Genomic DNA, 111819 nt, shown 5'->3' with positions numbered 1-111819 from the left:
ATATGATAGATCTATCCAATAATTGGAAGACACCATCAGAAGGCCTAATCTAAGGATAATGGGTGTAGAGGAGCACCTAGAAACAGAAGTTAATGGTCTAGGAAATTTGTTTAACAGGATCCTAGCAGAGAACTTCCCAAACATGCAAAAAGATAAGCTTATTCAAATAGAAGAAGCTTTTAGAACCCAAAATAGACCAGATCAGCATAGGACATCCCACTGTCACATTATAATCCACACAGGATCAACTCAGACCAAGGAAAAGATCCTTAAAGCTGTGAAGGAGAAAAGATTAATCACCTATAAAGGGAAACCAATTAGAATCACCTCAGATTTCTCAGCAGAGACAATCAAAGCAAGAAGAGCCTGGAATGATGTATGCCAAGCCCTAAAAACAACCAACTATCAACCAAGAGTACTGTACCCAGCTAAACTCTACTTCATAACTAAAGGCCAAATAAAAATCTGCCATACCAAAGAAAAATTGAAACAATAAATCTCCACCAAACCAGCCCTACAAAACATTCTTAAAGATGTCCTACACATAGAAAACCAACAAGACCACAACAAAGGCCAAGAAACAACACCCAAACTGAGAATCCAAGAAGCATAGAAGAACCCAGTTTTCACAACCCCCAAGATGGTGGATAACATGGCAGGAACCCCCCAAATACCTCTCAGTCCTATCTCTTAACATTAACGGACTTAACTCTCCAATTAAGCGACATAGACTGCCTAGTTGGATTAAAAAACAAGATCCTTCTATCTGCTGCCTTCAGGAGTCACATCTTGCCCGTAAAAACAAACACATTTGCAATGTTAAAGGCTGGATCAAAATCTACCAAGCAAATGGCCCCCATAAACAGGCGGGAGTTGCAATCCTAATATCATATAAAATAGACTTCAAATTAAAATTTGTGAAAAGAGATAAAGAAGGTCACTACACAATAATTAAGGGATCTCTCTTTCAGGAGGATATTACAGTTCTAAATATCTATTCGCCAAAGAATTTATAGCACCCAAATTTATCCAAGAAACACTACTTTCCCTCAAATCCCATATAAATCCAAAGATAGTAATTGTTGGGGATTTTAACACACCACTCTCCCCACTAGATAGATCAACTCGGCAAAAACTCAACAGAGAAAATGCAGATCTAAACAGCTGCATAGAACAACTAGATTTAATAGACATCAACAGAATATTTCACCCAGCAGCACCAGAATACAGGTTTTTCTCAGCAGCACATGGAACATTTTCTACAATAGACCACATTTTAGGCCACAAAGCAAACTTGTCCAAATTCAGAAACATTGCAGTTATACCTTGCATTCTCTCTGACCACAAGGGAATAAAACTAGAACTCAACACCAAAAGCCACCAAAGAAAGTCCAGTAACACATGGAGGCTGAAAAACACACTGCTGAATCATGAGTGGGTCATGGAAGAGATTAAAAAGGAAATTCAAATGTTCATGCTATTCAACAAAAATGAGCACACAAAATAACAGCTCCTCGGGGACACAGCAAAGGCAGTACTCAGAGGCAAGTTTATAGTTCTGAGCTCCTACATCAACAAATTCGAGAGATCTGAAACCAACAATTTAATGACACATCTAAACCTCCTTGCAAAAGAGCAGCCAGATATACCCCAATAAAGTAGATGGAAAGAAATAATGAAAATTAAATCAGAATTAAATGAATTAGATTCCAAAAAACTATAGAAAGAATCAACAAACTAAAGAGTTGGTTCTTCGAAAAAATTAACAAAATTGACAGACCTTTAGCAAATCTTATCAGAAAAATAAACTCAGAGATGAGAATGGAAACATCACCACGGAAACAACCAAGATTCAGAATATTATAAGGGTATACTTCTCAAAACTTTATGCTAATAAGTTTGAGAACGTGGCAGAAATTGACCTTTTCCTAGCAAATATTGACATGCCAAAACTAAACCAAGATGAGTTAAACCATCTTAACAGGCCCATATCAAGCATTGAAATAGAAACAGCAATAAGAGACCTCCCAGCTAAGAAAAGTCCAGGCCCAGATGGTTTTCAGCAGAATTCTGCAAGGCCTTCAAAGCAGAGCTCACACCAATACTCCTCCAACTCTTGAATGAAATTGAAAGAGAAAGTTCACTACTGAACACTTTCTATGAAGCCATCATAACCCTCATCCCAAAACCAGGCAGGGACTCATCAAAGAAAGAGATGAAACACATTAAATCAGAATTTTAAAATATTATCCAGATTTTTCAAATTATCCATAGTAGAATACTAAAGTGAGCAGAATAAAAGAACTGGAATTTGTGAAAATTCAGGCTCTTCTAAAATCAATTTGATGGATACGGCATATCAATATGGCTGTTAGTCTACTTGCCTGTATGTCATGGGTAAGAAGAAGAAATTACAGAGAACATTGGTTTATTCAGTGGAACAGGACAATAGCAATAAGAAAAATAAAAAATAACAGCCAGACACCCAGGAATGTTTCATCAGTTTTTGCAGCAAGATTTATATACAGAAAACTACCAGTGGGAAACTTTATCAAAATTTATCAAATGGGATCCTCTCTATAACAGATGGGGTTGTTATATACTAAGCAAAATGGAGTAAATTCTCTATTCAGGTTCTAAAATACTGTCCGAAGCTCTTAGTAAGTTGACGATGGCACCTCATACAGGCATACACAGCATTCAAGAAAAAAGTAAATTCCAACGAACGCTCTCATTCCTCTGCCCTCCAATATACTGACATTATCTAGAAAATGACATCTTTCCATGGGCTTAAATTTCTAGCATACCTGGGAAAGATTGATTCAGAAGAAAAACTAAAAGAAGAAATGTTTAATTTTTGTCCAAAATGTAATAAGCCAATGAAAACGTATGGAATATAGAAAGAGCTTGAATTGGAAGTAGATATTTCAGAGTAAGCTATCACCAAAATATCCCATTTATTTTATTTTATTTTATTTATTTATTTATTTTTTTTGGTCCAGTCGTGGGGCCTGAACTCTGGGCCTGGGCGCTGTCCCTCAGCTCTTCAGCTCAAGGCTAGCGCTCTACCACTTGAGCCACAGCGCCACTTCTGGCTTTTTTCTTTTTGCTTAAGTGGTGCTGAGGAATCGAACCCAGGGCCTCAGGCATGCAAGGCAAGCGCTCTACCACTGAGCCAACTTCCCAGCCCCAAAATATCCCATTTATTAATCTCATTCTCTCTGTGTTACTTGCTTAGCCTTACTTACATGATTAGTCTCCTGCAAATTCTCTTGCTCATCTGTGTCCCCAACAATGTACTCTCATGAAACAATCCAACTAGTCCTCTTAGTATTCCAATTCCCTTTTGTAGAATGGTGTCCTGTCCTACAATCAGTAAATTCAATCATCATATCTTCCTCGAGGAGACCCCTGATGACCTTGGCCTAGGCTTCACTTCAAAACTCTTTTCCTACCCTTCTTCAAATTCATTTTGCTCTGTTGTTTTTGATTTTCCTCAAATATGCAATTTTCTACCTCCTTACTTTCACATGTGTTTTTGTATTGCTCACTTCAAAGATCAAGAAGCTATTTACCTCTTAAAATAATATAACTATTGTTGAAAGCTATATATTTTCAATTGAATCTTCATGAATGTTCATTAATTGAATATTGTCTCAAAATAGGTGGTACAAAGTCTGTGTCACCACACTGGTAATCCTTGCACTAGGGATGTTGAAACGGATAGATTCTGAGTCTGAGGCCAGGTTCAGTTGCCTCAATAACACACAAACAAAAACACAACCTATATATATTATGCCACACTGTTCATATGGACTTTTTTGGGGGTCCAGTCATGGGGCCTGAACTCTGGGCCTGGGCGCTGTCCCTCAGCTCTTCAGCTCAAGGCTAGCACTCTACCACTTGAGCCACAGCACCACTTCAGGCTTTTTTCTTTTTGCTTATGTGGTGCTGAGGAATTGAACCAAGGGCCTCATGCATGCAAGGCAAGCTCTCTACCAGTGAACTACCTTCCCAGCCCTTATATGGATTTCACTAGTCCACAGATTGCATACTAATGTAAGAGAGGTGGGATGAACAGAAGATGATGAAAGGGGTACCCAGGGAGACACCATTCATTATCTCTCCTCTACTCATCCAGATAGAAAGCCACAGCCTCAAGGTTCAAGAATGGTCATGCACTTCCTTTGAACATGTCTTAGATGTCTCTGTGACTCCATGGTGATATGGCATCTCTCATTCCATCCAGGAGATTCGGGTCATCTAGTATCATTGTGTTGCTTATATTTATTATGTAAGGTCTGGATGATAATATATTATTAGCAATATACAAAAATTACCATTTTGTACAAAACTTATTTTCAAATAGTGCTTAGATCTTAAAGTAAATTTTGGTAAGCAGAATGAATTGGCTGGCTTTCTTAATCACTCAACTAAAAGAATGACTAGCTGTGATGAATAGAAGGTGAACCCTACTCCAAAGCTATTTATGACCTAATCATAAAATCCATGAATGTGCTTAATTTACACAATAAATGCAGATTGAGTTTATGATGGAATCAAGTTTGCTAATCAGGTGAGCACAATACCAAGGTGTGCCCCATCATGATCCAGCTGTGCACAAGGAATTAGACTGGAAGATGGAGGCGACAGATTCATAGAGAGATTTGTGGCTTTGAAGATAGAGAAAAGTAGTCACAGGAAATGGGTAGCCTTGAAAATGTGAAAGAATCAAGGAAACAAGTTTATCCCTAGGGAATTGCAGTGAGACAGTGTTCTAGTGACATTTTTGTTGTTGTATGAGACAGAAAGACGATGGATAAAGATAGAAAGGAAAAAGTTGAAAAGCAGAAAAAAGGAAAAGATAGGAGGTAATAGAAATAGAAAAGGAAAAAGCTCAGAACATGTCAGCTGTTTATAGTACAAATGTAATTATATTAGGGACAACATAATTAATTTTAAAAACATGCATCAGCAATAAACCTCAATCCTCTTGGCAGTAATCAACACACACACTCAGTTAAGGAAAGCAGAATTCCAGTAGAAATGTGGAATGGACACTTTCTGCTCAAATAGAATTTTTAAGAGTAAAACAATTAAAATAGAACAATTACAATTAATAGTAAGTAAGCAGATATTGTCATATAAATATATATTGTTTAATATTCATATGAGCAACACATTAATTCAAGGATCTAAGAATATAATAATGAAATAATTACTCAAAATTGCAAAAAATCACTTTCGGTTAGGGTTATGATATGCTTGTTGTTTCAGTTTTCCTAGTAAACTTCTATTCATTTATTTATTTATTTATTTATTTTTAAATTCAACAAACATTGGAAATTAAAGCCCATTGTTAGGCTTGCAATTTGGTTTAGACTATGAACAAAGACTTTGGGGAAAAAGCTTTCCCTAAGGTCATTACCAGTTTGCTTGGTTTTCTTTAAGTAGATGTATACGAAAGAGGAAAATGAGCATTTATTGCCAAAGGTACACTGAAATTGTGAATTACAGGAGGATAGACAATACAAAAAAAGTCTGTGTACTAGCTGTCTGTAAGTTGAGCTTACCAGAGATTGTGTGGGGCTAAATTATTCACACATTTCCTCAGGCATCATTCTAACTTCATTTTAGACAGCTGTTCTCACATTATCCAAGGAAGAAGGAAAAATAAATTTCAAGCCCTGGAAAATAATGGTGAGAATGTTTATTTTTCTAAAAGTAATCCTGCATATTTGTGGGAAAGTGAATGCAATGAAGTTGAGAATGTTGTATACTTGTAAAACAATTGCAATGCAATCATTTTCTGAAGACAGGAGAAAATGAGATTATTAAGAAGATAGAATAGCCAAGCTTGGTGGTTCATAGTTTTAATCCTAGGAACTAGGATGGTGGTAGAGTGTTGTACTTGATCAAAAAAGCTCAGAGAAAGTGTCCAGGTTCTTGAGTTAAAGCCCTAGGTTCAGCACAAAAGAAAAAGATAACAAAGTGCATATATACATATATATATATATATATATATATATATATATATATATCTTGAGATAGGGTAGCTTGAAGTTCAAGAAGAAAATGCCAATGTTTTAAAGTACAGCTTTTTATGATCACATGTGAAATGGAGAGAATGTGGAAGAAGAAATCATTGAGACAGGTCTTGATTTAAGGAAATGAATTTTCCTGTAGGTCATTGTGCTTTAGAAAATAATGGAAAAAGTGCCTATTTTGATTAAATGCTTTGTTCTGGAGGAGAATCAAACAAAACCATAATAATTGTTGAATCTGTTATGAATAAACCTTCCTTAAATTAACGGGTTTCTCCAATTGAAATTGCAATTCTCCAACTACTAATTTTTTAATAAGTAAGAAAAAGGATCCTGTGAATGTTAAAATAGAAATATGCATGATTTTAACCCAGCATTACAGATTTTTATTACCATCATAGCCATTATTATTTTCATGGGTTTGTAATACACCAGAAAAAGCAGATGTGTGTGACCTCTCTACCAACTGTTATTTGTAGATTAATAAAAATACAGACCTTTACATCCCTAGATTTTAGATATCTGAGACACATAGTTGCTGCAAATGACTAAACCTGAAAGCTTAAAATCAATGGTTCCTCAAGCGATATGTTTTCAGGAGGGCAATGTACAATAAAACCATTTACAGTCCTAGCTTGTTTTGATGAGGAACTCAAAAAGTCCCTTTAATTATAGCTATTGCACATGAACTTTCCTCTAAAGTATATAGCAATCTAGAGTGTCCTAAATTGCACCAGTGAATACTCAGGCATTTAAATCACACATTTTTATTCATAAAATCTTTTTTGCTGTAATTTAATGGCCATTCTCCTTCCCCTTTTCGGAAATATAATCCAGCCAAATCCTAAGGGCTTCCATGAAACTGGAAACATTAGGATATAGAAAGAAATGTTCACCTTGAAGGGACAAGTCTTTCTGTTTTTGTGTTCCAACAAATGGATCAATGACAAATACCACATCATTGCAATGAACTCTGGGCATCCTACAGTGTGCTAAATTTGAAGATGAAGGAATTATGTGAGACTTCACTCTCCCTTCCTTTCTGTAAAAGAATTTTTAAATCACCTCATATTATATTATATTATGTGTGTCTCTCTCAGGATTTTCCTCAAGTGCATATTTACAGAATAGTCTCCTTTCATGACAGAGGTGATTGCCAAGGAATCAAGGGATAATTCAATCTTCTGTCTTTCACAAAAGAATAAAGGAGTCTCTCTGAAGTTGAATGAGTTATCCAGGTTATAACACCATTATTTCAGAGTTGTATTTGTGTGCTTTAAGTGATATGTCTTCTTTCTTTTTTTCCTTTTTTTTTTTTACTATGTGAACTTAAAATCAGACAAAGAGTCACACATATATTTATATAGGATCTGAATTTGATAAGGACAAGAACCTACCAAACTTTCTAGCTCTTAGCTTTTGGAAGACTCTTTAGCTGTGCTGGTTATCAGCCCTCTTAATATTCAGAAGAGAAAAAGGTGAGAAAACAAATTTTCACTTCTACATCAAAGAAAAAGCAAATGTTTTCGTATATACAAACACCTTCCCCAAAACAGACATTGTTGTTACAAATTTAAGTATGGAGTCCCTTAGAGAAAACACAGAAGAAAGGCTTTAGAGAAACACTGGTGAGAAGAAACTCAGGGGATTTGGTTTATCTCCCTGGGCTTCACCTCCTCATTTCAAGTAAGGAAATGGTCTATAACAGGGATATATGATCATCAAAATAGAAGCATTTTAATTTCCTTGAGCAATTTCTCAACCAAGCCGCAAGGCTCAAGTCTTTTCCATTTTCAACCACCAGAATTACAGGCTTGTTTCAAGTTAGAAATAACTTCTGTCAATCCATTTTCATGTGTCCTTCAGGTCATCTCATTGCCTCCCAGGAACATGACCTCAAGGACTTACTCCATGGAAACAGCAAACAATGTAACAGAATTCATTTTCTGGGGTCTTTCCCAGAACCCGCAGGTTGAAGCAGTTTGTTCCCTGGTGTTTTCCTTTCTCTACACAGTCATTCTTCTGGGAAACTCCCTCATTATGTTGACAGTGTGTCTGGGTCACTTATTTAAGTCACCCATGTATTTCTTCCTCTTTTTCTTGTCTTTTACGGACATTTGTTTTTCATCTGTCACGGCACCCAAAATGATTAATGATCTGTTAGTAAAAACGAAAACTATCTCGTATGGGGGGTGCATGATGCAAGTCTTTGGAGTCCATTTCTTTGGTGGTACTGAGATTTTCATTCTGATTGTCATGGCCTATGATCGGTATGTGGCCATCTGTAAACCTCTACACTATATGACCATTATGGACCGGCAGAAATGCAATAAGATGCTACTGGGCACCTGGGTGGGTGGTTTCTTACACTCCATCATCCAGGTGGCTCTTGTAGTTCAACTCCCCTTTTGTGGTCCCAATGAGATCGATCACTACTTTTGCGATGTCCATCCTGTGCTGAAACTTGCCTGCACAGACACTTATGTAGTTGGTGCTGTAGTGACAGCCAACAGTGGTACCCTTGCGCTGGTCAGTTTCGTCATCTTGCTGATCTCCTACACTGTTATTCTGGTGTCTCTGAGGAGGCAGTCAGCAGAAGGTAGGCGCAAAGCTCTGTCTACCTGTGGCTCCCATATTGCTGTGGTCATCATCTTTTTCGTCCCCTGTATTTTTATGTACATGAGGCCGGACACTACCTTCTCAGAGGACAAGATGTTGGCTCTATTTTACACCATTATCACTCCTATGTTAAATCCTCTGATTTACACTTTGAGAAATGCAGAAGTGAAGAATGCAATGAAGAAACTGTGGAGGAGGAAGGTTTTCTGGGATGCTAATGGTAAATAACTGGGAGTAGTCATTTAAGCTGGATAATGTCAATTAACTTGAATCAATTAACTTCAGTTAACTTCTGTATGGCAAAGACTCACAAGTGCCTCACAGGATTTGTAGCCGAAAAGAAATGAAATAATAAAATAGTCTACATAAAAAATTATGATTACCATTATCTCTATAAAAGAGAAAATGCTGTTATACAGAATCTCAAACATGATGTTTCTGTTCTCCTCAAGTTTGAGTGTTTCATTATTTTTATTCTGAAGGAAAAAGTGTGTATGAAGTATCTAAGGGTGTTTTCAGGGTTTAGAAATGTGGTTGGAATATACTGTGCTCTTCATAGGTCTTGTGCATAAAATATCAGTAAAATAACAAGGATTTGGCAGATGAAAGACCAGTTTTTGTCCTTGGGTTTCTGGAAAAGTTTTTCTACTATCTAACAATTACATGTATATTTTCAAACTTTGGAAAGAGTACATTGATTGACCTCTTTGTTTCTTTTTTATCTGTGTAATATGTAATGATATACTTCTGATTTGGGACAAGTATTTCCTGTGTAAATAATTGTGTTGGTAAAACATTTTTATTTCACCGGGAGCTGCAATTTGTGATTTGCTTTTTTTTTATTGTGAAAATACCATACAGAATGCTTAAAATTACATGGGCAAGATAATGAGTACATTTCTTATCAAGCATTGTTGTTCCCTCCTTTGTTTCCCCTTCCTATCCCTTCCCATTTCCCTGCTCCCCCTTCCCCCTCTCCCTCCTTTTTCCCCCTCTCCCCTAGGCAAAGTTGTAAAGTTCATTTTTTTGACATAATGTCTTGTACATCTCATTGTTGAAATGGGTCCACCTGTATCCTTATTTAAACAATTTGTTTTTTCCCTTCCCTTCCATAAATTATAACAATATCAAATACAATGAAAGCAGGGGCTATACCGTGGGGGAAGGACATACAAAGCAACAAAGAACTCATCTTATAAATTTATTAGAAAGAATTGCATGAAAGAAAAAAACATTTGAATCCTTATCTTGGGGTTCATTTCACCTAACATCAACTTATCTGACCTTTACTGCTTGTCTTGGACATATATTAGTTATTGCAAATAAGGGAAACCATGGTGCCTATGTTTCTTTAGGCCTGGCTTACTTCACTTAATATAATTTTTCCCAGTTTTTCCATTTCCTAACAAATGAGGCAATGTCATTCTTTCTGATGGAGGCATAGAATACCATTGTGTATATATACCACATTTTTTTTTATAGTCAAGTTGTTTCATTTTCTTTAATTCAAGTACAATTTCTTTGCTAATACCTGTACCTGGGATTGTGTTTATGGTTAGAAAATAAGTATAAACATTATTCCTTGAAACAACACTATTGCTCAGAAATAAAATTTGTCAGTCATGCAAACACATAATTAAAAAGAAATAATGAAAAGCCACAGGAAATATGACCAAGAAATTGGAATCCTATATACATTTTATCTTGGAATCAAAAAGTTCATTCTAGCTCTTTTTGGGGTTCTTTTATGATTCCATTTGATTAATTTTTATTGTTATTGTACAGAAGATTTACAGAGGGGATACAGTTACATAAATCAGATAATGGGTGCAAATTTTTTTGAACAATGTCACCTCTTCCTTTGTTCTCTTTGTTTTCCATCCCACTTCTCCCCCAAGTTGTATAATTCATTGTCAACATAGTTTCAAGTGAGTATCACTGCTACATTGGTTTACCCATTGTAGGATATATCTGTGCTTCCGCTTTCGCTCCCGGAAACAAATACATTTATATACAAGACAAGAATTACAGAAAACAAAAACAGCAGCAAAGGAGAAAAAGAAATTATAAAAAAACCCTATTGTTTCTATTTCTTGGAGTTCATCTCAATAAATATCATTTTGTACTTATACTGTCATATGCACATAGCTATTGAGCCTTTGTGATCCTAACCTAAGAATATCCTCCTTTGGTCTGACTGTGTGAATGTGTAGAGTGTTGTACAATTTATCATATCTAAGTGTATTTCTTTGTCTTTTACTATCCAATGTGTTTACTTGGAGATTTATAGGCACATTCTAGTTACAACAAATGAGAGAAACCATGAAACCTATATTTCTTTGAGTCTGGCTTATTTTGCTTAATACATTTTTCAAAGTCTTCATTTCCATATGAATGGTAAAATATTCTTTCTGATGGAAGCGAAAATGTCCAGGATATATATATATATATATATATATATATATATATATGTATATATATGTATATATATACATATATATGTATATATGTACATACATGTATATATGTACATATATATACATATATATACATATATATAATTACTTTGATCCATTCATTCACTGAGGGTCATCTCGGTTGATTTTATACCTTGGCCATAGTAAATAATGCTGCAATAAACATGGTTGCGCTACCCTATTTAGTGCTGCCTGGTATGTGGAAATTTCTATAAATTCCCAGGAGCAGAATTTCTGGGTCATAGGGAAGCTCTGTTTAGTCTTTTGGGGAACCTCCATATTGCTTTCCAGAGTCGTTGAACAATTTTATACTCCTACCAACAGTATAGTGGTGTTCCCTTTTGGCCACATCCCCACCTGAATCTTATATTGATACTTTTCTTCATAATGGCCATTCTATGGTGTGGTGAAATCTCAATGATGTTTTGATTTGCATTTCTTTTATAGCCAGAGATGTTGAACATATGACTATTGGCCATTCTTACTTTTTCTTCTGAGAAGTCTCTAAGGCTTTAGCCCATTTGAGAATTGGATTGCTGTTTCTTTGAGGGTTTATTTTTTGTGGGTTTTATTTACTGAACTCTAAGTATGTTTTAGATATGAAGACTTTGTCTGATGAATAACCAGTAAAAATCATCTCTAAATCTGTGGGCTTTCTATTTATCTTGCTAGCTATCCCTTGTCATACAAAAACTTTTCAGTTTGATGCAACCACATGTATCCAGTCCTACAAAGCCATAGTAACAAGAAACAGCTTGGTACTGCCACAAGATTAGGCCTGAGGAACAATTGAATAGAAGAGCCAGAAATGAACCCATAGACTTATAGTCACCTAATACTTAAAAAGGGAGACAAAAATCATAGGTTCAAAGAAGATCAAACCTCTTTAACAAATGATTCTTGTAGAATTGACTATACAAGTGCAGAAAACTGAAAATAGAACCTTATATATCTCCTTGCACCAGAATCAATTCCAAATGCATCAAAGACTTCAGTGTAAGGCCAGATAGTATAAAAACATTACAGGAAAACGAAACACTAGGGGTCCAAGGCAGCAAACAAGAATTAGGCCAATGTTTGCAAATTTGATAGATGCTTAGAATTACCTTAGAGGTTTTTCTTCCCCCTTCTGATAACAGGACATATTCTAAGAATTAGACAATTATTCCAAGGTTGGTTAACAGGTTCAAGGAATATGTACTTTTTAATAAAGTCTTGTGGTTATTTGCCTATAGTCTGAGAACTTAAATTTGGCAAGCTGATACTAAATCCTTTTCAATGTTATCAATAAAGGGTAGTCTGAGAGTTGGAATCCAAATCCGTATATGTATATATATAAATATATATACACTTATTGCTTCTGAATATACCTTTATCTGTTCAGCTAAAATTAATAAAAATCAGAGAATTTTATAATAAATATTCTTAATTTAATTGTACATAATGCATAATGCTTTGTGCTTTGGACTAAAGATCAGATTCTCAGTTGATAAATATTCATATTATTGGAGGTCTGATGTCATTGGAAAATGAGAAGCAGGCAGACTCAAAATCTCAAGAATTAGTAAATAGAATATATGAAGGAAGATTCAGTTTTCCAACAGTGTGTGTTTACACTTAACAACTGTTCCAAATGTTGCTCTGAATGAATCTTCATGTGAGAGGCTCAGTCTCATGATGGCATTAAGGCAATGAGCAAGTCACTGCTGTGAAAAAAAAGGGACATTTTCGTTATGTGGAAAAACGAACTTTACAATTTTGCTGGGGGGTGGGACAGGAAGGGAGGATACGAAGGGATGGGAAGGGGAAACAAAGCAGGAGGCTACAATGCTAAATAAGAAATGTGCTCATTATCTTACCCATGTAACTGTAACCCCTCTTTACAGTATTTTCACAATAAAAATATATTTTGAAAAGATAAAATAAAAAAATAAAAAAGGACATTTTTATTTCATGGATTATGATTACAATGTGATCTTCCAGGCTGACATCTGTGACATTATACTTTTGAAAAATGTGATATGGTTTAGAAATTTTAGCTGAAAAGTATAGGAATCCTTTTTATTTCCAAGTTGAATAACAATATAGCATGATAATAGTAAAAGACAACAACATGTATTTCTACCTGTACCCAGTGACTATTGATACTACTCTTGCAGTAAAATTTTACTTGCAGTAATATTTATTGCAAACAAATTTATATTCATCACTCAGTTGAGTGTTTACACATCTATTTTTCTGTTCCTCAATATGTCATTCCCTTTCTCATTTCAACGGATATAAGAACCTTAACATTTTCCCCCCACATTGGGGGTTCTAGACTTAACAAGATTTCAGTTATGTGAGTGGGAATGTTTTATTTTTGTCATTGTTCTTATATTTCTACTTCTTGTCTTAACTGGTGAGAAGCTACTCGTATAATCTAATAAGAAAAGAATGAGGAAATGCATCTGAAATAAAATACAATGAAGTGCTAAATGGAAATCTTCTGAGCCTTTACCAAAGTATGGAATTAAGCTCATCCAATTCTAGCCCTCTTCGATGAATTCAAGTTTGTCCAAAGAAATAACTAGTATCAAATAGTTATTATACAAACCATGTGTGTATAGTATGGTTTGGTAACAGCATGAATGGAGCTTTTTGATTTTAGATATGTAGGGTTGATATTCACAAATGAAACTTGAGAGATAAAATTATTACAATTAAACAATTAAATTAATAAAACTACCAAAAATTTCAGGGTAAAATTTGAAAAGCTTCAGGGAATGGACCTTAGGTGAAGCATACAACTTGGGTTACATTGAAATGAACAAAGAGTCAATACATGTGAGGCAGCAAACAACCACCTCAGTGACCACATATAGGGGAAAACTGGCATTAGAAGCCTGGTAGATTTCCTCCACCCTCTGTTATGGATTTGGTAACAGTTGACAAAAGACAAATGTGGCATGGAAGATCTGTCTCATGTTTGAAGAAATGAGACAATTTCTCACCAGAAGGAAGTCTAATTTGGGAATGGAAAATGTATTTGACATACAAGTCAAAGACAGGTTTTTGTCTCCTACAGACTTGTGAGGATGAGGCACCAGGATCATAGGCCCATCTTTGCTACTTCATGGACTGATAGGTAGCCTGGACTACATCAGTGAACCCTGCGTCAGCAACCAAAACCAACCAACCAAAATCAAAACAAAACAAGACTGCATTTAGCATGTACAAATGATATTTGATATAGATATACAATATAAAATGATTGCCGTGACCAGATTAATCAGGACACCCATAATCACATTTAGATAGTACATGTGCATATGTTGTGTGCATGTGTATGTATTTACATGTATAGATACCTAGCGTCTTAATCAGATTCTTTTTATTTCACCTCAGTATGAAGACATGCTTGTTTAGAAAGGAAATATGTGGGAAGCTGAAATAAAATTTCTATGGATCTTTACATACTCCATACATGGTGAACATTAATAATAATATATTATACAACATATATAATCATTTCTCCATGCTTTCCTAATTTCCACACTCTGAACTTACAAACAACATCTGTGGATTCATGAAGACTTCATTGGCAGATAGCTTGACCAGGTTTATTTTTGGATCATAAAGCTTAATAAGGTAAATATCCCTTATTGAATTTAGGATTATACAAAAATTAATGTTCCTTTATCTTTCTTTCATTAAGGTTTGTTCAGTTGATTGAGGCTGAACTTCATTCTATTTCTGGTTGCCCAGGTGTGTTCTACATATTTATTTTCCAAGTGCAGAAAATCGCAGTGCTAATTTACACTACCTTTGAGATCACATTCATGGATGTTCATTTTGCAACAGTACTGATAAAGCTAGGCATTACTACTACTAAGCTACAAAGTACTTTAATTCTGGAGCACCCAGACATGTTTGAGTTTCTTGAGTGCCCATCAATGACAAGGAGTATGCCATGGAGAGGGATGTGAATAAGCAGTTGTCCATTGCTAAGAAATATGTTTAACATAGTGACTCTATGAGATAGTATTCTAACAACTATCTAGATAATAAAGGTAGAAATGTTTTTGTTTGGTTCACTATTACATAAATTATTTGTTTCAACATTCAAAACCATGAAGAATACAAGTAAAGTCCTTTAAGTCAACAGGCAAAAGCAAGTCTTCAACCCTGAAGGGCTGGCAGTCAGTGTTGTGAGCTGCAGCCATGGATGCAATGTTCTTACTGTTTAGACTCTCTTACCAGTGCTGTGGAGAGTCTGTTTTCCTGATTTTTGGATATGTCCTTCCAACGCAGATATACTCAGAAGAAATTCTGAGGACTTATAAGTTCATGCAGTCACTGTGAGAAATGCAGGCACTCTTTGATACCATATACTTAATTGTTCTGAGAAAAATAGCAGTTTTACTACTTTGTCAGGGACAAAGATACACAGTGCTGTGTATATTTCTCAAGAGTCTTGTAGCTTACATTCTTCAAAGTAGAATTACTCTGGAGAAAAATTAACAATGTTACATATTATATATTTAAAAGGTTTCTCAATTTGTTTCAGTTTTTTTGGTACACATTGTATTGTTTATATTCCTTTTGCCATTTAACTAGTATGCTCTCAGAAGATCTACTCATTGTATACTTATGTGTGCAGATATGCTGTGCACACTAAAACCTAACCAGAAGAAATTGTCAAAATGTACAACTATTACATTAACCCAGAACCTTTCTCAATTGAACAGAATCTTAGAATATTTCCCCTTATATTTCTAGAAAAAAAGTCTCAAAGACACATAATGATGGATCCATTTGGGAAGAATTGACCTAAGATTCACATTAAAATGGAACAAATACCAGTATTGAAAGAAATACTGCACAGATAGCATATCATGGAAAATAGCCATGGGTTCTCAGGCAATGCTCATAACTAAATTACAACTTCTAATCCAGATCACCCGTGGCTTAAAAAAATCTTTCCAAATTTAGTTTTGTGAATGCATTAATAGGAGATTTCATTTTAAACATTCATTTCTCTAACTAATACTTGCATGCCCCTAATGCAAAATACAAGCATGGAAAGAGGCGGCACTGTTTATCTGCAATTTGTAGATGTGAGAACTCCAGTAATATATTTGCTTACATAAAAATAAGACTCAAGTTTGAGGCTCATGGTGAAGGCCATATACAACAGAAGGAAAGAGCCTTTGTCCACAGGAGTATCCTTGGAATGCATAATTGGTAACAGAATTATTTAAGTCCAGTGATCAGTAATAGCTCACTGAATATAGGAAAAATATTTGGTTCAAACATTGAAGGAATCATGATTTTCCAGTCATGCATTTCAACAAATTGTGTTTATCCTGCTGATTGAGTCATGTTTTCCTTTATCCTCTAGATGGATTTGTTTTCATCTATTTTTTAACTTGTTTTTGAACCTTATATGAAAAAGGAAAAGTGGTTACAGATCCAAAGCAAAGTTTAGATTCATTTAGAAGGGAATCCACAAGTTACAGTTGAAGGTAGGGGCTGGGACTAACTAAAGGCACCCTTGGTGTATAGGTAAAGAAGTGGAATGTTAAGACTGAGGGGAACATATGGAGGAAAGCTATCACTTTCTTTAAAACTTCCTTTTGTCTTTTTGCTATTCTACATATGGCTAAACTCCCAATCTGAATTCAAGACTGATAGTTCTGTTTTCTGTAAGGAGTTAATATCAGAATGCACTAGCACAGACATGTCCTTTCCCAAATAATCATTCAAACATCATCTACATATTCATTTCATTTGTATATCAAACAGCAATAAACTCAAGGCACAATCTCATGCATTACATATATATGTGTGTGTACTAATTTAACTAAATAGAAAATGTGGCTGTGATGATATGAGAATGAGCAGATTTGAGCAATAGGATAATCATGATAAAGAGTAGTTCCTTATGAAGGATATGCTCTTCACACATTTGTCCACTACCTTCTGCTGACCTCTTCCTCATAGACACCAGAATAACAGTGTAGGAGATCAGCAAGATGACAAAACTCCCCAGACTGATGGTACCACTGTTGCCTGTCACAACACCACTAATGATGTGTGTGTCTGTGCAGGCAAGTTTCAGCACAGGATGGATATCACAAAAGTAGTGATTGATCTCATTGGGTCCACAAAAGGGCAGTTGAACCCCATGTAAACTATATTCTAACTGTTATGAATTGCATAATATAAGGTTTTAATTTCTTGGTTTTAATGGATAGATAATTTTTCTGAACATATCAAGGGTTGTCTAAAGGAATATTGTCATCATTTTAGGCCTTTGGCATCTTTGTTGAAGAGTAGATGGTCTTATGTGAATGGGTTTATTTATGATACCTTCATTTTATTGTTATATGTGTATATTGTGATGAGAGGAGATGTAATGTTTGGTGTAGTATTTTTGTAATACATTTTAAAGACAACGAGTTTCATCCTTGAGCTTGCTTTGTTCTCATTGCTGCAATTTCTCTGCTTTTATTATTTTTCTTTTTGCATTAAAAATCATTAGAAATTTAGTATTGAACTTTTCAGTAGATCGCTTTGAATAGTAGAAAACTTTAACAATATTAATTCTTTTAATTCATATTTTATTTGAATCTTTATTTTCTTCAAGCACTATCTCATGGTTTTGAATATATAATTTCACATTCTAAAGCATTTAGAATTTCAAACAAAGTTTCACACACATATCATGTACATAAAATGTACAAATATCTGTACAGATGTATGAATTATATCCTTAAAAAGCAGAAATAACTTGATTTCTTCCTTTGTCACTGTGATATCTTTTATTTATTGACTGAAGCTCTTTACTTCTGGAGATTTGTAAGATATGTAGGGGGTTATTATAAACTCCTCATTTCACCATATGTAAAAACTCTAAAAAGCGCCTGGTATGGTAGTTCAGGCCTATGATCTTAGCCACTAGGAAGACTTAGATTGGAAGAACCAAATCTTGAGGCCAGTTTGAACAAAATGTCATAATAGTCCATCTCACCAGAAGCAGCTCAGGGTATTATTATGTGTTTATGTTCCAAGATATGGAAGGAAGCAGAAAAGGAAAACTAGGAGAAATTACAGTCTATAAGTTGAACCCAAGGGAGCAGGGAGAAACCTATTTCAAAATCATCAGTGCATATGGGGCTAGAGCTGTGGTTCAGTGTAGATAGAGCATCTGCTAGGAGACAGGAGGTTCTATATACCAATTGCAACACTGACAGAAATAAAAAAAAATATATTCTAGTGGCTATTATATCTATGTGTCTTTGGGAATCTTTATTCTGACTGTCTTAATCTCTTCTGTTGCTTTCTCAGAGAAATCTCAGTCAAACCACAATGAGCACCCTGACCTTCCAGTTAGAAGGGCTACCATCAAAAAGCCAAACAAAAGTAACAGATACTGAAGAGTGTACTACTCCATATTACCTGTCCCATTGGAAACAAACAACTAAATTAAATGTGTGTGGTAATGTAAATGTGAAAGGAGAAATCGATAAAGTGAATGAAATCCCCCACCAAATTTCATAATCAGAATCCTGGCAGCAAAACATTCTCTAAATCACGTAAGAGGGTCTCATGTAAGCTGCTTTGGTCTAGTGGAACCAGTGGAAGTCAGAATTGCACGTAGGGCCTGAAGCAGTGTGTATTAAATAGAAATAAAGGAAATAAAAGGAAAAAGAATTAAGGAAACTATTAGTGTATATATAAGTATGCGTCTCTACTAAATCAGAAAATTATATACATAGTAGAAGGAATTGAAACCCAGTGGATAGTCAGAAATGATGAGGAAAGTGGAATTGAATCACTGTATTTGATTCTGGTGCCCTTTATCTTGTATATACATTTTTTTTTCCAATTTGAAAAGGGGAAGGGAAATAACAAAATGCGGAAATAAAGGTATAGGTAGAACCATTGTAACAATGAGATGTATAAGATACTATATTGAAAACGTAATTTACAACTTTGGGGAGAGGGAGGGAGTAGCTGGGGAGGGGAGGATGGAAGGGATGGTAGGAGAAAAACAAAGGAGGAAGTAACAATGTTCAATAGGAAATGTGGTCATTACCTTACTCATGTTACTTTAAACCCTCTGTGCAGTATTTTTACAATAAAAATATATAAAAACAGAACATAGGATAAATTAAAAAATTCCAAATAAATACATCAACAATGAACACACAGTAACTTCAGAAACACTTACAAATAAATCTAGTTGTACATAGATGACTACCAAAATGAAAATTGCGAAATACTGAAAAAAATGAAGAAATTGTCCTCTTGTATTCAATACTGGGTAGAATTAGCATTATGTAAATGACTGTATTCTCCCAAAGTAAAGCACAGCTTAAATGCAATGTCTTCACAAATTTTGATATTATCTTTCACAAAACATAAAACTCTTAGAATTCACATGAAATCATTCAATACCTTATAGTTACATAAAAACCAAGCAACCCAAGAAATATCTGATGAAATATAAAAATATGTGATGTCAAATTATACTACAGAGATACAGTAACAAAAACAGTGTGGTATTTGCATAAAAAATAGATGTTGAAAATGGATAGAATATATGACCCAGGAATAAATCAATGCATTAACAGACATATCATTCTTGGAAAGATGCTGAAATATAAGATGTCTGTTTCAATTGGTCCCATGGTTTCCCTTATTTGCAATATCTAGTATATGTCTGAGTCAAGCAGAAAAGTTCAGATAATATGAGGTTAGGGTAGTGAACCCTAAGTTATGTATTCAATCATTTTTTCTTTCATGTGATTGTTTTTCATGCATTTATAAGATTATTTCTTTGTTGCTTTGTATTTCCCTCCCCCACAGTATAACCCCTGCTTTCACTGTGTTTGATGTCGGTATAATTTGTGGAGGGGAAGGGGAAAAACAAGTCGTTTAAATATGGATACAGGTGGACCCGTTGCAACAATGAGAAGTACAAGTTGTTATGTTGAAAACGAACATTACAACTTTGGTGGGGGGAGCGGGGCGGATTAGGTGGGGAGCCCTGAAGGGCTGGTGGAGGCTGGGAAGGGATGGGAAGGGGAAACAGGAGGAGGCTACAATGCTTGATAAGAAATGTACTCATTATCTTGCTCATGTAATTGTAACCCCTATGTACAGAATTTTCACAATAAAAAATAAGTAAAAATTCAAAAAATGTATATTGTTGAAATTTTTAAAAAAAGATGTCTATTACAACAAAGTTTACTGGGAAAACTGGATATCTACATGTATATGACTGAAACTAGATCCCTGTGTCTCATCATATACAAAAATCAATCCAAAATGCACAGAGAACTTAATGTAAAATATGAGATTTAGAAACTACTAGAGGGAAAAATAGGAAAACATTTCAAGATAGAATCACTGATTACTTTTTCCCCAATAGAATACCAGTCACACTGAGAGCAAGCTCATGCCTGTAATCCTAGCTACTCAGGAGGCTGAGATCTGAGGATAGCGGTTCAAAGCCAGCCTGGGCAGAAAAGTCCATGAGACACTTATCTCCTATAAACCACTAGAAAACTGGAAGTGGTGCTGTGGCTCAAGCAGTAGAGCCCTCGCTTTGAGCTAAAGAGTACACAGACAGCACCCAGGCCCAGAATTCAAGCCCCATGACCAACCAAAAAAAAAAAAAATGAATGCCGGTCACTTAGGATATAAGAGAAAGAATTAATTAATGGATTACATCAGATTTATAAGATTGTACATATACCACAGAAAAGAAGAAGTCTACAAAATGAAAACAAATATATGCAAACAATTAACCAGAAAGGAGAATATAATCTGGCAAAATTAGTATGAATTCAAAAAAGTAAAAAACAAAAGATATTAATAAATGCAAATAGAAGGTTCTGGAAAAATGGCGGAGGAGAAGCTGGAGCCTAAGCAAGCTATTACATAGAAAGCAGTTATAGAGTTCCAGTGAACAGTCCTAAGCCAGAGAATCACATCAAGTGTGCCATCACAGGACAGAGAGTTAGGCAAGAGAGCGAAAAACCAGGCAAGGGGACAGATCTGAGCTCTTGCCAGCAGCTGCTGCTGGGGTGGCAGCAGAGGTGGCAGCGGCCTTAATGCCATACCTGAAACATAGAGAGTTGGGGGTGAAGGAGCCAGACACGGCGGGCAAGCAGATTCTACTCAACACCAGCAAGAACCAACAAGGAGCAGACATCTTCATCCTGCAGTTCTCAGACCAGAGAAAACCCAGGAACCAAGACTCGAGGTGAGTAGAAGCCTGAAGCCCTCACTCCTTCTCAGGGAGCAGAGGAGGGAAGGCCACCCCTCCCTCCCCCCAGTACCGGAGTTCTCCATCTTGGTGGAGCTGCTAGCTCCAATTCAGGCCTTGGAATAAAAGGAGTCATTTAGCAGATCACAAGAACTTAATGGTGTGATCTGCCAGACTCAGCTCCACCCAGGGAAAAGTCACCCAGTTCGGGCACCAGCCCTAGGAAGTCTTTCTTCACTGGGTAATCAGAGCCAAAGGCTGCCCCTCCCTTTAGCAGACTGGACAATCAATTGAAAATCAGTAAACAGAAACCCTTGTAGTGGCTCTAGGCTGGGCTCTGTGAGCTTCTCACAAACCAGCCCCAAGGAAAAGCTACTGTTTGCTGAAAGGCCTCAACTCTATCCAGAACCTAGCCTCATCACAGCCTCTCCAAACGAGGAAAAAGCCATCTCCCTGTTTTGTGATACTCAAAGCAGACCCCCCCCCCCAATTGAACTAAATAGGGAGGAGGATCACAAAATCCTGGGTAAAGCAGAGCATTTTTCTGCCTGTCCAAACAAACTGACTTAAGAAACCAACCAAGCCACAGGACCACAGGCAGACCAGAGACTCCAACCAGAGGCTGATTACAGACACAAGGGACATACAGGATTATTCCCAAACCTCCCAAAAAATCAGAGAACTTTTTTTCTTCTTCTTCTTTTCTTTATACCTTTTATTAAAATTTTTTTTTCTTTTCTAAAACTTTTTTTAATTTTTAATTTTTACCTTTTTTGAAAAAAGTTGTTTTCTAGCAACTTTTATTTCCCTTTATAATATTTATTTTGGGGATACATGCGTGTGTGCGTTTTTCTTTCTTTTTTCCTTAAATTTTTCTTTTTGTGTTCTGCTTAGCTGGAATAAACTTCTGATCTTTTTTTTCTTTCTTCCTTACCTTCTCAACTTTTCTTCTCGTTTGTTCTTCTTTATGGGAATTAATTGTTGTTCTGCACATCCTCAGATAAACCCGTAGTTGACTGTTAGACCCTATCCCACATTGTGTACACACTCAACCCACAAATTTATTACTCATTCAAAACCTCTGAGACTTAAATTCCTTAATAGCAGTACTACCTCTTTATACCTATATAATATTTTAAGTATTTTTATTTTTAAGTTTTTCACATCTTCTTCATATCCCTCCCTTCTCTCATTATTTTCATGTTCTTTGAATAGTTTGTTGTTGATTCTGCATATTTTAATTTTAATTTTTCTATTTTTTCTGGTCTCTTTGTTTTCCTTTCTCTTTCTTCTTCGTTTTTCTCTCTCTACTTTCATCCTATTCAACCTAATTCCTGCTTTGAGATTAGGACTTAGTTAAGGTAACTCTCCCTGTACCTTCCCACATCACTCTATTCCTATTTTTTACCCAGAACTCTCCCTAAGCCTAATAAGTTCTGGTTTACCAAATTCTTCTTTGCGGTTCATAGCCCATTAATATATAGTTGTTGGATGTTGAATAGAGGTATCTGTTGAACCAGATTGTATCTGCAGACTATTGACTGTGCAAATTCAGACTTTGGTTGATGCTTGCCTTAAGTTAGTGTTCTAGCACAAAACTGGTGTTATTTTCATCCCAAATGGGCAGAGTAAACCGGAAAAACACAAGAAAAATGGCAAGTCGGGGTATCTCCACTCCCACTCATGATAATCAGGGGACAGAACAGATAATGAATAACCCAGAGGAGAGTCCCCAAATAGCGCTACAAACACTACTGGCAAACATGATAAATGAAAAGATTGAAAACATACAAAGAACTCTGTATGAGTGTGATAGGGAGAGAGAGGAGGCAAACAAAAGGTCAATGCAGGAAAAGATTGAAAACCTACAAAGGACTCTGTATGAGCCAGAGAGGGAGAGAGAGGAGGCAATCCAAAAGTTTATACAGGAATATCATGAGCATGAGGAAGCTACTCAAAAACTGATACAGGATTTGCATGAGCAGCTTGAGAATACTCAAAGAGAAAGGCAGGAATGGCGTGAACAGGCTGAGAATACTCAAAGAGAACTACAGGAATGGAATGAACAGGAGGAGGCTAAGCAAAGAGTAATACAGGATTTGAGAGAGCAGGATGAGAATACACAAAGATCACTAAAGGCATTCATGGGATCCATTAACACAAAGAACTGAAGGAAGTTAGGGAGACCACAAAGGGAATGCTGAATGGAACCCAACAGAAGGAATGGGAGTCCTTGGAAACCATAACCAATCAACTAAGTGATTTGAGAATAAACACTGAACACCAAATTAAGGAAGCAAAGAAATTCATACAAGATCTAGCACAAAGCTTCAACAAAGACTTTGAAGCCATCAAAGCTAACCAACTAGAAGGAAAAGAAATAAAAAAAAAAAAGTAGAAAGTCTTGACAGCAGGTTAGACCATGCAGAAGATCGAATCTCAGGGACTGAAGACTGCGTAGATATTATAGAAAAAGAACATACAACCATCCAAGACAAGTCCAAGAAATATGATAGATCTATCCAACACCTGGAAGACACCATCAGAAGGCCTAATCTAAGGATAATGGGTGTAGAGGAGCACCTAGAAACAGAAGTTAATGGTCTAGGAAATTTGTTTAACAGGATCCTAGCAGAGAACTTCCCAAACATGCAAAAAGATAGGCTTATTCAAATACAAGAAGCTTTTAGAACCCAAAATAGACCAGATCAGCATAGGACATCGCACTGTCACATTATAATCCACACAGGATCAACTCAGACCAAGGAAAAGATCCTTAAAGCTGTGAAGGAGAAAAGATTAATCACCTATAAAGGGAAACCAATTAGAATCACCTCAGATTTCTCAGCAGAGACAATCAAAGCAAGAAGAGCCTGGAATGATGTATGCCAAGCCCTAAAAACAACCAACTATCAACCAAGAGTACTGTACCCAGCTAAACTCTACTTCATAACTAAAGGCCAAATAAAAATCTGCCATACCAAAGAAAAATTGAAACAATAAATCTCCACCAAACCAGCCCTACAAAACATTCTTAAAGATGTCCTACACATAGAAAACCAACAAGACCACAACAAAGGCCAAGAAACAACACCCAAACTGAGAATCCAAGAACCATAGGAAGAACCCAGTTTTCACAACCCCCAAGATGGTGGATAACATGGCAGGAACCCCCAAATACCTCTCAGTCCTATTTCTTAACATTAACGGACTTAACTCTCCAAATAAGCGACATAGACTGCCTAGTTGGATTAAAAAACAAGATCCTTCTATCTGCTGCCTTTAGGAGTCACATCTTGCTCGTAAAAACAAACACATTTTCAATGTTAAAGGCTGGATCAAAATCTACCAAGCAAATGGCCCCCATAAACAGGCGGGAGTTGCAATCCTAATATCAGATAAAATAGACTTCAAATTAAAATTCGTGAAGAGAGATAAAGAAGATCACTACATACTAATTAAGGAACCTCTCCTTCAGGAGGATATTACAATTCTAAATATCTATTCGCCAAAGAATGGAGAACCCAAATTTTTCCAAGAAACACTACTTTCCCTCAAATCCCTCATAAATCCAAATATAGTAATTGTTGGGGATTTTAACACACCACTGTCCCCAGTAGATAGATCAACTCGGCAAAAACTCAACAGAGAAAACACAGATCTAAACAGCTGTATAGATCAACTAGATTTAACAGACATCTACAAAATATTTCACCCAGCGGCATCAGAATACCGGTTTTTCTCAGCAGCATATGGAACATTTTCTAAAATAGACCACATTTTAGGCCACAAAGCAAACTTGTCCAAATTCAGAAACATTGCTGTTATACCTTCCATTATTGCTGACCACAAGGGAATAAAATTAGAACTCAACACCAAAAGTCACCAAAGAAAGTCCAGTAAAACTTGGAGGCTGAACAACACACTGCTGAATCACGAGTGGGTCATGGGAGAGATTAGAAAGGAAATTCAAATGTTCATGCTATTCAACAAAAATGAACACACAAATTACCAGCTCCTCTGGGACACAGCAAAGGCAGTACTCAGAGGCAAGTTTATAGTTCTGAGCTCCTACATCAACAAATTGGAGAGATCTGAAACCAAAAACTTAATGACACATCTAAATGTCCTTGAAAAAGAGCAGCAAAATAAACCCCAATCCAGTAGACAGAAAGAAATAATTTAAATTAAATCAGAATTAAATGAATTAGAATCCAAAAAAACTATAGAAAGAATCAACAAAATAGTTGGTTCTTCAAAAAAATTAACAAAATTGACAGACCCTTAGCAAATCTTATCAGAAAAAGAAGAGATCACGCCCAAAATAATAAACTCAGAGATGAGAATGGAAACATGACCACAGAAACAACCAAGATTCAGAACATTATAAGGGAATACTTCTCAAAACTTTATGCTAATAAGTTTGAGAACTTGACAGAAATGGACCTTTTCCTAGCAAATATTGACATGCCAAAACTAAACCAAGATGAGTTAAACCATCTTAACAGGCCCATATCAAGCATTGAAATAGAAACAGCAATAAGAGACCTCCCAGCTAAGAAAAGTCCAGGATCAGATGGTTTTACAGGAGAATTCTACAAGGCCTTTAAAGCAGAGCTCACAACAATACTCCTCCAACACTTGAATGAAATTGAAAGAGAAAGTTCACTACCGAACACATTCTATGAATCCATCATAACCATCATCCCAAAACCAGGCAGGGACTCATCAAAGAAAGAGATAAAACACATTAAATCAGAATTTTAAAAAATTATCCAGATTTTTAAAAAATTATCCATAGTAGAATACTAAAGTGAGCAGAATAAAAGAACTGGAATTTGTGAAAATTCAGGCTCTTCTAAAATCAATTTGATGGATACGGCATATCAATATGGCTGTTATTCTACTTGCATGTATGTCATGGGTAAGAAGAAGAAATTACAGAGAACATTGGTTTATTCAGTGGAACAGGACAATAGCAATAAGAAAAATAAAAAATAACAGCCAGACACCCAGGAATGTTTCATCAGTTTATTGCAGCAAGATTTATATACAGAAAACTACCAGTGGGAAACTTTATCAAAATTTATGCCCAAATGGGATCCTCTCTATAACAGATGGGGTTGTTATATACTAAGCAAAATGGAGTAAATTCTCTATTCAGGTTCTAAAATACTGTCCAAAGCTCTTAGTAAGATAAAGATGGCACCTCATACAGGCATACATAGCATTCAAGAGAAAAGTAAATTCCAACGAACGCTCTCATTCCTCTGCCCTCCAATATACTGACATTATCTAGAAAATGACATCTTTCCATGGGCTTAAATTTCTAGCATACCTGGGAAAGATTGATTCAGAAGAAAAACTAAAAGAAGAAATGTTTAATTTTTGTCCAAAAATGTAATAAGCCAAATGAAAACGTATGGAATATAGGAAGAGCTTGAATTGGAAGTATATATTTCAGAGTAAGCTATCACCAAAATATCCCATTTATTATTCTCATTCTCTCTCTGTTACTTGCTTAGCCTTACTTACATGATTAGCCTCCTGCAAATTCTCTTGTTCACCTGTGTCCCCAACAATGTACTCTCATGAAACAATCCAACTAGTCCTCTTAGTATTTCAATTCCCTTCTGTAGAGTGTTGTCCTGTCTTACAATCAATAAATTCAATCGTCATATCTTCCTCTAAGAGACCCATGATGACCTTGGTCTAGGCTTCACTTCAAAACTCCTTTCTTACCCTTCTTCAAATTCATTTTGCTCTTGGGCTGGGAAGTTGGCTCAGTGGTAGAGCGCCTGCCTTGCATGCATGAGGCCCTGGGTTCGATTCTTCAGCACCACATAAGCAGAAAAGAAAGCCGGAAGTGGTGCTGTGGCTCAAGTGTTAGAGTGCTAGCCTGGAGCTGAAGAGCTGAGGGACAGCACCCAGGCCCATAGGTCAGGCCCCACAACTGGACCAGAAAAAAAATTCATTTTGCTCTGTTGTTCTTGATTTTCCTCAAAAATGCAATTTTCTACCTCCTTACTTTCACTTGTGTTTTTGTATTGCTCATTTCAAAGATCAAGAAGCTATTTACCTCTTGAAATTATAGAACTATTGTAGAAAACTATATATTTTAGATTGAATCTTCATGTATGTTCATTAATTGAAGATCACAAAGATAGGTGGTACAAAGTCTGTGCCACCACACTGGTAATCCTTGCACTAGGGATGTTGAAATAGATGGCTGAGTCTGAGGCCAGGTTCAGTTGCCTCAATAACATACAAACAAAAACACAACCTATATATATTATGACACGATGTTCATATGGATTTTACTAGGCCACAGATTATGTAATAATGTATGAGAGAGGTCGGATGAACAGAAGATGAGGGGAGGGGTGGCCTGGGAGCCACCATTCATTATCTCTCCTCTACTCATCCTGATAGAAAGACACAGCTTTGAGGTTCTAGAATGGTCATGCACTTCCTTTGAACATGTCTTAGATGTCTCTGTGACACTTAGCACTTGCAACTTGCTTGATTCTCTTCTTAATTTTCAAAGATATAGAACCTCTCCCAGGGAAGTCTCTAAACGGCTACGTTAACATGACATACACTTGTAAATCCCTCACAACTAAATCAAGAGACTTTATTTAAAAAAAACCTGAAGCTAAAATAATGTATTTGCTTGGTGTTACACTACAATATAATTAATATGGTTTCAAAAGCAAATGTAGTATGTGGGTAGAAAGACTCAGTGACTAAGAAAGATCACTGCTAGGTGTCTGGGTTATGAGGATATTGTATGACTTGATGGAAGATTTCTAGGGATCACATTCTATAACTCATGACAGTGCATTTATGTGTATGTGGAATGTTTTGCCTATGTGTGATGCTTGACAGTAATTTTATTAATTTACATTGACTCCATGGTGATACGGCATCTCTCATTCCATCCAGGAGATTCTGGCCATCTAGTATAATTGTGTTGCTTATATTTATTATGTAAGGCCTGGATGCTAATATATTATTAACAATATACAAAAATTACCATTGTGTTCAAAACTGATTTTCAAATAGTGCTTAGATCTTAAAGTGAATTTTGGGAAGCAGAATGAATTGGCTGGCTTTCTTAATCACTCAACTAAAAGAATGACTAGCTGTGATAAAAAGACAAAGAACACTTCTCCAAAGCTATTTATGATGTAATCATAAAATCCATGAATGTGTTTAATTTACACAATAAAAACAGATTGAGATTATGATGGAATCAAGTTTGCTAATCAGGTGAGCACAATACCAAGGTGTGTCCCAGCATGATCCAGCTGTGCCCAAGGAATTACACTGGAAGATGGAGGCTACAGATTCATAGAGAGATTTATGGCTTTGAAGATAGAGGAAAATAGCCACAGGAAATGGGCAGCCTTGAAAATGTGAAAGAATCAAGGAAACAAGTTTATCCCTAGGGAACTGCAGTGATGCAGTGTTCTAGTGACATTTTTGGTGTTGTATGAGACAAAAAGACGATGGATAAAGATAGAAAGGAAAAAGTTGAAAAGCAGAAAAAAGGAAAAGAAAGGAGGTAATAGAAATAGAAAAGGGAAAAGCTCAGAACAAGTCAGCTATTTATAGTACAAATATAAGTATATTAGGGACAACATAATTAATTTTAAAAATATGTGTCATCAATAAACCTCACTCCTCTTGGCAGAAATCAACACAAACACTCAGCTAAGGAAGGCAGAATTCCAATAGAAATGTTGAATAGACACTTTCTGCTCAAATAGAATTTTTAAGAGTAAAACAATTAAAATAGAACAATTACAATTAATAGTAAGTAAGCAGATATTGTCCTATAAACATATTATTTAATATGCATATGAGCAACACATTAATTCAAGGATCTAAGAATATAATCATGAAATAATTTCCCCAAATTGCAAAAAATCACTTTAGGTTAGGGTTATGATATGCTTGTTGTTTCAGTTTTCCTAGTAAACTTCTATTTATTTATTTATTTATTTATTTTTAAATTCAACAAACATTGGAAATTAAAGCCCATTGTTAGGCTTGCAATTTGGTTTAGACTTTGAACAAAGACTTTTGGGAAAAAGCTATCCCTAAGGTCATTACCAGTTTGTTTGGTTTTCTTTAAGTAGATGTATACGAAAGAGGAAAATGGGCATTTATTGTCAAAGGTACACTGAAATTGTGAATTACAGGAGGTAAGACAATACACAACAAAGTCTGTGTACTAGCTGTCTGTGAGTTGAGCTTACCAGAGATTGTGTGGGGCTAAATTATTCACACAATTCCTCAGGCATCATTCTAACTTCATTTTAGATAGCTGTTCTCACATTATCCAAAGAAGAAGGAAAAATAAATTTTAAGCCCTGGAAAATAATGGTGAGAATGTTTATTTTTCTAAAAGTAATCCTGCATATTTGTGGGAAAGTGAATGCAATCAAGTTGCCAAATGTTGTATACTTGTAAAACAATTGCAATGCAATCATTTTTTGAAGATAGGAGAAAATGAGATTATTAAGAAGATAGAATAGCCAAGGTTGGTGGTTCATAGTTTTAATCCTAGGAACTATGATGGTGGTAGAGTGTTGTCCTTGGTAAAAAAAGCTCAGAGACAGTGTCCAGGTTCTTGAGTTAAAGCCCTAGGATCAGCACACAAGAAAAAGATAAAAAAGTGCATATATATATATATATATATATATATATATATATATATATATACATATATATGGATCATGAGATAGGGTAGCTTGAAGTTCAAGAAGAAAATTCCAATGTTTTAAAGTACAGCTTTTTATGATCACATGTGAAATGGTGAGAATGTGGAAGAAGAAATCATTGTGACAGGTCTTGATTGAAGGAAATAAATTTTCCTGTAGTTCATTGTGCTTTAGAAAATAATGGAAAAAGTGCCTATTTTGACTAAATGCTTACTTCTGGAGGAGAATCATAAAAATCCATAATAATTGCTGAATCTGTTATGAATAAACCTTCCTTAAATTAAAGGGATTTTCCAATTGAAAATTCAATTCTCCAATTTCCAATTTTTTTAATAAGTAAGAAAAGGATCCTGTGAATGTTAAAATAGAAATATGCATGATTCTAACCAAGAATTACAGATTTTTATTACCATCATAGCCATTATTATTTTCATGGGTTTGTAATACACCAGAAAAAGCAGATGTGTGTGACCTCTCTATCAACTGTTATTTGTAGACTAAATAAAAATATAGACCTTTACTTCCCTAGATTCTAGATATTGAGACACATAGTTGCTGCAAATGACTAAACCTGAAAGCCAAGGTTACAGCTTTAAAAGCAATGGATTGTCAAGCAATATGTTTTCAGGAGGGCAATGTACAATAAACACATTTACATTCATAGCTTGTTTTGATGAGGAACTCGAAAAGTCCCTTTAATTATAGCTATTGCACATGAACTTTCCTCTAAAGTATATAGCAATCTAGAGTGCCCTAAATTTCACCAGTGAACATTCAGGCATTTAAATCACACATTTTTATTCCTAAAATCTTTCTAGCTGTAATTTAATGGCCATTCTCCTGCCCCTTGCCCGAAATATAATCCAGCCAAATCCTAACAGCTTCCATGAAACTGGATGTAGAAAGGATATAGAAAGAAGTGTTCACCTTGAAGGGACGAGTGTTTCTGTTTTTGTGTTCCAACAAATGGATCAATGACAAATACCATTGCAAATAACTCTGGGCATCCTACAGTGTGCTAAATTTGAAGATGAAGTAATTATGTGAGAATTCACTCCCCCTTTCTTTCTGTAAAAGAATTTTTAAATCACCTCATATTATATTATTTGTGCCTCTCTTTCAGGATTTTCCTCTAGTGCATGTTTACAGAATGGTCTCCTTTCATGACAGAGGTGATTGCCAAGGAATCAAGGGATAATTCAAACTTCTGTCTTTCACAAAAGAATAAAGGAGTCTCTCTGAAGTTGAAAGAGTTATCCAGGTTACTACACCATTATTTCAGAGTTGTATTTTATGCTTTATGTGATATAAGTCTTGTTTTTTTTTTCCTTATGTTTTTTAACTATGGGAACTTAAAATCAGACAGAGGGTCACACATTTATTTATATAGGATCTGAATTTGATAAGGACAAGAACCTACCAAACTTTCTAGCTCTTAGCTTTTAGAAGACTCTTTAGCTGTGGTGGATATCAGCCCCAGTAACATTCAGAAGGGAAAAAGGTGAGAATACAAATTTTCACTTCTACACCAAAGAAAAAGCAAATGTTTTCTTTTTAGCTGTATTTTTTTGTCTTTTCTTGGTGCTGGGGATGGAATCCAGGACATTGCTCTTGCTAGGCAAGAGCTTTGCCACTGAGCTACATCTCAGCCCATCAAATGTTTCGTATATACAAACATATTCCCCAACACATTGTTGTTACAAATTTAAGTAGGGAGTCCCTTATACAAAACACAGAGGAAAGGTTTTAGAGAAACACTGGTGAGAAGAACGCAGGGGATTTGGTTTATCTCCCTGGGCTTCACCTCCTCATTTCAAGTAAAGAAATGGTATATAACAGGGATATATGATCATCAAAATAGAAGCATTTTAATTTCCTTGAGCAATTTCTCAACCAAGCCGCAAGGCTCAAGTCTTTTCCATTTTCAACCACCAGAATTACAGGCTTGTTTCAAGTTAGAAATAACTTCTGACAATCCATTTTCATGTGTCCTTCAGGTCATCTCTTTGACTCCCTGTAACATGACCTCATGGACTTACTCCATGGAAACAGCAAACAATGTAACAGAATTCATTTTCTGGGGTCTTTCCCAGAACCCGGAGGTTGAAGCAGTTTGTTTCCTGGTGTTTTCCTTTTTCTACACAGTCATTCTTCTGGGAAACTCCGTCATCATGTTGACAGTGTGTCTGGGTCACTTATTTAAGTCACCCATGTATTTCTTCCTCTTTTTCTTGTCTTTTGTGGACATTTGTTATTCATCTGTCACAGCACCCAAAATGATTAATGATCTGTTAGTAAAAACGAAAACTATCTCGTATGGGGGGTGCATGATGCAAGTCTTTGGAGTCCATTTCTTTGGTTGTACTGAGATTTTCATTCTGACTGTCATGGCCTATGATCGGTATGTGGCTATCTGTAAACCTCTACACTATATGACCATTATGGACCGGCAGAAATGCAATAAGATGCTACTGGGCACCTGGGTGGGTGGTTTCTTACACTCCATCATCCAGGTGGCTCTTGTAGTTCAACTCCCCTTTTGTGGTCCCAATGAGATCGATCACTACTTTTGTGATGTCCATCCTGTGCTGAAACTTGCCTGCACAGACACCTATGTAGTTGGTGCTGTAGTGACAGCCAACAGTGGTACCATTACGCTGGGTAGTTTTGTCATCTTGCTGATCTCCTACACTGTCATTCTGGTGTCTCTGAGGAAGCAGTCAGCAGAAGGTAGGCGCAAAGCTCTCTCTACCTGTGGCTCTCATATTGCTGTGGTCATCATCTTTTTTGGCCCCTGTACTTTTATGTACATGAGGCCGGACACTACCTTCTCAGAGGATAAGATGGTGGCTGTGTTTTACACCATTATCACTCCTGTGTTAAATCCTCTGATTTACACTCTGAGAAATGCAGAAGTGAAGAATGCAATGAAGAAACTGTGGAGGAGGAAGGTTTTCTGGGATGCTAATGGTAAATAACTGGGAGTAGTCATTTAAGCTGGATAATGGTCAATTAACTTGATTCAATTAACTTCAGTTAACTTCTGTATGGCACAGACAGTAACAACTGCCTCCCAGAATTTGTAGCAGAAAAGTAATGAAATGATAAAATAATCTACACAAAAATTATGATTACCATTATCTCTATACTCTTCATTAAGGATTTCTTGTAACCTGTATAAAAGAGAAAATGCTGGTATACAGAATCTCAAACATGATGTTTCTGTTCTCCTCAAATTTGAGTGTTTCATTATTTTTATTCTGAAGAGCTAATTGTGTTATGAAGTATCTAAGTGTGTTTTCAGTGTTTAGAAATGTGGTTGGAATATACTGTGCTCTTCATAGGTATGTTATGTATAGATGAGAACACATGAAACGCAACACATTTGTGATAATGCACTCATATGTATTCCTCAAAATCAAGTTGATGAATGGAATGTTAATAGTGGAATATGATCAGACTTGTGCATAAAATATCAGTAAAATAACAAAGATTTGGCAGGTGAAAGACCAGTTTTCATCCTTGGGCTTCTGGGAAAGGTTTTCTACTATGTAATAATTATATATATATTTTCAAACTATGGAAAGAGTACATTGATTGACCTCTTTGTTTCTTTTTTACATGTGTAATATGCAATGGATATATGTCTGATATTGGACAAGTATTGCCTGTGTAAATAATTCTGTTGGTAAAACATTTTTATTTCACCAGGAGCAACAATCTGTGATTTGCGGTTACAATTACATGGGCAAGAAAATGATTACATTACTTATCAAGCATTGTTGCCTCCTCCTTTGTTTCCCCTTCCTATCCCTTTCCATTTCTCAGTTCCCCCCTTCCCCCTCTCCCTACTTACTCCACCCATCCCTCTCCCAGCACAGTTGTAAACTTCATTTTTTTGACATAGTGTCTTGTACATCTCATTGTTGCAACAGGTCCACCTGTATCTCTGTTTAAACCACTTGTTTTTTCCCTTCCCCTCCATAAATTATACCAACATCAAATACAGTGAAAGAAGGGGTTATACCGTGGGGGAAGGACATACAAAGCAACAAAGAACTCATCTTATAAATTTGTTAGAAACAACTGCATGAAAGAAAAAAACATTTGAATCCTTATCTTGGGGTTCATTTCACCTAACATCAACTTATCTGACCTTTTCTGCTTGTCTCGCACATATATTAGTTAGTACAAATAAGGGAAACCATGGGGCCTATGTTTCTTTGGGCCTGGCTTACTTCACTTAATATAATTTTTCCCAGTTTTTCCATTTTCTAACAAATGGGGCCATGTCATTCTTTCTGATGGAGGCATAGAATTCCATTGGGTATATATACCACATTTTCTTTTATAGTCAAGTTGTTTCATTTTCTTTAATTCAAGTACAATTTCTTTGCTAATACCTGTACCTGGAATTGTGTTTATGGTTAGAAAATAAGTATAAACATTATTCCTTGAAACAACACTATTGTTCAGAAATAAAATTTGTCAGTCATGCTACCACATAATCAAAAGGAAATAATGAAAAGCCACAAGAAATATGAGCAAGAAATTGTCATCCTATTATACATTTTATCTTAGAATCAAAAAGTTCATTCTAGTTCATTTTTGGGTCCTTCTATGATTCCATTTGATTAATTTTTTATTGTTATGGTACAGGTGATTTACAGAGGGGATACAGTTACATAAATCAGATAATGGGTTCACTTTTTTTTGAACAATGTCACCTCTTCCTTTGTTCTCTTTGTTTTTCCCTCCCACTTCTCCCCCAAGTTGTATAATTCATTGTCAACATAGTATCTAGTGAGTATCACTGCTACGTTGGTTTACCCTTTGTAGGATATATCTGTGCTTCTGTTTCGCTCCCGGAAACAAATACATTTATATACAAGACAAGAATTACAGAAAACAAAAACAGCAGCAAAGGAGAAAAAGAAATTTTAAAAAACCCTAATGTTTCTATTTCTTGGAGTTCATCTCAATAAACATCATTTTGTATTTATACTATCATATGCGCATAGCTATTGAGCCTTTGTGATCCTAGCCTAAGAATATCCTCCTTTGGCCTGACTGTGTGAATGTCTAGAGTCTTGTATAATTTATCATATCCAAGTGTATTTCTTTGTCTTTTACTATCCAATGTGTTTACTTGTAGATTTATAGGCACGTTCTAGTTACAACAAATGATAGAAACCATGAAACCTATATTACTTTATGTTTGGTTTTTTTGCTTAATACATTTTTTCCAAGTCTTCTCATTTCCTTATGAATGGTACAATATCATTCTTTCTGATAGAAGCGTAAAAGTCCAGGATATAAATATATAAAATTACTTTGATCCATTCATTCACTGAGGGTCATCTCGGTTGACTCCATACCTTGGCCATAGTAAATAATGCTGCAATAAACATGGTTGTGCTACCGGATTTAGTTCTGCTTGGTATGTGGAAATTTGTGTAAATTCCCAGGAGCAGAATTGCTGGGTCATAGGGAAGCTCCGTTTAGTCTTTTGAGAAACCTCCATATTGCTTTCCAGAGTGGTTGAACAATTTTACACTCCTACCAACAGTATAGTGGTATTCCCTTTTGGCCACATCCCCACCTGAATCTGTCACTGATACTTTTCTTCATAATGGCCATTCTATGGTGGGGTGAAATCTCAATGGTGTTTTGATTTGCATTTCTTTCATGGCCAGATATGTTGAACATATGACTATTGACCATTCTTACTTTTTCTTCTGAGAAGTCTCTAAGGCTTTAGCCCGTTTGTGAATTGGGTTGCTGTTTCTTTGAGGGTTTATTTTTTTGTGGGTTTTATTTACTGAACTGTAAGTATGTTTTAGATGTGAAGCCTTTGTCTGATGAATAACCAGTAAAAATCATCTCTAAATCTGTGGGCTTTCTATTTATCTTGCTAGCTATCCTTTGCCATACAAAAACTTTTCAGTTTGATGCAACCACATATATCCAGTCGTACAAAGCCATAGTAACAAGAAACAGCTTGGTACTGGCACAAGATTAGGCCTGAGGAACAATTGAATAGAAGAGCCAGAAATGAACCCATAGACTTATAGTCACCTAATACTTAAAAAGGGAGACAAAAATCATAGGTTCAAAGAAAATCTAACCTCTTTAACAAATGCTTCTTGTGGAATTGTCTATACAAGTGCAGAAAACTAAAATTAGAACCTTATATATCACCTTGCACCAGAATCAATTCCAAATGCATCAAAGACTTCAGTGTAAGGCCAGATACCATGAAAACATTATAGGAAAAGGAAACACTAGGGGTCCAAGGCAGCAAACAAGAATTAGGCCAATGTTTGCAAATTTGATAGATGCTTAGAATTACCTTAGAGGTTTTTCTTCCCCCTTCTGATAACAGGACATATTCTAAGAATTAGACAATTATTCCAAGGTTGGTTAACAGGTTCAAGGAATCTGTACTTTTTAATAATCACTTGTGGTTATTTGCCTATAGTCTGAGAACTTAAATTTGGCAAGCTGATACTAAATCCTTTTCAATGTTATCAATAAAGGATAGTCTATGAGAGATGGAATCCAAATCTGTATATATGTATATATATATATATATATAAGTGTATATACATTTACTTGCTTCTGAATATATCTTTATCTATTCAGCTAAAATTAATAAAAATCAGAGAATTTTATAATAAATATTCTTAATTTAATTGTACACAATGCCTAATGCTTTGTGCTTTGGACTAAAGATCACATTCTCAGTTGATAAATATTCATATTATTGGAGGTCTGATGTCATTGGGAAATGAGAAGTAGGCAGACTCAAAATCTCAAGAATTAGTAAATAGAATATATGATGGGAGATTCATTTTCCAACAGTGTGTGTTTACACTTAACAACTGTTCCAAATGTTGCTCTGAATGAATCTTCATGTGAGAGGCTCAGTCTCATGATGGCTTTAAGGCAATGAGCAAGTCACTGCTGTCAAAAAAAGGACATTTTCATTATGTCAAAAAACAAACTTTACAATTTTGGTGGGAGGGGGCGGTAAGGGAGGATAGGAAGGGACAGGAAGGGGAAACAAAGCAGGAGGCTACAATGCTTGATAAAAAATGTGCTCATTATCTTACCCATGTAATTGTAACCCCTCTGTACAGTATTTTCACAATAAAAGTATATTAAAAAAAGATAAAATAAAAAAATAAAAAAGGACATTTTTATTTCACGTATTATGATTACAATGTGATCTTCCAGGCTGACATCTGTGACATTATAGTTTTGAAAAATGTGATATGGTTTAGAAATTTTACCTGAAAAGTATAGGAATCTTTTTTGTTTCCAAGTTGAATAACAATATAGCATGATAGTAGTAAAAAAACAACAACATGTATTTCTACCTGTATCCAGTAACTATTGATACTACTCTTGCAGTAAAATTTTACTTGCAGTAATATTTATTGCAAACAAATTTATATTCATCACTCAGTTGAGTGTATACGCATCTATTTTTCTGTTCCTCAATATGTCATTCCCTTTCTCATTTCAACGGATATAAGAACCTTAACATTTTCCCCCCACATTAGGGGGTTCTACACTTAACAAGATTTCAGTTATGTGAGTGGGAATGTTTCATTTTTGACATTGTTCTTATATTTCTACTTCTTGTCTTAGCTGGTGAGAAGCTACTTGTATAATCTAATAAGAAACAAATGAGGAAATGCATCTGAAATAAAATACAATGAAGTGCTAAATGGAAATCTTCTGAGCCTTTACCTAAGTATGGAATTAAGTTCATCCAATTCTAGCCCTCTTCGATGAATTCAAGTTTGTCCAAAGAAATAACTAGTATCAAATAGTTATTATACAAACAATGCATTTTTAGTATGGTTTGGTAACAGCATTAATGGAGCTTTTTGATTTTAGAGATGTAGGGTTGATATTCACAAATGAAACTGGAGAGATAAAATTATTACAATTAAACAATTAAATTAATAAAACTACCAAAAATTTCAGGGTAAAATTTGAAAAGCTTCAGGGAATGGACATTAGGTGAAGCATACAGCTTGCGTTACATTGGAGTGAACAAAGAAACTACCAAAAATTTCAGGGTAAAATTTGAAAAGCTTCAGGGAATGGACCTTAGGTGAAGCATACAGCTTGCGTTACATTGGAGTGAACAAAGACTCAATACACGTGAGGCAGCAAACAACCACCTCAGTGACCACACATAGGGGAAAACTGACATTAGAAGCCTGGTAGATTTCCTCCACCCTCTGTTATGGATTTGGTAACAGTTGACAAAAGACAAATGTCGCATGGAAGATCTGTCTCATCTTTGAAGAAATGAGACAACTTCTCACCAGAAGGAAGTGTAATTTGGGAATGGAGAATGTATTTGACATACAAGTCAAAGACAGGTTATTGCCCTCTACAGACTTGTGGGATGAGGCACCAGGATCATAGGCCCATCTTTGCTACATCATGGACTGATAGCTAGCCTGGACTACATCAGTGAACCCTGTGTCAGCAACCAAAACCAACCAACCAAAATCAAAACAAAACAAGACTGCATTCTGCATGTCAAATGATAATTTGATATAGATATACAGTATAAAATGATTGCCATGACCAGATTAATCAGGACACCCATAATCACATTTAGTTAGTATATGGGCATATGTTGTGTGCATGTGTATGTATGTACATGTATATATACCTAGCTTCTTAATCAGATACTTTTTATTTCACCTCAGGATGAAGACATGCTTGTTTAGAAAGGAAATCTGTGGGAAGCTGAAATAAAATTTCTATGGATCTTTACATACTCCATACATGGTGAACATTAATAATAATATATTATAGAACATATATGATCATTTCTCCATGCTTTCCTAATTAAAGTCTTATACAGGAGAAACTTTCCACACTGTGAACTTACAAACATCATCTGTGGATTCATGAAGACTTCATTGGCAGATAGCTTGACCAGAGTTTTTTTGGATCATAAAACTTAATAATGTAAATATCCCTTATTGAATTCATGATTATACAAAAATTAATGTTCCTTTATCTGTCTTTCATTAAGGTTTGTTCAGTTGATTGAGGCTGAACTTCATTCTATTTCTGGTGGCCCAGGTATGTTCTACATATTTATTTTCCAAGTGCAGAAAATCATAGTGCTAATTTCCTCTACCGATGAGATCACATTCATGAATGATCATTTTGCAAGAGTACTGATAAAGCAAGGCATTACTACTACTAAACTACAAAGTACTTTAATTCTGGACCACCCAGACATGTTTGAGTTTCTTGAGTGCCCATCAAAGACAACGAGTATGCCATGGAGAGGTATGTGAATAAGCAGTTGTACATTGCTAAGAAATATGTTTAACATAGTGACTCTGTGAGATAGTATTCTAACAACTATCTAGAGAATAAAGGTAGAAATGCTTTTGTTTGGTTCACTATTACATAAATAATTTGTTTCAACATTCAAAACCATGATGAATACAAGTAAAGTCCTTTCAGTCATCAAGCAAAAGCAAGTCTTCAACCCTGAAGGGCTGGCAGTCAGTGATGTGAGCTGCAGCCATGGATGCAATGTTCTTACTGTTTAGACTCTCTTACCAGTGCTGTGGAGAGTCTGTTTTCCTGATTTTTGGACATGTCCTTCCAACGCAAACTCAGAAGAAATTCTGAGGACTTATAAGTTTATGCAGTCACTGTGAGAAATGCAGGCACTCTTTGATACCATATACTTTATTGTCCTGACAAAAATAGCAGTTTTACTACTTTGTCAGGGACAAAGATACACAATGCTGCGTATATTTCTCAAGAGTCCTGTAGCTTACAGTCTTCAAAGTAGAATTATTCTGGAGAAAAATTAACAATGTTACATATTATATATTGGAAATGTTTCTAAATTTGTTTCAGTTTTTGCGGTACACATTGTATTGTTTATATTTCATTTGCCATTGAACTAGTATGCTCTCAGAAGATGGAGTCATTGTACACTTATGTGTGCAGATATGCTGTGCACACTAAAACCTAACCAGAAGAAATTGTCAAAATGTACAACTATGTAGGGAGCCGAGGCGAGACTCCGCCCACTCCCTTGCAGCTTTGAGGTAACCACCCCAGACGGTGCTTGGCGGGACACCTGGGCTGTGCGCGTGCGCGAGCCAGGTAGAGTCCCCAGCCAATCTCATGACACCTGGTGATGGTGAAAGGCAGGCGACCAACAATAGACCGACCCGCGTTCCTATTTCCCTATATAAGCGGCTATGTTTCGGGTGCACGCTCTCTCCCGCTCAAGCTCTCCTACAACTAAAAGGCTCTCCAATAAAGCGTGATCTGAGAAGACTCCTGGTGTGGTGGTCGTTCTTTCTCGCTGGTCGAGTAGACGGTCGCTACAAGTGGTGCCAAAACCCGGGAACGAACCAGGGAAGGGACCCGCGCAAGAGGCCGAACCGGAGCTAGAACTCAACACGGGGAGAGGGGACGTCGGTAAATATCCCCCGGTATGCTGTTCACTGTAGATTTAGATATTTATTGGTTGCTTGCATTGCTTCTTCCCTTGTGGCTTGTCTTTTTGATGGTGCGCACTTGCCTCGAGGAGGGAGGATTTGATTTAATCCAGGAAGGACGCAAAGTACTAACGCAACATCAGGATAGTCTATCAGAGTCAGCATACAGTAAGGGGGAGGAAAATAGGCCTAAAAGAAAAAGGGAAAAAAGACAAAAGGATCCTAAAGAATTAAAGCAGGAGGGACTGCAACCCTCACAAAAGGAGAAGGGTTTTAGGGAGGGGGTCTCAAGGAGACCCCTATGCCCTTCTTTAAAAGCAAACTGGTTCTCAGCCCTACATGTGGAAGGGCGGGACCAAGAATATAGTAATCTTGTGAGTGACTCAGAGGAAGAAATGTTAGAGGAGGAGGGAGTACAGCTCGATCCAGCTGATAGTGAAGAGTTAGAAGAGGCTGCGGCGGAGCACCTGGCAGACAGATATGGAGGGTGGCGCCCCCTAGGGGTGGGAGTACCGCAGCAGCCAGGGAGAGGAAACAGAGCTGCCCCTCACCGGTTGGCCCCCCCGCCGTGCCCACCTGCAGGGAAGAGTCACTTTATAAAAGAAAATACCTGGTCGCGGCTGGCAGCCGCTTTCCCAGTTTTTGAAAATCCAATTACTGCTGAAAGAAATCTTGAGCCGGTTTCCTACTCCCAGTTAAAAGATTTAGTTGAGGCAGTCAGGACTTATGGAGTGTCGGCCAATTATACCACTGCCTTGCTTCGAAGGCTAACTATTAATGCTATGATTCTGTGGGAGCAAAAACTGTTCAATATTTTCCTGAATTAGTGGCTAAACAGGCAATTTTGGTCTGAAAAAAAAAAAGAGAAAAAAATAAAAAAACAGGCAATTTTGGGTATGAAGTATTGTTTGATGAACTTTGCAAAGACTCCAGATAAATTAATTATTCCATACACCCATGAGCAAGTTGAAATTTTAGCAGCCACAATGGATATGTGGGCAATTCTTGTTTGCTCATTTCCAAATGTAATTGATAATCATTATCCTAAGCATCCTCTGCTTGCCATAGTTAACAAAAATTTAGTGTATTTTCCTGTTGTCACTTCAAAGGAGCCCTTGGCTGATGCTCTGACCATCTTTACGGATGGATCAAAATCTGGACAAGGTGCCTTTTTTGTTCTAGGACACAAACAGCCGGTAGTCTTTAATTTTCGGCTGAATGTCCCACAGGCTGTGGAACGTTTAATTGTGCTTGAAGTTTTTAAAAGATTTCATCAACCTTTTAACTTATTTTCTGATTCATTATATGTTGTAAATGCCGTTGCTTCTCTTGAAGTTGCTGCTTCAATTAAGCAGGCCAGTACAATTTCTAATGTTTTGTTACAGATTCAATCCCTTATCTTAAACAGAAAACATCCTTTTTATATTGGACATATTCGTGCCCACTCTATGTTGCTGGGCCCGATGGCAAAGTGTAATGATTTGGTGGACCAGGCAACTCGGGCTATGGCTCTGGTCGCTGCTGATCCTGTAGAATTGGCAAAAGACTTTCATAGATTGTATCATATACCTGCTAATACCCTTAGGAAAAGATATAATTTGTCCAGGCATGTGGCAAGAGATATTGTTAAAGCCTGTAAATCTTGTGTTACCTTTCTTCATCCTCCCCATGTGGGGGTAAACCCCAGGGGGTTGAGACCAAATGCCCTATGGCAAATGGATGTTACTCATCTGATGGAATTTGGTAAGTTGAAATATTTACATGTGTCTGTGGACACCTTTTCTGGTGTCATTCATGCCACACCTCTGGCAGGAGAAAAGGTGTCTCATGTTAGAATACACTGCTTAGAAGCTTGGGCAGCTTGGGGAAAGCCTCTTAGACTTAAGACGGATAATGGCCCTGCTTATACTTCCCATGGTTTTTCGCCTTTTGTGCACAAATGCAGGTTGCCCACACCACCGGATTGCCCTACAATCCTCAAGGACAAGGTATAGTGGAAAGAGCTAATCAAAGCATAAAAGAAATGCTTCAAAAGCAAAAAGGGGGAATTGCTGAGTCCGCGTCCCCCAGGGAAAGACTTTCTCTTGCGCTCTTTACCCTTAATTTTTTAATTCTAAATGACAACGATCAGTCTGCCGCAGATCGGCATATGACAAGAGACTCCATGCATACTAAAGACATGGTTATGTGGAAGGATGTTATTAATAATAAATGGTATGGACCAGATCCGGTAATAACGAGATCCAGGGGAGCTGTTTGTGTTTTTCCACAGAGTCAAGAAGTACCTCACTGGGTGCCAACGAGACTGACCAGGCCGGTGGAGACTGCAGCAGAACCCCCTCTTGAAGATGCAGCTGATCTTCCTGCTGTTAGCAACAGTGCTAATAGCAATCCCTGTGATAGCTAAACCGATGATGCTGTGGGCTGTTACAATTTACTGACTGGATTGCCTCTGCGGTGCCCTTTTCCAAAGAGCGGGTGGGAGTCGGAATATTTTTAGCCTGCTGCTTGGGAGGATGTGTGGTCTGTCTATGGTTGGTCTGTCGCCTTCGAGCCCAAACCAGAAGGGACAAGGTTGTTATCTTGCAAGCATTAGCCGCTTTGGAGAGTGGATCCTCACCCCAGATTTGGCTGTCGGCCCTAAGAGGCAGTTAAGCCTTACCATTCTGCATAGCCTTAGCACCCCGAGGGATCAGGGGATCCCATTGCACCGGGACAGGTATGCAATTTGCAATTTGGGACAGGGTGCAAGGCAAGTGCACTGCACTTGAGGAGATGGTTCTCATCTCCTCAAGAAGAGCATGCTGGGTTGCAAGTGGGTTGATGCCCAAGATCCCACCTCTGCAAAAAAGGCATCGGATGGGCCTGGTCATCACTGGGGAAGGCACGCCCCTCAGGCGAAGGCCAGTGCAAGGTAATAATGTTTTAGACAGAGGCCCAACCTCTACTCTTACCTGTTGCCATAAAACAAAGAAGGGGGAACTGTAGGGAGCCGAGGCGAGACTCCGCCCACTCCCTTGCAGCTTTGAGGTAACCACCCCAGACGGTGCTTGGCGGGACGCCTGGGCTGTGCGCATGCGCGAGCCAGGTAGAGTCCCCAGCCAATCCCATGACACCTGGTGACGGTGAAAGGCAGGCGACCAACAATAGACCGACCCGCGTTCCTATTTCCCTATATAAGCGGCTATGTTTTGGGTGCACGCTCTCTCGTGCTCAAGCTTTCCTACAATTAAAAGACTCTCCAATAAAGCGTGATCTGAGAAGACTTCTGGTGTGGTGGTCGTTTTTTCTCGCTGGTCGAGTAGACGGTCGCTACACAACTATTTCATTAACCCAGAACCTTTCTCAATGGAACAGAATCTTAGAATATTTCCCCTTATATTTCTAGACAAAAAAGTCTCAAAGAGATATAATGATGGATCCATTTGGGAAGAATTGACCTAAGATTCACATTAAAATGGAACAAATACCAGTATAGAAGGGAATACTGCACAGATAGCAAATCATGGACAATAGCCATGGGTTCTCAGGCAATGCTCATAACTAAATTACAACTTCTAATCCAGATCACCCGTGGCTTTAAAAAAATCTTTCCAAGTTTAGTTTTGTGAATGCACTAATAGGAGATTCCATTTTAAACATTCATTTCTCTAACTAATACTTGCATGCCCCTAACGCAAAATACAAGCATGGAATGAGGCGGCACTGGTGCTCTGAGATTTGTAGATGTGAGAACTCCAGTAATATACTTGCTTACATAAAAATAAGACCCAAGTTTGAGGCTCATGGTGAAGGACATATATAACAGAATGAAAGAGCCTTTGTCCACAGAAGTATCCTTGGAATGCATAATTGGTAACAGAATTATTTAAGTCCAGTGATCAGTAATAGCTCACTGAATATAGGAAAAATATTTGGTTCAAACATTGAAGGAATCATGATTTTCCAGTCATGCATTTCAACAAATTGTGTTTATCCTGCTGCTTGAGTCATGTTTTCCTTTATCCTCTAGATGGATTTTTTTCATCTATTTTTTAACTTGTTTTGGTACCTTATATGAAAAGGGAAAAGTGGTTACAGATCCAAAGCAAAATTTAGATTCATTTAGAAGGGAATCCATAAGTTACAGTTGAAGGTAGGGGCTGGGACTAACTAAAGGCACCCTTGGTGTATAGGTAAAAAAGTGGAATGTTAAGACTGAGGGGAACATATGGATGAAAGCTATCACTTTCTTTAAAACTTCCTTTTGTCTTTTTGCTATTCTACATATGGCTAAACTCCCAGTCTGAAATTCAAGACTCATAGTTCTGTTAATATCCGAATGCACTAGCACAGACATGTCCTTTCCCATATAATCATTCATACATTATATAAATATTCATTTCATTTGTATATCAAACAGCAATAAACTCAAGGCACAATCTCATGCATTACATATATATGTGTGTGTGCTATTTTAACTAAATAGAAAATGTGGCTGTGATGATATGAGAATGAGCAGATTTGAGCAATAGGATAATCATGATAAAGAGTAGTTCCTTATGAAGGACATGCTGCTCACACGTTTGTCCATCTGGGAAACCCAGGCATGCTATCACCTTGCTCATTACAGTTCCATTTACCATGGCCAAGGAAATTCAAAAGCCACTAACCTCAGTGGTCCCTCCCAGCTATTTCTTGTTCCTGTCCCAGAAAAGCTTCCTGCACCACAATTTCTTCATGGCATTCTTGACTTCTGCATTCCGGAGAGTATAAATCATAGGATTTAACATAGGAGTGACAATAGTGTAAAACACAGCCACCATCTTATCATCTGAAAAGGTAACATCGGGGCGCATGTAGGTAAAAGTACAGGGAACAAAGAAGATGATGACCACAGCAATATGGGCACCACAGGTAGAGAGAGCTTTGCGCCTACCTTCTGCTGACCTCTTCCTCAGAGACACCAGAATAACAGTGTAGGAGATAAGCAAGATGACAAAACTCCCCAGACTGATGGTACCACTGTTGGCTGTCACAACACCACTAATGATGTGTGTGTCTGTGCAGGCAAGTTTCAGCACAGGATGGATATCACAAAAGTAATGATTGATCTCATTGGGTCCACAAAAGGGCAGTTGGACAATCAGAGACACTGGGATCATGGCATGCAAGAACGCACCCACCCAGGTGCCAAGCAAGATTTTATTACATCTCTCCTGGTCCATGATGGTCATATAGTGTAGAGGTTTACAGATGGCCACGTATCGGTCATAAGCCATGACAACAAGGATGAAGATCTCTGTGCATCCAAAGAAATGGACCCCAAAGAGTTGTAATATGCATCCTGCATAGGAAATTCTTTTTATCTTTGCTAAGAGATCAAAAACCAGCTTTGGTGCTGTAACTGATGAATAACAAATGTCCACAAATGACAGGCAATTGAGGAAGAAATACATGGGTGACTTCCAAAGATTGCCCATGTAAATTGTCAGCATGATGAGCAGGTTTCCTAGAAGAATGATTGTATAAAAGAAGGAGAATACCACTAGACACACTTCTGCAGCCACAGGGTCTTGAGTAAGGCCCCAGAAAATGATTTCTGTCACATTGTTTACCTTGTCCATGGAATGAGTGTAGAAGCCTTGATGAGAATTAAATTACCTGCAAGATAAACACCACAAAGACAATTGTCCTTTATTTTAGTTTCCGAGTATATGAATGGAATCCTATAAAATACATATACACATATATGAATTAGGGAGAATGCAATTATGTCACTTGTAAGGGAATGGATGGATCTGGAGGAATTCTGATTAAGACACATATCTAGACATTTCCTAAACTTTTCACTGATATATACATATATATATATATATATATATATATATATATATATATATCCCTATAGTTGTAGTAATCATGTAGATAAAAATCAATCCCCTAGAGTTCCATCTATAAAATTTACACATCCTATGCTATGTAACTCTTGTACTCTAACCTAGTCTTTTTCACCAACATTGTGTTGATTTTTTCCAGTTTAGAAAAGCTACAGTTTTCTTTTTTTTGGCTTTTTTTTCTTTTTGATTATGTGGTGCTGAGGAATCGAACCCAGGGCCTCATGCATGCAAGGCAAGTGCTCTACCACTGAGCCACCTTCCCAGCCCCAAGCTACAGTTTTCTGTATATATTTTTTGTTATAAAAATACTGTACAGAGAAGTTACAGTTACATGAGTGAGGTAATGAGTACATTTCCTATCCAGCATTGTGACCTCCTGCTTTGTTTTTCCCCTACCATCCCTACCATCCCCACTTCCCCAACTCCTCTCTCCTCTCCCACCCCCGCCCTCCACCCTCCCTGGGCCCTGAGTTGTAAAGTTCATTTTCAACATAGTGTCTTGTACATCTCACTGTTACAATGGGTCAAACTGTATCCTTATTTCAGCATTTTGTTATTTCCTTTCCCCTCCCCAAATTAGAAAACTGTATATACAAGATGCAGTGCACTGGAATCAAATACAGGGAAAACAGAGGGGAAGAACATATACATGGGAGGGGAGGGGAAGAACATAAAAAAGAAAAAAATCACATGGTACATTATAAATACATTAAAAACAACAGCAAGAAAGATAAAACCACTTGTGTCCCTATCTTGGGGTTTATTTCGCTTAGCATCATTGTATATAGTTACATGTACATAGCTTTTGACCTTTTCTGCTTGTCCTAGACATATACAAGTTATTGCAAATAAGGGAAACCATGGGACCTAAAAAGAAATGTAAAACGTTTGGGGGCACTAAAAAGTCCATCTAATTCAGAATTGTATGTAGTACTTTACCCTATTTTTAAAAAGGTTTTTCTCATATAAACTACTTCAAAGAGTTGTTTTTGTTAATTTACACAACACAAATAAAATGTGATCTAAATCTTGAGAAAATAAAGCTACAGCTTTCATCTGATCTCTAAGTTACAATGCTCAGAATAGCCATTATGTGTACTTTTCTCATGTCTTAAAAGAAATAATGACAGCAATAATAATGGCCTTTGTTTCAACAACAGTAATATAAACATTCAGAAGCTGACATACTGGAAGTGGAGTTGTGGCTCAAGTAAAGAGTGCTAGCTTTGAGTTGAAGAGCTTGGGGACAGCACCCTGGCCCAGAGATTGAGCCCCAAGACCGACAAAACAAACAAACAAAAATACAAACAAACCAGAATCTGACCTATGCTCTTTCCTTTATATGCCCCTTCCCCTTTTACTTCTGACAACAGAAAATACTGAAAATGCCCTTCAGTTTAAGAGCACTCCTTTCATAACCGTATTGAATAAGTGTGAATTTTGTTGCCAACTCCATTTTAGAATAAGTTGATACCTACACATGAGCCCAGGATCTGTTGCTCAAGTATCCAGACAACAAATGTGAAGCAAAATGCTCTTAACTCTCCTACCAAAGACATACTTCTTGGCTTTTCTGGTCATTTGCACATTACGATGTCTCACTTGCTTTGGAAATTCACAGTTGTTCTAACCTAGCTCATGGTTACAAATAGCTACACTTCATTTTTTTATTATAATCTTAATTTTATTTTTCTGTACCTTCTTAGTGTCTTATAGATGTTTAAAATATAGCAGTCAAGTGATTTTCCTATTCCACCAAACATCCTATATTCATTATAGAAGAGAATAATCTCACCAGTGTTTTCAAGGCTTGAGTCTTGTTTTAGTTTCCTGACTTCTTAAGATAAGCTGACTGCATCCATCCACAGCAAAGTGTAATATGAGCTCCAGGAAATGCCTGATTCCTAAATTCAAAGACTAATAAGCACAGTGTTCTTTTTTCTCTGGCTCACTGACGGCTGAAATCTGCCATTTCCCATCAGTAGTTTTAGCAATAAATGTTCTTAGCTCTACTTATAAGGACTTATTTCAGAGGTATGATGCAATACCCTAATGACCTTAGGGAAAGACTACTCAGTATTCTGGATTAATAATAACCAAATCACATAGTTATCAATGAGGTTTAATCTACATTTCAGTTATTTTTAAGTAAAAATGATGTGATTTCTTTGAAACTCAAGTGACGCTACAGTTTAGGACCATAACCCTAACTCACAGCAATTCAGTGAACAATTTCTTTAATTAATATCCTTCTACTTATATATTGTATAGAATTTGTAACAGTTCAAATTCTCTCTGTTCTAGTGAGAATATGTCTGATCTGTGGTATCTTATTCTATGGATTTATTTTTGTCTTCCAGCCATATTGTACACTTTTGTGGCAAGGTGGCAGGAATAACTTTGGTTAGAATCATCACTGATGAAAAAAATGGTAACCATTTTCCCTTCAAAGTTGAACAAAATAGTTTAATACTAGCAAGTTTTCCCCGATCTTCTTAGAAATGGTTACACTTCTTACTCTGGGACAATATAAACTAACATAAATGAATCTATATGAAAGTATCATCATATGCCATATGTATTCTGTGTTCCATGTACACCATGAATTCTATTTTCATGAACTCAAAACACTGAAGCATTAATCACATGTCTCACTATAATTACAGGATTTTGTGGTTTAGAAGTAAAAATTTTCTAGCTCTTTTATTTATAATTTTCTTTTATTGCCAGTACTGTGTTTTTGTTTGAATGCCTTTTTCTTGGTCCACTTGCTTATGTTGTTGTTTGCTTGTTGTTGTTTGGTTTGTTTGAGATAATGTCTTTCAGACTTTTGTAGCCAGGCTGGCCTCAAATGGCAGTTCTCAAAATGTCAGCTTCCTAAATAGCTAAGATTACAGGTGAGTGCCACCAGTGCCCATGATGTGTCTAGTTGTTTTATACTGAAGTGTTTAGTGGAACAATGTTATCTTAAACATACCTGTCATCACCATGAAGTCTGAAAGTAAGTTCACCTAAAACATAGCCTAGATCACTAAATCCCCAGTATAACTTAAGACACATAAAAGAAAATTATGCTTTATTGTATCAAGTATGAGCATTTGAAAGTAACATTGAGCTAAGTCAAGGGCATATCCCTGTATTCTAAACCTAAATCTAAATCGATATGTTTATCTATATATTGTTGTCTAACAGTATAACACTATAACACACAAGAAGTATTGTAAGTGATAAAACTCATATATTTTATATTATTGTATACAATATTTGAAATCAGTACTGTAATAGGGCTCATAAAACTTCACCATCTTAGAGTTTACTCTTAGCTTCTATAACTTCATTTTGTTTTTGTAACTCCATCTTAGAGGCCCATTTGTAGGACTAGTTCCTCATAACATAACATTTAAAGATATATGTAGCTTTTGTTCCTTTATGTTTCTAGACAGCAACCACACTAATAAATTATAAAAAATGGTCATAGTAGTAGTTTTGGAAATGCCATGGTATCTGTCTGGTTGCCCCATTTAGGATTTCTTGCAACATTGTTCTGGTCACTCATGCTTGCTTGCAATATTGTTTTAGCTTCTGTAACTTCATGCTTGGCTTGCAGCTGCAGAAAAGAACTGCTATTTACTTTCCTCCCATGAGCGAATAAAGGATGGTGGATTTTCTGCCCTAAAAGGGGCCATGAGAGCAACCTGGGCACTGTACTTTTTTGGGCATTTGATTGTCCAATGTAGTACTGGCAGCCAATAAAGACTTTCTTTTGGCTGTATACTCTGTGTCTGTGTGGTCTTTCCTGCTGGTCTTCCTTACAACAGTACTATTGAAAAATAGAAAATTGGGTTAACATTTCTTCTTACACTCAATGTGTTGTGATAAGAACAGAAACATCCTTTCATAGCAATTTCAAGAATAGGGTATGCTGCTGCTACTAACTACAATGCCATGTGGTCTGAATAGATTTCTTGAGCTTATTCCTTCTACCAGAACCTGATGACCCACATCATGATTTTTGCTTCAGGTTTTTGAAAACTTCCTGTATTCTATAAGGTACTGATTTTATTTACTGAAGTTATTTCCTAATTTATATGTATTAGTTTAGATTCCCCAACAAGAACATGAAATGTTCTGATTTTCCCATTCTCCTTAATTTTCTTTTCCTTTCTTCCTCTCCTGCTTCCTCCCCTTCCTTTCCTTCTTCCTTCTTTCTTTCTTTGCCAAATAATAATTATCTAGATATATTTTCATAGTCTTTATTTTTTTTTCTGTTGGTCGTGGGGCTTGAATTCTGGGCCTGGGCACTGTCCCTCAGCTCTTCAGCTCAAGGCTAGTTACTACTCTACCACTTGAGCCACAGTGCCCCTCTGGCTTTTTCTGCTTAGCTGGTGCTGAGGAATCCAACCCAGGACTTCATGCATGTAAGGCAAGCACTCTACCACTGAGCCACCTTCCAAGCCCAAATTCTTTTTATTATTTTTAAGTAGTTGAACAAAGGGCTTCAATTAAACTTGTCAGTTTATGTGTCCAAAGAATCTTGATCAATGAAACCCCTTTTATTGTTCTCCCCGTACACAACCAAACCATACCCTTAGGTACCAGGTTCCATTTTCACATATGGATGTTGAATATTATAATATATTTGCCTATTTTATTTTTTCAGTATTTGTGACAGCATCACAGTTTTCTCTGTTACTCTGGCTTGGTAGTATATGTGTAAATCATATATTGCCATACTCTTACATGGCTCTTTTTCCTCAAGATTGTTTTGACTCTGTTAGCTCTTTATTTCTTTCATACACATTTTGGGATTCACTTATCAGTGCAGTGCAGTTTTTTTGTAGAAAAATGCCTCTGAACGGATTGTGCTCAATATGTACCTAGGTTTTGGTGTTGTAGTTATCAGGAAAACTTGCCATTCTCACCATTCTCAGAACTAGCCCAACCTTGCCATTAGCAGAACTAGTTACAGCTCGAGGAGCTACCTTGACTTTTAGTGTCTGTCACCCACTTGCTCATCTTGCATTAGCCCAAGCATATGGAATTTCTGAGCAAATGTAAACTTTAAGCATTAAGTAATTTTCAAGAAACTGTAGCTGTTGGGGAAACTCAAACCATCTGTGCTCAACCTGAAACTGAATTGGAACCCAAGTGCTATAAAAGAATTGTGCTCCTATGGATCAGAACTCAGACTATGGAGTATTAATTCAGACTATGGAGTATTAATTCCTCTGTGTGGAATGAACACAAGTTCTTCTAGTCTCCAAGTGCCTCTTGCTTCTTTCCAGAGAAATTTTCACAACAGTAACATTTTCAAGATATTTGATTATGCCTGTCCATATACATGGGAGGTCTTCTCCATTTTCTTGTGTGTTCTTCAATTTCTTTCTTTCTTCTTCTTCTTCTTCTTTGGTAGGTTGTGGTTCTTGAATTCTGGGCCTAGGTGCTGTCCCTCAGCTCTTCAGCTTAAGGCTAGTACTCTACCATTTAAGCCACAGCGCCACTTCCAGTTTTCTGGTGGTTTATTGGAGTTTCACAGACTTTCCTGCCTTGGTTGGCTTTGAACCATGATCCTCAGATTTCAGCCTTCTGAGTAGCTAGGATAACAGGTGTGAGCCACCAGTGTCCGGCTAAAAATTTTTATGTTTCAATGTAGAGACATTTTTGTACCTTAGTCAAATTCCTTTTCTTTGATTGTTATTGGTTGGGTAGTATTTGCATTAGAATTATTTTCCTGAATTTTTTCCAAGCCTATTTATTGTTGCATAAACCTACTACTGTTTTTTGTATATGATTTTGCATCCTGCTGCTTTCCTAAAGGGTTTTTTTTAATCAGATCTAAGCAATTTTTGTTTGAAGCCTTTAGAATTTTTAAATAGAGGATCATGTTATCAACAAATAGTGATCATTTACTTTCTTTCTATCCTATTTGTCAAACACACATATACCATATATATACATATATATATATAGTAAAGGTGATAAAACAGATGGGTTACAGTTACATAAGTAATGAGTACATTTCTTTTTTCTTTTTCTGCTTATGTGGTGCTGAGGAATCGAACTCAGGGCCTCATGCATGCAAGGTAAGCGCTCTACCGCCGAGCCACCTTCCCAGCCCTGAGTACATTTCTTTTAAACAGCTACATCCTCTCTCATTTTCTCCCACTTCCCCCTCCCCACTCCCTTCACCCCCAACATAGTGTCTAGTGAGTATCAGTGTTGCATTAGTTCATCTTTTGTCCTTCTGTTCCTGGGATTCCCTTTCCCTTCCACAGATCAGATAAACGTATACACAAACCAAGATTATAGAAAACTAAAACAAAAAAATATAAATAACTGCGGATAGGACATAATAAGAATCTCTTGTTTCTAATTCTTAGTGTTCATTTTGATAACTTCATTATATATGATCTTATGCACTTAGCAATGGGCTATTGTGATCCCCTGCTAAGAATATTATAGACATATTCTAGTTATTATAAATGAGGGAAACCATGTAACTTACATTTCTTTGAACTTGGCTTGCTTCACTTAAAAATTTTTTCCAAGTCTTTCCATTTCATTATGAATGGGGCCATGACATTTTTTTCTGATAGAATCATGGAACTCTATTGTGCATATATACCACATCTTGATCCATTCATCTACTGAGGAGCATTTGAATGGGTTCCTCTTCTTAGCTATGGTAAATAATGTTGCAGTGAACACGGTTGTGCTACTGGCTTTACCGGTATGTGGTCATTTGGATAAATGCCCAGGAGTGGAATTCCTGGGTCATAGGGAAGCCCTATGTTTAGTCTTCTGAGGAACCTCCATACTGCTTTCCAGAGCAGTTGAACAAGTTTACATTCCCACTAACAGAGTAGTAGCATTCCCTTTGGCCACATCCCTGCCAGCATCTGTTATTGTTAGTTTTCTTCATAATGGCCATTCTAACTGGAGTGAGGTGAAGTCTCAATGTTGTTTTGATTTGCATTTCTTTTTTCATTTTCTGTTGTCAGTCCTGGGGCTTGAACTCTGGCCTTGGGCGCTGTCTCTGTGCTCTGCATCTCAAGGTTAATAATGTTCTACCACTTTAGCTACAGTGCCACTTCCAGTTTTCTAGTGGTTAATTGGAGATAAGATTTTCATGGATTTTCCTGTTGGGCTGGCCACAGACCTCAGATCTCAGCCTCCTGAGTAGCTAGGATTACAGGCCTGAGCCACTGGTGCCAGGTGATTTGCATTTCTTTTATGGCCAGGGATGTTGACGTTTCTTCACAGGTTACGGGCCATTCTTCTTCAGAGAAGTTTCTTTTTAAGTCTTCAGCCCATTTATTAATTGTTGTTGTTTCTTTGAGGGCTCATTTTGGGGGGTTAGTTAATTTTTGGAGCTCTAAGTATATTTTAGATATGAGGCCCTTGTGTGATACATAGCTATTAAAAATCTTTCCCCAATCTGTGGGCTTTTCATTTATCTTGCTAGCTATGTCCTTTGCCATGCAGAAACTCTTCAGTTGATGTAATTCTATGTATCCAGTCTTACAAAGCCATAGTAATAAAAGCAGCTTTGTACTGGCACAAGATTAGGCCTGACTACTGTTAGAACAGAATATAAGACCCAGAAATGAACCTTATAGCCAGACTTATAACCACTAACTATTTGATAAGGAGCTAAACATATAGGTTGGAAGAAAATATAACCTGTTCAGCAAATGTTGGTTGCAGAATTGGCTACACACATGCAGAAAAGTGAAGCTAGATCCTTATATAGCACCTTATACCAGAATCAATTCTAAATGGATCAAAGATTTCAATATAGGGCCATATACCATAAAAAAATTACAGGAAGGGACAGTGGAAACACTAGGGTTCCAAGGCATGGGTTGAAACATTTGACTGATTTTCAAACAAGACTTAGGTCAATGTTAGCAGTTCCTTAGAATCACCTTTGAGGGATTCCTGCCCTTCCCTTCCTCCCCCACTGCTAATGGGACATATTCAAAGAGAGTTAAACCACTGTTCCAAAGTTGGTTAACAGGTAAAGGGAATTTGTATGTTTAATAAGCTCTTATGGTCATTTGTTTATAGTCAATGGCATATCTAAGAACTCAAGTTTGAAAAGCAGGAATAGATCATCCTCGATGCTATCAAAGAAGATACTCTATGGGAAGTGGACTCCAAATATAAACATATATCTTCATCTATTCAGCGTCTGAATATTTTTCCATCTATTCAGCTAAGATTAATAAAATTCAGAGAATAGCATAATAAATATTATTTATTTAATATCTGCTATCCAATGACTTATGCTTTGTACTAAAGAACAGATTCTCTGGGATGGATAATTATATTATTGAAGTTCTGATATCACTAGGAAATAAGAAGCAAATAGACTCATAATCTCAAGAATTAATAAGTAGAACATATGAAAGAAGATTCAGCTTTCCCACAGTGGGTTTTTAGACTTTACAACTGGTCCTAATATTTCTCTGAATGAATTTTCATTTAAGAAGCTCAATTGCATGATGCCTTTAAGGTAATGACCAAGAATCACTCCTGTCAAAGTTTGACCTCTAAGAGCATTTTTTGTTCCATGGATTTATTCCATGGATTATGATTACAATGTTATCTTCCAGGTTGACAATTGTGACATTGTAGTTTTGACAAATGTGATATGGGTTAGACATTTTACCTGAAAAGTATAGTTATCCTTTTCATTTCCAAGTTGAATAAAATATGGCTTAATTAATAGAAAAACAACATGTATTGTTTGCTGAATTGCTGTGACTATTGTTTTACTATTCTCCAGAGCAGTAAAATTTATTGAAAACAAATTTATTTTCATCGCTCAGTTGAGTATATACACATTGATTTTTATATTCCTCAATATATCATTCTTTTTCTCATTTCAATGGATACAAGAAACTTAACATTATTCCTCCACCTTAGGAGTTCTGCACTTAACAAGATTTCAGTTATGTGAGTGGGAATGTTTTATTTTTGTCATTGTTCTAATATTTTTACTTCTTGTCTGGTGACAAGTTACTAGTATAATCTAATAAGAAAAGAATGAAGTAATACATCTGTTTTATGCACACACACAAAAAAAGATGAAATGCTAAATAGAATTCTTCGGAGCCATTCCCAGAGTATGGAATTAAGTCCATCCAAATCTAGCCTCATTAGTTGAGCTCAAGTTTCTCCAAAGAAACATAATACTGTCAGTTGCTTGTAGGGAGCCGGGGCGAGACTCTGCCCACTCCCTTGCAGCTTTGAGGTAACCACCCCATATTAGACGGTGCTTGGCGGGCCGCCTGGGCTTTGCGCGTGCGCGAGCCAGGTAGAGTCCCCAGCCAATCCCATGGCACCTGGTGACGGTGAAAGGCAGGCGACCAACAATAGACCGACCCGCGTTCCTATTCCCTATATAAGCGGCCATGTTTTGGGTGCACGCTCTCTCGCGCTCAAGCTCTCCCATCAACTAAAAGGCTCTCCAATAAAGCGTGATCTGAGAAGACTCCTGGTGTGGTGGTCGTTCTTTCTCGCTGGTCGAGTAGACGGTCGCTACAGATGCTTATTATATAAACCATGAGATTTTAGTATGGTTTAACTGAACTTTCTAGAGATATAGAATCAATATATGCAAATGAAAATTTATAGATTAAAGTATCAAAATGAATCAATTAAATTAATCATAAACCAAAAATTTCAGGGTAAAGTTCTTTGAAAATCTACAGGGAATAGATATCAGGTGATGCATACAACCTGGGTTACCTCAGGGTGGACAAAATTTCAATACAAAATGAAGCAGCCAACTGCCTTCTCATTGACCACACATAGGAAGAAATTGACATTAGATGACTGGGTAGATTTCCTTCTACCATCTCCTTTATTGATTAATTGTTAGGTAACAGTTAAAAGACAAATATGACATGGAAGGTCCTGTCTTTGAAAAATAAGATAGCCAAATTCTCAAAAGAGGGAAGTTTAACTTAGGAATGAAGGATGTATTTGACATACAAGTCAGAAGCAGACTATAGTCCTTTAAGGACTTGTGAGGGTGAGGCAGTAGGATCATGAGTTTGAGGCCCATCTGTGCTACATCACGTACTAATGGCAAGTCTGGGTTACATATGTGACTGCTGTGTCAGTAAACAAAACCAACCACACAGAAACAAAACAGCAAGACTACATTCACCATGTACAAATGATAATTTGCTATAGATAAACAGTATAAAATGATTGCCATGACCAGACTTACCAGTGCATTCAGCATCACATTTCTTTGGCCCGTGTGTGTGTGTGTGTGTGTGTGTGTGTGTGTGTGTGTGTGTGTGTGTGTGTGTGTCTATGTGTAGATACTTGGCTTCTTAATTAGATATGTTTTATTTCGCCTCAGGATGAAGACATCCTTCTGTGGTGACGAATCATATTAATACATTTGGGAAGCTGAAATAAATACTTCATGATTTTTTGCATACTACACTTGAAGTGAAAGTAAGTGGTACCCCATGTATTCATTTCTCCATCCACATGCTTTCCTGATTTATACAGAAGATAGTTTTGACTGTAAATTCATAAAGGCTTTATTAGCAGGTAATTTTACTACAGTGATTTTGAGTCATCAAACATTGATGTTCTACAAATATTCCTTCTCAATTCTCCTTTCATGAACGTTTACTTCAGTGGTTTTAGGCTGGACTTCATTCCATTTATGATGGTCCAGGTATGTTCTAGATAGTGTTTAGATTTTCAAGTACATATAATGGCAGTACTAATTTATTCTACTTATGAGATCACATTCAATGATGGTCATCTTACATGAGTACTGATGAGGTGTCCTTACTCCTAAACTACAAAGGACTTTAATTCTGGAGCCCCATACACGTGAGAAATACTTTAGTTTCTTGAGTGTCTGTTAAAGACAGAGAATATGCCATGTTGAAGAATAAAAGACTATGTTTACATAAACAGTTGACCATTGCTTAGAAAGGTGTTTACAATAGTTACTTTAGAAGACAGTATTCTAATCCCTTTATAGAGGATAAAGGAAGAAATCTTTTGTTTGGTCCACCATTACATAAATTAATTGTTTCAGCATGAAAGGATGAAGGATTCTACATTTGCCACCAGGAACAATCCAAGTAAAATCATTTGAGTCATCTTGCAATAGCAAGTCTTGAACCCTGCAGGGCTGGCAGTCAGTAATGTGATTGGCAGCCATGGAATGCAATGCTCATATTGTTTAGACTTAGTCTCTCACCAGTACTGTGGAGAGTATGCTTTCCTGATTTTGGGTCATGTCCTTCTAAGGAATCCAAAGGAGAATCTCTGAGCTCTTCTAGTGTGGATTAACTCAGAGGGAATTTTGTGAGGATGTGTAAGTTTATGCAGTCACTGAGAGAAACATAGGCACTCTTTGATACAATATGCTTTATTGTCCAAGAGAAATTTGAATTAGGCAGCTGCTACTTTGCCAAGGGCATAAACATACTGTACTGTGTATATTTCTCAAGAATTAATCCTGTAGTTCACAGTCTTCAAGGAAAAATATCAATTGAACATACTATGTATTATACAGATTTCTAAATTTGTTTCAATTTTTACAGTACACATGATATTGATTAGGTTCCATTTGCCAGTTGAACTCGTATGCTCTCAGAAGGTCTACTCATTGATTCCTAGCTTTTTACACCTAAGTGTTCAAATGCACTATCAACATTAAAATAAAAATCAATAGAAAATAAAATAAACTGTCAAAATGTACAGCTCTTTCATTAACCCAGCATCTTCTCAGTGGAACAGAATCTCAGAATACTTTCTGCTATATTTTCAGAAAAAAACTCTCAAAGAGACACAAATGATGAATCCACTTTTGGAAGAATTGATCCAATATTTATGTTAAAAGTGCAACCAATACTAGCACATAAAAGAACATTGTATTCATGGCTAATCCTGGACAATAACCATGGAATAGTTGGTAATGCCAATAACTTTATTCTAACTTCTAATCCAGTTCAATTGTAGCTTAAAAAATAAACCTTATGTGGCAGGGGATTTAGCTCAGTGGTAGAACATTTGCCCAACAAGTACAAGACCCTGTGTTCAATCCTCGTCTGTGGAAAAAATAATCCATGTTTAATTTATGTGAATGTACTAATATGAGATACCATTTTAAAACATTCCTATTTCTAAATAATTCTCGCATGCTCCAAATGCAAAACACAAGCATGGATAGAGGTGGCACTGGTGCTCTAAGATTTGTGGATGTGAGAAGGTGAGAGATCACAATGATATGCTGCCTTTCATGTAAAAGTAAACATGAGTTTGAAGCTCAAGGTGAAGGACAAATATAACAAAAGAAAAGAGTCTGAGTCCACAGGAGTCACTTTGGAATGCATAATTGGAAACAGAATTATTTAAGTACAGTGATCAATAATATCTCACTGAATAGAGGAAAGATATTTAGATCAAATATTGAAAGAATCATAATTTTACTGTCATGCATTTCAACAAGTTGTATTTATCGTGCTGATTGAATCATGTTTATTTTGATTCCCTAGGTGTTTTTTTTATCTGTTTTTTTTTCACTTGAATTGGAACTTTTTATGAAAAGGGAAAACTGGTTACAGACCAAAAGCAAAGTTTAGATTCATTTGAAGAGGAGATTCACAATATGTTACAGCTATAGATATTCTCCAGGTGTAGGTAAAAAAGTTAAACGTTAAGACTGAGGAAAACATATGGATGAAAGCTATCACTTTCTTTGAACCTGGATTTTTGTCCCTTTGCTATGCTACATGTGGCTAAACTCCCAATTCAAAATTCAGAACTCAGTGTTCTGTTTTCTCTAAGGAGTTAATACCAGAATACATTAGCACAGATATGTCCTTTCCAAAATAATCATTCATATATCACATAAATATTCATTTCATCTGTATACCAAGCAGCAATAAAACCTCATGCATTACATAAAAATGTCTGCATCATTTTAACTAAATGGCATATGTGACTCTGATAATATGGGTATTACCTAATTTGTGGAATATTATAATAGGATAATCACAATAAAATATCCCTTTTTTATGTAGGATATGCTGTTCACACATTGTCCCTCAGAAAACACAGGTATGCTATCACTTTGTTCATTATAACTCTCTGTACCAGGGACAAGAAAATTCGGAAGCCACTAACTTCAGTGATTACTCCCAGCTATTTCTTGTTCCTGTCCCAGAAAAGCTTCCTGCACCACAGTTTCTTCATGGCATTCTTGACTTCTGCATTCCGGAGAGTATAAATCATAGGATTTAGCATGGGGGTGATAATAGTGTAAAACACAGCCACCATTTTATCTTCTGAGAAAGTAACATCGGGGCGCATATAGGTAAAAGTACAGGGAACAAAGAAGATGATGACCACAGCAATATGGGCACCACAGGTAGAGAGAGCTTTGCGCCTACCTTCTGCTGACCTCTTCCTCAGAGACACCAGAATAACAGTGTAGGAGATCAGCAAGATGACAAAACTCCCCAGACTGATGGTACCACTGTTGGCTGTCACAAGACTACTAATGATGTGTGTGTCTGTGCAGGCAAGTTTCAGCACAGGATGGATATCACAAAAGTAGTGATTGATCTCATTGGGTCCACAAAAGGGCAGTTGGACAAGTAGAGACACTGGAATTATGGTATGCACGAACCCTCCCACCCAGGTGCCAAGCAAGATTTTATTACATCTTTCCTGGTCCATGATAGTCATATAGTGTAGAGGTTTGCAGATGGCCACGTATCGGTCATAAGCCATGACAATAAGGATGAAGATCTCTGTGCATCCAAAGAAATGTACCCCAGAGAGTTGTAATATGCACCCTGCATAGGAAATTCGTTTCTTCTTTGCAAAGAGATCAAAAATCAGCTTGGGGGCTGTGGATGATGAAAAACAAATGTCCACGAAAGACAAGGAATTGAGGAAGAAATACATGGGTGACTTCCAAAGATTGCCCATGTAAATTGTCAGCATGATGAGCAGGTTTCCTAGAAGAATGACTGTGTAGAAGAAGGAAAACACCACTAGACACACTTCCTCAGCCACAAGATCTTGTGTAAGGCCCCAGAAAATGAACTCGGTCACATTGTTTATCTTTTCCATGGAATGAGTTTAGAAGGCCTTCAGAACAATTAAATTACATGAAAGACAGACACCACAAAGACAATTATCCTTTTTCTTTCAGAATCACTGAACATAATCCTATAAAACATGTATATGTTCAACCATAAACATATGTATTAGGAAGAATGAAATTGCCACATATAGGGGAATGGATAGATCTGATTAAAGCATGTTTCTAGAAATTTCCTAAACTTTTCCATTACTAGTTGTAGTTTAGATTCATTTAGAAGTTGAAAGCCCATTTCCTACAGTTCCATCTACACTGATACATCCTACTATGGAACTCTACTCTTACCTAGTCTTTTTCAGCAACATTGTTTTGATTTTTTTCCATCTTAGAAAAACGGCAGTTTTCATCTAATCTCTATGTTACAGCTCTTAGACTAGCCATTGCTCATGCTTTAAAAGAAATAATGACAGTGGTAATAATGGAAATTGTTTTAACAGCAATAATATAAACATTCAGAATCTGTCATACTCTCCTCATTTATATGTCCTTTCTCCTTTTACTCCTGACAACAGAAAATACTGTTTACTACTGACAAAGTCATTCATTGTAAGAGAACTCCCCTCATACCAGTATTGGACAAGTATGAATTTTGTTGCCAACTCCACTTTAGAATAAGTTGACACCCACACATGAGCCCAGGATCTATTGCTTAAGTATCCAGACAACAAATGTTAGTGAGAATGCTCCTAACTCTCGTGTCCAAGAAATCCCTTTTGACTTTTCTGACATTATAGTTTCTCACTTGCTTTTCAAATGACTGGCATTTTTGAAACTCACATTTGTTCTACCATAGTTTATTATTACAAATAGCTATACTTTAAAAACTATGTATTAATTTTATTGTTTTATAGTTTCTTAGATTAGCGTCTTAAAATATACCATTCAATAATTTCTCTATTTCACCAAGCATCCTATATTCATTATAGAAGAGAATAATCTCACCAGTGTTCCTGTATTTTTAAGAGACGTTGACTGCATCCATCCACAGCCAAAGGAATGTGATGATGGATGACTTTGTCGAAGATGAGCTCCAGGAAATGCCTGATTCCTAAACTCAAAGACTAGCAAACACTGTGTTCTCTTTCTCCGGTTCTCTGAACTGCTGAAATCTTCCATTTCTCAGTAGTTTTGGCAATAAATGTTCTTAGCTTTACTTATAAGGAGTATTTCAGAGGTATGATGTAATACCATAGTGACCTTAGGGAAAGCCTCAGTCTTCTGGATTAATAATAGCCAAATGGTATAGTTATCAATAAGGTTTAATTTACATTTCAGTTATTTTTAAGTAAAAATGATGTGATTCCTTTGAAACTCAAGTGACTCTTCAATTTAGGACCATAGCCCTAACTCACAGCAATTCAGTGAACAATTTCTATGACTCTATACGTTAGTTCTTTAATTAATGTCCTTCCACTTATTTGTTTAATGGAATTGTAGCAGCAAACTCTCTCTGTCCTAGTGAGGATATGTCTGATCTGTGAAAATATTTTATTCCATGTATTTATTCTTCTCTTCCAGATTTGCCATGTTGTGTATTTTTGTGATAAGACGGCAGGAATAACTTTGGTTACAATCATTATTAATGAAAATGGTAACCATTTTCCCTTTAAAGTTGAACAAAATATTTTAATATTGGCAAGTTTTCCCTGATCTTTCTAGAAATGGTTGTACTTCTTACCCTGGAACAATGTAAGCTAATGTAAATACATTTATATCCAAGAATAAAAATATACCATATGCATTCCATGCTCCATGTACACCATGTATTCTGTTTCCATGAACTCAAGAAACTGAAGCATTAATAACATGTAATTACAGAATTTTGTAGTTTAGAAATGGAAGCATTTCATTTTAATACTCTAATAATATGTCTAGTTCTTTTATTTATTAATATTTTTGTTTTATTGCTAGTACTGTGTTTTGGTCTGAATGCTTTATACTTCCTCCTCTTGGTTGTCATTCTACCATTTGAGCCATTCCTCTAGTCTTGGTTATTGTTTGTTTGTTTGCTTGTTGGATTATTTGAAAGTGAGGTCTTTGAGACTTTTGTACTCATGCTGGCCTCAAATTGCAATCCTCTAAATCTCAGCTTCCTAATTAGCAAATACTGGTGAATGCCACCAGTGCCCATGCTGTGTTAGTTGTTTTATATTAAATGGTTTAGAATGTGATCTATGCAATAATTTTCCTGATTTTTTCTAAGCCTGATTATTGTTGCATAAAATGCTACTGCTTCTTGTATGTCGCATTTGCATCCTGCTACTTTCCTGAAGGTTTTTTTTTAAATCAGATCTAAGAAATTTTTGGATGAATCTTAAGGACTTTTAAATAGAGGGTCATGTTATCTGTATATAGGGATAGTTTGTTTTCTTTCTATCATATTTATATTCTTTACATTTCCTCTTTGTTTTATTGCTTTGTCATAATTAAATGGTATATTGAAAAATGGTTGAGAAAATGCACATTCTTGTCTCATTCTCAATTTGGAAGAAATTATTTCAGTGTTTTCCATTTCATATGATTTTGACCATAAGTTTATCAAACACAGCTGGTATTTGACTTATTTTCCTTCTATTCTTGGTTTCTTCACAGATTTTATTATAAAAGGTTGGGAAAGTGTGTTAATGACATTTTCTTCATTTATTGAAGTAATCTTCCACTTCCTGTCCTTCATTCTACTTTTTGGGTTGCATTATTATTTTTAGTTTTTATATATTGAAATATCTTTGCATTCTAGTAATGAAGCCAAATGAATCCTAGTATATGATCTTTTAGATATGTTGTTGAATTTGGATCATAAACATTTTACTGTGAACTTTTGCACCTATCTTTGATACAACAAGAATGACCTTTGTTTGGTTAGACAGCATAGAAATAATCCCAGGCTCCATCTCATCACATCTCTGGGCTTAAGGTCTGCAGGTAGTGTGCATTTATCTTGCAGATGGAATTACCAGTCTGCTGCCACCAGAACCATTTGGCTTATATCTCATTATCTCATTTCACATTACCTTTCTGGGGGAAAAAGAGGGGCAAAATTTTACACTATATATTAGAAGTATATAAAACATGTAAGGCTAGAGATACTGAGAACCAAATAATAAAACTGAAGAATGAAGAAAGACAAAAGGTCAGATAAGGTGATGTTAGGAAAATGAACCCTAAGATATGTATTTTAAATGTTTTTTTTCTTTCATGCATTTGTTTCTAACGCAATTATAAGATTATTTCTTTGTTGCTTTGTATGTCCCCCCCCCACAGTATAACCCCTGCTTTAACTGTATTTGATGTTGGTATAATTTGTGGAGGGGAAGGGGAAAAACAACATTTAAATAAGGATACAGGTAGACCTGTTGCAACAATGAGAAGTACAAGTTGTCATGTCGAAAACGAACTTTACAACTTGGGGGGGGGGAGGATTGGGAGGGTGGGGTGGGGGAAGATGGGAAGAGATGGGAAGGGTAAACAAAGGAGGAGGCTACAATGCTTGATAAGAAATGTACTCACTATTTTGCCCATGTAATTGTAACCCCTCTGTACAGTATTTTCACAATAAAAAAATAAAAATTAAAAAATGTGACAAGATAGAAAAGAGAGGAAACAGGTAAGGAATGGAAGTATAAGACATCATACAACAGGCGGAGAAACAGTAACATAAATAAGCACAATGAAAGGCAAATTGGTCAAAATAATAAAAGAGAGTGGAATCCTCCCCCCCCAATGAATCAAAGACCTCAATGTAAGATCAAATACCCTGAAAATATTACAAGAAAGAATAGGGGAAACACCAGGACTCGTTGACCTAGTTCTAAAGTTTCTTAATGAAGACCCAGAAATACAATAAGTCAAAGAAAGGTTGGACAGTCAAGATTGCAATAAACTGGAGAGCTTCTGCATGGCAAAGGACATAGCTGGCAAGATCAATAGAAAGCCCACAGATTGCGAGAAGATTTTCACTAGCTATAAAAACACAAGAGCCTTAAACTTAAAATATACTTAGAGCTCAAAAAATTAAACTCCTCAAAAACAGCTCCTCAAAGAAAGAACCACCCCATCAACAAGTGGGCTAAAGACTTAAAAAGATACTTTTCTGAAGAAGAAATAAGAATGGCCAATAGACACATGAAGAAATGTTTAATATCTTTGGTCATAAAAGAAATGCAAATCAAAACAACATTGAGATTCTACCTCACCCCAGATAGAATGGCCATTATCAAGAAAACAAAAGCTGTCAAGGATGTAGCCAAAAGGGAATGCTACTATACTGTTGGTGGGAAGGTAAACTTGTAAAACTCCTCTGGAAAGCAGTATGGACGTTCTTCAAAGGGCTAAACATAGAGCTCCCCTATGATCCAACAATCCTACTTCTGGTCATTTACCTAAATGACCACAAACAAGGCTACACTAAAGCTACCAGGACAACTTTGTTCATTGTAGCGTTATTTACCATAGCTAACAGCCCAGGTACCCCTCAGTAGATGAGTGGATCAAGACAATATGGTTTATATACACAATGGAATTATTTTTATTATTATTTTGTCAGTTGTGGGGCTTGAACTCTGGGCCTAGACACTGTCTCTCAGCTATTCAGCTCAAGACTAGCTCTCTACCACTGAGCCACAGCACCACTTCCGATTTTCTGGTGGTTTATTGGAGATAAGAATGTCATGGACTTTCTTGCCCGGGCTGGTTTTGAACGGTGATCCTCTCAGATCTCAGCCTACTGAGTAGCTAGGATTATAGTGTGAACCACTGATGTCCTGGCTACAAAATGGAATTCCATGCTCCCATCAGAAAGATTGTCATCACACCATTCATGAGGAAATGAAAAGATTTGAAAAAAAATCATATTAAGTGAAATAAGCTGGACTCAAAGAAGTATAGGTTCTATTGTTTCCCCCATTTGTAATACTTAGTATATATCTAAGATAGTTCTAGCAGAGGATCATAATAGCTCAGTACCTAAATGATGCTAATTGTAATGAACTCCAAGATATGGAAACAAGAAGTGTTTGTTTTGTTTTTTAATGTATATTTGTTATTGTAAAAATACTGTTTAGAGGGGTTACAGTTACATGAGCAAGGTAATGAGTACATTTCCTATGGAGCATTGTTACCCCCTCCTTGTTATTCCCTCTCCACCTCTCCAACTCCTCCTTTCCCCACAAAGTTGTAAATTTCTTTTTCAACATAGTGTCTTGTCTTGTATATCTCATAGTTACAATGGGTCAACCTGTATCCTTATATCAGCATTTTGTTATTTTCCTTTTTCTTCCCAAATTAGAATCCAACTTCAGTTTTCAGTAACTGACCAATTCTGCCAGCACCATCTGTTGAAGATGTGAAGGATCTCTATAATGAGAACTTTAAAATGAAAGCAGATTTAAGGAGTCTATGGCCACCTAATCTTTGATCAGGGAGCCAAAGAATTAGGATGGAAGAATGACTGGCAAGTTTAGTAGAACACAGCCTCAGCTTGGAAAAAAGCACATAGCAAAACAACACAGAAACACAGTGTGCTTCCGATGCTCCGAAGCATCCAACCAGAGAAACACTCCGCTACTGTGGGAGGAGAAGTTTGGGGGTGGCATAAACACTGCATGAACACTGAGGAATTCAGATAGGACTAAGCCTCTATGAGCAGATTTTCTGGTTTAAACTGGTTTGGGTTCAGAGGGGAGGGGTAACTACCCACCAATGGAGATTCTGAGAGAGTAGCAAGAGAGAAGGGGGGAAGATTCCACTCTCTTTTATTATTTTGACCAATTTGCCTTTCATTGTGCTTATTTACGTTATTGTTTCTCCTTCTGTTGTATGATGTCTTATACTTCCATTCCCTACCTGTTTCCTCTCTTTTCTATCTTGTCACTTTTTTGTCTTTCTTCATTCTTCAATTTTATTATTTGGTTATCAGTACCTCTAGCCTTACATGTTTTATATACTTCTAATATATAGTGTAAATTTTTGCCCCTCTTTTTCCCCCAGAAAGGTAATGTGAAATGAGATAATGATATATAAGCCAAATGGTTCTGGTGGCAGCAGACTGGTAATTCCATCTGCTAGATAAATGCACACTACCTGCAGACCTTAAGCCCAGAGATGTGATGAGATGGGGCCTGGGATTATTTCTGTGCTGTCTAACCAAACAAAGGTCATTCCTGTTGTATCAAAGATATGTGCAAAAGTTCACAATAAAATGTTTATGATCCAAATTCAACAACATATCTAAAAGATCATATGCTAGGATTCATTTGGCTTCATTACTAGAATGCAAAGATATTTCAATATATAAAAACTAAGAAGAATAATGCAACCCAAAATGTAGAATGAAGGACAGGAAGTGAAGGATTAATTCAATAAATGAAGAAAATGTCATTAACACACTTTCCCAACCTTTTATAATAAAATCTGTGAAGAAACCAAGAGTAGACTTGAGGACCAATGGAATAGATCTGAAGATCCAGAAATGAACCCACAGACCTATAGCCATCTAATCTAAGATAAGGGAGCTATACACATAGAGTGGAAGACAGCCTCTTCAGTAAATGGTGCTGGCATAATTGGTTTGTTTCGGGTTTTTTTTTTTAGAGGGCTGTTTGCAGTTATTTCTTTTTTCATTCATTTTTCTCCCCTTAGGTTATCTCCTGTTGTAATTCTTTTTGATTTCAGTACCCTTTGTCTTATATGTAAGTTTATCTGATCTGGGTATGGGAAAGGGGAATCACAGAAATGGTGAGACAAAAGACAAAGGGCGAATTAATGAAAGAGTGATACTCACAAAACACTATGTTGGAAATAAACTTTACAACTTGGGGGAAGCACAGCTGGGGAAGGGGACGTGGGGAGTCTGGAAAGTGGCAGAAAACAAGGGAGGACATAACATTGTTCAACGAGAAACGCACTCCTTTCCTGACTTATGTGACTGTAACCCCTCTGTACATCACCACTAAACAAAAGAAAATAAAATAATAAAAAAGAAGCCTACCAGTCCTCTGCAGTATACAAATCACATTACTTTTTACTGGCTGTACAGAAGGTATGAGGGACTCTCATGGTACTGAGTACCAGAACCTCACCCTTCTCTCACTCAGCACACAGTTCATATTCACAAATATCTGAATCTGATCCTTTTTATAGAGTTCAGAGCTATCAGCCATGAGCTTACTTTCTCTTACAAGAATTCCGAGCTGTCATTCAGTGGTTTCTCTCCTTTTATCAGCATTCAGAGATGTCAGCCAATTGTTTTGTTCCGGTTTACTTCTGCGTCTTCACTGAGTCTTGGAGTAATTGTTCACTCAGCCATTATATTGAGGATAAGTTGAGTTTTTGGGGGAAAAAGAAAACCCTTTCAGATTTTCTGTTCTTTCCTGCTAAGCAACTTGGCTAATATGTCTCTTGTAATGACTCCATTTTTCTTCTCCAATAAGAAAGTTGGGGAGTCTAGGGCCCCCTTCATCAGTGCTGTTTACTGTGCAATATGTAGATAACACATTAAAAAAATTAGTTTTATCTGATTCATGCTAGTGGATCTTTCTATAGTTTCTTTCCTCTTTTGCTTGAAGCATTGCTCTTTCCCCATTATTTTGCTCAACAAAATGACTGTGTGCTAGGATTTGTTACTTCTTTTGTACAGTGCTGTTCTATGCCTCCGGTTTCCAGTTGCTTTCTGTCCTGTTTTCTGTTGCCTTTCCTGGCACCTTTCCTCACCATTCAACGCTGCCTGAGCCATGAATTTAGTGACTTTTTTTTTCAAGTGTTGTGTGGATGAAGCATTCATTTTAAGAAGAAATAGAAAAATACCCAGGAACTGGTTGGATGGGCTGAGAGGATGAAATGGGACAGATGGAAGATAAGAAAAAAAGCAAGCTTGATATTCTTCTGTGCGTGAAATTCAAAACAATGAACCAAACAAGAAAGGAATAAAAAATCAGGAAGGATGATGGGGAAGAGCTTATCATTAATAAACCTGTAAACTGCATAAAAGCCACATATTGGGCAGCAGAAGTGAGCCCTCCCTCATTGCTAGACTTTCCACCATATTTTTCCTTAATGGAATAATTCTTTAGCCAACCAGCAAGTGTCTCAGAGATTCCTTCTTTCCAATAAACCACCATGTTATGCTCCTTTGCCTGGCTGTCCATTATGCTGCTCTTATTCTAGTAAAACTAATACATCTATTAAATCCTTTTCTTTCTATTAAATCTAATAAATCATTTGTTCTCTTTATCACCTAAGTAAATTCTTTTTATTAATTCATGGTCAAAAATAATCTGCATGTTGTCTATCTCTAATACACTATCAGTACCACTTTTTTCCCCCTGTTGGTTGTAGGACTTGAACTCAGAGCCTGGGCCCTGAACAGTTTTGCTCAAAGCTAATGCTCTACCACTTTGAGCTACTGAGCCACTGTTCTGGTGATAAGATGGAGATAATAGTCTCACAGACTTTCATGCTTGGGCTGTCTCTGATTCTCGATCCTTGATCTCCTGAGCAGCTAGGATTACAGGTGTAAGCCACTGGCACCTGGCCACTATTTTATTGCAGTGATTAAAATTAGTGCGAAAAATCAGCAAATATTATCAGTAAACAATTTCTTAAAAACAGTAAATATATATAGACACCTTTGCAGGGTGTCTATATTTCTGTGCTTTTCTCTTCCCTTCTCTTTCTTTTCTCTCCTCTTTCTGTTTCTGTTTCTGTTCCCCCCCCCCCCCCCCCCCCCCCCCCCCGTCTCTTGAGACAAAGTCTCAATCTTTTGCCCAGGCTGACATGGAATTTGCTACATATCTCAGTCTAGCCTAAAACTCAAATCTTCTTACATGCATAGATTATAGGATATCCCATCTTGTGTAATCCTAGATACAGCATAAACTTTTGGCCATTATCAAAGGACCTAATAGTGTATTGAAAAAAAATTGGCATTACTTTAGAAAAAAATTATCTGGTAGTAAAGGCTCACAAGTCCTGATTAAAACCTTTTCATGAATGGAAAAAATGTGGAAGAAGCAGAGCCAATAGATATGATAATATAGCAGTCCTAATAAAATTTCAATTGTAGTATTCACACCTTTCCAAATAATTTGGTCATGGTTACATTTCCATAGTACAGTGAGCACATATAAACATACTAACCATGATAAGAGTAAAAATATTACCAATAATTAAATCTATTTTAACTTATGTCCTAAGACTGCCTCCTCCTCACCTTAAAAGAGTTAAATATTTTGATTTTTAAAATATATGTATATACATATGATATATGTATATCATATTTCTGCTTAAAAATAAAACATCTTGGAACATGTGTGTTTTTTTAAGTCTAACATGGCATTTGATTTAAAATAATTTAGTATACTATAAGCAGAAATGTAATAATTGCTTGTAATTTGTATTCAAATTTAAATTACTGCAACATATTGATGGATATAGCTACAGGTTTATATAATTTATAATCTATAGATAATAATAAACCTAACATAAATCTATAATGATTTATAAATTTCTGTAGCTGTCCTGGGTATATTTTTATGAGCATTGAACAACCCAAATTTTATGATCTTCATAGTATATCATCCTTTGCTGGTTATCTGTGAATAACAAAGTTGTTTAGACTTACTTATGAATATTCTGTTTTTCCAGATTCAGGGAATTGTAGATATTTCAGTTGAGATGAAGTTGGCTAAAATGTTTGGATTATTTTTTCTGTTACTTGAGTAAGTGATGATTTTCTACCTTCCATTCAGTGACTACCAGTATAATGAATTGACTTCATTTTAATCCTATTTCCCAATTTAAAACACAGAGGTTTTAGAGATTTTATATGTCAATTTTTTACAGAATCATGAAATGCACTAATAATTATCTATCTATCTATCTATCTATCTATCTATCTATCTATCTATCTATCTATCTATCTATCTATCTATCTATCTATATTTAAAGTCCTTAGCTCGAACTTGGGCCTGGATGCTGACCTTGAGCTTCTTTTGCTCAAAGCTAGCTCTCTACTACTTGAGCCACAGTGCCACTTCTGGCTTTTTTCTGACTAGTTTATGAAAGCATTATGCCTACCTTGGTCCTCAGCTCCACCCAGACCTGAGCTCCTCCCAGCCCTGGTGTTCCTGCCCTACAGCTGGCCACTCCCTCTCTCCACCCAGCCCCACCTGGGCACTCACCTACCTCACTTCCTGCCCCCAGACCCTCCTGCTACCTGAATAGTGAAGGGTGTCATGTGCTCCCTCTTGGGGGAAATATGGCTGCTCTAATAAACCTTATAATAATCTTTTTCCTGTGCCTGCTTCCACGTGGTTCCTTAGGTTGGATGTGAAGGATCTTTTCAGTTTATTGGAGATTAAAGTCTCCTGTAGTTTCTTGCTTTGGCTGGCTTTGAACCACAATCCTCAGATCTCAGCCTTCTGAGTATCTAGGATTAGAAGCATGAGCCACTGGTGCCTGGCTGATATATCTTTTTTAAATCAACCCTAGTACACAGATCCCTTGAAACTTCAGCTCCTGCTTCTTATGAAGCAAAGTAGGGAACATGCATTTTCAAATGGGCTGTGAAAACTGTGGTCAGTATCTCTTTTATGTATGGTCTTCTGTTTTCTAAGGCTGATGCAATGCTTTAATTACTCAGAATATTTTGTAGCAAAACATTTCCACACTAATAAGCACTGTTCTTTATTAACTCCCCAGTGATGACATCCAAGAGCCAAAAGTTACTCGGCAAAAAGCTTCAGAGCCAAATTCAGCCATTGAGTTACTTGAAATGGTGTCTACTTGCAGGTGCCAATACACTCTGCCTAAAGATATGATTCTATGACTTACTGCATCAGTGACCTTTAATGATGTTTCACCTGATGCCTGCCTAACCACAAGCTGTCAGTATCTAACAGAGTTCAATTCTCTATTGAACTACCTAGCTATCCATGAGTCCACACCAACTCTCTGCTCTAATAAACCTTCCTGAGTTTGCTGTCCTCAGCATCATACTTGCAAACATAGTTTGTACTTAAGTCTACTCTCACTCGAATCTTGTGTGTCCCTGGGAATTTTCTAGTGTTTATACATCTGAGTGTACATTTACAATGTGCAAACCATCGATTCTCCAATGAAACTTGTTTCTAGAAGACTTACACAATAATATTCTTCAGTTCAACTTTGATCTTGTCATGCAGCCAAAATAATACATTAATCCATAATTTACCATTTGAAAGAAGTAAAAAAGATAAACAATACCATTGTTACTTCTCATGTCTTTAACCTCTGGGAATATGATCACATACTTGTCCAGTCTGCATAAGTGCAGTCTGCATAAGTATACTATTAAAATCAGTGATATTGATCAGATTTATTATCCAAAAAAGTCATTCCCTCTTCAATACTGCTAAACATTTCAGATGTAACTTTGGACTATCTCTTTATTTGTCAACTTTGGATGGTTGTAATGTGCATAATAAGTATCAAATATATTGAAATTTTTGGTATTATTGCTAATATCAATAATACTAATCTTTCAATATTAAACACAGACTTCAGAGTAGTGCTACTACTGATACTAAACAAAAGGTAAAAACACAAAGAATATGACAAAGCAAAAATAAAACTAATTTCTTCCTTTCTAGCATCTTGCATAATTTTCCTTTGCTTTTCACACTATCTGATTTGACTAGAAGAGTTCTGTGATATTTCTGTGTATGCACCCACATATAACTAACTACGTAAAACATTTGAAGTTTTTATTAAATAATTGTACAAAGAGGTTTCAATTCCAGAAGTCAGGTTCTGAGTTCAATACATTCTTTCCCATCCCATAACTAACCATAAGACAAGTCCAGATGCCCTACAATAAATGAGTGGATCAAGAAAATGTGATATATACACACAATGGAATTTTGCTCCTTCATTATAAACAATAATAGCATGTCATAGATAGATAAATAGATGGAGCTAGAAAACATTATATAAAGTGAAGTATGTCAGGCTCAGAAGGACCAATGGATTGATTTTGCTCTTTGAAATAAAAAGACAAATTTGAAGCACAAATAGTTTCTGCTCAATGAAAAGGAGTTTTTACTCAAAGAATCAGAAGTGAAGCCATAGGCTCAGAGAATATACTTGCAGAAAACACACTTAACAATCACTGAAATACCAAAAATAACAAATAAAAACCTGAATTAAGTAGGGTGAAAGTTCTAAAAAGAAATATAGGTCCCATGCTTTCCCTTATTTGTAATAATTAGCATACATCTAGGACAATCTTATCAGATGAACAGAAAAACTCAAAAGCTATGTACTAAGCAAAATACTAAGCAAAATGAACCCCAAGATAGGGACACAAGAGTTTTCCCTTTATTATTGTTGTTTTTAATGTACTATGTGAAATATTTTTTGGTTTCTTTTGTATGTTCTCCCTCCTTTTGGTACCTAACATCTTGTATATACATTTATCTACTTTGGGTAGGAGAAGGGGGATAACAAAATGCTGAAACAAGGACACAGGATGACCCATCTCAACAATGAGACTCACAAGACACTATGCTGGAAATGAACTCTACAACTTCTGGTGGGGGGAAGAGTGTGGGTGGTGGGAGAAGGAAGGGATAGTAGGAGAAAAAAAAACAAAGGAGGGGGTAACAATGCTGACAAGAAATGTACTCATTACTTTATTCATGTAACTGTAACCCCTCTGTACAGCATCTTTACAATACACTAAAATAAATAAAGGAATTTCATTAAAGACAATATACATGGCAAATACTGTAAGAGGAAAACAAATTCAACTAGGAATTAAGTCACAAAATACCTTCATTAGAATCCCAGAATCCAGGTAAAAAGTTTCAAGGATCCATACATAAAAATCAAAATTAAAAAAAATGGATAAAATCTCTGTAACGTACTTGATCCAACCTCTTCACCAAGCTCAACACCAACAGAGACCACAAGGGTCCCTGGGATGTGTCTCCAGGTGGTAGTCTGATTTCTTTCTCCCATATGCAATATTGCTGAGGTTATGCTACCCACTATTAGATCTTCCCTGGTGTCAAATCAGTGTGGCCACTCAGGCTTCAGTTTTGAACTTCCAGAACTGTGATTTTGTTTTCTTTATAAAGATTTCCTAACTCATTTTTTTCCTGTGTGTCTATTAATAGAGATTTAATTATAGCAATGAAAAACCAACTAGGACAGATAGTAGGCCTAGAATTAATCAGTTGAATAAGAAGGTTTAATTTTCCCATGCCCATGTATATATAGAAGAATCTTGACCAAAGTCGCTCCTCTATCCTTACTCTTTCTGCACTTCCTTCATTTTTGTCTTTTCATGTATGTACTATCTATTTACCTTTAAACTCAATGTTTAGAGTAATTTAGTTTCACATCAATATTTAGCTGAACACATAGAAAGTTTCCACATACATTTGGTTCCCAAACACACATAGTCTTCTTTACTATTATACCGAGGTTCTCAAATTGATAAAATGAAGAAAATTTTATTGACATAATATTAACACTCCAAATCCATGTTGTATATTAGGGTTTTTTTGTGCTAATGAGTTTTGTAAAATGTATAAATGATCCAGTAAAGTGAGGAGGTTTCAGTGTTCTAAAACTTATCTGTGCTATGCAAACTTATCCACTGTAATTCAACAACTAACTTCCACTGATTTTTATTTTTACTTCTTTTCATTTTTATGTTTCTAGAGTTTGGGATAAACTTTCAGCAGCAATGCATAAAGGCTTTTCTGATTTGTTCTCCCTTCCTAGCATATGGGTTGTCTGTGTTTTTGAAATTTGATCATTCTAATAGAGGAATAGTGACATCTCATTGAAGTGGTAATTTGTAATTCCCTAATGACATATAGTGTTTAGCATATTGTCATGTACCTATTAGCTCACTCTGTATTCCCCATCAATGCTAGCTCCTTTCAATTATCCCCATTTTACTCTCTAATTGCTTTGTGAAATCCATGGTGGAAATAGGTGGAAGGGAAATAGATACAAACAAAACTGTTTAGGAGAGGAAGAAAACTAAGTTTAAATTTTCAACCTGCCAATTCATTCATCAAAATGGGTTTATAAAACATCAGTATAGTAAATTCTCATTCCTATCTCTCTTTTACCTCATTCTACCATACAGTAGAAATTAGATACACTTCTCTAATTTGGGGAGAAGGGAAAAAACAAAATGCTTAAATAGGGATAGAGGTTGACCCATTTTAACAATGAGATGTAAAAGACACTATGTTGGAAATGAACTTTAAAACTTTAGCGGGGGAGGGGGTGCAAGAGGTGCAGGGGGAGGAAGGAGGGGTAGTTGTGGAGGAGGAGGGAGGGAAGGGATAGTGGGAGAAAAACAAAGAAAGAGGAAACAATGCTTGATTGGAAATGTACTCATTACCTTGCTCACGTAACTGTAACCTCTCTGTACAGTATTTTTACAATAAAAAAACTTACACAAAAAAGAAATTAGAGCATGGAAACTTCATGAACACATATGAATCTTTTATAAAACAACACCAACAGAGAAAGGGTTTGCTGCAGCAGTGTTTGCTTTTCTTTAAAACAAATAACTAGAGACAATTTTTGTGTGTGTGTGACAAAGATTTGTTTATTTCATATCTTCAAATTCACAGATAATAGATAATACAATATTTGGCTTGAAACAAATTTCTACATTTCTTTCTGGTCTCAGAAAATAGGCAAAATAGCAGCATATTTAATTTTTGAAATTTAGTTCTGTAACATCTGTTAGTTTCTAAGTTTCTTCATAGAGTCACAAAGCTTTGACTTCCTTGTTGCTTGAATGTACTGATCATATAAACAGCTAAATATCAGAACAGATATTTAGAACAGTCTATCAAAACATCTCACAAAATTATGACAGCCATAACAATTGCCAAAGATATCTCCAGAACCACAGATGCATTAAAAAATCAAACTAATGATTAACATAAATCATGTTATTTTACTTTTTTCTTTTCTTCTTTGTCACTGTTTTTGATTTCTTTACCTTTTTGTCTTGTATGTAAGCTTATCTATTTGGGGGAGGGTAAGAGTGACCAAATGCAGCAATGATTCTTTATAGATAATTTGTTGAAAATAAACCAAACAATTTCTGGGGGGATGGGAAAGAAAAACTGGGAGAAATCAATGGATGAGGTGACACTGTTTAAAAAGAAATGTACTCATTATCTGTCTTATGTAACTGTGATCCCTATGTACATCACATTTACAATAACAATTGAAAATAATCATGAATTCTTGATAAACTGATTTAGTTTTTTTTTTCTAGTAAAAATGATCAGGGGAAATCTCACCGGCTTGTTGGGAATATGTTACATCAAGAATTAAGTAAGGGGCTGGAAAGATGGCTCAGTGGTAGAGTGCTTGTCTTGGATGCATGAGGCCCTGGGTTTGATTCCTCAGCACCACATAAGCAGAAAAAGTCAGAAGTGGTGCTGTGGCTTAAGTGGTAAAGAACTAGCCTTGAGCTGAAGAGCTGAGGGACAGCGCCCAGGCCTGAGTTCAGGCCCCATGATGGGCAAAAAAGAAAAAAAAAAGAATTAAATAGAGTAAAACACATAATAGTTCTTCATCCTAAGTTTCGAACAAGTGTGATCAAAAATATATCTTTCTTCTTTTCAAGTGAGGAACAAGGCAAACATATTGTACACTTACTCATTCAATATTTAACACTCCATAACTTTCTCATGGCATTTTTCACCTCTGCATTCCTCAGTGTGTAAATCAGTGGGTTGAGAAAGGGTGTGCCAATGGTATAAAACACTGTCACCATTTTGTCTGCAGGGTATGTGGTAGGAGGACGTGTATACATGAATATACAAGGAATAAAGGATATTATCACTGCAATAATGTGAGAAGTACAAGTGGAGAGAGCTTTCTTCCTCCCTTCTGCACTGTGATTTCTCAGTGAATGTAAGATGACAATGTATGAGATCATCAAAATCAAGAAACTGGTTGAACAAATTGCCCCACTGTTGGACACGGTCATCAAATTGACCAGGTAAGTGTCAGCGCAAGCAAGTTTCAACAAGGGCTGCACATCACAGCAATAATGGTCAATTAAATTGGGTCCACAGAAGGGCAAATTTAAGAGCAAGACAATCTGAGATGTGGCATGTGTGAAAGATCCCACCCAGGCAAACACAATCAAGATGACACAGACCTGTCTTCTCATGATGGTTGGGTAGCGCAAGGGCTTACAGATGGCTATATAGCGATCAGCAGCCATGAGGATGAGGACGAAGATCTCCATGCAACCAAACAGATGCAGGGCAAAGAGTTGGGTCATGCACTCATTGTAGGAGATGATTTTCTTTGCAGAGAGAGAATCTACAATGAGCCTGGGAGCTATGGATGTGGAAAAGCTGAAATCAACAAGGGACAAATAAAACAGGAAGAAGTACATGGGGCTGCCTAGCGTCCTGCTGAACTTGATGGTCACCATGATGAGCGTATTCCCCACGACGGTGCCTCCATAGAAAACTAAGAAGATGAAAAACACCAGTCTTTGTTTTTGGGGGTCCTGTGTGAGCCCTAACAATACAAATATAGTTATAGTGCTGTTATTAGGCATTGTTTCAGTTGATGTTGGGAAACTGTAGCTTACAGAAACATCTGCAAAGAAAAAATATAAAATGATTGCTGAATTTTGGCAGCTGAATTTATGTTCTTAGTAATGATATTAACTTTCCAGCAGGTTATTACTTATGATTGTCATATTTTTACCAAAGTTACCAATTAATATCATGCGGTACAATTTTCAGGCTGCACATAAAAGTAATGAAAGAGGAAATGGTTTTTTAAAAAATAAATATTAGCCTCTAGCTTCTCTGCTGGAGGAGGGGGCTAAGGGAGAGATGGGAAGGGACAGGATGGGGAAACAAAGGAGGAGGCAACAATGCTGAATAAGAAATGTACTCATTACCTTGATCATGTAATTGTAACTTCTCCGTACGATATTTTCACAATAATAAAAAAAAGTAAATATTATTGTAGGTGATTTCTTATGAGATAATAAATCTTATTAGGTTTAAGCAAGGCTTTGTTATTAATAGTAGGATAGCATGATGAATACATGGAGAAGTTGACTGCATAATTTAATGTAATATGCTTTGACATTATTTTCACATTTGGCAATTATGTTATAATTATGCAACCTTTGAGATACATACTTTGAATACTGTAATGTAATTGTAATAAAATCTAGGTGTGCACTCTCAGATACACAGTTAAAGAATGAGTAAAATTGTCATGGATTGTGACAAAAAGTAGTGAATATTCTTCATTTCAGAAATGAAGAACAACCTCAATTGTCCAGTCCAGAATTAAGGATAAGTGCCAAATTGATCCAACGTGTATCCTTTAAACTTTCCTTTCCATTTCATTAATTCTATATTTTTCAACAAATTTTCATGAAATCTAATTAGACACTGATGATAATGTGAAAGAAAAGAGGAGAACAAGCAACATAAACCAGAAACAATATTTATATTCAAGATTTACAAAGAAAACCAGGGATTTAGAAAATAATCTCTGCAACTTCAGTCACAACTGACACTTTCAGTCTAATTCTCACTGTGTATATTTGTAATATCTATCTGCTAGCAGATATCAACTGAAGAGTGGTATGAAAAGAGAATTGATGTAAACTTGGTTTGTTTAACATATGAAATATTTTATAAACAACAGAATATATTTATATTTATATTTTTACATATTTAAAGTTAATATACATCATTATTTATTATTTATTCTAATATATATTTAGTAAACATTTATGTATTAAATAATGCACATATTAATTTAATTTAAATAGTTACTATCTTTATTAATAAATAACATAATAAATATATGTAAATATTAATAAATATAAATGTAAATAAATAAAATAAAATTTGTCAAAAATGTTTACTTGAATGTATTTATTAAATACAAACAATATATTTCAAACCAAGTTTTTATTAATATAATTTTAATATTTAATATTTTAAAATATAATTTTATTGAATATAATGTTATGAATTATGTTCAATAGTATATTTTTATCAAATATTTTACATATTATTAGTAAATGCATTTATATTTGTTAACTACATTAATACTTATGTAAATACATATCATATATTTTATGCAATATATGTATTATAGTATATATTTGTAAATATTTATAATAAATATATAAAATATATAATATGTATTATAATATGTAATAAGATTATATATGAATATTTGAATTTTCAAATTTTCACAACATATTTAAAAAACATACTGTATATGAAAGCATTATTTCTTGAAATACAAATGTGTTTCTCAGTCAAGGCACATATTACTAGAAAGATGACCAAATAATTGATTTTCAAGATAACTACTTTCATATAAAGGTGGTTTCATTTAGAATTCATGTGAATTAATAGGAAGTTGTTTGACTTCTGTACCTTTGATATTTGTAGTACAATTTTTATAGTGAATGTCTTTAAACAAAGTTGCTGGGATATGTGAGAGAATGTCAATTACACATGTTTAGATGGCTGCTCAGGTGCCTAAAGTGGCTAAGGGAGAAGTATAAGTTGTCATGTCGAAAAGGAGCTTTACAACCTTGGTGCGGGGAGGGAGGGAGGGGGAGGGGGGAGAATTGGGTGGAGGGGGTAGGAGGGAAGCTGGGAAGGGAGGTGAAGGGTAAACAAAGGAGGAGGCTGCAATGCTTGATAAGAAATGTACGCATTATCCTGCCCATGTAATTGTAACCCCTCTGTACAGTATGTTCACAAAAAAAAAATAAAATTTAAAAAAAAAAGAAAAAAGAAAAAGAAAAAAAAAGACACAATACAAAACTCACTGAAGACATCAGTTCAGAGATTGCATTTCTCATAGATGTGGCCACAACAGGCACTAAAACCACTGCTGCAGCCCTTTCAGTGGTAGCAAAAGACAGGGCAGAAGTTCAACTTGCATCCCAGTAAAAAATAAATAAATACATAAATAAATTATAAAACTATGGTATATTGTTGAAAATGTTCATATGCAGTGTGGTGACTTGCATATGTTACATGCAATTATCCCTAAATATATTAGAAATTAAAATCTTAATTTTGATACTATATATTTAGGATGACATTTTGACTAAAAATGAAGTCTGTGCTTTATACTTACACACATATAATTTTTAATATTCCCTTTGAAAGCTATTTATATATGCATAGTACTTGTAGTATCTGAGAGGGCATTTTGCAAACTTAGATTTCTATATGGAAGATCTATTTCCCTTAAAGTATTCAATTTGTCAACATTCGAAAGTGTGTTACACTAAATTAAAAATAAAGATTTAGATGTCTTATCTTAGAAGACTGGGTCTCACATTGTCGTATCAGTGACTGAGCCATTCCAACAGTCTCCTGTGTACACAGGCAGTATGCTGCCACTGTTGGGCCATCATTTTAGATCCAGAGGCTTGAGTAAGATGGAGAGTTCACTGTAGACTAAGCTGTAGAATGTGACGCTCTTTGAATACAGAATTCACCAGACTAATGGAACTACAGGTACACTGGCTTTATGAGATCTTTTTGAAATGATTTTTTTCAGCATTCAAATGTAAAACATAGTGTAGGTTTCATGAATAAGAGAAAAATAAGATGTTCCAATATCTACATGTATTTACATACACATATTAACTGTGAACAGGTAGATATATGCAGGTTAAAAATACTGACAGGTGTGTAAAGAGCAAGTCATTCTTTTTACTAATTATTGACATAAGGCAACATGAGAGCATTAAGAAATTGGAGATAAATTCTGATGAACCCTGTTTCATGAGTCCTGTTTCATTCATGGCACCATCACCACTGTTGAAGAGAAATTCCTGAACAATTTCAGAGTGATGATATTTCTATTTAATTAACTTTAAAAATGATGCAACGGTGCTTAAGTAAACTATTTAACAGTTGCTTACCTGGTAATGTCAGTGGCATTAGCAAATACCAGGCATGTCTTGGTGGTCATTTTCTCTTTCTGGGTTGTAAACCATTTTAGGAAAGTCCCTTCTCTTCCACACATGGCTGATATACTGTAGGAACTGGCTGTGCTATTACTATTCTGCACGTATGAGCCATAACCACATTAATAGAAATCTTACCGGCTTTTTTAAGACGTGTCTCCTTCCTTTCTTCATAAATAACTTGGACACACATTTACTCACACGAGAATTTTAAGTGTTTCCAATTAATGTTGGATGATTCTGAGATTAGGATCTCTTGGGTCTCTGAGAAATTTATGTTTTCACTTGGTTCCAAAATCATTTGATGTTTTCTAATACCACTCCTTGCACAGGATTTTAACTTACATTTTCTCCCATCATTATTCCCTGGTGATATATTTAAGAAGAATGATATAAAATATAGGTACCTGGGAAACTCATTCCCTATAGTGTCTTTTCCCTCCCTACTGTCTAGGAAATGGTTCTGGTCAGGTAAGCCTCAAACTTCAATCCTCCTGATCCCAGCCTCCCAAATAACCCAGTTTATAGGTATGAGCCAAGAGCAATCAGCAATAACCCATTTCTTTATAGTACTCTACAGATGTTCTTTCTCTTGCAATGAAACTGTCTCTCTTTAATCCACTCACAAAGTAAAAAAAAAAAGTAAGTTAATACAATTTCAAATGCTTTTCTGTGATGGATTATAGTCTCAATAAACCTGTTGTATCACCAAAAATTCTAATTTAATGCATAGTAAGCTAAGATCCATCTACACATTACACAGTATGCTACCAAGACCACCTACATGTTTGCCAAGATTGGGAGTAAAGTATGAAGTTACTATAAACATCTATCTATTATGTTTTTGTGTAGACATAGTTTATACTTATTTTATTAAATAATGTGCATTTTTGGCTATTATGAAAAGTGTTCAGTATTATTTTAAAAACCTGCAAGCCTGTGTTTCACTGTGCATAGTTTTGTAGTTTCAGCAACAGTGCATGAAGTCTCTTCTGATTCCCTCCCTAACATGTGAATTGTCTTTGTTTTTGACATTTTATCATTCTAATGGAGGCATGGTGGCATCTCATTGAGATGGGAATTTGTAATTCCCTAAGATATAGTATTTAGCATATTTTTATATGTATTAGCTCCCTCTATATTCCCCATCAATGACAGCTCCTTTCAATTATCCCCATTTTATTAATTATTTTGTGAAATCCACGGTGGGAAATAATAGGTTGTAGGGAAATAGAAAACAAAGTTGGTTAAGGGAGGAAGAAAACTAAGTTTAAAATTTCAACCTACCAATCTATTCATCAACATGGTCTTTTATAAAACTTCAGTATTGGTACAGTCTCATTCCTAACTCTCTGCCCTCTTTCTACCATTCAATAGAAATAAGGAATGGAGAAGCAAGTATGATTGTGAATGATAGGTTTATAGATGTTCAAGGCGAGATTCTCTTAAGTATGTTTAAATGACATTCTGGAATTTCTCTTTTGCTTATCAACCAATCCGATTTGTCTGGTGCTCCAATTTCTGATCACTAGATCACTGTCATATTTATACCAGACAAATGGTTCTTACTTCCCTGTTTAATTCCCCCCTTCACCACTTCCCTCCCTCCCTCCCTCCCCCCCCTTTCCCCCCTACTCTTTCCTCTCTCTCATTCTTTCTTTGTTTCTTTGTCTTCCTTTTTTTTTTCCTGTCAGTAATATTAGTGTTTGAACTCAAAGATTTCCAAGCAGGTACTGTACCATGGAAGCATCCCCTAATCAGCTTGATTTTAATTCTTTGTAGAATGGGGTCTTATATCCTGGCTGACTGAGTACTGATCATCCTGTTTATATTTCTGAGATGACCAGACTGGTTGGCATGGGTGTTCACTATCTTATGAACTCTTTGCCAAGGATGACCTGAAATCATGATTCTCCCAGTCTCTGCCTTTAAAGTTTCTAAAATGACTTTTGTGAGCCAGGAAGTCCATCGCCTGTTTTCCCTTTCACACAGCCATTTAAATGTTGGGAAGAGCCTGGGGCATGTACTCTTTTCACTTGTAAGTAATCACATTGTCTTCTATCAACTTCCTTAACTTTTTTGTCAGTTGTGTAGCTTGAACTCAGGGACTGGAGGCTCTCTCTGAACTTTTATGCCAAAGAGCTACAGCTCTATCACTTTGAGCTACAGCTCCAATTCTGTATTTCTGCTTGTTTATGGGAGATAATCATCACATGGACTTCCCTGCCAAGGTTGGCTTTGAACTAGGATCCTCAGATCTCAGCCTTCTGAGTAACTAGGATTAGAGGCTTGAGTCACTGGTGCGTTGCTATTCTAAATTTCTTATTTAGGAAAGATAGTGGACAACACGTGACAATCTCAGGTTAATGGATATCAAAACACATGGAAAGTTCTGATAATACATACACAATTAAATTGGCTGTAATTCATAATAAACAACTATACATTTATTTATATAGATCCAGAGAAAAGTAAATTGGAGGCTCCAACCATTAAAAAAATGATAAAGAGAAGAAACTGCTAATTTTACTGGTTTCATCAATCCACACTGTACTTATGTTGAACTATTACACTGAATTCTATTACTAAGTGCAATTAACACATACTAATAAAAATATAACATTTCAGGAAACTTGCATGGGGAAATTTTTCACCCCTATACTTGTTGCACTGATATAAGAACCACCATGATGGTAGAGTATTTTGAGAAGTTTGGTACAAGTGAGTCATATTCTTGGACTTTATTCTTCCAGTCTGTTTCTCACCAGTGTAAACTGTGAGAGATTACTGGGTAGCAACTTTTGGTTGTTACTGAAGTTCATTATGATGATGATAAATATTTTTTTCTTCTTTTAAGAAAGCAAAAAAATTGAGGCTGGGAAGGTGGCTCAGTGGGTAGAGTGCTTGCCTTGCATGCATGAGGCTCTGGGTTTGATTCCTCAGCACCATATGAGCAGAAAAAGCCTGAAGTTGTGCTGTGGAAGTGGTAGAGCGCTAGCCTTGAGCTGAGAGCTCAGGGACAGTGCCCAGGTGCAGAGTTCAAGTCCCATGACTGACCAAAAAGAAATCTCAAAAAGCAACTTGAATGAAAAAAAATGAAGTTAAACTTTATTTCCTTAGAAATTGCAATATGAATTCTCAAAAATATATGGTTACTACTAAGGTAAAATACACACTGCAGTTATTAAACTGAATAATCTATTTAATGATAAAATATCACATTAAATTTCCATTGGAAAAGACTTGTAGTAAGCAGTATCTTGTTTATTCTTCATCATACAGCAAAAATGAGGAATTGTCGCCTCTGATTAATGTTAAATGCTACTAGGACTACAATTTCATGTACTTTTTATAATGTTATTGCTCTATTAAAACCAAAAGTAGCTTTATATAATATGATTCTGAACGTTTAATTTGTGAGTGAGTATGTGTGAGTGAGTGTGTGTGTGTGAGACTGAAGATCAAGCAATGTGTCTGGTGCATGCTCTGTAAGTGCTCTACCACTGAGCCACACTGTCAGCACTCAAGCTCATATTATTATGAGCTCGAGCTGTTCTTTTGAAATAAAATAGGTACAGGTCATGGTCATGGAATCAAGGATCTAAAGTATCATAAGTTTTAGGCTACTTGAAAGATTTCTTTTATATTTTAATAGTTAATAGTAAGCTCATGCATAGTTTAAACCTGTAATCTGGTATTTTGCACTACATCAATGTTATGGGAATAAAAGAATACTCTAACTAAAGGTTTTCTCTTTAAATTTTTATACATTTTTTTCAATTGAATACATAACATTGTGCTATTTAGATCAAATGCATATATGATTTTAAAATGACATTTTCAGCATATCTTAACATGGAAGAACAATTTATCATGCTTAATATTTTCTATTCATCAGTGAAAATAAAGTTCAAAATGAAATGGAATCTGGTAATATTTTACAGATAACATTTTTCATATACTGTCATCAATGAATATGGAAAGCTCAAAATATAAGCCATGGGAAATAAAAACATGAAGCAACTAATATTTTGCTCTGTGAAGTGAGCATGGATAATTCAATGAACTCATTTGAATCTTTTATAAAACAGCACCAATAGAGAAAGGGTTTGCTGCAGCAGTGTTTGTGTCTCTAAATCCAATAAGTAGAGATAATTTTTTTGACTGACAATTATTCATTTCTTTTTTCTTATCAAATTTATAGACAATAGACAGTATAGCATTTGGCTTGAAACAATTTTCTACTTTGTTCTCTCTGATCTCAAAAAATAGGCAAAAGAGCAATATATTTCAGTTTTCAAATCTAGTTTTGTAACATCTGTTAATTTCCTAAATTTCTTCCCAGAGTCACAGAGTTCTGCCCTCATTGTAGCTTGTATGTATGAATCACATAAACCGCTAAATATCTGAAAAAATCAGAACAGTGTATCAAAGCATCTTACAAATTTATGACATGCATAGTAAGAGTTAAAAGGAGGAGGCAACAATGCTCGATAAGAAATGTACTCATTACCTTGCTAATATAACTGTACCCCCTCTGTACAGTATTTTTATAATAAAAATGTCCAAAAAAGATTTCACAAAGGTTCAATACTTGAATATCTGAAAATTTTATATTTCAGAATCACAGGCTCTATTAAAAATTAAATTCATGATAAAAATAAATCACGTTATTTGACTTTTGTATTCTCTTTTGTTGCTGTTTTAGATTTATGTAACTTTTGTCTTGTATGTAAGTTAATCTGTTTTGGGGACAGTTAGGGTGAACAAATGCAGCAGTGATACTCACTAGACACTGTTGAAAATGAACTATACGGGGGTGGGGGTGGGTTTGGGAAAGAACAATTTGGAGAAAATGAAGGAAACAGTGACACTGTTCAAAAATGTACTCAATATATGACTTGTGTAACTGTAACCCCACTGTACATCACCTTTAGAATAACAATAAACAAATCATGTAGTCTTGATAAATTGATTTAGCTTTCTCTAGTATAAATGATCAGGAGAAGTCTCACCAATTTATTGGAAATATGTTATATAAAGAATCAAGGGGAGAGAACCACATTATATTTAAGGTTACTCAATTCTGAAAAAGTGTGATCACAAATATATCTTTCATCTTGTCAATTGGATGTGCGGAATAAGTCAGTCATATTTGACATCTGCATTCAATTGGTCATGGTTTTAACATTCCATAACTTTCTCATGGCATTTTTCACCTCTGCATTCCTCAGTGTGTAAATCAGTGGGTTGAGAAAGGGTGTGCCAATGGTATAAAACACTGTCACCATCTTGTCCACAGAGTACGTGGTTGGAGGACGTGTATACATGAATATACAAGGAACAAAGGATATTATAACTACAAGGATGTGAGAAGAACAAGTGGAGAGAGCTTTCTTCCTCCCTTCTGCACTGTGATTTCTCAGTGAATGCAAGATGACAAAATACGAGATCATCAAAATCAAGAAACTGCATGAACAAAGTGCTCCACTGTTGGACACGATCATTAGGTTGACCATGTAAGTGTCCGTGCAAGCAAGTTTCAACAAGGGCTGCACATCACAGCAATAATGATCAATTAAATTGGGTCCACAGAAGGGCAATTTTACCAGCAAGACAATCTGAGAAGAGGCATGTATGAAAGACCCAGTCCAGGCAAACACAGTCAAGGTGACACAGACCTGTCTTCTCATGATGGCTGAGTAGCGCAAAGGCTTACAGATGGCTATATAGCGATCAGCAGCCATAAAGATGAGGATAAAGATCTCCATGCAACCAAATAGATGCAGGGCAAAGACCTGGGTCATGCACTCGTTGTAGGAGATGATTTTCTTTGTGGAGAGGGAATCCACAATGAGCCTGGGAGCTATGGATGTGGAGAAGCAGAAATCAACAAGGGACAAATAAAACAGGAAGAAGTACATGGGGCTGCCGAGCGTCCTGCTGAACTTGATGGTCACCATGATGAGCGTATTCCCCACGACGGTGCTTCCATAGAAAACTAAGAAGATGAAAAACACGAGGTTTTGCTTTTGGGGATCCTGTGTCAGCCCTAACAGTATAAATATAGTTACACTGCTATTATTAGGCATTGTTTCAGTTGGTGCTGAGTAACACAGTTTACAGAATACAAATGAAAAAGAAAAGAAAAGGAAATCTGCAAAGGAGCAAAGGAAAACTATAAAAGACTTCTAAATTTTGGCAGTTATGTTTTTAGTTATGTAGTTGATTTTTACTGAAGTTATCAATTTAACATTATGAAATGCAACTTGCCTATTGCATATAAAAGTAATGAAAGGGAAAACAGTTCTGTAAATGAAGCATTATTATTTCATGTAATTTCTTAGGAGGCAACAATTTTGTTAATTTTAACAAGGATCTATTATAAATAATGGGATAACATGATGAATACACTGAGAAACATGTCGCACAATTGAATTTACTATGCTTTGACATTATTTGCAGACTTGACAATTGTTATAAGCAGCATTTGACATACATATTTTGAATACTGCAATGTAATTATTTAAACATCAGAGATTATTGTCCTCAATAAAATCTAGGTGCGCACTCTCAGTCCTACAGATGCAGAGTGAATAAAAGTGGCAGAAATTGTGACAAAAATAGTGAATATTCTTCATTTCAGAAATGAAGAACCACCAGCTTTGTCCAGTTAGTTCAGAATTATGGTAAACTCCTACATTGGTTAAATTCATATTACTTAAGTTTGCCTCTCTATTGCATTAGTTCTATATTCTTCAACAAATTTTCATGCAAAGTAAGCAGACAGTGATGACAACATGAAACCAAAGTACAGAACAAGTGACATAAACCAGAAAAGATCTTCTATGAAGATTTATAATGAAATACCAGGTGCTTAGAAATAATGTCTGTATCTTCAGTCAGAACTGACAACGTCAGTCTAATTCTCACCATATATATTTGTAAATATCTTCTTCTAGATGTCAGGTGAAGAAAGGGAAATATAAAGAGAATTGATATTAAATTGTAGTTTAATCTCTAAAATATTTTATTTATTGCATAATATACTTATTATACATTCATAGTTTATATAGTTTAAGTTCATGTTTTGTTTATCTTAAATATATTTGTAAATATATTTAATAAACATTTATGTACTATTATAAATACACATTAATATAATTAACATATTTACTAGAATTTATTAATAATAGTAAATACAGTAATATAACTGTTAATACATATAATTGTAAAAAATTCAATCACATTTATCACAATATTCATATGAGTAGTTGTATTAAACACAAATAATATATTTTAAAGTATTTATTAACATAATTCTATAGTTACTACTCATGCTTATTTAATCTAAATATATCTATAATATTCAGTATCATTTTTATTAAATATTATATTTATATTTAGAAATGCATTTATGTATGTTAAATCTATTATACATATGTAAATAAACATTATATTTTATATTATGGTATATATTTACATAATATATTACATATAGGTAAATATTATATACAAAATTTCACAATATGTTTAAAAGACACAGGCAGAAAAAATTATTTCTAAAAATATAAATTTTAAAAATATAAATGTATTTCACAGACAAGTCAAATGCTACCAGAAAGATGCGCAAATAAATGATTTTCAAAGGTATCCTCCTAATTAAAAATATAAAGTGAGTACAGATTTGCTTGGTTTTACTTTCAGTTACATTTAAATTAGAATTGGAGTTGTACAAGTTTTGAACCTTTGATATTTGTAGCACAATTTTTCTAGTAAATATCTTTAAACAACGTCACTGAGGAATGCGAGAGAATGTCAGTTACACATGTTTAGATAGATGCTCAGGAGTCTGCAGTCTCTAAGGGAGTGATTCTAAAAAGACACAGCAAAAAACTGCTGAAGACATTGGTTCAGAGGTTGAATTTTTCATAGATGGAGCCACAAAAGACACTAAGATCATTGCTGCAGCCCTTTCAGTGGTAGCAAAAGACATGAAGGAAGTCCAACTTCCACACAGTACTAAATAAATAAATACATACTATGCTATATTTTTGAAAATGCTCATATGCAGTGGCGAGTTGCACATGTTAAGTGCAATCATCTCTAAATACATTAGAAACTGAAATTCACATTTTGATGCGATGTTTGTAGGATGACATTTTACTAAAATGAATTATGTGCTATATACTTATATATGCACAGGATTCTATACATTAAATCCTTTTGTAAGCTATTTATAAATGCGTAGTACTTATAGTATCTGATTTCAGTACAGAAATTTCATTTCCCTTAAAATGATTCAACTTGTCCACATTTGAAAGTGTGTTACACTAAATTAAAAATGAAGTTGCAAAATGTCCTACCTTAGAAGACTGGGGCTCACATTGTCCTATCACTCAGCCATCCCAACTCTGTGTAGACAGACAGTGTGCTGGCACTGTTGGGCCATTATTTCAGATCCTGAGGCTTGAATACAATGGTGAGTACACTGTTGATTAAGTGATAGGACTTGATGATCTTTGAATACAGAATTCACCACACTAACAGATAGACTGGCTTTTATTTCAACATACAAATTTAAAATATATTTTAGGCTTCTAAAATAAGTAACAGAATGTAATCTGTTCAAGTATCTACATATAATTATTTACATACATTACAACGAACAAGTAGATCTATGCAGCTAAAAAAATGACGTTTGTAGAGAACAGTCATCAGTTTTGCTAATTATTGACATACGGCAACCTGACAGTATTTAGAGATTGCAGATAGATTTGGATTAAGCCTGTTTCATAGTATTGTGGATCTGGCTGGCATTGAGAAACAGGGATGTCTGAGTCTTGTTATATTCATAGCAGCATTACCATTGCTGAAGAGAAATTCCTGGACAATTTCAGAGTGTTGACATTTCAACTGAATTAACTTTAAAATGATCTAATGGTGCTTAAGTAAAATATCTAACAGTGCTTACCTTGTAAATGTTGTTAGCATTAAGAAATACCATGTATGTCTTGATTGTCATCTTCTTTTTCTGGGTTGTGAACCATTTTAGACAAGTCCTGATTCTACACATGCCTGACATACTGTAGGAACTGGCTGTGCTATTATTATTCTGCAAGTATGAGACATGGTGACTTTAAAAGATAGTTTACCAGCTTTGGTGACATTAAAATATATCTTACAAGCTTTGGTAACAATGGAGGGAGTTTAGTGTGTTGTGTCTCCTTCCTTTCTTTGTAAATAACTTGGGAACTATTTATGTTAAAGAGAATTTTTAAAGTGCTTCTCATTAATATCTGATAATTCTGAAATCAGAATCTCTTGGATCTCCAAGAGGAATGTATGTTTTCACTTGGTTCCAGAATCATTCGATATTTTCTCTAACTACTCCTTGCACGGCATTTTAACTTTCATTTTCCCCTCTCTTTATTCCCTGGTGATATACTTAACAAGAATGACAGAAAACATAGGTGTCTGGGAAACGCATTTCCCTAAAGTGTCTCTTCCCTCCCAATTGAGAAACAGGAGCCAGGTGAGGTAAAGAACTTAATCTGTATTTTGCCTTCTATTATGCAAAATGTAGGCTATTACTTCAACTAAAATGACATTCAGAATAGCAAATGCAATGATTATCTAGAATAAATAAAAACAATGTAGCACTCACACTTTTGTTCTAATAGCAATCTTAAATAAAATGATCATGGAAGAAATGGACAATCTGTGAATACATGTGAGAATGTCCTGTGTGGTATAAAGGATGTGAGTGACAGAATTCACACAGCACCCACGCAATGTTGAATTTATTCACTGTAGATATGGATCATTTGAAAGACTATTTGATGGCCAAATATATAAGGAAAGAAACCTCACATTAACAACCTCACAGTAAATTTAACCAAAAGTATTATAATTTTTTTATTGTGCAAATACCATACAGAGTGGTTACAATTACATGGGCAAGATAATGAGTACATTTCTTATCAAGCATTGTTGCCTCCTCCTTTGTTTCCCCTTCCCATCCCTTCCAATCTCCCTCTTCCTCCCTACCTTCCCCACCTCCCCCAGCCAAAGTTGTAAAGTTTATCTTTCGACATAACGTCTTGTATGTCTCATTGTTGCAATGGGTCCAATTTGTTTTTTCCCTTCACCTCCACAAATTGTATCAACATCAAATATAGTGAAAACAGGGGTATTGGAATTTTTAATGTACACATATCAATTGGTCAGTGTGTGTGTATGTGTACCAAAGACTCTACAGTCATCAATAATTTAGTAAAAATGAATGACTGGAGGAGAAAAATGAAAAACTTCTGGGGATAAAAAATTCAAAATTATTTTTATGGATGTATGCTCAAAGTCTTATAGTATCTCTCTCTCTCTCAAATTTTAAGTGTGATTGGCACAGTCTGACAGAATGGGCCTAGTCAACTGAACAAAAAAAGTATCATCAAGAGATTAATGATTCCATCACTCATATTTATGTATTGCTTACATGTGCCCATTGACTTGACAAGATGAAAAGGACACTTCCGTGCTTTGAACTGTCACAAAGTTTTATGCTAATCTTGAGAACAAAATATTCAGCACAACTGAAGACTTCAGAGAAGTCTATAACTTAAGCTCCCGAGAGCTGGCAAGGTCATTCAAAATGGGAAAATATCAAGCAGTGGTCACTGTCAAAGTATACAAAAGGAAATGGGATAAGTAAATGAATTTGCTGTCCTAAATAGGGATGTGAAGAGATTAGGAAATGAATTTGAAGCATGTGAGTATGTCATAAATCACAATTAGTAATCATTTTGACAAATGTGTCATACTAATTTGAGATGATAAGTTGAGAAAATAAATGTGAGTGTATGGGAACTCTTTGGAATCTTTTCACAAAGTTTCTGAAAATATACATCTATTTGAAAATAAATTGTGCAATTGATATAAATATAAGATTATTATAAAATTTGACAATCTATTGGATACTCAAAGAGCTTTAATTTGTATAAACAATTTTTATCTAAATGTTGGCAGATCTAACTACCATTTACTAAAACATAGCATTTTAGAAAATATTTTTCTATCATCTATTATTACTATTTTTGTTCAATTTAAATGATGGGCCAATTTATAATAATTTATTATTCATACCATTTTTATGTGTATAGTACATTGCATGCCATTCAATCACAGTCTTATACAGTTGACATTCTTGTCCATCTACAGATATCCATTTTCAAATTCTGAAATTCTCTGTCCATTCAATAACCCACTATTGTATCTCATTCCAGTCTGATAACCATAATTCTACAGCTATTATGTATGACTTTGAACACTCAAGGTATCTCAGATAAATTGAATCACTCAGCATGTGTGTACTCCAGTTTTGTGTCACTTCATGACCTTGAGGTTCACCAGCATGTCACCATTTCCTGAGTTTTGAAATTGAAAAATAGTTGAGGTCATTCTTGCCATACATTTGGTTTATAAATCCATCTGTTCATAAATGTTTCGCTTGAATTCATGTGTTGTCTATTCTGAATGATAGTGTTCTTGGCACAAGGGTAGAAATGCCTGACAAAATATTAATTCTTCATGTATTTTGATTGTATGCTTGGAAATAGATGATTGCTTTTAATCTGTGATTTTTAAGAAGCATGTTTGAAGGAGGAGAATCTTTCATAGCAGAACAGTTTTATAAAGCCAAGCAATGTGAGAGCCTTCTTTATTACCACCAGTTTTGATTTGCAAATATTTTATGTATTTCTTCATTCATTTTTAGTATATTTTTAAGTAGCTGCACACACGAAGCATCATTTAACAGAGCAGTATATGAGTATGGGACATGTTGGTCTATATCTGTCTCGCTCTTCCCTCTATCCACCTTTGTTCTCTTTGGCAGTACTAGGGCTCGAACTCAGGGCCTCATCCTTGCTCAGCTGTCTACCACTTGAAGCGCACAGTGCTAGTCTTTGCTGGTCATTTTTGAGATCCAGTCTAGGAACATTTCTGGTCAGGCTAACCTCCAACTGTAAATCTTATGCTCTCAGCCTCCCAAATACCTTGGATTACAGGTATGAGCCAAGAGCAACCAGCAATGACTCATTTCTTTACAGTGTTGTACAGATATTCTTTCTCTTACATTAAAACACTGTCTTTCTAAACCAATCATAAAGTAAAAAATAAAAAATTGAACCATATTCTATGATAGAATTAAGTCCTAAGAAACCTGTTGTATCAAAAATCATAATACAATGCACTGTAAGCTCAGAACCATCCACATGGTACACAGAATGCTACTGCAGCCACCTATACTTTTTTCCCCAGGATTTGGAGTAAGGAATAAAGTGAGTATAAACATCGTTATGTCTGTTTCTGTGCAGACATAATGTATGCTTAGTTTATTAAATAATCAGGCTATACTTCTGGCCTTTATGAAGAGTGTTCAATGTTTAAAAATCTACAAGCCTGTGTTCCACTCTGCATGTATGTATTGTCAGCAGCTATATAAAAAAGATCTTTGGATTCATTCCCTCTCTAGGTAACTCATATGTGTAGTCTGTTTTTTGAAATATGATCATTCTAATACATGCATAGTAATAGATCATTGAAAGGGTAATTTGTAATTCCATAATGACATATAGTACTTAGCATATTTTCAGTTGCTATTTACTCACTGGATATTCTCCATCAATGTTACGTTATTCCCTCATTTCATTTTCTAAATGCCCATGGAAACCATGGTGGGAAACAGGAGAGAAAGAGAAAAATAAGAATGGTTAAGAGAGGAAGAAAAACAGGTTTAATTGTTCAATCAACCAATTCATTTTTCCAAATGGGCTTTTATAAAACTTCACTGTTATACATCTTTCAGCCATTCAATAAAAACAGGGAATAGAAATGTAAATGTCATTGTGAGTGGATGGATCTGTCAACCTCATTTTTAAAGAGAAATGTCAATTTGATCATTCCAACTTGTCCAGGAGTTCCAATTTGTGATTAGTCTTTCTCGTGTTTATATTAGCTAAATGGTCCTCAGCTCCCTGTTCAATCCTCCTCCCAACTCTTTTCTCTCTCCTTCTTATTCTCTCTCTTTTCCCCCTCTATCTCCTTTATCTTTGCCCCCCCCCATGTAATATTAGTGTTTGAACTGAAGATTTTCAGGTAGGTGATCTACCGTACCATGAGAGCCATCCCCTCAGCATTTTGATTTTAATTCTTTGTAGAATGGGGTCTTACATTTACTACCCAGCCAATTGAATATGGATCATCCTATTTACATTTCCCATGGGTCTGAGATGACCAGAACATGTCATTCAGCCCAACTTGTGGTGGTTGGCACGGTGGCTCCCTGTCCCATGAACTCAGTCAAATAGAGGCATAGTAGCATCTCATTGAGATGTTAATTTGTAATTCCCAAATGGTGTTCAGCATAATTTCACCTACCTAGTATCTCACTCTATATTCCCCACCAATGCTTTCTCATTTCAATTCTCCCCACTTTACTCTCTAATTGTTCTATGGACAGCTTGTCCAGCTTGTGTTGCTTGGCACGGGTATCACTATCTTCTGAAGTATTTGAGGTCTGGCAAGAAAACATGATTCTCCATCTATGCCTTCCCCATTTCTAGGGTGGCAGGTGTGAAACACAATATCTAGGAACCCACTGTGGTGTCATGGTCTTTTAAGACTGTCTGACAACCAAATCTTACTGTTGCACCTTATTCCTCTAGTTCCTTTCTTACCAGTGCAAAAAGGAAAAGATCATTGACTAATACTCTTTGATTGCCACTGAAGTTCATTATGCTCACAATAAACATTCTTTCCTCTTTCAAGATAGAAAGAAAAAAAAGAAAAAGCAATTTGAAAGAAAGATTTTAAATTTTATTTCCCTGTCATTATGTATACTCTTGAATGGAAATAGGCATGATCAAAAATGTATATTTACTACTAATGTGAGATATGCAATTTATTTATAAACTGAACAATCTATGTATTGGTAAAAATATAATGTTACATTTCCATTGAGAAAATTTGCCATAAGCTAGGGCCTGGTGGCTCATCCTTGTAATCCTAGCAACTCAGGATGCTGAGATCTGAGGATCACAGTTCAAAGCCAGTGTGGCAGGAAAGCCTATGAGACTCTTATCTCCAATGCTGTGGCTCAAAGTGGTAGAGCATTAGGCGTGAGCAAAAGTGCCCAGGAACAGTGCTTAGGCCTTGAGTCCAAGCGCCATGATCCACAAAAACAAGACAAAACAAAACCAAAAGCATGAAATAAGCTGGAATAAGTATTATCTTAATGATTTTTCATCATAACCCCCAAATTAGGAGGCTTTGACACTTCTGATTAATCTCTACTAAAAGCAAGAGTCACATACTTTCATAATATTATTACAGTATAAATTGGTAGATTCTAAACACTCAATTGTGTGTGTGTGTGTGTGTGTGTGTGTGTGTGTGTGTGTGTGTGTGTTTCTGAAGACTAAGCCAAGGGCCTTGTGCATGCTACATAAGAGCTGTACCCACTGAACAAACTTCTCAGCCCTAAAGCTCATATTTTTAATGATTCTTTACTTATATTCCACCCTGTGTTTCAGCTAAAATAAATGTAAGTTATAGTCACTCTATCAATTTTCTAAGGAGCTTGAAAGATTTTTTCACATTATTAGGTAAACTAAATTCTGGCTTGTTTAAACCTTAACCCAGTAATTTGTAGCAAATCAACATTATGAAAATAAATGATTTCTCTACCTGCAGGTTTGTTAATCTAATATATTTTATGTATTTTCAGTGAAATACTTGACTTTGGTTAAAAACATTTTCAGCCTATCAAAAAATGGAAACACAACTGAATATGTGTTATGTTTTCCATTCATCAGTGAAAAATAATGTAAAAAATGAAATGGAACCTGGTAACCTTTACTACAGATAATATATATTTCATACACTGCAATCAATGAAGATGAAAAGCTGAAAATATAAGCCATGGGAAATAAAAGTATAAAACTGCTCTGTAAATCACAGCATGAAAATTTTGTAGTAATTCTATGAATCAACATGAAATTTTTATGAAACAACACCAATAGAGAAAGGGTTTGCTACAGCAGTGTTTGCTTTTCTCTAAATTCAATAACAAGAGACAATTAGAATTTTGAGTGACAAAGATTTATTGTTTTCTTATCATCAGATTTACAGATAGTAGCTCTTACAATATTTGATTTAAATAAATTTCTATTTTTTATGGTATCAGAAAATAAGCAAAATACCACTACTTTTACTTTTTGAAATTTAGATTTGTAACATCTGTTAATTTTTGAGCTACTTCCCAGAGTCAGAATTCATTTTAGCTTGAGTATGCTAATCATATAAACAGCTAAATATTTGAATAGAATAACAGTGTAATAAAACTTATCACAAATTTATGACATTTACAGTGATTATCAGGTATCACTAAATTTGAATATACTAGCACAAAAATTCCTGTATTTTGGAAATACAGACCTATTAAAAGTCAAACTGAAAAAATAAATCATGTGGTTTTCATACACAGATTTAGTATTTTCCAATATAAATGTTCAGGAGAAAGTAATTTATTGGAAATGTTATATATAGAACTATAGAACTACATAATATTTAAGGATACAGTTTTGAACAAATGTGATTGCAAACACATCTTCTTACCAGGTGTGTGGAATAAGCTTTGATAATATAATATAGGTACTTATGTGGGAAAGAAGCTCTTAAGAAAGATGATACACTTAACAGTTCAGGGAAACTACTATTTTAAAGCCAGAAACACATAGAAAGTCAGTGTCAGATTGCATTAGATAAGAATGAAAAAACATAGGCAAATTTAGACCTTTGAAATTGCATACTTGGGAAAAAATTTGGAGAAGGAAATTCTATTGGTACATTTTTTTCTGAGTTACTCTTGCCTTGAAATGACATTTTTAAGCACTTAGATACTTTCTGAGTTGTATCAATCACATTTGATATTCTCACCTAGTCATGATTTTGTCATTCCATAACTTTCTCATGGCATTTTTCACTTCTGCATTTCTCAATGTGTAAATCAGTGGGTTGAGAAAGGGTGTTCCAATGGTATAAAATACTGTCACCATCTTATCTTCTGGGTATGTGGTAGGAGGACGTGTATACATGAATATGCAAGGAACAAACATTAGAACAACTACAATGATGTGAGATGTGCAAGTGGAGAGAGCTTTCTTCCTCCCTTCTGCACTGTGGTTTCGCAGTGAATACAAGATGACAAAATATGAGATCAACAAAATCAAGAAACTGGATGAACAAATTACTCCACTGTTGAATACCAACAACAGGTTGACCACATAAGTATCTGTGCAAGCAAGTTTTAACAAAGGCTGCAAATCACAGCAATAATGGTCAATTAAATTGGGCCCACAGAAGGGCAATTTTACCAGCAAGACAATTTGAGAAGAGGCATGTATGAAAGACCCAGTCCAGGCAAACACAGTCAAGGTGACACAGACCTGCCTTCTCATGATGGTTGGGTAGCGCAAGGGCTTACAAATGGCCACATAGCGATCAGCAGCCATGAGGATGAGGACGAAGATCTCCATGCAACCAAATAGATGCAGTGCAAAGACTTGGGTCATGCACTCGTTGTAGGAGATGATTTTCTTTGTGGAGAGGGAATCCACAATGAGCCTGGGAGCTATGGATGTGGAGAAGCAGAAATCAACAAGGGACAAATAAAACAGGAAGAAGTACATGGGGCTGCCGAGCGTCCTGCTGAACTTGATGGTCACCATGATGAGCGTATTCCCCACGACGGTGCCTCCATAGAAAGTTAAGAAGATAAAAAACACAAGTTTTTGTTTTGGGGCGTCCTGTGTCAGCCCTAACAGTATAAATACAGTCACATTACTGTCATTAGGCATTATTTCTGTTGATGTGGGGAATTCACAACTTACCAAAAAAAATCTGTGAAATGCAAAGGAAGAATATAAAATCACTACTGAACTATGGCAGTTGAATCGATGTTCTTAGTCATGAAATTAACTTCCCAGCAGTTATCAAATTATGATTGTTTTATTTTTAACCAATATATTCAATTTATTATCATGCAATGCAGTTTGTAGGCTGTATGTAAAGGTAATTAAAGAGCAAACAGTTCTTTAAAAAATTACACATAAAAGACAATCTCATGCCTGTAATCCGAGCTATTCAGGAGGCTGAGATCTAAGGATTGCTGTTCAAAGCCAGCCTGGGCAAGAAAGTTCGTGAGGTTCCTATCTTCAATTAACCACCAAAAGACCGGAAGTGGCTCTGTGGCTCCAAAGGTAGAGTTCTTGCCTTGAGCTGAAAAGCTGAGGGATAGTGCCCAGGCCCAGAGTTGAAGCCCCACGACTGACAACAACAACAACAAAAAAAGACATCTTAGGAGGAAATAACTTTTTTAGTTTTAAGAAAAGATCTCATTAATAATAGGATAATATGATGAATACATGGAGAAGTTGTCTGTATGGTTTAATGTAATATGCTTTGTCATTATTTGCACAGGTGATAATTATGCTATACATAATATTTGAGATACATACTCTGAATACTGCAATGAAATCACTAAAACATCAGCGAGTATTGTCCTTAATGAAATTGAGGTGTTCAGTCTCAGACACACAAATAAAGAGTGAGCAAAAATGGCAGGGATTGTGAAAAAAATAGTGAATATTCTTCACTTCAGCAATGAAGAACAACGCAGTCTTTCCAGTCCAGAATTAACTTTAGCTGGTACATTGTCAAAATTTATATCCTTTAAATTTGCTCTTCATTGAATCGTTCTGTATTCTTCAAATTTTCATGCAAATTAAGCAGCGATGACATCATGAAAGAAAAGTGGAGAATAAATGATATAAATCAGAAAAAGATCTTCAAATGAAAGATTTGCATGGAAACACCAGGGCTTAGAAAATAATCTCTGCATAGGGGGAAGAAGGCTACGCACTGACACAGTGGGGTAAAGTGTGAATCAATGCAAATGTGCTACTCACTAGATAGTATGTTTGAAATGAACTCTAGAACTTGGGGGCAGGCTGGGTGGGGCGGGGGAAAAACTGGGAAAAAATGAGGGAGAAGGCAACACCATTCAAAAAGAAGCGTACTCAATACCTGACTTATGTAACAGTAAAACCTCTGAGTATCACGTTTACAATAAAACTTCAAATAATAAAACCAAAATAATCTGCATTTTCAGTCACAACTGACACTTTCAGTCTAATTCTCACTGTATATTTGTGAATATCTGTTAACAGTTAACAATGGAAAAGAAATATAGACAGAGGATTGATACTAACTTGGTTTGTTTAATCTATAAAATATTTTCTTCTCCACACACCTTAATGTATATTCATATTTTAAGTTAATATACTTAATTATTCATCATACATATATTTAATAAAAACATTTATGTATTAATAAATACAAATTAATATAAATAACAGTATATCATGTATCAATAAATAACATAAGTATACTTAGATAAATATTAATAACTATATATAAATAATATTAATTTTTTAAAAAACAGTTACATTAATATACTTACTAAATACAAACAACATATATTTCAAACCAAATATCTATCAATAAAATTTTAATATTAATAACTATTATATTTAAGTTTATTGACTATAATATAAACATAAATGATGTTTATTGTTTTTATTAAATATTATATTTAATTTAGGAAATATATTTATATTTGTTAAATATAGCATTACATATTTAAATACACATCCTATATGTAATATAATATATATTTATATAGTAAATTTATAAAAATAAGTATACATGAGTTAAATTTTCACAATCTATTTAGAAAGCACACTGCCAAGGAAAGCATTATTTCTTTAAATATAAACATACGTCACAGCAAGACACATATTACCAAAGAGATGAACAAATAATTGATTTTTCAAAGGTCTCCATCCCCTTATCAAGATGATAAAACATATGCGGATTTGTTTGGTTTTAGTTATAGTTACATTTAAATTAATGTTGGAGTTGTGTAAGTTTTGAGCCTTTGATATTTGTAGCACAATTTTTCTAGTAAACATCTTTAAACAAAGTCACTGAGGAATGTGTGTGAATGTCAGAGACATATGTTTAGATGGGCGTTCAGGTGCCTGCGATTTCTAAGGGAGTGATTGGAAAAAGACGCAGTACAAAACTGCTTGAAGACATTGGTGCAGAGATTGAATTTCTCATACTTGTGGCCAAGACAGGCACTAAAACCATTGCTGCAGTCCTTTGAATGGTAGAAAAAGACAGGGGAAATGTTTAACTTCCATCAGAGTAAAACAAACAAACAAACAAAAAATTATAGTATTTTTAAAAAATGTTCATATGTACTGGTATGTTGAATATCTTAGTATGACTTTTTCACTAAAAATGAAGTGTGTGCTATATACTTATATACACATATAATTTTATATATTAATTTCTTTTGAAAGCTATTTATAAATGCATAGCTTGTGTACTATGTGAGAGGACATTCTACAATCTTGACTTTCTATTTGGAAGATCCATGTCTTTTAAAATTACTCAATTTATCAACATTAGAAAGAATGTTACACTAAATTAAAAATGAAGATTTAAAAAGTCTTAGCTTAGAAGACTGGAATTCACATGGTTAGTCCATTATTTCAGATCCAGAGGCTTGAGTAAGATGGAGAGTACACTGTTGATTAAGTGGTAGAACTTGATCATCTTTGAATACAGAATGGACCACTCTAACAGGAAGTTCAGGTACACTGGCTTAATTGAATATTTCCAGCATGAGTTCTTTCAGGATACAAATGTAAAAAATATTTTAAGTTTCATGAATAAGTAATAGAAAAATGATCTATTCCAGTTTCCACATGTATTTATATGCATATGCTACTATGAACAGATAGATATATGAAGGCAAAAATACTGACACATTCTTTATGAATGTGTGATTGACATAAGGCAATATGACAGCCATAAGAGATTACAGATAGATTACAGATAGATACTGTTCCATAGTATTGTGAATATGGCTGGCACTGAGAAAGAGGGATGTCTGAGTCCTATTATATTCGTGACAGCATCACCATTGCTGAAGAGAAATTCCTGGACAATTTCAGAGTGGTGACATTTCTATTGAATTAACTTTATGATCTAATGGTCCTTAAATAAAATTTCTAACCATTCTTACCTTGTAATGTTGTTACCATTAGGAAATACCATGCATATCTTGATTGTCATCTCTTTCTGGGTTGTAAATGTTTTTGGAAAGTCCCTATTTTTCTCCACATGCCTGACATACTGTAGGAACTGGCTGTGCTATTATTGTTCTGCAAGTTTGAGACATGGTGACGTTAATAGAAATCTTACCAGCTTTGGTAAGAAATGGAAGAAGTTAAGTGTGTTCTGTCTCCTTCCTTTCTTCATAAATAACCTGGCAGCCACTGACTCTAATGAGAATTTTTAAAGTGCTTCTCATTATGTCTAATGATTCTGAAATGAGGATCTATTGAATCTTTCTCCAGAATCATTCGATATTTTCTCAAACCACTCCTTGCACAGGATTTTAACTTGCATATTCTCACTTCTTTATTCCCCAATGATATATTTAACAAGAATGATGTAAATCGTATGTGTCTAGGAAACTCATTCCCTAAAGAATCTCTTCCCTTCCAATTGAGAAACAGCAGTCAGATGAGGTAAAGTATGTAATCTGCAATTTGTCCTCTATTATTCAAACACAATGGGATATTATTTTAATTAATATTGTCATCTAGGGTAATAAATGCCATTTTGTCTAGAATAAATTAAAAACAATTTAGCAACTTTGTTTCTAATACCATTCTCTAATGAAATTATCATGGAGGAAATTTTAATTTTTTTTAGTAGGTGTAGGCTAAAATTGTACAAGAAGAATGCCCTGTGTGGTACAAAGGAAGAGAGTGACAGAATTCACACACACACACACACACACACACACACACACACACACACACACAATGATTAGTTTATCTTCTGTAGACATGGATCAATTGAAAGACCATATGCTGGCCAAATATAAAAAGAACGTAAGCGTCTCAATAATCAACATCAGTAAATGTAACTAAAAGTACTGGAATTTTATAACACACATACACATACATTGATATTTCAATGTGTGTGTATGTATACCAAAGACTATACAGTCATCAGTAATGTAATTAAAATGGATGGCTAGGGAAAAATAAAGAAAAACTTTTTGGGTACATATTTCAAAATTATTTTTCTGGATGTACTCTTGAAGACTGATAATTTAACTTTTATTTTTAGGTGTGGTTGACACAGTATGACATGCAAGATCGAGAGACAGCAGGTGGGAAATAAGATTCAAGCAAGGGTTTTGGTGTGAGGCTACCGCGTATGCCTTGATATGGAAGAAATTAATGACTATTCAATTCTTTGAACTTTTTCAAAGTTTTATGCTAATATTGAGAAAAATGCCTAAAACAGCACAACCAAAGACTTCAGAAAAATCTATCTAAACTCCAGAGAGCTGGAAAAGTCAATCAAAATGGGAAACAATGAAGTAATTGTCACTGTCAATGTATACAAAGAAAATGGTATTAGTAAATCAGTGTGCTGTTCTGCATAAAGCTGTAGAGAGAATTAGGAAATGAATTTAAAATTTGTGGGTAAATCATAAATTGCAGTAATCATTTTGACAAATGTATCATATTAATTTGAGATGATCAGTTGGGAAACTAATTGAGAGTATATGGGAAATCTTTGGAATCTTCACAACATTCCTGAAAATATAGATCTATTTGAAAATAAATTTTAAATGATAAAGAAAAATGTAACATTATGTATAAAATTTGATTTAGTCTATTGGTTATTCAGGAGTTTTAATTTGTATCTAACATTTTATCTAATTGTTGTCATGTATGCTACTTATTAAAACATAGTATTTTAGTATTATTCAATCCTCTATTACCACTATTTCTGGTTAATTTAATTGATGGGCCAATTTATAAGAATGCAATTTATCATTCTTATGATTTTTATACATATAGAACATTGCATGCCAACAATTTACATTGTGTTAGTCATCATCCTTGTCCATTGACAAAAATCCTTCAACTTCAAATGCTGAAACTCTTTATCTATTAAATAACCCACAATTGTACCTCACTCCAGTCACTGAGCCATAATTCTACAGCAACTGTCTATGTATCTGAATAGTCAAGAATCCTCAAATCCGCTTTCAATCAGCAAATGTGCACTCCAGTTTTGTGTCATTTCATGGCCTCCCAGTTCACCAGTGTTTTAATATTTCCTGAGTTTTGAAACTGAGTGTTATTTCAGCATGATTTACTATAGCTATGATCTGGACTCAACACAGATGCCCTTCACTAGTTGTATGAATCAAGAAAATGTGGTATATGTATATATACAATGGAACTCTATGCTTATAACCAGAAAGAATCCCACAGTTTTAATACACATATTTAAGATTTTATAGTAGAAATGATCAAGAGAAACAAATTTATTGGAAATATAGTATATAAAGAAATATAACCAAGTCATACTTAGAGTTTTGAGCAAATGTGAATGCATACATATCTTTATTCTTATAAAACAGGTATAGGGAATAAGCTGTGATTATATAATACAAGTAGCTCTGCAGGAAATAAGTTCTGGAAACGGACACATTTAACAATTCAGGAAACTAGTATTCTAAAGTCAAGAGCAAAGAGAAAAGGAAAGACAATCAAATTACATTAGATCAGAATAAAAAGTGGAGGCAAGATTATAACTTTGAAACTGCACAGTTGGGAAAAGATTCAGAGAACTATTATTGGTACAAACTTTTCTGAATTAATCTTGCTTCCTCATGAAATGTTAAGCACTCAGTTACTTTCTGTGTTGTATCACAATATTTACAGAAAAACACATTTGATATTCTCACCTAGTCATGATTTTATCACTCCATAACTTTCTCATGGCATTTTTCACTTCTGCATTCCTCAGTGTGTAAATCAGTGGGTTGAGAAAGGGTGTTCCGATGGTGTAAAATACTGTCACCATCTTGTCTGCTGGGTATGTGGTAGGAGGACGTGTATACATGAATATGCAAGGAACAAACATTAGTACAACTACAATGATGTGAGATGTGCAAGTGGAGAGAGCTTTCTTCCTCCCTTCTGCACTGTGGTTTCGCAGTGAATACAAGATGACAACATATGAGATCAACAAAATCAAGAAACTGGTTGAACAAATTACCCCACTGTTGGACACCAACAACAGGTTGGTCATGTAAGTGTCCATGCAAGCAAGTTTCAACAAAGGCTGCAAATCACAGCAATAATGGTCAATTAAATTGGGTCCACAGAAGGGCAATTTTACCAGCAAGACAATCTGGGCAGTGGCATGTATAAAAGACCCTATCCAGGCAAACACAATTAAGATGAGACACACCTGCCTTCTCATGATGGTTGGGTAGCGCAAGGGCTTACAGATGGCCACATAGCGATCAGCAGCCATGATGATGAGGATAAAGATCTCCATGCAACCAAATAGATGCAGGGCAAAGACCTGGGTCATGCACTCGTTGTAGGAGATGATTTTCTTTGTGGAGAGGGAATCTACAATGAGCCTGGGAGCTATGGATGTGGAGAAGCAGAAATCAACAAGGGACAAATAAAACAGGAAGAAGTACATGGGGCTGCCGAGCGTCCTGCTGAACTTGATGGTCACCATGATGAGCGTATTCCCCACGACGGTGCTTCCATAGAAAGTTACGAAGATGAAAAACACAAGTTTTTGTTTCCGAGGATCCTGTGTCAGCCCTAGCAGTATAAATATAGTTACACTGCTGTTATTAGGCATCGTTTCGGTTGATGTGGAGAAATCACAGCTTATAAAAATAACAATCTGCAAAGGAGCAAAGAAAAAATATAAAATGACTACTGAATTGTGTCAGTTGAACCTATGTTCTCAGTCATGAAATTAAGCTTCCTGCAGGTTAACATGACTGTTTTATTTTTCCAAATTCATCCATTTAATATCAAGCAATACAATTTGATGATTGTGGTTAAAAGTAATGTCAGAGTAACAGATCTTTAAACTAAGTATTATTTTAGTTGGTTTCCTTGGAGGTAATAAAGATTCTTAGTTTTAAGCAAGGATCTATCATTAGTGATAGGATAGCATTATGAATACACTGAGAAATCTTGTGTATAATTTAATTTAATATGCTCTGACAACATTTGAACAGTTTGGCAATTATGCTATAAGCAAGAAATGAGATGCATATTTTGAATACTGTATTGCAATTGCTTACACAACAGAGATTACTACAGTTAATAAAATTTAGATGTGCACTCTCAGATAAACACAGAGTGAGTAAAAGTGGCAGATTGTGACAAAAATAAAGAATATTCATCATTTCAAAAATGAAGTAAAACCTAGTCTGTCCAGTCCAGAATTAAGGGAAATTTCTAAGTTGGCAAATTTATTTTTTTTGAATTTGTCTCTCCATTTCATTAGTTCTATAATCCTCTACAAATTTTCGTGTAAATCAAGCAGGCAGTGATGACAACATGAAAAGAAAGTGGAGAATAAGGAAAATAAACCAGAAAAAACTTTCATAAAAAATATTTACTATGAAACACCAAGACCTTAGAAAATAATCTCTACATTTTCAGTAACATCAGACACATTCAGCCTAATTGTCACTGTGTGTATTTGTAAATATGTGTATAGATATCAATTAAATAGATACATAAAATGACAATTAATATTAACTTTCTTTGTTAAGTCTATGAAATGTTTTTACCACACAATATGCATATTATATTCAATTTTATGTATTTCCATATATTTTACATATGATTTATTATTCATCTTAAATATTTTATGGACATATTTAATAAAAAATTATGCATTAATTAATACACACTAGTATAATTAACATGTTTACTTATATTTATTAATAAATAAAATAATAAGCATACTTATAAAATACTAATATAAAAGTAGATAAAAATTTATTAAAATATTCACACAAATATATTTATTAAATACAAACAATATATTTCAAACCATTTATTAATATAACTTTAATATTATTACTACATTCATTTTATTGAATGTACATATAAATATTGTTCAATAATAATCTTTTATTTTAATATTATATTTATAGTTAATAAGTAACTTTATATGTTAAATATATTCATACATATATGATATACATTCTATCTTCTATATTATACAATCAATTTATAAGTTAATGTATATACATGGTCAAATTTTCAGAATATTACACTGCAGATGAAAGCATTCCTTTTTGAAATACAAACATGTTTCACAGACAAGCTAAGTATTTCCAGAAAGATGAACAAATGATAATTAATTTTGAAAGGTATGCCTCTCCTTATTGAAAAGACCAAGAATATACAGATTTGACTTCACTTATAGTTACATAGAATTAATATTGGAGTTGTGTAAGTTTTTTACCTTTGATAGTTGTAGCACAATTTTTCTAGTAAACATCTTTAACAAAGACACTTAGGAATGTGACAGAATGTCAGTTACACATTTAGTTTACATGGATGCTCAGGTGCCTGCAATCTCTAAGGGCGTGAGTGTAAAAAGGCATCGGTTCAGAGATTGAATTAAATTCAATCAGACCATTGCTGCAGCCCTTTCAGTAGTATCAAAAGACATGAAGGAAGTTCAACTTTCAATACTGTAAAAACAAAGAAACAAACAAAAACTATGCAGTGGTCTGTTGCATGTGCTTTATGCAATTGTCTCTAAATATATTAGACATGGAAATACAAATTTGAATTTTTATGGTTAGCATGACATTTGTCAACATTTGTGGGTGTTGCACTAAATTACAAAGATTTAAAACATCTTACCGTAGAAGAGTAAGCTTCACATTGTCATATCACTGAGCCATCACTACTGTCACCTGCGTAGACGGTAGTATGCTGACACAGTTTGAGCCATTATTTCAAATGCAGAGTATTGAGTAATTTGGAGAGACACTGTAGATCAAGTGGTAGGACTCAGTAATCTTTGAGTACAGAATGCACTACACTAACAGAAAGTACAGGTACACTGGCTCAACTGAATATTTCCAGAATGAATTCTCTCCACAACAAATGTTTAAAAAATAAGTTTCACAAATAAGTATTAGAAAAATAATCTATTCTAATATCTATATGTATTTATATGCATAAATTACTATGGGCAGGAAGATATAGGAAGGTAAAAATACTGACACTTTCTTTACGAACGTTACTGACATGTTACTGTGAATGCCATGACGGCATTCACAGTGCAGATCAGCTCAGATTAACCCTGTTCCATAGTATTGTGGATCTGGCTAGCACTGAGGAAAAGGATGTCTGAGTCCAATAATATTCATGACTGCATCACTATTGCTGAAGAGAAATTCCTGGACAATTTCAGAGTGGTGACATTTCTATTGATTTAACTTTAAAATGAACTAATGATGCTTACATAAAATATCTAACAGTGCTTACCTTGTAATGTTGTGAGCATTAGGAAAGACCATGCATATCTTGATTGCCATCTTCTCTTTCTGGATTGTAAACCATTTGAGGAAAGTCCCTATTCTTCTACACACGTCTGATCAATTCCTACATCACTGCAGGAATTGGTTGTGCTATTTCTATTCTGCAAATATAAGACATGGTAACACTAGTAGAAATCTTACTAGCTTTGGTAAGAAATGGAGGGAGTTTAATGTGTTCTGTCTCCTTCCTTTATTCATAAATAACTTAGGAGCCAACTTACTGACACGAGAATTTTAAAAGTGCTTCTAAAATTTGAAAAGTGTTTCCTATTAATATCTCATTATTCTGAAATTAGGATTTCTTGTATATCCCTGAGAAAATTATGTTTTCACTTGGTTCTAAAGTCATTTGATATTTTCTCAAACCACTGCTAGCACAGGATTTTAGCTTGCATTTTCTCCATTCTTTATTCCCTGGTGATATATTTAACAAGAATTATGTAATACATAGGTGTCTGGGAAACTCATTCCTTAAAGTGTCTCTTCCCTCCCAGTTGAGAAACAGGAGCCAGATGAGGTAAAGGACTTAATCTGAAATTTGTGTTCTATTATACATAAAAGTGGAATAGTATTTGCATTGAAATGTCATTTAGGATAAATGGCATTGAAATGCCATTTTTGTCTAGAATAAATAAAAACAATTTATCACCCACAGCTTTGTCTTTAATACTACTCTCTAATAAAATGAACATAGAAGCAATGTTTATTTCCCAGTAGATCTAGGCTGAGAATGCACCAGAAAGTGAGTGACAGAATTCACACAGCACACAGACAGTGATGTGTTTATTTACTATAGACATGGGCCAGTTGAAAGAATATAAGATGGCCAAATATATGAAAAATGTATCATTTGAGTAAACAACATAACAGTAAAGATACCCAAAAGCACAGTAATTTTATAACACACACATATACATATTGATATATCAATGTGTGTACATGCATACCAAAGAATAAATGGTCATCAATAATTTAATAAAAATGTATGGCTAAGGGAGAAAAACAAAATAAAACAAGTTGCTGGGGATAAACTTCAAAATTATTTTTATGTAATTATTTCTATGTATTTTTAATGTAATCTCAAAGAATTATAATTTGTGTTTCTTGTTGATAAGTGTGTTTGACACAGTATGACATGCAGGAGTGAATGATAGTACGAGGGAAATGTGACAAACACTACTTCAATCAAGTGACCGAAACCTCCAGCCAGCCTGTTCATATGAGATTACCATGTGCCCATTGGCATGAAAGGATGATCAGGATATTTCAGCCCTTGAACATTTACAGAATTTTCTGCTACTCTGGAGAAAAATAGTAAGAGAAAAAGCACAACTGAAGACTTCAGAGAAGTCTGTAGCTTGAAGTCCAGAAAGCTGCCCGGGTCATTCAAAATGGGAAACTAACTAGCAATTGCCATTGTCCATTATGGCCACTTTTGTTGAATTTCGGTTGTGAACCAATTTGTAGGGACAAAATTTGTTACTCTTCCTGTTTTTATGGGTGTCATACAGTGCCTGTCTCCGTCACACTGTTTAACAAACATTGACCTTTCCCATTTGCAGGAATCTTATACTTTCAAATTCAGAAAATTTTCATCCATTATACAACAACTCACTCTAGTCCTATAACCATGTTATTCTGCAATTGTCTATGACGTTGAGTAGTCAAGGTATCTCAGATAAGCTGAGCCACTCAGCATGTGTGCACTCCAGTTTGGTGTCACTTCATGGCTTCAAAGTTCACCAGCATGTCCCTATTGCCTGAGTTTTGACACTGAATAATATTCTAGGTAATTCATGTCCTACATTTGGTTTATAAATTCATTTGTTGATGAATGTTTGGTTTGAATAGCCAAGAGGGTAGAAATGCCTGTTCAAATACAAATTGTCATGCATTTTGAGTGTATGTTAGGAATGATCTCTTTTATATGGTGATTGCATATTGCATTGTTGAAGCAGGTGATGCCATTGTTTTTAGAAACTGAGCCATTTATATGTACCATGAGCCTTCTTCATCATCACTAGTTTTGATTTGAAATAATTTTACCTATTTATTTTATTATTGTCTTTAAGTAATTGGAAAAGTAAAATGTCATTTAATAAAAGAGTATATATGCAAAGCAATTAATATTATTCATCACATCAACAGGAGCAAGAATAAGAACCACATGGTTATCTCAATAGATGCAGAAAAAGCATTCGACAAGATCCAACACCCCTTTATGATGAAGGTTTTGGAAAAATTAGGAATCCATGGAACATTCCTCAATACAATAAAGGCTGTATATGACAAACCTACAGCCAGCATTATACTCAATGGTGAAAAACTAAAGCCATTTCCTCTTAACTCAGGAACAAGACAAGGATGCCCACTCTCTCCACTTCTCTTCAATCTAGTATTAGAATGCCTAGCTACAGCAATAAGACAAGATGCAGACATAAAGGGGATCCAAATAGGGAAAGAAGAAATAAAACTCTCCCTCTTTGCAGATGACATGATCTTGTATTTAAAGAATCCCATAGACTCCACTCCCAAATTACTCAAGCTGATTCAAAACTTTGGCAAAGTAGCAGGTTATAAAATTAACCCCCCAAAATCAATGGCTTTTCTGTATGCCAACAATGAGAAAAGTGTGGCTGAAATTAGGAAACAACTCCATTTGTAATAGCCCCACAAAAAATAAAATACCTAGGAATTAACTTAACTAAAGAAGTGAAGGACCTCTATGATGAAAACTTTAAAATCTTGAAAAAGGAAATCAATACAGCATTTAAAAAATGGCAAAACATCCCATGCTCCTGGATAGGAAAGATTAACATCGTGAAAATGGCAATACTTCCCAAGGCTATCTACAAATTCAACGCAATACCTATCAAAATTCCAACCTCATTCTTCAAGGAAATAGAAGAAGCAATCCCAAATTTCATATGGAACAATAAAAGACCCCAAATAGCAAAAACGCTCCTCAACGGAAAGAACACTGCTGGAGGAATATCAATACCAAATTTCAAACTCTACTATAAAGCAATAGTAATCAAAACAGCTTGGTATTGGCATAAGACCAGACCTCAAGACCAATGGAATAGAATTGAAAACCCAGAAATGAACCTACAGACCTATAGCCATCTAATATTCGATAAGGGAGCTAAAACAATAGAATGGAAGAAAGACAGCCTCTTCAGTAAATGGTGCTGGCAAAATTGGTTAACTACATGCAGAAAACTAAAGCTAGATCCTTATATATCACCCTGCACCAGAATCAACTCCAAATGGATCAAAGACCTTGAACTCAAAGCAGACACTCTGAAAACATTACAGGATGGAATAGGAGAAACTCTAGGTCTCCTTGGCTCAGGCCAAAATTTTCTGAATAGAGATCCGGAAACAACAAATCAAAGAAAGGTTGGACAAATGGGATTGCATAAAGTTGCAGAGCTTCTGCAGGGCAAATGACATAGCTAGCAAGATCAATAGAAAGCCCACAGATTGGGAGAAGATCTTTACTAGCCATACAACGGACAAGGGTCTCATATCTAAAATATACTTGGAACTCAAAAAATTAAACCACCCAACAACAAATCCTCAAAGAAACAACTGCCCAATAAATAAGTTGGCGAAAGACTTAAAGAGAAACTTCTCTGAAGAGGAAAGAAGGATGGCCAATAGACACATGAAGAAATGTTCAACATCCCTAGCCATAAAAGAAATGCAAATCAAAACAACATTGAGATATCACCTCACTCCAGTTAGAACAGCAAAAATCAAGAACTCTAACAACAACAGATGCTGGAGGGGATGTGGACAGAAAGGAACCTTACTTCATTGTTGGTGTGAATGTAAACTTGTTCAAGCACTTTGGAAAGCAGTATGGAGGTTCCTCAAAAGACTTAACATAGAAATTCCCTATGACCCAGCAATCCCACTTTTGGGCATTTACCCAAATGTTTACAAACAAGACCACACTAAAGCTACCAGCACAACAATGTTTATTGCAGCATTATTTACCATAGCTAAGATATGGAACCAACCCAGATGCCCCTCAGTGGATGAATGGATCAAGAAAATGTGGTATATATACACAATGGAATTCTATGCCTCCATCAAAAAGAATGACATTGCCTCATTTGTTAGGAAATGGAAAAACTTGGAAAAAATTATATTAAGTGAAGTAAGCCAGGCCCAAAGAAACATAGGTCCCATAGTGTTCCTTATTTGCAATATCTAGTATATGTATGAGTCAAGCGGAAAAGGTCAGATACTATGATGTCAGGAAAATGAACCCTTAGATATGTATTTTAATGTTTTTTTTCTTTCATGCATGTGTTTCTAACGCATTTATAAGATTATCTCTTTGTTGCTTTGTATGTCCCTCCCCCACAGTATAACCCCTGCTTTTACTATATTTGATGTCAGTATAACTTGTGGAGGAGATGGGGAAAAACCAGTTGTTTAAGGATACAGGTGGACCTGTTGCAAAAATGAGAAGTACAAGTTGTCATGTCCAAAATGA

General features: G+C 35.5%; 8 protein-coding genes across 9 annotated transcripts; 2 read left to right on the top strand and 6 right to left on the bottom strand.

The window, feature by feature from the left end:
- The first annotated feature begins 7934 nt into the window (after positions 1 to 7934).
- LOC138833689 (olfactory receptor 4S2-like) lies at positions 7935 to 8891 on the top strand. The gene has a single exon (XM_070031980.1). It carries the CDS (start codon positions 7935 to 7937, stop codon positions 8889 to 8891), a length of 957 nt encoding a protein of 318 aa, XP_069888081.1.
- Positions 8892 to 32151: 23260 nt separating this feature from the next.
- LOC138833687 (olfactory receptor 4S2-like) lies at positions 32152 to 33108 on the top strand. The gene has a single exon (XM_070031976.1). It carries the CDS (start codon positions 32152 to 32154, stop codon positions 33106 to 33108), a length of 957 nt encoding a protein of 318 aa, XP_069888077.1.
- A 3375-nt stretch (positions 33109 to 36483) lies between these two features.
- On the bottom strand, positions 36484 to 48389 carry LOC138833688 (olfactory receptor 4S2-like). Of its 2 annotated transcripts, XM_070031979.1 has the most exons (3): positions 48316 to 48389; positions 45349 to 46284; positions 36484 to 36502 (listed from the first exon to the last, which is right to left on the bottom strand). In XM_070031979.1, the coding sequence occupies exons 2-3, from the start codon at positions 46245 to 46247 to the stop codon at positions 36484 to 36486; spliced, it is 918 nt and encodes a 305-aa protein (XP_069888080.1). In that variant the 5' UTR covers positions 46248 to 46284; positions 48316 to 48389. The 2 variants fall into 2 exon arrangements, with proteins under 2 accessions (XP_069888080.1, XP_069888079.1); XM_070031978.1 differs by lacking the exon at positions 36484 to 36502 and having other exon boundaries at positions 45312 to 46284.
- Positions 48390 to 59714: 11325 nt separating this feature from the next.
- On the bottom strand, positions 59715 to 60653 carry LOC138833686 (olfactory receptor 4S2-like). Its single transcript, XM_070031975.1, has one exon. It carries the CDS (start codon positions 60648 to 60650, stop codon positions 59715 to 59717), a length of 936 nt encoding a protein of 311 aa, XP_069888076.1. The 5' UTR covers positions 60651 to 60653.
- A 15710-nt stretch (positions 60654 to 76363) lies between these two features.
- Positions 76364 to 77278, bottom strand: LOC138833685 (olfactory receptor 4C11-like). Its single transcript, XM_070031974.1, has one exon. The coding sequence runs from the start codon at positions 77276 to 77278 to the stop codon at positions 76364 to 76366; it is 915 nt and encodes a 304-aa protein (XP_069888075.1).
- An 8585-nt stretch (positions 77279 to 85863) lies between these two features.
- Positions 85864 to 86787, bottom strand: LOC138833683 (olfactory receptor 4C11-like). Its single transcript, XM_070031973.1, has one exon. It carries the CDS (start codon positions 86785 to 86787, stop codon positions 85864 to 85866), a length of 924 nt encoding a protein of 307 aa, XP_069888074.1.
- Positions 86788 to 96687: 9900 nt separating this feature from the next.
- On the bottom strand, positions 96688 to 97611 carry LOC138833682 (olfactory receptor 4C11-like). Its single transcript, XM_070031972.1, has one exon. The coding sequence runs from the start codon at positions 97609 to 97611 to the stop codon at positions 96688 to 96690; it is 924 nt and encodes a 307-aa protein (XP_069888073.1).
- Positions 97612 to 103663: 6052 nt separating this feature from the next.
- On the bottom strand, positions 103664 to 104587 carry LOC138834199 (olfactory receptor 4C11-like). The gene has a single exon (XM_070032949.1). It carries the CDS (start codon positions 104585 to 104587, stop codon positions 103664 to 103666), a length of 924 nt encoding a protein of 307 aa, XP_069889050.1.
- Between the last annotated feature and the right edge of the window lie 7232 nt (positions 104588 to 111819).

This window comes from Dipodomys merriami, unplaced genomic scaffold (assembly GCF_024711535.1).
Source record: "Dipodomys merriami isolate MVZ:Mamm:240054 unplaced genomic scaffold, mDipMer1.0.p SCAF_21, whole genome shotgun sequence".
Classification (NCBI taxonomy): Eukaryota; Metazoa; Chordata; class Mammalia; order Rodentia; family Heteromyidae; genus Dipodomys; species Dipodomys merriami.
Note: the sequence above shows the minus strand (reverse complement) of the source record. Positions and strands in the feature narration are given on the sequence as shown.

What these genes read in the sequence shown, in the direction of transcription:
- LOC138833682 (XM_070031972.1), bottom strand. Translation starts at nt 97,611, where the DNA reads ATGCCTAATGACAGTAATGTGACTGTATTTATACTGTTAGGGCTGACA.
- LOC138833686 (XM_070031975.1), bottom strand. Translation starts at nt 60,650, where the DNA reads ATGGAAAAGATAAACAATGTGACCGAGTTCATTTTCTGGGGCCTTACA.
- LOC138834199 (XM_070032949.1), bottom strand. Translation starts at nt 104,587, where the DNA reads ATGCCTAATAACAGCAGTGTAACTATATTTATACTGCTAGGGCTGACA.
- LOC138833683 (XM_070031973.1), bottom strand. Translation starts at nt 86,787, where the DNA reads ATGCCTAATAATAGCAGTGTAACTATATTTATACTGTTAGGGCTGACA.
- LOC138833687 (XM_070031976.1), top strand. Translation starts at nt 32,152, where the DNA reads ATGACCTCATGGACTTACTCCATGGAAACAGCAAACAATGTAACAGAA.
- LOC138833688 (XM_070031978.1), bottom strand. Translation starts at nt 46,247, where the DNA reads ATGGACAAGGTAAACAATGTGACAGAAATCATTTTCTGGGGCCTTACT.
- LOC138833685 (XM_070031974.1), bottom strand. Translation starts at nt 77,278, where the DNA reads ATGCCTAATAACAGCACTATAACTATATTTGTATTGTTAGGGCTCACA.
- LOC138833689 (XM_070031980.1), top strand. Translation starts at nt 7,935, where the DNA reads ATGACCTCAAGGACTTACTCCATGGAAACAGCAAACAATGTAACAGAA.